The sequence below is a fragment of the Gasterosteus aculeatus genome, chromosome 9, assembly GCF_964276395.1.
Source record: "Gasterosteus aculeatus chromosome 9, fGasAcu3.hap1.1, whole genome shotgun sequence".
Classification (NCBI taxonomy): Eukaryota; Metazoa; Chordata; class Actinopteri; order Perciformes; family Gasterosteidae; genus Gasterosteus; species Gasterosteus aculeatus.
Genome location: NC_135696.1, coordinates 7,076,076 through 7,220,254, shown reverse-complemented (window position 1 = coordinate 7,220,254; position 144,179 = coordinate 7,076,076). Strand labels below are relative to the sequence as shown.

Here is a 144,179-nt window from a genome sequence, read left to right as displayed (position 1 = left end):
CACTGGGAATTTCAAACTACAAACATGCACCTCTAGGAAAGACAAAAGATAACCTGACACAGACAAGTGGGGAACTGAGGCTTAACTACAGGTGGAGGTGATTGCAAACTAAACTCAGCTGTGGGGAGAAACAAAGGGTGAGAAACTAGATACAGGAAGTGCCGTGGTTACGAAAATAAAAACAGGAAGTTAATCTTCACTGTCTCTTCGAGTCGTCACACTGGGTTGGGCGGGTTCGGGTTGAGCTTACTAGAAGAAGCTGGGATCTAAACTACTACATAATGTGTTATTTATTTATAATATATATAATATATAATAATATAATATAATTTATGTTTGTTATAGATAAATAGATACATTAAAGAAAAAATCACTGAGGTCAAAAGTTCATTTCAGACATTGGCTTTTTATGTCCATAGTAACCGTGTTATTGGTTGAATGTCAACACACAACGGAGCATCCAACTTTGTGGGTAACTGGTTGACACACTCGTGTCAGACTGGCGGGGGCAGGAGTGTTAACTGGATTAGCATGCATACACAGTTTCATCTCTCACTCTGTGTGTGCATGTGTAGTTTTGTGTCCGTACATAAACAGTATTTCTTGCCGCCACCATCCGGCCGTGAGGCTGCCAAGTAGAGTTCCCTCATGTCTGATAAATGATGTGAAATATTCCCCTCCTCAGAAACTCAGATCATGCTCACCGTGTTGTGCTGTTATTGGCCGGTTATCCCAAACGGCATATTCGCTTTATCTCGTTTAATTTTCACTTTGTACAGCTATAGTGCGTATGCGCTGTATGCATGTACTCGCTGACGCACGTTCCACGAGGGCCGGACTCCTGGCTGAGGCTGACCTCGAGCTGGCCGCCCCTCTCTCTTGCCTTCCTGTGCCGGCCCCCCGGAGTGACATAAAACCTGACTGGACACGGCGCCGTCATCTGACTGGGACCAAATGGGCCATGAGTAACGACAGGGAACACCCGGCCCATTGGCTAATCGTCCTGAATAATGAGCATGGCTCTCCTCTCTGATTGGTGTTTGAGGTTGGCAGGTCCACAGTTTAAAGAGCGGTGTCGCTAAAACGGATTTGTCGGACGAGTGCCGAGGTGGCAGGAGTCAAACCTCCATTTGCCGTACACACACACACACACACACACACACACACACACACACACACACACACACATACACACACACACCATGACAGGAGTAAGCCCTTGCATGCTCAGCTCTTCTGCAAAGCAAGGCTTTTGTTTCTGTATTCAGGCTGCAGTGGACGTTCTTAGCTATTTTACAGAGACTAGACTATTTGATTCAAATCTCTGGGCTGTTGTGAAAGCAGGTGAAGAAATTGCATCTGCTCAAAAAAGAACCACCTGTTCATTTTCAGACCTAATTTAAAAAAAGAAAAATAGCGGCCATTTCTAGCTTATACATTTTGTTTTTTTAAGATGTTTTGCGGCCCAGACCTGTACCAAAGAACAAAAACAAGCAAAGGGAAAATGATGGTTTCACTGGGCTTCAGAAATAACCCAGGCCCCATAGTGGCTTTTTGTTGCACGGGCCTTGACTTTAGGTCGGCTGCTAACTGAGCTGTAGTACGATTTTGAGTGTGGCTACCTGCTACTGGTTTCCCACTGGTTGTCTTGATTGGGTTGTCAAATTGAAGCCAGCTGCTGTGCAATGTGCAGAACACGGGCCTGATTGCAGTGGAAAGCGGTGCCGACAGAAGACGGTGGCAGTGAAAGAAACGTGATAAATGATGAGGCTTCATGAGCTCAAAGATCTCACTCTGGGCTGAATTTCACTTGTTTTAATATCAAATGATGATCTGAGAGTCTTAGTCCGTAGTGGGATATAACAGGGAACAAAGCAATATGGAGGAATGTTGAAATTAAAGGTTGTGCAGAAGCAAAGAAAGAATGACAGCGTTGCACTGCACGGAAACAGCTTCCCGCCTGAGGGGAGTGAAAACAAATAAGCTTAATGTAATCTATTTTCAGACACGAAGAACACACATTCGTGAGAAAATTCTCAACTATTCTGCTGGTCCCCTGAGCTTGACCAAGCTTTTCAGCATAATTGTGCTCATTTTTTTTGTTAGCATGCAACCTTAAAGGTTCTCCATTCAATATCAAGAGCAACTGTCTCATGACAGAAGGAAATGGAAACCTATGGCTCCATTCCAATTCATGATTTAGACACAAAGAATCGCCAAACGGGAATCATTGGTATTGGATATAACTGCCAAGCTATTGACTTTTGTTTCACCACAACATTGTTTCAAAGTGGAATGCCAAATATCTGAAATACGGCAGAATTACAGTGAATTCAGAATGATCATTCCAGCACATTACTCCTGATTAAGTTGTGACTACCCTGGTTCTAGTTATTTGCAGATCAGTTGCTGGTCATAAGCGCTGGTCGTCCACATTCAAGTCCGCCCGCTCATCCATCACGCTTTTACATTCCACATGGCTCAATAAAGGGCGCACAACTCCCTGCACTCGCACTGAACGTTGCTGAGGGATGTAAATCGTGAGATTAGAAATAGTGTAGTGATTGGATCTGCTGTTTTTCCATTACAATTACATTTTTCATTTAGGTGACGCTGTTATCCAAAGCAACAATACGTGCATTCAACCAAGAGGGTACAATATCTAAGTACCTTTTCCTTCACCTTGTGCCAAGATCTTTATGTTAAAGATTTTGGAGCAAATCTCTCCATCCTGTCAGTGGATCAGACCTGCAGACCCTCTGTGACTCTTAATTAGCAACAAGTGGACAATTGATTAATTCCTTTTCAGTGGTGAACTGAGAGTGGAGAGACCCCCCCCCCCCCCCCCCCTCGAGTGGGGGAGGGTCTCTCCACTCTATCGTATCGCTCTCTGCATCTCCGGGTCCGGGTCACCTACAAGCCCTTCCCTACTTGACTGAATAATCAGCGGCCCGACCGTCGCTGCCACACTGCGTGCCCGATGGATTTATGATGGTGGATTTATGATGGCCTGGTCCTGAGGGGGATGGCGTGAGTTTGTGTGGGTATGCGCCAATAAGGCCACGGGAGACATGGCTGTCCTGCTAATGAGGGGACACGGGGTTATTTACGGGGGGGCTGGACCAGTGTCGTGGACATGGAGATACGGTAATACATGGGTAATAAATCACTAAGAACGTCTTTGGGGAGTTTGGGGCGAGAGGGGGGGGGGTTAAAATCACGCTGAAATGGTTACAGACGGTTGTGCTTTTTCAGAATCAGCCCTCTTTTACAACCGTATTGCAAGGACAAGGGAGCCACAATCTTTATAAGATCGCTGTCTCTCTTCTCTTCTTACTCAGACGCCGACATTCTGGGAAAAAAATCTGTCACAGGCGTCTCTTTACATTATGTATCCCACTTTTTATTTGCGCTGGCTGCGAACAAAACTGGCTCCCTCTACCTCCGCTGTAGTGACTCATAGGTGCTTTATTTTCAGTGCATTATGGTGCCATTCGGAGACAGTGGCTGCAGGTGGATGAGAGTCCATGGGTTTAAATGTTGCTGGTCCTTATTCGCAAATAGGAAACAGAGGCATTTCATGGGATTTAGGGTCATCAGCATGCAGAGGAAGCGTGAGTGGCAGCGAGTATAAACCAGAATACCACTTTGCTGTGAAGTGTGGTTAATGAAATGCTCTTTAAGGACCTTACAGCAGACTGTGTTAAAAAGAGTTCAATCAACCGTTCCAAAAAAACGCCTGATGCCTTCAAAAATTCGGTTGAAAATGACGGTTGAAATGAAAAGTTAAAGAGCTGTTTTCATGTGTTTTTCCCCTGTCTGAAGCTTTTGAAGTTTTTTTTAAAACACCCATCTCATCCAGCACTGAGAAGATTAATGAACGGCCTCTTTGCACAATATGCGCCTGTTGCCGTGTTGATATTATTCTCACACAATGAAGCTCAGACAATTTTCACGGCCAGTGATTTGACCTTTGGATGGGCGTCTTTTATCAAAGTGGAGTACATGTCTGGCTGTGGATTGACTGCACTGTTAGCTCTGACCTTGTTAACCACAGATCTGACCTTCGTTCTCACCTCACTGTTTTTCCTGCTTCAAGCCAACTTTGTCCGGCTGCAGACATGCCGACCTTTGACCGTGTGCACTTTTGTAATTTATGTCCTGGTGTTTTTTGTTTTTCTCCCAGTACTTCACACCCACAGAAAAAAAATACCATTGTGAGAGGGAACATAAAACAGTAGGTATTTACACTCCACTTGTACCCAACTTGTCGGCCACCTACACGTCCTGTTTCTTCTGTACTTGACAGTCTATACAGACCTCATGGAATTCATTAAACAACACTTTTTCGTATTAGATCACTTCGTTTCATTTATTAGCTCCAGCACCCAACGGTAGTTATGGAAACATGACAACACTTCTGGACTTTTTCTGCTGCGATGCTATCTTATATGTGTTGAACAGAAAATGGGATGTGTAAAATCAAAATCAATCAAACTAATATGTTCTCCCATAAAGCCACCGAACTTAGACTCAACAGAAACCAAATAAGATGCCCTGAAAAAATGCTATCAGTCTAGTAAGATTTCACACTCGCAATGAGAAAGCAGGTGTGAAGGCAAAAACGTTCGTAACAGCACATTTTGTTTATAATATGGGTCCAAGTGTGAGCAGCTACACACCTCTCCGAGGGTTCGTAGTAAAATACCTTTACCACAGAACAGCGTTAATCAAACCAAGAAAAGTATGTACTACGCTACCATTGCATCCCCAAGCTGCTCCAGGCCCTCGATCATGTCAAAAAGAAAAGAGAGCTGCACGCTTTCTGGGAAAAACCAAGACAGTTTAGCGCACAACGCCTCCGGGTAATTCCCTGAACAACCTTTCTCAGATCTCATCAAAGATCAATCTGCAGGTGAGTACAGAAACATACGTGCGGTGTTGGCAGAAATGAAGAAAACCGCTGGAGGTTTCAGCTTGAAACATGCATGTTGTTGTTGTTGTTTTTGCTCTTCTTCATGCAAGAGAGACCTGTGTTCAGAGTGCGGGGGACAAAGTTGAGGCCGATACTCGCTGCTGAACATCAATATGGACGAGAGACTTCATTTCCAGCCTGCTTAATATTCTCATCTGGCATCTGTTAGATCCATTTTCTCTAGAAAGCATTTTGAATGGCTCAACAAACTTCAAATGTCAATGAATTACGCCACATTATCTTAGCCACAGAGCTTTGTCGTCCCGTGGACGGGGCTGTGGCCCGTACATGCCTGGACAACTCTGGCTGTCTGCCACATTGTCCTGTTGCTGCAGCCAACTTCATCCTCTATGCCAGTGAGCTGTGACTAATACGAAAACACATCTGACATCTGGCTTACTCGATCTGCTGCTTTTAAATAGATGTTGTCTCGGTAATGCATTCACCCCCTCTTTTCTATGAGGAGGGGCGACATTAGGCTGAGCAGTGTCTGTGGAAGGTGCTAGAAAAGCTTCTCAGGTTTGCACTGAAAGCCGGCACAAGTAGATGCTTTTTTGAATATGTTTTAAGGTTTAAATATAAGTAACATGTCAGTCTTTCAGAATCACCGCTTCTATTTTTGATCCATTCATGTTACTTTTAGTGTTTAAGTCTTATTGTTGCAGCAAAGGAAACTTCTGGCTGTCACAATGCCAGATTGAACTAACAAAAATACTTTTTTTTTTAACCAGAAATCAAAGATGCCTCGGGGCAAAACACAGACTAGTACCAGAAACTCACAAAGACATTCAACGTGACGACATTCAATGATGCGACCAGGGACACGGACACACACGGGACGGTGCAGGTGATTGGACACAGGAGGAAACAATTAGGGACACGGCAGACAATCACCCACAGGAGAAAACACCTGGACAGGAAGTAAAGTTAATCGAGAGACACGAGAGGTAGGAAACTACAAAATAAAACAGGAAACAAACCCACACCGTTTGTCTGGGTTCTTGAGCCTTTTTGCTGTAAATGAAATATCTGATGACTCCATGTGTGTCGGAGCAAATGCACTTTTCCCCAGTTGTCTCTTTTGGGCTGCAGCTACTTTATAAAAGGGTTAGGCGGCATGTGACCCCGGTCACGGGTCATGGAATACAAGCAGTTCAACCAAAGACAGATTTTTTAGGCCTTCAAATAGTATAATTTGTATATTATAGTATAATCAAGTTTTAGTTCAAGTATTTTAGAAGAAAAAAATAAAATGTTTCAATATAAACTGTATACCGTGGTAATTACTGTATAAGCATCAGGAACAACACATGGGAAACATTTCTATATTGGGGATGAAAGCAGATGAGTGAAAGTAAAGACATCAGTTGAATTAAAATCCCCACACACAGTGATAAATATTCTGAAAATAGTTTGAATGGCTGTCAATCAACGTCATAATCTTGAATTCCTTCTGCAACCTTTTACTGCAATAAAAAATCTTCTTATACGAATAATGATTCAAGTGACTATGTGGACTTGTTGTATTGACAAATCCTCTCAGCTCCACACGTCTTTCAGCCCGTTGTTTAGGTTTTCAGACCCCCAACTTTAGTACTTTTTAGTATTTTACAAGCTATCACTGTCAACTCTTTTAGTGTAGTTTGTTTGACTGCAACAGTCGACTATTTTTTGTGTAAAAGCTCTCAAACGCACCAAACAGCAGACAGATGCAAATAGAGAATCACATATTTCTGTTAGATAGTAGTGGAGACCACAAGGAGTTTAAGGAACTCCAAATGGATGTTCATGTTGGTCTGTATTTGCTGGATTGGCAACTAGGCAACACATTTGCAACAAAAACACAAAGTGATAGTATATTTAAAGTAAATAATAAATAAAAAAAATCATTTGGCTGCTTTCCGGTGACCTGTTGAAACTGTACTTCCTGGCGGTCAGCCTTCTTACCTTCTACATTATTTGTAGTTCAATCTGTGGAGCTCAGTCAACGAACAGGAAAACTGTTGAATAAAAGAGGATGTCTCGGAGGCAATGCGAGGGCTTGATGCATGTTCGCTGTGCTGTAAAAGATTCCGTGCTCTTAGTGTCCAATTACTCCTTCCTTTGTACATCCGCCTCTTTCCTCCTCTGTCTTCTTTCTCTGACCTCAGGAAAAACAATGAAAGAAACCCAACTGCTCACTTTCCCTTTCTTCCACTTGCCCGTATCATTTCTTTTTCATTCTTTTTTTTTTAGCCTAAAGAGCTAATTCATCAAATGCTTTACATCTACCCCCCCTTGCCCTCCCTCACCCCCCCCCCCCCCCCCCCTTCCCTCTTCCTGCGGGCTCCCTGACATTAGAAGGACCTTTTGTTTTTGTTCTCCCACTTATTCACACCAAATCTACACTGTTTGGAAGTGCCATTACTCAATACAATATTTAATTATTCATGTTTTTTGTCTCTCCTTGATACTGTAAATGAATGCAAGCAGACGTGCATGATATCAAATGTTGTCACAACTATTAGCCTGATACAAAATCCCAACACTGCTTTTAGATACAAGAACTCTCAAACAATTCCTTCCACGATGTTGTCTTGTACCAGGAACCCATCCCAGATTAATATTTAATTTCAGAAGCAGTTAATAATTGGTGCACAGTCGCCGTAGATCCTGTGGCCTCAGGTTGCTCCTCTGAAGACAAGTAAAAAAAAGATAAAAAAAAGATAAATTTGCAAGCCTAACAGTGTTCTTTAAATAACCCATTTTAGGGGCTGAACTGACACTTTTAATCGAGTAGGATAATTTATGTTAATCAATAGTACTTTGACTTGAGAAAAATACTATTATCACCTGTGGGCACTTGTAATTATGAGGTGGAAGACTAAAGATTGGTATTTTATTGCAAAAAGTGCCCGCTTAGTGGACTGAGAATGCTTGTTAAAGGAATCAGTGAAATGAACCTTTATCATGTCCCAACATTGCCCATAAGGCCCAATTCAATTCTTGCAATTCATAAGCCAGCTTGTTCTGTTTTCTCCTCATATCGTCGGCTGAGTACTTGAGCTACAGCCAAGTTATCCTGACAAACCCCCAAACTACAATTAGTAGTAAAAAGTACAGGAACACCTCCAACTTTTGCTCCGTGTATTTTCAACTACAACAGATGCAGATTATTTGTGTTTTTGAAGAAATAGTTTAGCGTGTTAGAAAATAAAATGTAAAATGTGTAACGATCACTATCACTGTTGAGCAAGCAAGCAACATTTTTATAATTACCTATTTACGAAACGTTATGTTACACAACTGTATGTATCTTACCATGTGAGTGAAAGTATGCAATTTAAGATGCAGAATCATCTGAGAGACATTCTGAATGAACATATGAATTCAGATTCATAACAAAAACAAATACACGGCCGATGGTGTCACGGTGAGAGTTTGTTTCCTGTTTTATTTTGTAGTTTCCTGCCTCTCGTGTCCCTACGTTGACTTGACTTCCTGCCCTGGTGCGGTTTCCTCTGTGAGTGTGATTGTCTGCCGCGTCCCTGATTGTTTCCTGCTGTGTCCGATCACCTGCACCTCCCCAGTGAATTAAACCAGGTGTGTCCCTTGTTTCCTTGTCGGTTCCTCATTCGTTGTTGGTGAGTCTCGTTGCCCGCACAGACTTGCGTTTCGCACTTTAGCAAATAAAGTATTTTTGTTTGTGGAAAAGTAACGAGTCTGCGTTTGAGTCCTGATTCCCAGCTGCTGACAGATGGCAAACTCACCATTTTCACTATTGCGGTTCACTGTGTTTCCTCCTTTAAATTCTCCTACTGCAAACATAATCTCTGTAATTTTTCTGAAGGAAACACTGAACACATTAAATGTAATATATTTGATTTTTTTAAAGGATTAAAAGCGCAGTGAATAAAGCAAAAGTATTATAATTTAAGATTACGTGGTTTGAACACCAACAATAGGGACAAAACAAGTATTGGGCAGAATTTAATATATATATACACGCACAAACACACACTCAACAGGCAATGGCTGCCATCTGCAAGTAATAAAAGAAAGGAGAGGATGCACAAAAAGAAAGCAGGGGAGGTTGAGAGAAGGAAGAATGGATGGAGAGTAAGAATCCAGCAGAGTGATCTTTCATCATAATCCTGTTACTGTTGAATAATTTAAGTATCTCCTTGCAGACATTAATTTCCTATCATCTACTTTGCCTCTAATTCACTGGGAGAATTAATGAGGATTGACATGGCTGCTCTTTCTTGTGCCGTGAAAGCCAACATGGAGCTGTTGATAAGTCGGATGTGGTGCTGGAACAATGGGCAGCTGCTTATACCCTAATCGTTTATTCCACATTTCATCCCAGCTTTCATTAGCTTCCAGGAAAATAGGGCATGGAAATAAATGAAATAATGTTAATCATCTGCAGTAAATTGTGATTATCAATTGTATCAAACTACTTTAGATGTGCACCGGTTCCCATTTATTAAAAGAAAAAGTAAATTTGCTTTTGGAAGGAATCAAGCACATACCATCATCTTTATTGGGGCCTATCTGGGAAAGGTCACCTCTGTGCAGCGTAGACATGTCAAGGACAAAGCCGTGCAACTGATAGGCCATCTGTTTCAGAGATTGATAGCTGTGCCGCTGCTATCAATGATACGCCCATGTGCCTCTTAGCATTCTTCATTGTTTTTTATTTTCCAAGGACATCGGGGGTACAGTATATAACACCATAAAAAATGACATTCGGCATGCAGGAGATAGAGTGTTAAAGAATAAAGAGAGAATAGTCAAAAAAAACATGCACCGCTGTCAACAATAGGTTTGAAATACAGCGTTGTAACGTCGCACGGCTCCAAGGGCTCTTCCTTTCAGGCCGGAAAGCGGAGGAGCATCACCTGGTATGAGAGGGGGGGCTTCAAAGATCTGTCATGTTCCACGCCAACTTTTATGGCATCGCGGCTGAAAGGAGGTGCAGTGGAATTCACGTCATAGAAACACCGGAGGAATTTAACAGAGGGGGAAAAAAACTAAATAGGACAGTGAGGCAGAAGGATCTTACTTTTTAATGTTTTTAAAATGAAAACAATCTGCTGGTGCACAAGGTGCTGCTTTCCTTTCTTCAGACAGTCTAGTAGATTATACTACTTCAATATATATATATATATATATATATATATATATATATACGTGCAAGATATGAGGTCAACAATGCTCTTGATAGAAATTTAATTGAAATGTCAGTCGAGAGACAGGGAGCCCAAATCAGAGGAATCCGTGTTTTTGTCTCTCCAGTATCTTCATCTCTTTCTTCGCTCTGAGTTACAACTTCATCTTTCAATCCCAGACGAGGACATACATCAGGTGACGCACTCAATGTCGCACTCATTTAACCCATCACCCCGCCAATGGAGGTTGACCCTGAGCTGCTCCTCCGATTAATCACCTAACCTTCCCTTGAAGCCCCCACCCGCCTCGCCTCCATCCCTCCTCACCCTCCTGTCCGAGGTGACCTGCGGCGCCGCGGGAAAAAGAGAGGCCCCCAGGGGTCAAAAGACACTCGTCCACCTTTCCGCATGGCCGCCAGTAAATCTGACGAAAGTAAATACCCATCACCGTCTGGGGGCCGTAAGCGGGCCCCCCGCCGCCTCTTCAACTTCGACGCAGTTCAACCTTATTATACTCAGCTGGGAAGAGAATTGCGGTGCATGAGCGGAGAGAGCCGTATTTAGAGTTAATTGCCTCTGGCAGGTGAGGACATCAGTTCCACCGTGTGCCCAGGCAGAGGGCTCACTGAAGGCAGGTTCAATAAACTAATTGTGAAGTTCTGATGGGACTTTTCGAGGAGGTCGTTGACCCAGAGATGAGGTTGAGGGACACGAGACAGTCTGAGCGGCTGAGCTGCAGAAGGGCGGACTTTATTTTGCATGCTTTCGAATTTTCTGCATATGCTAAATGACCCTTATTGACATTTTTTCCTCCTCCAAACATCACGTAAAGTGTGTGAGTAGGCTTTTAGGAATTCACAGCACGCACATACCACACGCAGGCACGCATAAACACGCACGTATGAAGCAAGGCCCCCAGCTCAAGCACATGTCCTTGCAGTTGCCTTGAGTTGTGGCCTTTATTGCAGAGGGAATTGAGGGAGATGTAAATAAAGTTGGGGGCTGAGGTGAAATTACTTTTGTTGGCAAAAACAAAAGGTAAGGCAGCCAAGAAAAGGACAGGCCAAAGAGAGAAATTATAGTGCACTGGGGACAAATCAACACCCACAGCAGCCTTGCGAAATGCCACAAGTACGAAACGGCTACATTACCGTTTTATTTTAAAACCAACGCGAGGAATTCTTTAATTATGTCCAGTTAAGCCACTTTTTCTAGTTTCAAAGAAAGAAAAGCTATCATATAAAACAGGCTGTAGAGCTAGACACCTGGACACGGTATGAAACAAGATAAAGTGGGGGGACAGACGGAGACGGGTGGGATGGATGGAGCGTACTTCACAGGTCAGGTATGCCCATGTGGCTAATCTTCATATTACCATTGACTCATTTAAATAATATGGATCACTCGGCAGGGAAAATGTTGCTACAGGATTATTAAACGCTCGGCTGGCTTTAAACAAAGTTCTTTGCAAATGAAACCACACCTTCAGTTTTTTTTGCCTAAAAACTGTTTGTTATGCTGAACCTGAAAAAATGTAATGAAATGAAATTTGACAATTTGAATATATGTATTTTTCATGCCGAGTTACAGGGAAATGCAGACAAGCACTGTGAGGGATGATTTAGTGATTCGGGGGTAAAAGCACAGTCCAGACGACCGTTGTTTTAATCACCATCCCTGTGACTTTGCACTTCGCATTGATTTAAAATATAGTCATAAGAACATAAAACCAGTTTGAAGAAGCCAGTTGTCTAGACTTCTGCTGACCTGCAGAGCGTGCAGACTGGGACACTGTGGCCAAATGTTCCCAGTTGATTTACTTTATCGGTGAAATCATACAAACACTTTTATGAAACAATCGATGATACAAATGTTTTGGGAAAAGGGTGAAGGTGTCTGACACTCACCATGTAAGGATGCATCCGTATAAATAAAAGCAGACATTTTGACATAAAAGTGTTTTCGATAACATTAATGGTAGTTTTATTCCACTAAGTGGAGGCGCTGCCATTCTGCAAACTGGCTCACTGGAATAGCTAAATGGGATCCTTAATGTAATGTAAATGAATCAATTTAACTTCTGCTTTTCCTACTCTGAAAATATGTGCTTATAATGCAAGACTATTAATGATGAATTCATCATCCTACATATACTAGCTAGCCACCTAGGTATAGAAAAATATGAAAGAAGCCAACACAGCTGATGATTGTATTTAGATGCATAAATCACTTAAATATATATATGTTTTAATAAGAATGGCTCAGAAATCCTGTTGTTTACACTGTAAATGACTTTGTTGGGATAGAAATGTCACTCACTTGGGAAAGTTGTCTGTACCTGAAATCAATTAGTCATTTAGTCATTAAACATTACATTAAGTAGTTTCAGCTAGAGGCTAAAAAACACTGTGTGATGTTACTGCGCAACACTGAGCGACAAGAACAACAAGAAATCCGCTCACATAGAGGCAATAAAGGCAATAAAATAAAATTCATACAAAAAGTACGTTCACATTACTTACTGTATTATGAGACATTAAAATGCCTAAATCAGTTTATCACTCCTCACAGCATTACTCAGGTTAGCCGCCCTCCTGGACTTTTACAAATCACTGTTGTGACGCTTCAAATGAGAAAACCTCCACGGTCCTTTTGAGCATGAAGTAGACTAGTGCAGATGAATGCAGGAGGTCACGGATGAGTTCATGTTCACATGGTGGCGGCATTAAAGCAACAATAAACTGTAATGGTGTTTTGGATGCACAGTTTGATGTGGTGTTTTTGAGATTGCTGCAACAGCGAAGGCACACCTTCGCTCTGCCCATGTTGGGATGCAGCTTTTTCCAAACGCACAGTAGTCGTCTCGGTTTCAAGTTTTCTTGCTGGGTCCTTTTATCATTAAATGTAAAAGTGTGACACGGGCATTGTGAGCAACTTAGCTTGGGCAAAGTTTATTTTGTTTACTGCAATGTCCTCCTCCAAGGAGCCAGCAGTTCTGCTTTCTCTCAGACAGGATATTTGTCATAAAACGTGATCGTCTCTCATTCCTCACAGAGACTCTCAAAGTCAGCTCAACCCCTCCGCAGATCACACATTCGATCCACTTTGTATCTCTATATCCGTCATGTGTGAATTGTTGTCGCTGTGTGCCGTGTTGTGGTGATGCAGTTGATAAACGCCCAAGGGGGGGGGGGGGGGGGGGGGGATTGCTAAAAACATCACCCGGGTGAAAACATAAGCGCTGAAAAACAGCGAGATGACTGAAACCTTACCTTGACTTTGATGGGTCACAACGGGAGCGAAACAGCAACGAGCCGCTGTGGCTCAGACAGAGAAAACGCAAGCGAGAGTTTGAGGGATGAGCTGAGGTGGCATTATACTCATCAGGCACAACGAAAGCACTGGTGGATTGGATTTGTCTGTCTTTTTATTCCGCCCATAACTCATTCTACCCGCGCTGCCACTGAGCTGCCGCAGTGAAGGGAGAAAAGCGGGTTGTTGGAATTGTTTGTGTGCTCCTTATTTTAGGGCAAATGAATTCAATTCATATTTGATTGCAGTGCTTTTAGCTCAAGGTGTCACATGAGTGTTTCACAAGCTCCCGAGGAGAATAGTGCGGCTTTCAGGGAGCAATCCTACGTCTGGGTGCTTGTGTGTGTGTGTGTGATATAGAGTTAATGGTCTCTATGTGCTTTCACATGTACGCACCATAGTGTGCAGACACTGATGTGCATTAGTGGGCACGCAATAGGGATCCAGCCTGCTTTCACAGAGGTATGAGTATTGAAAGTTGGGTTGACATAGCAACCGTGATGAGAACTATAAATCACATTAATGCGCTGCCTCTCATTGTGCCTCTGTCTTGATCAAATTCAGAGGCTGACAAAATGACACGGCCCTGCTCAAAGTGCCCCCGAGGCAGTCAGAGAAATAATGACCGCCAGACGCAGTGACGAGTTGATAGTTCCACGTGCGTTTTCTTTCAATACCGCAATATCTTTCTATTTTTGGATGGTGCCAATCACACCAGATTTGAATTAAATTAAGGATTTTTCCATTGATTTAAATAAGACAGTAAATAAGTCATGTGATAACATGTCATCAAATGTCACATGCCGGCCAGAATGTAAGTTATCCCTCTATAAACTGTAAATGGTCAACTTAACAGAAAACACATCCAGAAGACCAGAAAGTACAGCTTTGACTGAACCAAAACAGCAAAAGTTGCAGGACACGATGCTAAAACGCTGTGTACAGTGGAAATGTAATGCGAGGTGATATATCTCTTTTTGACTAAAAGCGACAGCTTTCGCATAACACAAGGTCTTTTCTTTCATCGTTACCTGGACGATATCGATGGGTTTAGCTATTAGAACCAGTGATACAGAGATGTATTAAATGCATATCTTTCAGTTTAAATAGAGCGTGCTAAAACGAAATTGTCAATTTGAAGTGAGACAAAAAGCCAGAGAAGCGTTTGTTCACCTCCACCTCGTCTTTCTCAGCGCTACACAACCTTCAGCCTTCACTTAGACAGGAACAAAGATGCACATCTCCACAAAGCACATCCAGCGTGCTGCTGCAGCTCACTGACAAAGATCTGCAGCAAATCTGTAAATTGTTACTTTAGCTGGAAATCCTTTAGAGGCAACCTATTGCTAATCTTTAATATGATCAGTAAATACCGTGTTTGCACTATATTTTATCTTTACAATATTTGGGCTGCAGAACTAGTAAATTTACCCTCAGAGATCAATATTGTCTTTCTACTTTACCTCCTCTAACAAGGAAGCCATAGAATTGTCTTCCACAAGCCATTATACACATATACAGTTATTCATAGTATATTCTTTTCATTATATGTCAGTACTCCAGTTGCTTAATGGACTTTCTAAGATATAATCAGTCAATTGGGTTTCATTCCTTTGAAAACATCACCATCACCACGCAGGGAGGACAGGGACATGTTTCAGAAAAATTATCCATCAGTTCTGCTTCACAAAGCATCCAGAAAGAAAGCCAAAGCCACATTTTCAGTAGTAGCAGTAAAAGTCTGTTTTCATTGACAGTTAAGAGAAAAAAGCCTCTAAGAATAATCTCCCCGACTGGGATATGGATCAGTTACTGTAAAGGGCCCTTTTCTCTAGTAGCCTTCAATTTCACAGGGACCCACTGTCCCTCATACTCGTCCATGTTAAAACAACGAAAAGCAATGTACCGGGATCTCCGCTGACATGAAGGTGGCAGCCGCGTTGAGGCGTGACCAGGGTTGGAGGGCATGAATCAAGATCACTATAAACAGAATTAAAAAGAATAAATACTTAGCTATCATAGAGGGCCAAGTGATTTATTCTACACATTCACAGTGCTGGCTGAGCAGCGGCCCCCGAGAAATCAATATGTAATTATAGACATCCTACCCTGGGCCGTTCCTCTCCCAGCCTCCACCTCCCACCACCTGCCCCTCGCCACCACCAACACCCCCACAACAAATGTCGGGACAGCACCGCGCCGCGAACAAGAAAACAAGAAATAAAGGACTTCTCTGGTGTGTTTTGGTGAGTTCAGTGTCTGTACATGCACAGTGTTGTGTGTCCTTCAGCCATTTAGCAGTTTGCTTCTTTTTGATTTGGGTTCAACTTTGTGCACTTTTTAATTGTTTTGTACGATGCCTCATTGAATAAAAAAAGCTTAAGGCTACACAAGCTAAAGAAAACAGATGAATTAAGGGATTTAATGAAAATAGTTATTAAGCGACACAACAAGATGAGCACCCATCTATTTTAAATAATAAGTTAATCAAAATAATCAGAAAAATGGTCATACATCCAAAGCCCCAAGGCAGAGAGGGTGATTGGGTGCAATATCCCGTCCCTCCAGTTCGCTTCAAGGACCCTGAAGCGAGCTAGAAAGATTGCAGCCGACCCCGCTCACCGGACAAAAACTGATTCTGCACTGTATTTTTATTTTATATTCTTCTATTTTTTTTCTATTTTATTGTATCTTTAATTGTAAATTGAATGTTCATATTTTCTACAGTGTTTACTTGTCTTGTTGTCCAATGTCACCACCCGCCATGCCAATGTATGTCCAACGTACTTTGGCAATAAATGTTTTTTGATTCTAACCAGCGTCTCCAAAGCTGACGAATTAACATGTTACATCTTGTTTGTTTAGTTGTGCCTCTGGTCGGTATGTTAAGCTAAGCGCCAGTGGGCTTCCAAAGTGAACGGTGAATACAGTCATACAGCCATGTAATATATCAGTCTAATACAAGACGGAGTGGCTTATTTGAAAGTGAAAGAATGTTTTATTTTAGTGGCCTTTTGAGTGATTGATGCATCGTCACGTCACCGTTTGAAGTTTCTATGAGTAATTCATCTCTCCTCCCTCAATGGCCCACTCATTTTAATGGAAACCACTGAAATGTGTGCGTACTGACGTGTTTACTGTAACGTGAAAGTAATACACAAATCGGAGAATGTGTCCCATTTTGGGCGTCTAATCAAGAAAATCAACGGGTGACACATTATATTGGATTGGATTGTGTACACCCAGGTCCGAAAAGGTGCAGGTCGCGCTCCATATTTCAGTCCATTGCGTCTCCTCGGCGTTCGATGAAGTGAGCAGCGGGTGATTGTGTGGTAGAGTTGGGGCCTTGTCGGGGCGCTGCAGTCCCTGAGACATTGACGAAGGGCTGCACAGGTCTGACCTCTGCTCATCGCTCCCGCCGAGATAAATCAATGAAGTAACCAGTCAACGCTTGCCCGGACCGGCGCTATTGCCAGGCTCTTATCTGGGCCCGGCAGTTTAACACTGACCCCCGCGCAGGTAGCAGGAGACACACTAATCCATCTCACCTAGCCTAGACAGACTCATCTCATCTCATCCCGGCTATCACCCCCTGCCTCTATCGCTCCACATCCGCCTACTCAAACACCATTCTCCGTTTCAGTTTCTCCCTTGATGTCTGGAATAGTTTTCTCTTGTATCTATATACCCATCCGTTTCGCCGGTGCTTCTATTGTCCCTGTATCCTGATCCATCTTGATCCACGCATTGCCCAAAGCTCCACCCCCCCCTCTCCCCCGGCTCTCACTGTGGGGGGACTCCAGGGTGGCCACGGGAGACGGAGCTCTCAAATTGACACACACACATCATTGCCCATCAATATATGTACTCAATAAGGGCTGAAATGATTGGAAATCAGAGCTATTTTGATTTGCCTCCCCCTCCTTCCAGCCTCGGGCCCTGGCGTTTGATTACAAAGAGCCTCAAGAATGTCTGAAAATATCTCAGAGTCCATAATAGCCACGTGGAAGTGAAGTCGGTTGATGCAACGCACCTCTCAGATAATTGCACAGGAACAAGTGCTGGTAGCAGATGGCAACTGCACACATCATGTTATCATAGCAACAGACAGAGTATGTGAAGACTTGCTGAATTGTCTGATGCTGTAAAGGTAAAGGACTTAGACAACGTCTTAAAGGGCCAGTGTGAGCATTCTGAGTGACCTATTAACAGAAGTGGAATGAAATAGTGGTAACAATGTTTTCATTAGAAAGTACACTTCATATCTAGATGCGAGCAGGTCTCAGGAAAATGGACAAAACAAACACTGGCCCCAGAGAGAGACCTGATTCCCACTCGGGAATCCTGCTGATAAGTCTTCTCCAGCATGGTGGGGATCGCAGCATCAACACTCCAGATAGTGATCGTGGTGCACAAGGTGAAGAACAGTATTATAGATCCAGCTGTAAAGCACGAAGCTGTAGGCTGAGCTATTGATAGGTCTGATAACCTTTATCACTGTTTTTAGTTCCTCATTGCAGCATATTGATCGATTGGAGGCTGATAGAAAGATTACTGATACACTAGCCTGTATAATTTTTTTAAACAGTCTGTGAGGAAAACCTTAAGTAAAAGAGAAAGTGTATGTTAGTTTTATTGTGTAGAAGCAACATGTGCAATGCTGGTGAATCTGAACAATAAATAAGCCAGTAGCGTCGTAAAGCATTGAAGGTTAAAGTTGAACCGAATCCCTCCTGGAAGGAGAACACGATTATTTATGGCAGGAAAGAAAGGAGGCGTTCCCAACATATCCGAAAAATGATTTGCACAAATCGATTCACAAATTGAATAATAAAAAAAAAAAAAGCAGGGTAATCTGTCCATTGATCTGCTCCAGGGTACTGCCACCAAGTGAAGAAGCATTTCTTCTCCAAAGAAAAGGAGAGGCAGGAGTGATGCCAGTAGGCATTGGCGTTAAAGATTAATTATGGGCAACCGCGCTTGATACAACAGGGAGAGGCTCAGCTGTCACCTTGACGTATATATGATAGTGTTTCCCCTTAATTCTGATGGCCCGCTGTAATTTAGTATTGAGTAAGTGATGTTTATCGTCCGTCTCTTTAGTAATAGCTGCACATTGACATTCTGGTTTAAGGAGCTCCTGTAAATAAGAAAAATAATTTCTCGCTAGAGATTTTTTTTATTAGTGAGCGGTTGCTTGATGGACTCTCTCTGTTATTTTATCTGAATTGACATCCAGGGATCCTAAATAGGATCCGTGACAGCTGGTCTCGCTGCTTCTTTGCATGATTTAAACAATCAATGAAGTCGGAGCTTCACCAGTTTGGAGAAGATCTGTCAGTGAACGTCTCAGCGAGGATATTAACTCTATTTCAGACCCACTGAAGTGAGGTCATGGCAGTCCACGTATGCAGTAGCATTTAACTCTAAACCTTGCTGTACTAAAGTACAACCTCCAGCATCTTTTTATGAACCAGAGCAAAACAAGTCAACCAGATATTCTGTCATTTTTTATTAAAACAAATCATGATCTTGAAAACGCAAAGCTGAGACACTTTTCCAGTTTTTCCATATGCTTGTTTGATTCAAAACACTTCCTTCTTTTTGCGATGCTGCCAAAAATAAACCACTCTGTAACTTGACATGTTGTCTAAACAAGTGCTAATCTATATTTTGATAGCATGTTAGTGTAGAAGCACTTTTCTGTGCGCGAACCCCTCGCAATGTTTCCCTTTCCCCCCAGGGTGGAAACCACTGAGTTGAGGAATTACTGCAGTGACATCGAAGCTAGATTGGATTCGTTCTGCTGAGGTATTGCTGTTTACTAGGTGGAACTGAAAAAGGATTCTGCCATTTTAATCATATCAAAATTCCTCCGTCCTGAGGTATTCACCGTGGTAACCTTTTCCGATAATTTGAATGCCTGGCATGCTAGCAGGGGCCCTTTTATAGCATAGCTGGCTCACGACAACCTGGGCCTGTTCTCAGCTGCCAGTGTTTGTTTTGTGATAATGTGAACATGAATAAATATTACAATCGCGTACATGTGCATGCAGACTTTCACTTGGCATGCATGAGCCTGACACTAAGAGTCTCCATTCGCATCTGCTATCTCCGCCATGTGCCTTGAGCATCCATTGGATTCATCCAGGGAGGTATTTTCCCAAAAGACCTTTTGTACCAGTGAAGCAAAAAGGTCTCAAATCAGACCAGCTGCATCCTTTTGCTCTCGGCCATGTGGCATAGATACAAAGTCCACTCCAGTCTTCTCCACGCGGGTTTTTTTCATTCACCCCCCCGAGCAGAACTGGCTATAGACCAGCATGGAATATCTCTGCTGGTTGCCTGCTGCTTCTTCATAATCATTCCTCACCTGGAAGCTGTATCCAGCCATGGATGCATGTGTGACAAGAGGCTAAGCGAGAGACAGAGAGAAAGAGAGACAGAGAGAGAGAGAGAGAGATGGAGAGAGGAGAAAAGAAAAGAAAGAGGTGGGGGAGATGAAACTTTCATGAGGCACAGGGATTGGTGAGGGCAACCTGAATGAAAATGCAAAGATTGAACTTTTCTGCAGGACAGAGGGTGGTGGGATGAGAGAGAAGACAGCCTGGAGGCGTGTGGGTTGGGGGAGGGAATAAAGGTGATGAGGCTGGGGGGGAGTCGGGGATGAAGATAGCCCCTGGATGTGAGCATGGAGGAAGAAGAAAGGATCCATCGCTGTGATTCTAATCCCGTTCTTCCTCTCCTTTTCACACCCCCTTGTATTGTTTACCCCTTTAATCTCCTGTCTTCAGTCCCCGCGGATACATTTTTCATTTATTTCATCCACTGTCTCATTTGATCCTCCCACTGTATTATTTGTCCCGCTCCACCAATGCGCAACCGCCCTCACACATATGGTGGGAGCAGGCTGGAGTCTACCTGCTGGAGGAAGCACCAGGGCGGGGGGCTGGGAGGTGGCAGGTGTCTGGGTACCTCACACGATGGCTCCACAATGTCCTGCAGTCGTCTGTTGTATCTGCACACACACACACACACACACACACACACAAAGGCACCGGCTCCACTGTTCGCTTCCTTGGAAATGTTTGCGGTGCCGTGTTGTGATCGATGGGTTGCATTCGGAGAAGGAGCCGGCCCTCTCTGTTTGTTTCTCTTTGGGACGCATGTCTGCAGAGCGACAGCTGGGACCCGTGCATGGTTTGCAAGGGTTGGCCAGAAAAGTTTGGATAATTTGGTTTAAACAGGGGAAGAGAAAGAGGGTTTCACTCGGTATGAATGCTCTTTGGTACCCTTTTTTTTTTGAGGACGCTGCTGGTAGAATTCATGTTGTGTTCAGTTGCTTAATCAGGCACCAGAACACATGAATGCAAAGATGTGTGTACTGTATTTATGATGTTGTGTATTTATTCAGCACGTGTTTGCTATCAGATGGAGCATGTTTGAGGAAGAAAAGAAAGAAGAGAAGAGCTGTATGTTAATCAATTTGAATTATTGTGCATGTATGTGTGTTTTGCCATCTTCTGTGTAGACATACAGTACATATTAATTCATGCAGTTTGTGTGTGTGTGCATCATTCTATTTGCGTGTACTCCGCTATCAGCAAAACATGAGATGGGTTTTTGATCTGTGGGGTTCGTCTGATAATAAATTCTGCTTTATGGCCCAAAACTGAAATGCTTTCTTGATGACATTCACTGATCAGTAATGACATTATCTCGGCACGGTGCTTGGAAACCAAACCTAAAGTGATCAACCTCACACTACACACACTGTCCTTCAACAAATGATATAGTTACATATACCGTGCGACCTAGTTTCACAGGCTGTGTTGTTTGCCCATCACTGCTGACACTGCTGGTTTACTTTGATAGTTGACATTTTGTTGTGAAAGCTGACAACCAAGGGGATAATATGTAGGTTGTGAAGTGGTTTGTTGTTTGCTTAACACAAAGCAAACGTTTTTTATGTTTTGTGGCACTGCAATATCCCTGAAATATTATGACAAACAACCATTGGACCAATTTTGATAACAGCTTTGATTTTGAATGCTTTGACCAGTCCCAGCTGAAATCCATCACCGACCCACCTCTGCAGCCCACTGCAGTTTGCAACAGCCGCCGTGGAATCCTCCAGGTCCCCGAGCTCCATCGTGACCCGGGAGTGGGAGCTGAACATCAGCTCCATCGCCAAGAAGGCTCAGCAGAAGATGGACTTCCTGAAGAAATTCCAGCCACCAAAATGCAATGATGGTGCACTTCTACGCGGCCACCATTGAGTCCATCTGCTGCAGCATGTTATTCGCGCCGCTGAGAGGGTGATTGGCGGCAATCTGTCAGCCCTCCAGGAATTGTTCACTTCTAGGACCCTGAAGTGAGCAAGGACGATTGTAGCCGACCCCTCTCACCCTGGACATGAACTGTTTGAGCTCCTTCCCTCTGGCAGGAGGCTGCGGTTCATCAGGACCAAGACCTCGCACCACAGAAGCAGCTTCTCCCCATCAGCAGTTGGGCTCATAAATTAGGCCCGGGACCTTGAGTGACTCTGTCTCCCACATCCTGCATTCCAAAGACAATTTTTGCACGTCCACTCTGCTCTTTATTTCATTTCTGATGTTTAAGAAACTGGACACTTTATTTTATTATGTATATATAGAAATAAATGATTTGCACTTTTTGTCTGTATATGTTTGACTATTTATTTCTATTTATGTTCATTATTTGCACCATCTCAACAACAAAAGTTATTCCTGCTCGGTGGCGTTTTTTGAATTTAAGAAAAAAAAATCGCTGCTTGGAAATGCAATTGAAGAGAAAAACGGGGAGTAACGCAAATTAGCTGCCAATTCGTCGGAGTAGCCCAACTATAATTCTATTTACTTATGGATTTTTTGTATTCGCATTTCTAAAAACGCTTTTTACCGTATCACCAACGATGAAAGACACACAGACACACAGACATACACACATACACACACACGCGCGCACACACGCACACGCAGGTGTTTCCACTTTAGGCTAATTAGCACTCTTCTCAGATCTGTTTGTGGGAGTTGAGCTAATCAGGATCACTGTCATTGTCCTGTCCTTTTTGTTACACCTGCCAAAAGATATCTTTGAAGCTGAAGCTATTCAAGTGAATGAAGGTAAATAAAATAAAGAATTGTTGTTGAAAACAAAATCCCTTTAGCTACCACCTCTTATCGCCTTGGCGATTGCAGAGTTTTGTTGCATCGTTAAAAACATTCTGAGTTGCCAATTATCCGATTTGTGTGATCGTTTGTATTTTTACAATACTGCAGAGTAAATACTGCAGCCGAGGATCTAAGATGTGTTAAATGATTATGAAAAAAACACATGAGTTAATAAAGGACGATCCCAACTCATTCATTTTAATAATTAAGCTCTCTTCTTTGGACTGGTTGGGCGTTGTGCTTGGTTGACTCTGCCTTCGCTGTCCTGTTAGTTTTGGTAAACCTGAAGTAGATTCGATAGTATGTTAATAACAAGTAGTCTTAACCTTGATATGGATTTATTTACAACGACTCTTACACACCGTTGGTGCGACCTGGTACTTTTATAAGGCAGATTGAAACATTTTATATTTAAAAATATACCTCTAAAATATTTGTAAAGAATTATTAAGAATAACAAACGGTTATTCGAGAAGTCAGAAAAAATCTGTTTTCAATATAATACTCTTGGAGGCAGAAATAAATAATACAAAACCACCACACAATGAGGACAACGCGGCAAAGCAGTTTTTAAGCAGCCACGTATATATGATAATGTTTCCCCTTAATTCTGATGGCCCGCTGTAATTTAGTATTGAGTAAGTGATGTTTATCGTCCGTCTCTTTAGTAATAGCTGCACATTGACATTCTGGTTTAAGGAGCTCCTGTAAATAAAAAATAAAAATTCTCGCTGGAGATTTTTTTTATTAGTGAGCGGTTGCTTGATGGACTCTCTCTGTTATTTTATCTGAATTGACATCCAGGGATCCTAAATAGGATCCGTGACAGCTGGTCTCGCTGCTTCTTTGCATGATTTAAACAATCAATGAAGTCGGAGCTTCACCAGTTTGGAGAAGATCTGTCAGTGAACGTCTCAGCGAGGATATTAACTCTATTTCAGACCCACTGAAGTGAGGTCATGGCAGTCTGCACCATCTTAGCACCACCTTTACCTGTTGAGACAGCAGAGGATTTTGTCATCACATGAGGGAGAGTTTTGAAGCCGGTTGAAATTGTGCAGCTGAATGCAGTTGTTGTATCATCGTATCGTCATCCTCATGAAACATGCACAGAGAAACGCAGGCTGGGTTCATCACTCTCTGCGCTTTGTAAATCTACATGACAGTTACAATTGCTAGTTATACACCATTATGCAAACTATATATATGTGCACACCCAGGACACATTTCTTTAATTATTACTCTTATAAGAATATCTTCATGGATATCCTGTATTCCTATACATAATACATGAAATCGAATGCACTCACATACCATGTGTGTATGCATTGGCTAAATTATAGTTAGCGAACACACCAAATGCAATCTTTACAATATGCTGCACAAATACATGCACAGCTAGGGCTGTGAATGCATGTTTATTTTGTATCATTGTGGCCCCTGGCATTTAAGTTTGATGATAAATATCGTATTTTCACATTCATTTAACAGAGAAGCTCTTGACACTCATGCACACATAGATGAACAAATAACCTTTTTCTCGGCCGCACATAAATAATCTTTCCTTGCGACTCTAACACATAAACACTACAGGTAACAGAGGTGCCTGCGGTTTTCTCTGCACCTTTTGTCTTAACCTTGACGTTTTCACCAATTCCCTCACATCTGCTCTACACGTGTAGCCCCGAGCGTTCACTTCCGTCTGACACACACAAAAAAACAGTAGAGATGAGAGGAAAGGAAAGGAGAGAAGATTTTAGGGATCAGATGTCTCCAGAGACTCTGATTGGCATTCAGAAGCACAGCTTCCAGTCCTCGTGCCCGGCATCCCTCAGCGCTCCACCGGGCTTTTGTAAGATGTCAAGAAACGGACAAGAAGTCCTGAGGTGATCCTCTCAGATATGCGCCGTTTCTCTCTGACTGTAGTAGAACAATTTTTAGTGAGTCGCGGAGGGAATTCTGGTTGGTTTGTTGATGATTGGTTTGGTTTCGTGTTGCAGCAACTTCACTCACGTAAATTTCAGTCTGGCAACTAATCGCTTTGATTAGTTTGATTAGTAAAGTTAATTTGCTTAACTCTCAATCCACACGGTTACTTAAACTTTAAGTTATTAGTTCTCTAGTGCCTGGGGGCAATTTCTCACTTTGTAAAATTAGGTCACATTGAAGTCTGTGAGAAAATTACCTTGCTTATTTATTACCTCCGTAAACATTGTGGACATGAGCGTACGGTCTCAATTGCTCGTGGCAAATCATTTTCATTACAGCTTGATGTTCATTTAGTAGATCATGGTCCCATTAAGGGTAAAATGGACCATAAAGGAGGGTAGGCTTCAGGGTGTGGCTACCATGTAATTGTCCTTGACTCTTATGTCCCTTTTGGGACACAAAGTTGCAGAAAGCAATAAGTCACCTTTTTGAGGCAAAGGAAACTTTATGCTGAAAAAAACAGAAATGCGACAGCAGAAAAGATTAGAAGAATCTTTCAGAGCAGCAAGTTTTTTCAAAGAAATCTAGTTAATATTCTGTGATGTGTGCATGTTACAAACTGAACCCTTAGCGCCTTCTTGAATATTAGGTTCTTGGAGAGATGTTTATTTTCTCTGCTGTAAGAGAGCTTTAGAAGCAAATAAGGAAGACAAATGTCGTCATGTTTTCTGGTGACTGTGTGAGAGAAGAGCCAAGAGGAAACATCTTTGGTTAGGAACAAAGCCCGAATTCTTCTGTACATGCGAGTAGCTGGACAGGGGGGGAGTGGGTATTGCTGAGGGCAGGAAATCAAAGGGAAGAGAAAACAATACAGGCTATTCTCTCCATTCTTTCCCTTGGTGGTTCTCCCAGACCGGCTTCTCTGCAGAGACACGCTACATTCTATTATTATCTTCTCACTTATTACTTTGTTGTACTATGTCTCTTTTTTTCCCCCCATTTTTTCCCTGTGTAGTATGTACCATGTTATTACAATTCCCCCCCCCCCCCCCCTCACCATCTCTGTATCTCTCTCATCCCTCTGGAGAGGGCCGATGGAGCTGTTGCCGCACACTCAGCGCTTTGCAGCGTGCAGGAGGATGCTGCTCGTGCCTGTAACTTAAAATGGTGCCTAAAGTGAGAGAAATGAAAAGCGACATACGGCCAACGCAGATAGGCTAAAGACACACACACACACACACACACACACACACACACACACACACACACACACACACACACACACACACACACACACACTGAGCATACACGTTCGAGTCATTCCTCCCTTATACCAACACATTCTAGGGTTTCTGCTCTCGCAGTGCTTCAACACATCTCCCGGTTCAGATGAATTGTGCTTTTCATCTTGTAGAACATCCACAATTACTCTCACTTGAGTTTGACTCAGTCCTCCCGCCATCTTCCTCTCACTCCATCAACATGATGTGACTTTTAATGGTACGGGGAGGAAAAGGAGGAGGGGGGAGTCACTCATAGACTGGTTCCTGTGGCTTCCACCAAGAGGACTAACTGGTTTCACACTAGATTTCCCTTCACCCGGTTTAACACTCCATTGGGTCTCGTGAAAAAAGGCGTTGGGTGTAATTGCATTTTGAGTGATGTGTGTGTCATTACCTTGTTTCAAAGTCAGCGACAACAACAACAACAGTAAAGCACTCAGCCTGCCTTAAAAGTCACAGCTGGCAAACTGGAGCAGAGATGGTCTCAACCGAAACATAAAAGACTGTGAGAGTCACTTTCAACCCGAAAGCTCGCTAAGTACCGATCACCCACCCTCTCCTCACCGGAATGAGGATTCTACCCACTTTGTCTGTAAAACCAAAATATAAACTCTCAAAGGCGTATTTACGGCCACAGTATCAGCGATTGAAACTTCTACACTTTGTTGTTATTTCAACACCTGCTGCTTTATGGACAGCTCATCTTCACATTCACTGTGTTATAGAAAAGAGAGGGGACGGGGGGGGGGGGCACAGCTGTTGTTTAATTGTTTGCTTGCAAGTGCAAACTTTTCTTCATTTTCAAATTTAAAAGCTAGCAAAATGATGTGCTGCGAAAAAAAAGCAATGGCGCTCCGACCAGAAATAGACTGCTGTCTGTCAGATTAATGTGAGGCTCACTGGCCAAGGCGAGAGAATCTCAGCTGCACTGAATCATCAAACAAACATATTCCGATCCAAACCACAGCTTTGGTTCAAAAAGTCAGGAATCATCACACCCTTTTTGTGTCGTCCTTTAGCCAAATAGCAGGCCGTTGCAACCCTTGTCCCTGCGGTGCGTGTATCAGCAACGTGCACATGAGCGTTGGTGCTACTGTTTGAGCATGGTTTTGCGTGACTGTGCTGTGCTAATCTGCTCAGACAACAGAACCAGCCATGACCAGAGGCTGTGGGCTAAGGACAGGAGGACCTTGACAGCGCTAAATCTGTGTGCGAGGAGACCTCCACCCACACTTATTTGTTGGCCTCTCTCCCCACGTGACTGCCAAGATAATTATGATTGTGCCCGTAACGTAGAATTAGATAACGAAGGTAGGGGGGGGGAGACAACTGGCCTGCAAAGTAGACTACAAGTAGCGGCGACAGGAGGTGAGTCAAATTCTTATTTGTAAATTTAAAAAAAAATAGAATAGAAAAATAGAAGACAAGCCAAGCTTGATTGAATGACAGGACGGAGAGAAAGATAGCAGCATGACAGTAGCGGAGAGATAGTCGAGGGGCACGTAAAAGGGAGAGCGAAGGAGGGCGTGAGGGCGATATGGGCAGCAGGCCAGCGGTGGCTCTGGAGGAAGTCTGGCATTGCTGCCGGTTGAACAGCACGTCAAGCAGCTGGTCAGTCCGCGCCATTTGCTATATTGGCCTTAAAGCACTGCTGAGATGAAAGCTGCCCACAACCCTTACACACACACACACACACACACACACACAGATACCTCCATATGCCGTATACTGAGCACATGCACCTGCCCTCCTGTGGCTAAAAGGCAGCTACATTTATCGCATAATAGGTCTTTGACCTGTTGATGGAACAGAGCCACCTGGATATCAGATGAACTGAACGTCTGCTGTTGCCCAGAATAAGCGAGAGAGGGAAATACGGCTCAATAAACCCATTATATGTACATTTAGGGGGTCAGTCTAATATTAGCGGTCCACGTGGGGCAGAAATCACATGCATCAACTCTAACGGCTCTCATTCATCACAATGCTCAGAGAGGAAGACTAACCTCGTGCACGCAGGGCTCCCCGCCAAGGAGGTATTGCTCATTGTCATTGCGAGGGGTATTCACAGATTACATTCATCACTGAACTCATCAAAGTGCACAAAGAAAACAAATTGGCTGAAACTGTACAATGTTTGTCATTATCTGACATGTGCTCTATTCTCAACCCCTAACTTGTCACTCCCTAATTTGAATTATAGACGCTGCAGGCGGCCACACAATGCACAGAAACGTGGCGCCGTTGCTGAGCCGAGAGCGCGCGCTGACTTGTATCTAGACAAACAAATCGATAAGCAGTCCGCTCTGTTCCATTATCAGGAGGAAAAGTTAACCAGCAGCATCAACAGCGGGAGAACAACGACTTGTGAGGGGGAGGAACGAAACAATATGAATTCCCAATTCATTTTAGTTCACACACTTGCACCGGCATCTTATTGATAGCGAACAAGTTGGGGGGAAGCTATATTGGTTTTTAACGCCGCATTTACCAGGACTTTCCCTGCAGTGCCACAAATGGTAAATGGTCTGTACTTGTATAGCGCTTTTCTAGTCTTCCCACCACTCAAAGCGCTTTAACACTACATGACATCATTCACCCATTCACACCCATTCATACACTGATGACAGGAGAACCACACATAGTGACACCTGCCCATCAGTAACTAACATTCATACGCTGTAGTCGCAGCTACAAGAGCAACGTTGGGTTAAGTGTCCTGCCCAAGGACACATCGACATGCGGGTTAGCAGAGCCTGGGATCAAACCCACAACTCTCTGATTGGAGGACGACCGTGCTCCCCACTCACCCACAGTAACTGCCTCTGCCAATGACATCCTCCATAGTGTTAAGTTTAACCTTCTGAAGTTTCCAAATGTATGTGATTACTTTGCTGTGCAAGAATGTCATGTACAAGGTTGTCCTTCTAAATACCAAGAGGAAATACTTGCCGTTCAAGACCATCTGTTGTTGTTTTTCCTTTTTTTTTTTTTAGATTGATTTTATACATCAGCCTTAAATGCGACAATTATTGACTCCATAACCACAGATCTTTTACACATAATTTCCCCGACAGAAGGGACACAAGTAGCATGAAGTAAAAGTCTGCCGTTGATATTCAAACAAGAAAGCTTCACATTTCGAATTTCCGATCTAAGGGAGGTAAACGCTGCCATTTGCGATGTCGCAGCCTCTGTAGCAGAGGTCATTGCTAATCAGGCAGACCAGCGGGGGCATATAATCTCTCTCACCTACGCAGCTGAAGGACGGGCTGCTCTGAGGGCTTCTGTAGCCGGCACATACATTTCCCTTACTCCCTCATTACCTGCCTCCTTTTCCTCCCTCCCTCGGCCCTTTCTATAAACAGCGTCTTGCTTCCCTCACATCATCGCCGGTGTTTCTATTTTTGCTAATCCAACAGGGTTGCCCGGTCACAGAGGACTGTGAGGAGCAGCAAAGGAAAGAGATGTTCCCTGAAGATCGAAGATGCCGACACGCCACTTCTGTTACGTCGGCGCCTCCAAGAGAAAAGGGCCCAGCATGGGGCTGAAAAAGGAGCCTCCCCCACCTCCTCCCCCTCGAGATGGAGAGAGATGGGGCCACAGAGATGTAGGGTGAAAGAGCTCCTGCTGCAGACCAGGCGATGCTAGACAAGCTATTCACTTGGAAGACAGATAAAAAGAATCCGCCAGGAACTGAGTGAACACAAAGGAATTCAGGGTCGTGTTAAAAGTTAAACCTTTAAAAATCAAAAAGAAAAAGGACTGAATAAAGTGGAACGACCAAGTAACTATTTGATTTGCGTGTACCCTTTCTTCATGTTAACTATAACCAAATGCATCAGTTATTTAATGATTGCTTTGGAATTCACTCTTTTTGCTAAAAGCTAACCACCGCCTGGTTTAATATTTTACATTATTTGTGTTCCTATATTATATTTGATGGTTTTGTCGTTATTGTTGTTGTTATTGTGTCGTCCACATATTAACATTTACAGACATAGTTTCCTAAAAGACAGTTTGACCACGATTAAAGAAAACTCTGCCTTGCTGAAAGTCAGATAATTCGATTGACTTTTGACTGCACTTAATATTAGACAACCTAGCAAAAGAAATCCTAAAACCCACCAACCAGCACTCTACCACTCACTGTTATATCTCATTTAATTCATACAAAAGACAGAAGGTTAAAAATAACGGCCCTTTGACGCTGTGGTAACGTAGTGTATGTATTCGAATGCCTTAGCGATAGATTAGCATTAGATTGTGCTACAAAATACCAAAACCTTATTTTGGTTCATGGTATATGGTGATAATTTCATACCATGCTCAACTGGACTATGAAATACAGCATCTTCCTACTTCCATGGCGCTCACACAGTCCATTTGATATAATCCACATATCCACTAGCTTCTATGTGAAATGAACAACTCATGATTGGAAGAGACGATGGCAATGCACAAGAAGTCATTGTCTCTCTGCCAGACTCATTCTAACCTATTAAACTGTGCTTTACATTGTATCTGGTCAGCAGAAAAACTGGAGCGTAGGATAAATTATTCAGTTCTTTAATGAAGGTGCACAAGGGTAAATTTGCTCTGTAAAATGGTGCGTCCTCGGGAGAGGAGGTTTACGGAAGGACTACAGAAGAGCTATAAGGTCACTGTGCTATTCCCTAAAGGTTAATACCGCCGACATGACTTGACACGACATCCGTACCGTCGGGTTCTGGGAGGGAACGCTTGGATTTTAGGATTTTTGCTTTGTTTCATTACATTTCTCTGTTGACGTTCACATGGGTTTCACACAACGACATTTTTATGGGATTTCCACTGTTAGGTTCACGCTGGATGGAACCAGCCGCATGTGGTACAACATCAGACCTGCTAAATATCAGCATCCAAGCAGAGTCAGAGTGTGTACGTTAGCATTCAACTTCAGTGAAACATGTTTGCTGTTTACTAAGGCAGGAAATAGAATATTATGGAGGACAGGTTCATATCAAATAATTCTTGAAACTTCTGTTAATGTTAATGTTTCCATACTCAACATGTGCTGCTTTTCTTGTTAAGCAACAGAATATATATTGGGTAAGTAACAAATCAAGGACTGACCTTCAACTGAGTTGACAGTTGTCTTTAAAGAGAACGTTGGGACCAAAATGGTTGCTTTTGAAATGAAATTACTTGAAGAAACATAAAACCCCATTATAGCCTATCATAAATAGTAATAGCACTTCCATTACAAACAATACATCATCACACTGTTATGCAAATACATTTCTGCATGGTTTAATGTTCTTCCACTTTTTAAAACCTACGGTGCTTTTGCATGGAAATATTCTGTCTGCCGGTTTCAGACTTCTTTATCCGTTTGCCCTTTTGAAGCTGCGGCTTCACATTGGTCTGTTTTCCCTGGTGGTGATTTCAGCTGTACACCTGATAAGAGGTGCCGTGTTCCTCCAGGAGGAGGCTGTCTGAAGTGAGAAAAGCTCACTATCTCGGAATACATCCATATCCCCAGGAAACACATTCGCGCGCACGCGTGCCACTGGAAAGCGACGTGCAGCCCTCTCACCATATGGGATGACTGACTTCAGATCGCCGGACTCGGCTACCAAATGAGCCAATCACTGCAGCAAGCTGCCGCCGCTGCGCCACTGTCACATCGAGGATGCCTCATGTGCTTGGGGAATATTTGAATTTACTGTCCTGACATTTTAGCAACCTTGCTGTGACCTTTGTGACCCCTGACAGTGGTGGTAAATGCTCCGGGACAATGAACAGCGATAAGTGCGTGACCTTGTTTTTCTTGCCCGCAAGTCAACGTGAGCTCAGCCGTTCCCCCCTTAGTTACTGTTGCTGCGCCTGTCAGGCTCTATGTTCTAGAGACACATAAAGATTACAATGACAAAACTCTGTTGTTTTCTGAAACAGTCTTTGAATCCTCAAAGAGGAATAGCGGACGGCTTCTCATTTCTCATCCGGTGGCACATCACTTCGACATGTGGAGTAACCATAGACTATGAGGAACAGACGTAGTTTATGTGACGTCACCCGGAGGTTTATAGACTACCGTTAAGCAACCGGTGAAGGTAATAATGAGGTAATGATTTCAGTTAAGAGTTGGGTCATTTTCTCATAGACTTCAATACAATATGAATGAATATATACTTTTTGCAACTGGAGAAGTCACCTCCTGCCGGCTCTTTGACAGACAGCAACTTTGCCAATGGGGGAATTCCATATGTTTAGGTGCAAACGGATAATTGCTGTTTGTGGGTGGGGGGCTTTGCATTAAGCCATTCAAATCGATATAGCGGGATGGCCACCATGTGTTGGCGAGCTGTGACCAGCTGTGTGATGTTCTTGATCTAGTGAAAGGACAACGGTAAACAGTTAAATGTCCATTCCACTTCTTTTTCTATGGGTTTATTAGAGAACATCATCAAAACAGCTTCACACTATAGCGCCAACGAGCCTTCCGCTCTCCAGGACTGTAGAAGGATCAACCTCTGTCACTGGCCGTACAGATGTGGCCGCCTTATGTGTTAGCGCCCCTTTCAGCAGCAAGTTACGTAAAACCGAAATAGCTAAAGTTTCCCCGCTGTGCATAAGACATGTGCAAAAAAAAAGCACGATGGCTTCTATTGTCTCTTGTCGTACCGCGGTGAGAGGAAAAAAAGTCTCTCTCTGCTCCCCTGGGGCATCGCCGTCAAGGACACCTGTCCGCTGCTGTGATTCGCCGTGTTCTACCCCACTACAGTCAGCACGCTGCCTGATTACATAAAACACTGAGCGCTCTGTGGTGTCCTTCCAGCGGGACGCCTCAGGCTGCAGACATGTTGTGCACAGCCCACCCTGGGTTCCTCCCTCTCTCTCTCTTTCTCCTGTCCCAGACTCACTCCACCAGCTGGCCGCTCATCTGTCTCGCCATCTACCTCACCGTCTCGCGCTCCTGAGGACGAGGCCGCACGCTGCATTGAATCATGCAGGGAGCTACTCTGGTCAGCCTGCGCGCGCGTCCGTCTGTCTGAGTGACAAAGGGGTCGGGTCTAATTAAAATCAGCATTTGTTGCCGCAGGGGATGGTAACCATTGTCGTAGCGACAGTCGGCCCACTCGGTCCCCTAAGCAACAGAGCCGGAGCTAATGAGAGGCGAAGACACGGCGCTGCTGCCAGAGGAGCTGGCTCTTCCGTCTTGCTTTCTTTTTTTTTTTTTTCTCAGTTTTGTAATCTCCTCACATTGAGTTCATAAATGCTTTTGGTTTTCCGGCCCTCTGTCTTTCTCCGACTGTGCCCTCATCCATCACCTGTGGGCTCTTTACTAATTTCAGCGAGCTTGCCACGCGTTGATTACGTTTCGTATTTTCTCGTACTTTCTCGTTTCTGTCTTTCTGCCCCTTTTTTCCAATTACATCTAGTTTTGTCTTGTATCTGTTCCTTATCTCGCTCCTCTTTCATTTTGCTCTCATTTATGGCAGCACATGCATCTCCTGCCTCATACTGTCTATCTGTACCTTAATTGGCAACTACATTTCATTTGTTGGCAGGTTCTCTGTCTCTGTCTCTCCATGTCTGTCTGCCTGTCTGTCTGTCTGTCTGTCTGTCTGTCCCTCTCCTCCTATCTCAGACTCTCTTCCCAACCTTTTGGAAGAAGTGCTACAATCCAACAATATTATTATATATATATATATATTATTATATATTCCCATGCGATGGCCAGAAAAACTGTTGACACAAAGAAATTTCTCCCCCCTCATTTTGTCTGAAGTTAGAACAGCCATTCTCATTTGCCTATTGTTTAAAATTGTTTGATATGGGGGGGGGGTGAGAGTACAGGGATACGCTTAACACACAGTTAAGCTTTAAATGAACAGCTATTGTTAGAAGCCCAAAAGTAATTCTGCCAATGAGAGGAGTGTCTAATTGCCTTGTCGATTTGAGAACCACAAGGTCAGCGCACTCTGACAGAAATATCTGCCTTTGTCTCCTGCAGAGCAGTTTGTTTTGAGCTTTGCTTTTAGTGCTTTGTCTGCGTGTCAGCTGAGAAATGGCTGGAGATGAAAAACCACAGAACGGCTCTTTTAATAACAACTTAGTTTTCTGTGTTTCAGCAGCCACTACAGTATATAATTCACTTCCCAGCTCAAGGCTTCACATATGCTAAACTTTGTCTGGTGTCACATCTAGCAATTTTCTTGTTTTTGTCCCCCAATTACGTTATTTTCCCTGTCATTCAACATGTAACCAGCTATCAAAGTGTCAGAAAGCTGCATCTGCTGTCCGTGTCAGGACTACAATCTTATTTTTTCACCTCGGTTGCTTGTTGCTCAGAAACAAACAGAGCAACAACGGCTTTGACCGGGAACAGCTTTTATGAGGGTGTCAGTGTGTGTTTTTTCAGCACTATTCAATTAAGTGTTGACCGTATTGTCTTTCTTTAGTGTAAATAATGCTACACATGTTGTCTGTGTGGAAGCTTTCTGAACGTTGAATTGCAATTCACGGGGAACAGAGTCAGCAAAGGACACAACAGCGAGCACATCAATTCAAAGTGTTTCTCCTGAGGTTCATTCAAATCTATTTCAATTTGGCTTTTTTGTTTGCTAATAGTCATTTATACCATCTGCAGACTTTAGCCCAAAGCTCATTTACTTGTTCAACACAACAGAATAAACATGATAAATGCCTCAATGTGGGTTTCATTCACTTATCAACAAAGAGTCTGATGTAACCGTCCCTGGAGTGTCAGATCTCAGCAACATTACAGCAATTTTATTAAGAGCTTTCAGTTCTTGCTTGAATGTAAATGAAACCGTGACCTTAACATCACACACAAGTCTTATTTGACTGGGAAGGCCAACCAATGCCGGCGTTTGAAACAGTAGTTGGAGCTTTCACATTAGCATGCTCAAAGCCTTTAAATAAATATCACAGCCAGGGTGGAGGGAAGAACAATGGTGTCCTCGCGGGGGGGGGTTGGTTTAGTGTGCTCAGGCTTCACCCACTTGGTGATAACCCTTTGAACACAGTGGAACATTTAGCTGCCTGAGAGCCAGAAAAGAAGTTGGAGGTTGGAGACCCGAGTAGAGCTAAACAGTGTGAATGTTTGACTTAATTCACCAGGATGAATCCAAATGAATGCTGATGAACGCTAACGTTGCTCTGTGTCCCTCGCCGCAGGGGGTGGGGAACCTTTGGCAATGGTGGCATGTAACTTAAAAGTCAACCTGCAATAATTGTTAAACAGAGTTTAAACTGTTTGACAAGAAACTTAATGAATAGCCCAAGTGTTGAAGGGCTAACTCATCTGCACGACAAATGAACTCTCTCACAGCCGTTGGCGTGGCTTGATGTGGTAGTTTGAGCGTTTTTTCCCACCAAACTGATTTGCTGGCACTTGTTGCCTTCTTTGTAGAATCTGCGTCTAGAATCAGTGTATTGCTGATGAACAACAATGGTAGAACGTTGTTAAAGGTTAATGATTTCCGATGAGATATGGATGTTTTCATAAGGATGGCAGCCTTCATGTTTACTGCTTACATTTGTTATTATTATGTCCTGCATTTAGTGGAATCATTTTTTTTAACACTGATGTGGTGTTATAATTAAACCTCATTTTTATTATGATATTGGTGCGGCAAACGGTTAAGCTCCTTATCACACGCATTTCCATAAGACTCCATCATATAAACACAATAGGACGTTCTAATATTAATTCACAGATTGATACCCCAGACGCGCACACACTCATGTATATACAGTTGTTGATTTTGAAAAGCAAGTTTCATCAAGTTTTGAAAGTGTTCTAAACAGCAGGTCTGAAAACAATCCTTTTCATTGGAAAATGTGTCATCATGCAGTCTGTCCATTGTATTAGCAATATATTGAAGTATATGTAACGCTGGATGAAGTGCGGGATGAGTGTGCTTTCAGAGGTGTGCACTAAAACACGATGTGTGTTGCAGGCCTCACTCATGACCTTTGGAGGCAATTTGCTGATTCAGTGCTCGAGAGGAGGCAGTTTTGGGTGACATCACTTCAGTTCTTATTCTAACTCAGGTTAGATTCAGTACTTGAGTCACAGGTTTAGATTTGCATTTCTTTTTGCACTTCCCAGTAGGTGCACTGGGACCACCACAGAAATGATGGTGAAGGAGCCATGTTTTCTATGTTTAAATATTACAGCCTATTTCGCTCTGATCAAATATTTGATATAGGGATGTTGTGGATGTATACTGGATACAACAATTGAATTTGCTGAAGTACCGACATTACCAGATGTAAATCTATGGGAAAGTATTTTCAGGCCCACAGGCATCATGTGACAGACTTGAACGTGGCGAAGATGTGGTTTGGCCACTATGTACAGATAATGTTTGAAAGCTCTGCACTCTTGGCTTGGGGGATGTTGGAGTGGTAAAAAAACAACAACAAGAAAAACCAAACACAGCACAGTTTTACTCCTGGGATTGCAGAGGAATTTCAATTTTAGCTCTGAGCATTGGGAGGGAACCGCTCCGCCTCACAGTTAGCTGCGAGAACAAATGCAGGCAAACCCGGGCAGTGTCTCTGAATTCATACCAGCTCCACCGCACGGCGGGGAACAAAAAGTACATTCTTCTCTTGGATTTCAGTTACTAAAGAGCCAGTTGAAATGCCACCAGTCGGGTGTTAAACGGAAACAATCTGCGTGTGAATTAGTCAGAAGGTGCTTGGGGCAACATAACATCAAGAGACCCAGCATTCTGCCCCTGTGGACCCCTGGAGGCCTCATAATTCTGCTGCTCTCTGCCTTGTAATCATCTGTTTTAAGCATTGCAAATGAGGACATTTGCGAGTCGTAGTGAGGGTCCTCTTGGATGGAGGGAAATGCACGGTCTCCCCCCCCCCTCGGCTATAGAAGAGCAGACAGAAGAGCAGCCTGGCGCATCACAAAGACTCTCACAATGAGTACCGCCACACGGTGGCCCTGTGCCGCTCCTTCTCCGCCACCGTCAGCTCAGCCTCACTCCCCCCTCCTCCTCCTCCTCCTCTTCCCCGTCCTCCCTCCCCTACTTCCACTCCTTCCTCCCGTCGCGCTGCGCACAGCCACAGACGGTCCTCCAGCGTCCGTGCGCCACGGTGCGAAGATGGTCGGCGGCGTGTGCGCTCGCAGGTTGGCCCGCCGGTCGCGGTCCGCCCTGATAGTCGCCCTCACGGTGCTGCTGGTCCAGACTCTGATAGTGTGGAACTTCAGCAGCCTCGACTCCGGCGAAGAGAGGGAGAACGGAGGCTCCACCGCGCGGCAGAAGAGGGACCGGGTGGCGGGCAACAAAGCCGCTGGCAGCGACTATTTCCAGCACGGACTCCAGCAGCAGCAGCAGCAGCAGCCGCCGCGGCAGCAGCAGCATCTTCCTCCGCCAGGGAAGGGGACGTCTCGCCACATACAGCAGCCGGTGAGACAGATGCGCCGCCGATGTTAGTCATGTCATATCCACGGAGAAAGAAAAAAAAAAGAAGCCCGACAAGAGGTTGGCAGACGGGTCAAAACATCCCCCCTTGGTTTGCGCTCTTGTGGCAGAAGAGCGCACGGCCGGGCCTCGGGAAAATGAATTCACGTGTGACTGGTGTCACTTGAATGGAGGCTCCCTCGCGTGGGAAGCGAGAGGACGTCTTAAGCCTCACGGATGCGCGCTGGCCGAGGACGCGAGCCACATTGCGCCGGTCGAATTGAACGCGGACTTCGGGTGTTTTGTGCCGGAGCCGAGCAGGGAAATCCGAACTCAGCGGTGTTCATTTCACCGCGGTGCAAAACGAAAGCGCAGCAATGCAAATCCTTCCCCAAGATAGAGGCTGCGAGGGTGCATGGGTGGCAGGGTTTGGAGCTAATGCCTGTCACGGTCCATTTGGTATTTTAAGCCAAGTACAGTAGCTGCATGGCTCAGCATCAGATTGTCATCTGTTTTTTCTGAAAAACACAAACGGCTTTATTGATAGTGGCAGCACAAGACACACACACACACACGCACACACACACAGGTCAAGATGGATGTGATTGTGGTGTCAAAGCCAAACATACAGCCCCGGCACAGTGAATAAATTGGGTTAAAGACAGCCCGGGGAACTGTGTCCATTCGGAAGCACATGCCATGTTTTAACACTTAAGAGTTGGCTCCGTAAGATCCCAAAGGGGTATTTGGAGACTCCCCTGACCGCTCCCAGTGGCCTGAAGCCTACACGCGAAACTATTCAGTAGGCTTCTGTGCAGCGTGTGATTAATTTCCCAACCTCATTCCTGCAATCAAAATTCTCTAAATTTGAGCTTTTTGCCTGCGTGGTCTCCCGAGTCGTTAGGCTACCCAAAAGAAATTGGACACATTTATTCCTGGCAAGCTTCCACTTCACAAAAGCTGCCAGCCCTTCAAGTAAAGCCTACTCCTCAGCCGCCATGCAACCAGTAGATAACCGGCTTTGATGTAGCATGATACACTGTGGCCTCCGCGCTCAGTCGCTCACTCAAAACCGTGCACTGTATCATCTGTCTCCTCCGCGCGTTTGACAGTGACTCACTCGCTTCATCCGGTAGGACTATTTGTCCCACCTGCCGGCATCTCGACAGCACAAAGTCCCGCTAATTACCGGTTATGTTTGAGTCTGTTTCTGGTCAGGAGGAGAACCCTCTGTGATATCACTGTAATAGTCCAGCAGGGACTCATTAGTGAGTTTACATTATAACACTTATGGGCATCGTTTATGAAATGAATGCAATGTTCCTGCAAGGACTGGAGTATGAATTAGTAACGCGGTGACGTAACGCGGGCCGGGGATCAGTTGTGTCGGTACCTAGTCACGCTGCGTCAACGCCGGTTTGTCCAAATGCGTCTCACTGTTAAAACACACAGCGCATCTGCGCTCATGACCTTTTAAAGAAGGGCTGTCGTCCCCTATCGCCTCGCGGGCCTTCACACAGTCCTGTACGCCAGTCAGTCCCACCAGCCAGTCACGCTGTCAACCAGCTTCCCGCGGCCCCCGGGACCCCTTACATCCCGCCGCCCGCCGCATAAACTCCCTTTAAAGGGTTAAACACTATTTTTTGGTGTGTATTGTGTGTGTTTGTGTGTTTGTGCGTGTGGCTTTGCAAGGCCGAGTTGTCCAACCTTAGGGTGACGGAGAAGCGCCAACTGATGCTACATGAGCCGCCACCACCACTGAGAGAGGGAATAGAATAGAATAGAAAGAGCCAGAAGCTACAGCCTGACAATTGTATCATTTCTATGTCTATTAACTTGTTTTGGATGGAAACATTATGCTTTGGATGCGTCATCCCAGCAGACAGGGGCTACAGTTGTCATTAGTGTTCCCCCGTTGTGTCTCTTGAGGGAAAAGCTACCACAGAGGGAAGATGTTTTCTTCTGTAGTCCAACAGAGAGCACAGCTTGGTGTTCACATCTCCACATGCCTTCTGTATCTGGAGATATAACGTGCATGAGTTACTGGGTTAGCTGTGAGTTAAAGGGACTGTTCACCCCCAAATACATTGTGCGGGTTGCCTAGTCTTGGAGACGTCTGCCATCTCTCCAGATGCACACCGTGGACGCTATGGCACTCGGCTTAAAGCGCCCCAAAAATACATTTTGAAAAGCTCAACAGTGATGTCTCTTTTCAGAAATTAAGCCCTGTTTACTCAAGATTATCCAGAAGCCTCGTTGTGAGAAACTTCTTATGGATTAAAGTCTGTGAATATTTTTATCTACAGGTGAGCGGAAAAATACTGTCTCCGTCTCTCATTTTGTAGAGAACTCTTTCTCTCTCTCGCCCGTACCTGTTGCAGATTCCCCGTTAGACATTTACAAACTGGTTTATTAGCCTCTTTAGAATAGTTTTTCCTGATTTAACTTAATTACAGGAGACATAGCTTTGCAGTTATTAATAATAGGTGCTTATTTAGGCGGTCGCGAAAACGGTTAATGTGCCTGAATGACGCCAACCCACTTCAGCAGGAGGCTGAGTCAGTCTTTTTGAATCACGTCTGGCTCCCAGCTTCACATCTGGCCAGCAGCGGCCTCTTTCCATCTGCTGCTCGTAGTCATATACTGTCATAATCCCCACGGCCCCAGCGGGTGTCCAGCTCACACACGTTGTAAAGAGTTTTCCTGTTAGTCATGGTATTGGTACATGACTCTGATGTACACTTTTCCCATTGAACTTGAGTTTTTCTAATGGTTTCCCATGTCAAAGATTACTATCTGTCTAAGAATGCACATTTACCACCGTCTTTTCTACACCTTTCCACAGCCTACAGTTATACTGTACTGAGCTGGGCCACAAAATATTGTACACAATATTGTATTATAGAGATACAAGATGCAATAAAATAAGATACAAGTGGAAGAAATCCAGTTTGTGGGGTTTCCTATAAGTAGTATGATGTCAATGTTCTCACATAATTTCCAATAGCATGTGTTCTTTGTAGTGGTGGAAACTTATGCTAACCACAATCAAAGTATTTTAAGCTGTTATTCAGGATGTAAATAGAATGTATGAGCTTGAGGCCTTTTTACATCAATGGAATGAAAACAACACAAATAAAACGCTTCGCTGATGCAGAGATTATTGTTTAACATTTTTAATCATGCACAGTACAAGTAGCAATGCACATATGTTTTTCATTTGTGAGCTCTGCTGAAATCTGTTGTTGCTACCAGTCTTTTCTCCAAGCCCAACAAAGACGACCACAGTGTAATTCATCCCACTATGTCCATGATAGCAGTGCTGACTCACAAAAACGCCCAGGAGGATGTGCTCGCACACACACGCCCACGTACACATTTATAGTTAAACACCTACATTACTCGCGGTCCAATTTCCTTTTCCTCAGCTTGAATGTGGGCATAAATCACGTTTTTTGGATTGGTAATGATCCGTTCCATTCAAGGTTTCTCAAAAATGTATCCTCATGAACACGCCGTGGATGGACCGTGTATATACGTGTAAGCGCAGCAGGTTTGTCTTCTACTCCAAAGAGGGCCTTTCATAAAGTGCACTGTCGCTCCCATCTATTGTGTTATTGATGCCTGCTGCCTTCAAAAAAATTCGGCAATTGTTGTTCGCACTACCGACGTAAAACAGAGTAAACAAGCTGCGCTCAACAGATTATAAATCGACAACGATCTTTCTGAGAAGTAATGTAATGTTATTTTGGGGCCGGCCTCCTCATTTTTCATCCCCTCACCGTTTTTTCATTCGCCGTGGAACAAAACCCCCTTTTCTCACCTTCCCCACCTTTTATTACTGAATGCGTCAGAATCTCACATTGGTGATGGACCTGATTTTTCGTTCCAACAAAGCCAGTGGCGTTCCGCGTGCCACTCGCCGTCTCTGCTGCTTTTTGTATCATAGCAAAGCCACTTTAGCGGTGGTAATTGGCAGGTAAATTGTGCCTCCTCTGAAGTAAATTGTCTTGGACTGTGAGCCCTCCTGCTTTAAAAAGACCTTTGAACATGCGTAATTACAGTCCACAGACAACCAGGCGATGAGCTGCATGATTTAAAATTCCAAATGTCCCAATCATTAAATCAATAATGAAATAGAGCCTGCTCCTCCGAACGTCCATCTGCCGTTGGGATTTCGCAAACAGGGAGCTTCTTTTTCAAGTGCCGTTGGTCTTGGAGAGAGGTGGGTAAAAATTCAGATCTGAGGGAGGAAGTGTGCCCCTCAGACTTGAAAGCGACGCATCAAGAACCTCAAGAATCTTTGATGCTGAATTGTAATTTGTATAGATGACACCATCCTTCTTCAAAAACCTGCAACAGAAAGCTATTTTATCATAACCACAATGCGACATATCCTCGTGTAGTTTCCCATAGAGCCAACGCAAAATGTCAGTGTTGGATCGTAAAACTTGAGAGCATTTGTATAGTTTGTAGACTGAAAGTTTGGGTATCCATGGCAGCTCCAACAGCACAGCACAGACTCCCTGTAGCAGCGGTGCTGAAAGTGCTGCAGGCCTCTTCAGTGTGGGATCCATGTAATCCATTTACAGCCCAGGGGGCAACCTCTCTCTCTCTGTCCTCCTCCGTCTTTCCGCTGCTTGAGTTTAAAAGGGAAAGAGCCATTTAACTATTCAACAAGTGTGAGGACGTTAGAAAATACTACAGAGACACTTGGGAGCCAAAATAACACCGGCATGACTCACGCATCCCGGCACCGTACGCTGATGCTCATGAGATGAGAGTGGAGGAAGTTCCATTATTGGGATATATTTAATAGGGCAAAGGGATAACTGCATCATCAACTTAATGGCAGATAATGTGTCGAGGGTTCAGGACAACATGTACAGTATTCCACATAATTGCTCGTAAAGCGATTCAGCCGCGACGAACGGGGCGGATGTTGTCAAAACAGCAAGAAGTTTACACGTGGGAGTAAAGGATGAGAAGACGTCGGCGCCAACGTTCAGTTGTGGTCGATACTTGTGGCTACAGAGTCAAGGGATTTTCAAATGTCATTTGGGAACATTTGAATGGGGATATGAGTCATTCAAAATCATCATCATGAAATCAGATCTTCTCTGATGCTTCTCTCATGTCAACTCAGGCTCCCACTTTATTTGATCAACAGAAAATGAATCAGCAACAATTGGTTACAGCCGAGGACTTTTCCCGCTTAAAAATATTGGGTCTTACGCTGTTGGTTGGACTTAACAAGCAATGTGAATATATCACATTGGGTCAATTCTGACAAGGAAGTTTTCACTATTTTCATTTTGATTTAAAGATGAATTAATAGCAAACTTTCAGAGTCAACATGGAAATGTTCTGTAATACAAAACTACAGACAAGTTAGTTATTTGCGTTAGTTATTTCCTAAGTTGGTGTTTTGATGACGTGTCACGTGACACCATCTTTCAAAGTCTCTCACACACGTTCCCTTTTCAGCACGTTTGAAACCCCCAAAGCCATTACTGATATACGAACCTACATGTTACAGCAGGAGCTTAACAGACACACCGTTCACTATCCTTTCTCCTCAGTTAGACTGTTTACATGGTTGCATAACTCCGTGTCCTTTGTGCTCAGCTTGATGCCTTTGTGCGCCTCGTCTGGAAAACTGCAAAATCAAAAAATCACAAGTGCCGTTCATCTCTCTCTCCTGTCAAGTCTATTCAAACAAACCTCGCCATTACCGCCAATTAGAGTTTCATTGGGCCGTGTCACCCCCCTCCTCCCAGACACGCACAACATCCGCAACACAACTCCAGCCCGGCTGTCTCTCCTGCCTCTGCCGCCTCACCCCACCGCAATCTCCCCCTCCTCCTCCCAACATCCCGCCGTTACAGATGGTTTCATTTCCCAACACATTAATAACGCATCATCCTGATGAGTGAAGCTATATAATACCTAGCGTTGCCAATAATCCTATAGGTAAGAGGCTTAGCAGACAGCCCTGAGAGAGAGAGACAGATAGGAAGACGTTGCTGGTGGAGAGCTGAATTAGTTTTATCTGAAGTCGTGTGTTCACGTTGATATTAGGTCGGCTCTAAAAGGCTGCACACACACATCATTTAGACAATCACCACATGGAGGGGTTAATAGGCCCATGGCCTAAACTCATTTGCTTTTTTTTATTAGTTATCAGATATGCTTTTAAATAGATCTGGTGTATTTTATAGAATTATTGAATTGTACAGAAAACGTTTTCTCAAAGGACACTTTTGTAAATTCCTCATAGTGGTTTATATTTTAATCTGATTATTGTGTTTCAGTGTCGACCTGAAGTTTAATCTATCTCTTGCTCTTTAATACCATTTCAAAGGTTTAGTCTCTGGTTCAGAAGGGATTCTACTTTCGGTTTGTAGGGACCTAAAATATATATACATATATATATGTATATATATCGTGGGAAAACTAAGACTCTAAATATGATCAGTTTATTATTTTTTTGCTCATGCACACAGGATGTGTCCAAGAGCCTAATCCAAACAAAAACAAGGAAAGAATTTAAAGCCCCTGAAAACTTATTTTCTCAATCAGCTGGTTATTAGGATCAACTGTTTCCCCCGTAGACACAAAGTAATCCCACAACGTCAGAACCGCTTTTTTCCCGTACAAGAGTGTTTTTGTACCTTTTCGCAGGTTCTAAGTGGGTGGGGCGTAGGTGAAAAAGGTGGTGTCATGTATTTCTCTGCACCAATTGGAGCAAAGTATACTGACATTTTGGGGATAGTTTTCAATTTACTGATTCCTCATGAGCACATGACACATGGAAACGACTGCAAACCTCAGCTTACACTGATAATTATTTGTAACTACCAGTTGTTAAACATGTAGCATTGTACAGATTTTGTCTTGGTAGAAAAATTCTTTCTTACTATAGGCAAGTTTTTTTTTTTTTTTTTCTATAACGGAAAAAAACAATCATTTTCCCCTTTAGGTTTAATCTGCCAAGCTGGCGCATGATGAGAAGCTGCACTCGTACATTCCCATCAGGTTGGATTGCCTGGAGTTGCAGCCGTACATCGTCTTTGTTGCTGATTTTTCAGCCTTCATCCCAGTGTGTAACTGTATCTGTTGCATCTCTATTGTAGCCCTGCAGCTTCAACGGGAATAGACTTCTTTAGGGGATCATTAGACAATAGGGAGTGTGTTTGTCTCTCAACCGTAATGGTCACATCTCAGTGAAAAACACTTGACAGCCCTCCTCGCTGTGGGAAGCACACGCGGCAGATTGCCCACTCTGAAATCGCTGCAATGCCTCAACATTGACGTGCAACACGGCGATCCACATGTAACACCCAAATGCACATGAACATGCAATCACACCCCCACAGACTAATGACACTGAGCATGAGCCGCTGCCTTGCTATCTCCTCCTCAACACGCCACACACTAATCCCCATGTATTGTGTTCCTCTAATAAGACAGGGGAGTTTGTGACAGAAACAGAAAAGAGTACGTGGCAGGAGGGCGAGGACACTGGGTGATGACACGCCGGCCGGCCAGAGATAGGGACGATCCGCTCTGTCAGGCAAAGCGCTCTGTCCTTTTGGTCCCGTGGAGCAGGAGGAGAGGAACTGACAGCGGCGCTGTTCTTCTTCTTCCTCCTCCTCCTCCTCCTCCTTTTTTTTGTACTTCTCACTACTGGAGCTGAATGCCAACAGCCCAAAAGACTTGTCTCTATCAGTGATTAAGAGAGAAAGTAAGATGGAGACAGACAGAGAAAGAGACACAGAAGAAAGCCAGAGCAAGAAATGTCGGACGAGAAAAAAAGAAAAGATAAACGTCTCATCCCTTCTACAAATCCGACGTCGACTCAAATCCCAGCGTAATCCTCGGGGGAACCCAGTTTGGTTTGCAGGCTTGTTAGTGTAGCAATACGGCCGCGTGTTTGGAGACCATTTCTTGGAAACAAACCTGAGTCCAAATGTCCGCCAAGCATGCGGGGATTAGGGCTGTCATCATTTTCTGTAATGTTGATGAAGTTTAGGATTTAGAGCAAAGATCGCTGAAGAACTCAAGCATCTCTAAATAGGAGATCTGGTTTAGGAATCTTCTCAGTAATCCCAGTTTTCCACTGCTACTCACAGTGAAGCAGGTCGTGTTCCCACTGGTTTATTGATCACGCTCCAATACACTCAATTCTGTTATACAATTCTTTGCATTATCCACATCTGAATCCACTTTAAGCAGGGCAACATACTGTAAAGGCAAAGCTGAGGTAAATTATAACATACAATAAAATAGTGAAGTCTGAAAACATAAAACAAGAGCTGAATAACACTACAACGGCATGTAGGACTAGTGGGGTCACTACAGAATCCACCCATAGTGATCAGATCCATTGTTGATGTAAAAATACACAGGATGGAAAAGGGAAACCCAGGTAACGTTAGAAATTAACAATCATCGTAGTAGCAGTGTGGTGTTTGACCTGCAAGGTCATAGCTGCAGAATAACATCATGTCTGACTCACATACTGATGACACAGATAGCGGTACCTTGTGTGGGAGACATCCTAGGTTTGAGAGGTCAGGGGACTGGCTGCCCCTGTGCACAGACAGCCAGGATGCATAAATTAAAGGTGCTGCAAACATTCACACACATGCATACAAGTGGATACACACACCCTCGCACTCTTCAACATCCCCTGGATGCTAAAGGCGCACTACAGAATGCATAAAATCAGGAAAATAAACCCTCCTGCATCCCAAAAATCACAAACACACACACACACACATCGGATGTACAGCTCTGCACAGTCCCTGCACAGCACACGCGCACACACACACACACACACACACACTTTGAGAGTAAATAAACTGAGCCATGTGAATAGGTGCTCTTCAGTATTCGTGTTAAAGCACCAGAATAGCCGGAGAGCTCGTCCTCATTACTGAACAGGTGTTTTCTCCCCCAGCGGTGCATCTGCATGCTGTCCGTCCTTCCCGCTGCTCCCCACTCTGCTGAACAAGCCCAGAGTCTCAAACGCAGACGCTCGCGTCGACGCCGACGCAACCGCGTCCTTCTCCTTGACTACTTCCTCCCACCCTTCATCGCTGCGTGCTCCCCCTCCTCGTCTCCCCGGTCGCCCTCTCGTTTCCTCTTCTTCTCCCGTCTCGAGTGGGGATGTCTCACCGCACCGCTGAGTCGCTCACTGGTCCTCCAGACGCCGCGGGCCTCCCAAATCATCTTCAACGAGGAGCCCTGCCGAGGCTGTCGCTGCCGGGGAGAAATTGCGCTGTAATTGAGCTGCATGATAATAATACGTTCTTCTCCGTGATTCCTACCAGCGGTGAATCATCAACACCATCATCATCGTGCCATCAAATCAGCAACGCTCGGCAGCCGCTTCCTAACCGCCGCCACCGGAGTTGACCCGCTCTTTCACTCGATTCTCTGTCTCCCTCTCTCTCGTCAATTTCCCTCGTTCCACTTATTTTATTCTCCTTTCCTCTCTCTTCCACTTTACTCTCGCTCCGTCCTCTCATCTGTCGCCAACCGTCCCTCCTGTTTCTGTTCCATTTGATTGGACGGCTTGCCTTGGAGGTATACAGAAATGTACAAAGAGAGTGTCTGTGTGTGAGTGTGTAGATTGGGGGGGGGGGGGGTAATTAGGACGGGTGATTATGTAAGCACAATGTCAAATGGCTTTTTGCTACGTACTTAAGGCATTCGTGTTCATATGGCAGGAAACAGAAAACCTGGTTAATTGTCGTGCTACAGTTTGAATTTCGCTTTTAGGAAGCGATCCGAGCACTTTGAACATCGAACCCATGAGCGTTCTCTTTTTCTTACTGTCTGGACTCTGTTGCAACAGATCCTGTTGTGCATACATTGCCAAACACCCATCAAACATCCAATTTGTGTAAAAGCCTCTGTGTTTCCCTCAGGTTTGTTAAAAGTAAAAGCAATATGTGTGTGCATGTTTATATAAATGTGAGAATGGATGGGGAAGGGAAAATGAAACTGAGTAATGTTTGAAAGTTGATGAAAGAGTGTGTGTGTGTGTGTGTGTGTGTGTGTGTGTGTGTGTGTGTGTGTGTGTGTGTGTGTGTGTGTGTGTGTGTGTGTGTGTGTGTGAGGGGCTACTTGTGGGAGGGAAGTTTACACATGGCCTTTCAGTGCTTTAAACTTCCTCATGAGAATTTCATTTCCATACAAGAGGACCATTACGAAAATCACTGCTTATTAGTATCAGCACTCTATTTGTGTTTGCGTGTGTGTGTGTGTTTGCGTGTGTGTGTGTGTGCGTGTGTGTGTGTGTGTGTGTGTGTGTGTGTGTGTGTGTGTGTGTGTGTGTGTGCGTGTGAGCTCAAACAAAGAACAATACTGCTCTTTTTTCTCCCTCTACCACCCAAAAAGGCCAACTTTAAGAAGCGGATAAGGAGTTTTTCTTCTCTCCTTTAGTTTATTCGCTGCTGTGAGTGAAATCCGTTTCACAAATAACAATCTTTTTATGTAACTCTCAGTTTATCCACAGGACAAAATTATTACATACTGTTTTGTGGAGGGCACAATGGCTTTGTGCGGTGGACCCGGGACGAGGCTTGTCTTCTTCTGTGGGGCCAATATATGACTACACCGACCACATAACATATATGTGCATGCAAAACATGACTTCGTTATTGTCTTTAATAGTAATGGGCTCCTGCTCTTGTTCCACGGCTATAAAGAGTTTGCAGACATCATTTTCTTAACTGCTGAAAAAGAGATTTGCTCAATGCAATTATAATCCAGCCAGGGCTCATCTGCTTGCTTAACATTCCGTCTATTTGCCTAAAAGACACAAATGACTGCAATTTAACAGCAATGGAGGAACACTGTAATGAGTTGGTAAGTATTTGCCTGATGTGAGCGTGTTGCGGTGGGACGAATAATCAAAGGAATACGACTGTATTTTGGCACTACGACTGGCATTATGTCCAGTGGCAGCAATGGAGATTAATGAGTGGGAGGTGTATTAGCCTGTATTGTGCTACCTTTTTGTTTCTTTCTCTTTTTGGGGGGAATATACAGAATATACAGTAGCGTGTATATGACTCCAGCTAAAATGATTCCACTGCGACCTGGTGAGGAGATTGATGGTTATAATGGAGCCCGGCAACAATAAGAAGAAAATGTACAGTTGCATTCACATAGTTATTTTATTACAGGAACAGCTCATTAGCGGGTCGTAGACGTGCTGGGAAGAGGATATTTCTGCCCACAGGCTGCTCACTGCTAACAATAACTAGCTCTCCTGTTGATTTCCACACAGATTTGTTATTCACAATGTAGCTCCATCAGGGGAAAATAGGTTACACGTTGCATATTAAACCACAGGTGTGCAGTACAAGTTTGCACATGTTTGGCCTGGCTAGTGTGTCGCACGTGTTATTATTAATCCTGTGTAGCGTAAATGCATCGGATGCTTTCCTAAAACTGAATAATTCTACAAAACAAACCTGCTTTTTACAATGTACAGAATTCCAGATCAGTCGTCCCTCATGTTGTATTAATGTACGGTTTGCATTTTCTGACAGCCAGTGGCTCCATACTTTATCTGTGTGTAGAGGGGGTGTGTGGGTGAGGAGAAATGTGCACGCTGCATTGCACATCAAAGGTCAGGGAAGGTGAGAGTTCCCCCTTGTTTGTGTGAGTCTGTGTGTATGTATGTGTGCGTGCGCGTGTGTTGTGCTCCACATGGTGTCCCAGCCTGCGGCGACCCGATGATTCAGAGGACACGGGCAGCATGACGTGCACTGTCTTTGACCCTTCTCTATAGCAGCTGTTAATTTAACGCTGCAGCTGTGTGTTTGTTTAGGCGGTTGTGTTGCGCTGATGAGGAGAGAGGGCCGCGCAAGCGGGATTAAATATGTACATTTGTCATGCTCTTGTCACTATTAGATTGTACCCACCGTCGATGATACGTGCATCCTTGTGTGCTTTTCATATCACTGTAGAGCTTCGCGTATTTAGCCCCTGCTGGGTCTCCGTAGACCGTCTGCACTCACGCGTCCTTTGGCTCCCAGGGGCCCCACAGGGTTTTTGTTGGGATATGTTGACAAAGTGATGCTGCTTGACTGGCTAACTGCTCCTTCTGTGGCTGGCACGGACCCGCAAACGTAGTCTGAATATCAAGTGATGGCCATGAGCCCTTTTCTGTCTCTTTGTTTCCCACAAACACACGCAGATCCAAATGATATGACATCATCAGCAAACCCTGCATTTGTAGATGGGCCCAGCTTGAGGAAAGAGCCCCAAATCCACCCTAAAATCTGGATTGAAAACATAATCCTTAACTCTGGGGGATCTGATGTTAGTCGCTGCAGGGTCTGGCTATCGGCCATTACTCCGTTCCTCATTGCCTCCTCTCTTACTCTCCATCGTACCCCCTTTTCCCTCTCACTAGCCAGCTCTGGCAATATTAGACAGCTGTTTCACACTGTGAAAAGAGGGTAAAGTAGCCTTAATTTTGCTGGTAATGCCTCAGTCTGTGCATCTGCTCTGTCGGAGTGATTAGCGCAGCAGAAGCTGTCTTCGCTGTGGTGACAAGCCCATATGGTTTCCGGATGTACAAGTGAGTAGTGGGCTTGATCCGTCACTTTGTATTAGAATTCATTCTACTTGGTTACATAATCGTTCAATCTTTCCAACAATGCAGCGGGAACAGGAAGAGTTTGTGTTGTTTGATTATTTGGTAGAAATAATTGTCCGGTGGATCAGTTGACATTAAAACCAAGAGTGTGTGAGGTTTCGGAGGACAAGATGGCTAGAAAAAGAAGTCAGCCCGAGTTAATCCAAAGTTTATGTGTGTGTGTGAGATGGGAGGACATTGGCCCAGTGATTTGATAATTCTTTGACGGATAATATGTTACAGTACGGCACTCCTCCCGTGCACGGACACACACATACACATGGAGCAGTGTTTACATTCACCGCGTAGGCCGAACTCAGTGAACCTCAGCTGTCCTCACACTCCTCGGCAAAACTACTCCTGCAATTCACACACACACACACACACACACACACACACACACACACACAGAAGGGGCTCTATATGGCTCGTTTCCTCTTAGACAGAGGGACTTTAGCTCCAGTCCGGTATCGGTTCGCCACAGAGTGCCCCGCTGTAGCCAGCTAGCCGTGCCTTCAGCTTCCGGGCATTTAGCTGTACCAATAATCAGCAATCCTCCACCACTTCTGCCAAGGTTAACCACATAATCACTGCACTCATCTGGCCAAATGTCTCCTCAGTGCAGCGCATGATCCTGCAGTTGCAGAGAGACGCTTAACCCTCGGGCCCACAGTACTACAAGGCTAGAGCTCAGCCCTTATAGCCCTCACTGCACTGTGGTGAAGATAGAGCGGACTTTCTCAGCTTATCTTTCTCAGGAGGTCATGGATTAGCAATCCCTGGGCCCTGTAGTTCTGGCATCGGACGCAGCCAATAAACCGGTATCCGAGTATGAACTACTCAGAGTTGAGGCAGCAAAGTGGTGGCGAGACTGTGGTGGAACTGGATCCTGCTGGCGTTTCTCTGCGGGGACCGGAGAGTCACTCTGCTGGACCAGTGCAGGGAAGTTAGCCAGACCAAGTAAGGAAGCAAATGATGAGTTTTTTTGGGGTGTGGGTGTAGCAGAGATTATATGAGTTTGTTTGCGTTCCTGAGATCCTGTGCAGCCTTCCTTGTTTGTTGATACAGTATGTGTGTATATGAGTGTACCTTTCCAACCTCAACATGTGTGTCCTTAAAACAAGAAAACAAGTCTACACAAATTCAACCAGGAAATAATGTCAAATTGAAACGTCTTTCCAATCGTCATGTTTTAACTGCCGTTGTACGTCAGAGTAACAGAGACACCGCCCAGGACTCTGAGATCTAAAAGAAGCATTCATGTTTTCTTCTTTTTCATCTCCATCTCTGCTTGTTGTCAGCGTCTCAACCATCAGTTTACTCCACACCTGTCACAATGTTTAAGTATGCTGGAGGGAAATCCTGTGATTGCAATAAACGAAAAGGGTCATCATTTGTTGTGAGGCCACAAATGTTCCCCCAAACTGCTATGATTCTATTGCTTTTTATTTTATTAAGTGTAATCCCAACTGTTTTCAAAGGTAGAGCAAATAAAGATGTACATCCCTGAAAGGTTACACCATCCAATAACTGCGGCAACTGGCTTCATTATTAATCAATTATTGAATTGCCTGGTAGATAAAATCTCAGTAAATAATGAAATAATCCCAATCAATGTTTCCCAGTGCAGAAGCACTGCTTGTTATGCCCATCAGGACTCCAGTCAAAAACCCATTAGAGAGACAAGTACTACTTCATTAATCCCAATGGGGAAATTCCATTTGGCAATTCACCAGGTTCCAGTTCACAGTCTGTACCGACCAGTGCGTGTTGGCCTTCACACTCCAGTCACGACGCCAAGTCTCCATGGCCCGAGCGACTGCTGCCCTGGAAAAAGGGTCAATATTTCCTGCCAAAACCAAGCACCTCAGGCAGATTTTAGAGCAGTTTCAGCATGTCTACATGCAGGCCAATAGTCACATTTGTGAAGCTAAAAACAAGAAGAAGATACAATTTTTTCTTTCTGAAAAAAGTATTTCAAAAACACTGAGGCCGGTTTGTTGAGTCATTGAGTCCGTCCTCTGCTCCTCCATCACCGGCTGGTACGCTGAAGCCACGGTCAAGGGCGAGGGCAGACTGCAGCACATCATTTGCTCTGCTGAGAGGCCGATCGGCTGCAATCTGCCCCGGACACAGACTTTTTAAAGCCCCTTCCATCTGGCAGGAGGCTGCGGTCCATCAGGACCAAGACCTCCCGCCACAGAAACAGGTTCTTCCCCTCATCAGTTGGTTTGAGTCCCCCACTGATCCAGACATTACATCCCCTGGACATTTGCACAGTGGTTTCTCACCATGGAAATATATGTACATACATTTTAACGTCCCTGTTCTCTTATCTTGATTACATTGTCCAGTTTTGTATTGTCCTTATTTCACGTTCTCTTATTATATTCAATTTTATTCTCATATCGCACCAAGACAAATTGCTCTATGTGGGCCAGATTTCCTCTGTGAGCCAGAACGCCGTGCACACCCCAAAACAACTCAGGTGCTACTTTCTAACACGTTCTGTCATAGTAGAGGTCAAAACAAACTACACACACATGTGTGTATACGCCGTGGAAACCTCGTATTACGTCTCAAAATCAAGAAAATCAATGTGAACTTACACTTACATACTGCACACACTGTGAACATACACGAGTAAAGACGTTAGCTGGCAGAACATCTACACGTTGACAGGATGCTTCACAGCTCGTTGCTACAAATCTCGTAATTTAACCTCCACCACAAAGACACTGTGACGCTGTGCCTTCAAGGGGCCCATTTATTTAATTCCACGATTCAATAATTTACAACCACAGTATTTACTGCGGCAGCAGCAGGCTTTGGTTGGGAAAACACTGTGCATCATTAGTAAGATAACCCGAGCAAAACTGATAATTCCCCCCCCACAAAAAAAGGAAGGGAGAGAATGAGAGGAAGGAGGCAAATGACAAACATGATGAAATAAAAGTTTTTCGGAATAACGCTGCGTGGGAGGAGATTTGGAGTGACCTAATTAAAATGTTGGAATCCTGAGAGGAATAAATTAAGAAAATGTCAGTTAGGCTGAGCCAGAGGAGGGGGAGATTAAGAGGCGCAGAAACACTGTCTTATTTCTGCTCCCTTCTATCACTGTGGCGTAGAACATTGGTCTTTATCAACAGCGTAGCGGGTTAGGGTTGCCGAGGTATTAATCATTTGAGTATATGTAGAGAATTTGCATATATATATATAAAAAACAATGGTGTTTAAAGTTGAGAAAGTTTTGAGCTCTAGGTGTCATGTAAAATAGGAAGTTGGATAAGCTGACACGGCTGATGTTCCATTCTTTAGAATTCCAGGGGAAACTTTGAAATGGAAAACTGTAAATGAAAAAAGAAAGTGAGAGACAGGAAGCAACAGAGCTTCAACAAAATAGTCCTACCTTGCAATTTAAGCAGCTTAATGCTTCTACATTATTACCTTACGGTAGTAGTATGAAAGTCATGGGTCTGATAGCTTCACGTAGGCGGGAAGAAGAGAAACGAGGCGCGGCTGGACTGCTGTTAGTTAGGGATTTCTAAGTGACGCGTTGACAGGGGACAGATAGGAGGTATGCATGGAACAAAGATGAAAAAGTATCAGGGAGCCTCTGATTCCAGGGTGCTTCAGTAAAGAACAAGATCTTTGATTCCACTTGGATCCATTGAAGTAACACCATGTAGCATGCATGACGTTTTGCAGTGACTTTGACACATTGACTTGCGCAGCCACAGCAAGTTTTTCGCTGCACTGTTTGTTCAATAACCATTCATTTTACTTTCAATTTCAATCCAATTAGAAAGTTTCTTCAAAGTTGGACCGACCAAAAGCTTCCGCACTGAAAAGGATGTTACATCTAATCTATTGGACAATAAACGCTTGCAAATGAACAGCGATTTGAGTTTATATTTTCAAGCGAGCTGAAATGAAAGTGAATTATCGCTTGCGTGCCCAACTCCAGCACCCAGACCCGCAGTGTGCAACTCAGGCCTGTAGTGCTCGTGCAGAAGGCCTTCAGCGCTGCACAGCTCCACAACAACAACAGGTTGTTTGTTTCAATATATGAAGAGATGGTCGCAACATAGAAAGAGGAATTTCTTTTCTTCTCTCAATTCTCCGCAAAACGATGCGTCGGCCAGGGGAGGCTTTGCACAATTTGTGTCATCACTCCTTATCCCGACCTTGCAGTATCTCCAGTGGACTGCTCTGCCATGCAGCAACATGTCTGTGTTGGTGGCGATTGGTGATTGCAACAACGGCTGTGGGGCTCCATCCACTTAAACTGTCATGCCTGCAATGAACAGCATTGAGAGGCCAAACCCATAGCATAACACGGCAGATATTTTAGGTTACAGGAAAAGGTGTGACTTACGGCTTAACATCGTCCTTTAACGTCTCCCCTTTGATATGAGAAGTTGGACCATTTGAGCGAAGACGCTGATGTCTTTGGTAGGGATGAACTGTTCTTTTGCAATTCCGCAATTGCGCATATCCCGTTTTTTGGCCTCAACAGTGTAGTCTTGTGTTTTATGCTATTTAGCAAATGTTAGCATGGTAAGACAATCAACAAATTCAGAAAAAAGGAACTTTAAAAGAATACTCTTCCAAGCCAGAACGTGTTAATAATCCGTTCTCGTGTTATACTGGCTGTGAAGTCCACAAATCCACATTCCGGAGCGGAGCAAAGCTAAAATGAGGCTTCGGCGGAGTTTGGCAAATAGACTGGGTTTCTTTGTCCTGGGAGTTGGGTTTAGGTTAATGGCCCGTGTTGTATCCAGGCAACAAACCTACATACAGAAATATCCCTTCACCACAGCTCAGCAAGGACACTCTATCTGCAGAAAGGCAACAATGGTAGTTCTTACCAACAATAATTTAAACTTTGGCTGATAACCACTTCATTTGAACTGAAGCGATTCATACTACTAGTAATAATAATAGAGTCTTTGATTGAAGGGATTGATTTAGCCATTTCAGATCAAAGCAGTAACTGTTCTTACGACTGTTAGGGATGTGGGTATTGTAATAAGATAAGTCATAATTAAAGGAAGAAAAAGGAAGGAAAAAGCAAATCATGCAACATATTAAAAAAAGCCTGATGCTGTTTTTAGTAAAACACCTGGACGTTGCATTACATACAGGAGGATTATGGGGTGTTGATATCAGGGTGTACGTACGGAAACTCCAACTGCCCAGGTCCAGACTGGTAAGGTCAATTTATTATCACCATGGAAACAGAGTAAAACATATTCTATAAAAAAAAGAAACACACGTGCCCCAATGGCTGTGAAACAGAAATGAAATGTGATCTTGTAGTGTCCTTTTCAACATACTTTATATGTACTTTATTTAGCAGAAATTCATTGTAATTAAAAAAGCTAGTCAGGCTCAACAGGATGCTGTGGAGAGAGAGCTCAGACAGCCTTTTTGTTTCTCACTCCAGTTTTCCTGTCCTCTCTCACTACGATTTGAAATCATTTTTCCTTGTTTGTACAAACACACCATGTATCTTTTTTCTCTTTTGCTGTATGTCTCTGTCTCATTTGTCTCTTTTTCCTCTTTCCGATTCCCTCTTCTTTCTGCTTTCACTTACTTTCTTGCAGCATCTCTGTCGTCTCAGCACTTCTCCTGCTGTGTGTCTCCCCTGCGTTCAGTGTGTGTGTGTGTGTGTGTGTGTGTGTGTGTGTGTATCTTTTGCTAGTGACATTTCCGTGCCAGGTGTGACAAATGGCAAGCAGAGAGGAAACATTTATTCCCTGTGGTGAACTTAATTAGCCTATCAGCTAAGCCTTGGCACCGGCTTGTTTTGAAAACCTTACATACACACCCACACACTTGCAAGCACACACATTCATCCCCAACTCAGAATCCACCAACAAGCGCATTCACAAACAAGAGACAAATCACTTCAGTACATGAACCGCATAGATAATCAGACAGTACAATTACATTATGCCTAAATTACAGTTCCAATCCTAATTTTTCTTCTCTGGCTTCAGACCCAGAGGGACTCAACTGCAGCCAACCTCATCTTTTCTCTATTAAAAGGTTAAATAATTTACAAATTACAGCTCTCTTCCAACAGTTAGCATATGGTGGGTGTGTAGAAGCCATGAAAGGCCAGCATGCAATATTGGAGGAGAGGCTTTAAAAGGATTGCATGTGTGTCTCCTCCGCGTTGGACTCAGCGAGCAGGATATCACATTTGATGAACCTTTACGTCACACATCTGTGTGCGTGCGTGTTGACACCTGTCCACTTCTGTGTCGTTCTGCACATCCAACATCTGCAGCTGAGCGACAGATATTGGGGAGTAAAGAAACAGGAGGAGGAGAAGGAAAAGGACTCATGGTGTCCACTAACCTTGCAGGCCAGCAAAGGGGGCTGTAACGCAGCGCCGCTAATTACAAACACACAAGAATACAAAGTCACAAATACAAGCGCATAAACGTGCCAAATGACTGGTGACTAGGGGGCCTTTTGTTTGGGTTCTCTCCCCTGAATCCGTGGACAAATTGCAGATATTATGGACTGCAAAAGAGACTCCTCCGTCTTTTTCACTCCGAGTCGGGGCCGGCACGCACCCCCCTACTGCGGAGAAGGAAATGGAAGCCAAAAAAATGCTGCTGTTTTCTGTTTTGTATCCCTGCTTAGCATTGGGCTTCTGGGTTTCTGGGTTTCGGTGCCAGCCAGGTGGTGGAGGGGTGGGGGGTGAGGTAGCGAGGCGGGTATTAAGGTGGCCTTTAGGGAAAGAAATGGAGCAGGTGAACATTATAATTTTACCAGATTGTGTTGCTACTTGTTTCGGGTGTGGCCCGGTCCGGACGCGCCGCTCGCAGCGAATGTCTTTTGATGTCAGGGTTAAAAGGTTTGGTGGGATTTTAGGGAGACGTCATGCTGCTCTGAGGTGGGATTTGTGTTGGAAAATCAACAATGAGAAAAGAAACGCATGGTTCTTGTTTTTGTCTCTCGCACACAAGCAGTTTGGCTGATTAGCTCTAATTGCTGGAGATTTGGAAGCAATGTTGATTAGTAAATGATTGAAGCACATTCATGTGTTGTATTCACAGCGTTGGGGTGAAGTAGGTTTTTGATAATCATAAGCAAGACCACATGCTGTGGTGAAAAGGGGACATGTCTACGTCTTCTCCTGTCCTACTGTCAATATCCCCGTCTTTTATTATCTGCAATTAACGATCCGTCAAGGTGGGGATTTCGTAAGAGGCCACTTAGGAATCGTGATATAGAAAGTGAACAATAATAATCTCCCCTGGGCCAATGTGACGTAGCGGCTGGTTTGATTGCTAGATGGTCTCTTGGTTTTTTAGCCCTAAAATCAGCCCCTACTGACTGAATGTCTCCTGCTCTCAGGTGAAACCGCTATTGGATGAAATTAATGAATGAATAAAGAATTGTTATCCATCTTGCCGTACATGTACAATGTGCATTGCAATTCAATTCAATTAGAATAGGATTTAGTTGAACACAATGTCGTAAAAAGAGCAATTCATATTGCTTAACTTCAAAACAAACCATTGACAAAAAAGTCAGAAAAAACTATAATATGCAAACAAACAGAGACCGTACACAAACATACACATTATTCAATTCTTCAGGTGCATGAATACTGAAAGCATTCTCATTGGACTTGGAAAGGGCTCACAGTGCACACAGGGGAGGATATCACCTACAACCCGCTCGACAAAGATGCTGAGCGGGTTAACCGCATTCCTGCTAAACCCCAGCGTGTTAGCATTCAGACTTTAATCTAATCGCTACTCTACCTAAAGCCTCACAGCAGTGGATCCAAAATCAATATTCATCTCATATTGACTTCTATTCGGCACAGCTAGCTATGGTTTCAGATAGATCTGTGTTTGAATAAGAGCTTTACAGAGGTTTTGAACCGTTGGACCTCACCACCTTTCTCTTTCGCTGTCACTAATATCCACTAGGTTTACACTTGAATTATAGATCAAACCAAATATTGTCATTAAATTTGCTGAAAAGCATTACATTTAATAACCTGTCATATGAACAAAATCAGTATTCAGACAAAAGATGAAGCGTTGCAGCGGTCGGGAGCCTGGCAGCACATTGGCAACCAGAGACTCTCCTGCTCATCTTTGTCTTTTGTTTTGATTGGATAACAACGATCCGAGCGGTTCCTTAAACAGAACTGCGGGTGGTGCCAAAATTAATACCTGGGTCAATCAGGGAAATCTCCGGCTGTGTTGTTGCAAACAGGATTAGAAGGAATCAATAGCCCCTTTGATGAACTCGGTTGGTGGAGTTAATGCAGTAGAGGAACGCATTCTGTCACGTACACACGAAAGATGTGTGGTGTGGCACTTTAACCATTCCCTATGTCCACCCTATGAATGCTATCTTTTGACTGTTGTTTTGTCCTTTGGACCCATTTGTTCACATAATTGTAAAAACTAAAATCTAAGATCTCCTTTCTGCCTCGGGGGGGGGATGCTGTACTGGACGGGGGCCTTCAGTCTTTTCGATGTTTAATGGCCCGGGTGTCGGACTAAAAAGATTGTATCAGCCGTACCTCCACTCGTTACTGCTCAGCTCTTTACCCTCCTCCCCCTACTTTTCCCATTTTCTTTAGATCTTTATCTGCCTGTCATTTCTTTTCAAAGATAACTGCAGAGTTTAGGCACAGGAGAAGGTTGTCACATACATTCCTCTGAAACCATAGCTTGTTATATCTGTTTACCTTTTTCATTTGGAGGTGGCCAAGCATGACGGGCATCGTTTGGCACTGTATAACCTCACTTGAGTCTCACAGATGTTTGGAGGAAAGCCATTAGTTGCTTGCGTTTGTTGTTTAAATGCAAATCGGACCACATTATGGGACTTTCAAATGAGTTGATTATAATCATTTGGAAAATTACATTCAAGACGAATGTTTAACTGCTCAGCATGCAAAATACATTAAGCCAATACAAATGAAATAACCGGACCCTTAACACTTTTGAAATAATAATTTCTCTGCGCGTTCCTGCTACAGTAAACATTTTGAATGCACTTTATCAGATTCTCACCCCCAGTTCTCTGGGCGGGTGGATACCCAACCAACGCCTGTGATTCCTGCAGCAAAGCTGGGAGTGTTTTTGTGTAAAAAACAAGGAAGGATCAAAAGACTGTGACCAAACGAAAAAAAAAACCCTCCGGGGATTCCTCTGTAACACATCCTGCAGCACACATGACACCTCTGTTTCTGTAGTTCTGGCTCTGTACCTGTAAGTTTGCATAAGAATGAGGATGCATTTTAACGGGCCAGTGCGTAGGATTTAGTGGCATCTTGAAGTGACCTGGCAGATGGCACCCGACTAAAAACACCTCCTCTCAACCCTCCCATTCTCTTTGTTTAGAGTTTAAGGGGGTGTGAGCCGCGCAGCTAATGTCTCTTGAGAATGTTCTACATGTATTAAATACAAAAGACATGCAACTGCTCCTGGCTAATGTAGTTACTAAGTAATATGTACTTCGTACTTTGTTGCAGTAATTTCCCAACATTATTGGTGACATATGTGACAAGAAAAGGTGAAAAAACACAAACAGACATCTACATCACTGTTTGTTGCATTGAGAACAGCTTTCCTCAGAATATTTGTCTGAAAGATGGTTTCTAGTCTGTAAAACCTCCTGCAACAACACATTTACAATTTAAAAATTCCAATTTGTGTGGCTATTCAAACAGGATTCACTGCGGTTTTGGCAATTGGGATGGGAATGTGTTTTCCTCCTGTTTAGCACAGGCTATCAGTATCTCATCTAATCTCATCTCAGTTTTACTGTGTACCCCGACTCTAAAAAGTTGGTTTAAACTCGTTTTAAACTGCAGCTCACCAGGTAACCTGTTGCTGCTTTTGCTGTTGCGCCCATTGGAGAAGCTCAAGTCTGCACACATAAAGCCTCAGGTGTTGAACATTGTGCTTCTTCACCATCTTCTTGTTTTTTTGACACACCATCAGTCAGTGCACATAAATGAATGTTCCCCCCTGCAGGTGTAAACTGAGCAGATAGATTCTTAACCTGAAAGGTGGATCTTGTTGTGGCCTGGACACGATGCATTCAGGTGCTCCTCTTTGCAGAGCTGAATTCTTCTCAACTCCTCTGAGTTCTATCGCGACATGGAATGAACATTTTTTCAATGCATTTTGAGTTGTTTGTTGTGCATCTGAGTCACCACACCTACAAGGAAACCAGAACCCAATTTACAAATGTAATTAAGATGTGTTTGGGTGCGTCACTCCTACTGAAAGGTAATTAGTAATGTCCTAGTTGCCACATAAACTACTATATATGTATGTGTACAGATACCACAGTGGTTATTGCACATTGTCATCTTTATTGCACATATGTTTTAGTGTTCTTTGGTGACGTTTTTGATGGATGAAACTTTTGTTTTGTTTTCAGTCCAGCTGGTTATCAGGGGATCGTTTTCCGCACATCCCCTTATTATTTGAGTTAACTCGTGCTGGCAGAATTTGCGGTTGCATTGTGGAAGTGAAACCGAAGCTCTCGCCCCTGTGATATATTTGCACATCATTAGCATTCTGTCCGCAAACACACACACACATCCACTTCATCCTACACAAGAATGACACAGCCAACAAATAGACTTGCATAAATCCAACAGCTTGTCACTTTCTGTCTCGCCATGACATAAAGGAGTTGCTGACTCACTCTGCACTCTGCATCGGGGTCCTGTTGGGGTCGAGCCATGTCGCCGCTATATGTCACACAGAGGCCTGGAATCTCAGCTATCTCTCCCTACACACTCGTCTCAGACCTTACATCACACATGCACATGTCGTTCCCACCAGTCCATTCAGGCAGAAGAAAGAAAGGGGACGGGGGCTTTTCCAGTCAGGGGTCTCTTACCCCATCTCTCTCTCTCTCTCTCTCCATTGTTCTTCTCTTCTTATCCACTTTTCTACTTTTTTTCTCTCAGGCCCTTTCTCCACCCTGTTCCAATTGTAATCTCTCTCTCAAAACCCACTTTTTCTCCTTATTTTCTTTTATTCTTGGCCCGTGGTTTTTTGGGGGCTCTATAAAGTCTTTATGTAAAGGGATTTTTGTCTGTGGCTCACACACACACACACACACACACACACACACACACACACACACAAACACACACAAACACCCCCTTGCACCCCTATAGATCAGCTGTAGGATCCCACTATGCCGCCTGACTATGTGGCCTCAATGCACAGAAGGGACGCTCTGTTTCGGTGCCACTGAACAGGGGCCCATGATGTCTCATGGAAATCACCTTCATCTCTCAAACGCACACACACACACACACACACACACACACACACACACACACACACACAATGCACAGAGCGCAGCCCCTCCCCTGCTCTCTTTTCTTCTCATCGCCGTGGTGAATGGAATCGCATGGCTGTGCAGTTCAATCACTGTCAAGTGCAAAGCAAAGGGGTCTCTTGTGCAAAATTTCATGATTCACAATTGATTAAATAGGGGTGTCATTTCATGGCTGAGCAGGGAGGTACGGGCAGAGGAGAGATGGAGATGAGAGGGTGAGGCTTTTTTCACGCCCTTGTGAGATATGGCTGAGAAATCACCTGATGGGCCTCATTCAAAGCTGGAGATGTAAATTTCTGGGGTTTATCCACAGAGCAAAATAAGAGGCCGGTATACAAGAGAGGATGGGGGTGGGGGGTGCGGGGGGGGGGGGGGGGGGTAGTGACACAGTAGGAGTATTGCCAGTATCTTCTCATGGTTTGTTAAAGGGCTTTCACGCCTTTTGAGATATACAGACCAGTGTACTGTATGCAAGCCTCGTGATTTAGATTCCCGTTGTCATGTGGAAACTCCCACGGTTCACCCGGCGGGGAGCCCGAGGAGGGCAGGGAACGGGAAATAGTTCAGAGAGTGAAAGTTAGTTAGATAGTTTTTAAGGGGTATGATTTTACTGTACTAAAACTACAAAAAAATACATTGACTACAGCAGTACTAGCCTTAGAGAGACATATTTCAGCATTGTATTGTGTCAGCTGTATTTAGCTGCCATGCTCAGAATGCAAGGTGTCTGGATTCGGCCTGCACTCAATAGCACAGCGAGACACAAAGGTCAAGCCTCTTATTCCTTAAGGACTATTTCACAATTTACTTACATTTGTCTCAAACGGTTGTGACAAACATCGGGCATGCCAAATACTAAATATGTATATCCTTCAGATCAAACACAAATTAGAACAGCAAAAATACTCTTCAGACTCTGACGCTACAATGTTTGAGGGGAATGCACACATTTACTATGTTATTGCCTTTAATCTACAAAACAAATCCACGCTGCTTTCTTTTGAAAGTTTAGATGAGTAGACAAAGATTTTACTTTCATGATTACTACATGAAGTCGACTAGAAAAGGAGTTGGCGTATAAAGGGCAAATTATAGCATAAATAGCTGCTCGTCCGTTCAGTGAGACGTTGAGCTGAGCGACACTGACAGCCGACAGGCCAGAAACCTTCCACTGCTGAAGCTTAGGAAAACTTGTTTTACCTCGAATGAAGATTTAAGTAAAATAAATATAATACCTCCTGGTATTAGTTTTTTTTCTTTATTAGTGTCTCCGTAGTGAGAGGATTTTAAATTAATTCATATTCATAGGGAGAGTATGACCATACTCACTTCCTCATTCACTTCCCCCTAACGGACAGACAGACAGACAGACGAGTGTCCAACACTGTGAGCAGTAAGTTGTGACTTTTGGACACTTATTACTCATCATCGTGTCGCTGCATCCGTGACAACTGTACTGTTGCACAAGGGTCATTTATTGCATCTTATTGAGACAATGCAGCGCTGTGGGATTGTGCTGCAGGTGAGGCGGACAGGAGGACCAGGTGAAGGGAAGGAGAGATGATCTGGTGTGGAAGGCAGGATCGGGAATGACAGAGAGAGAGTTAATTACAAGCAGACAGGGTGAAAACTAAGGTGGAGAATTTGTGGCAGCATGTTTTTTTTTTTTTGGAGTGCGTGTTTGAAGGAGCTGAGCTCGGGTCGATTGTCAGGCCACAACCACCTACTTCCATTTTATTTGAAATGTTTATTTTCTTTTCTGAACTCTGCTGTAGTCAAACGCTGGACTTGTTTTCTTTGCCAGAAGAACCAAGTCTGTAAGATCGGGCTGCAGCTTTTTGTTTTTATTTTATTATTAAATCTGAACTTTTCCCCCTTAAAATTAAAATCATGTAAATTATTTTTGATATCCTTATAAAACTGCCAAAAGAGTATTAAGATTATTAGCGTACCGTATGATGTAACAACTCGATTAAGTGAAACATCCTGAATAATTAAGGGAAAGAAATTACAGATGTCGTCAGTGACAAAAATATAACTCTCTGTTCAAAGATCTGCATGTGACTCTACGATCGTCTTCAGCACAGCACAATGCCCACACACCACATGTAATAAAGCATGGGGAAACCCGCTCCTCCAGTGGCTTTGTTTAAAACTAAAGAGACACGATACAATATATTAAAAGGAATATTTAACCAAACATTTGATAGAACAATAAAAAAGTAATGATTTATCTCCAGGCCACCGTCCCCTCCAAATCCGTGATTTTTCTTAATGTCCTAATAAGAATACAACAGGTTTCGAAAACTCGACTTAAACTCCTACTTTTAACCCTATTTAAGGAAAGAACATGAACTTACCTGCAGTGGCTCTCCTGTTTGACGATGAGCGACCGGTGGCCAAAAATGTCTGGGGCCCTTCTTCACAACTAACTACAGAACGAAAGACGTATGTGCATTCCTTCAGAACATGGTGGCCATGCCAAACATTCAACTGCAATTTAATGAAAATGTGTATGTGATAGATTACACGGATGTGAATACATATCAGACACATGTATTAATTAGGGAAAATTTGGTGGGAAAATAGTTGATTTTTCAGACTACAGCACCGTCTCTACTGTACATAAACACTGAGGCACCAGGCCTCAATGCCCTCCTTGTGTTCTGGCCTCTGCTGCTTCCACATCAGACAAATCTTACATATTTCACACACAAACACACACACACACACACACACACACACACACACACACAGAGTTGCATGTGACTTGCATTAAACCGGTTTCGCAAAGAACCAATGTGCATGAATGAGAGACTTGTGTGCGTAGCAGAAGACAAGTGAGTTGACATGCAGGTGTGTGTGTGTGTGTGTGTGCATGTGTGTCTACTAATCCATCTGTGTAAGCTTCTGGGATGCAGAGTAAAGGTTTTTTAGTGGAGAAAGCGAACCAAACCTTGTGACACAGGCAGCTTGGCTTCAATTTCGCCACATGCTTTGGGGACTTTAGCTCCAACATTGTTCACAGTGCGAGTTTGTTTTTTGTTAATACACACACAGAATAAATCTTTGAGGTTATTTGAGGTCGCCTCTCAACTCGGTTTCCTCTTAATCCCATTTAGGGGGGAAGTTCCGGAAGATATCGAAGCATTTACGGTATTTTATTATTATTCCCCAGTAGTTCCCTTCATTTCATTACCACAACAGGAAGCAGATTTTACAGTAGATCAAATGACGTCCCATTAAGTGACTGGTGTACCTTTCAATATGTATCTGATGCTGTCATGCACACTGACTTTTAGTGAGTTGCGATTGTAAAAGATGATTGCTGTTGCATTCCTGGATTTCTGTTGCTCAAAACAAGAGCAAGAAAGTCGAGCGGGTCATTTCTTGGACACGGTTTGACCTTTGATCCCTGGCAAGTCACTGAAGCGAGTTAAACAGTTAAAATACGTCTTCATTTAATGCAGAGTTTTGCTGTGTTTAACGAGGCCACTGTGTTGGAGGAAAAGGAGCTCCTTCTATCTTCGTGGTGTCGTGTGGTTAGAATGGCCATGGTCTGGCTTTCTTGTCTCTTAGCCCAGTTGAAATTCATGCACGGAAATATGTTCAGCAAAGCCATATAATTATGGCATACGAAAGAAGCGGAAATTCAACAGCAGCTAAGTCAAATCTGCCCTCTGTTATATACATGAGTCCCCGTGATCATTGTCTCTGCAAGACTTTGATCTTTGTTCGGTGGTTTCCAACATTAGAAGCCAATTGCAAGAATGTGTATCTTTCAGAAGGTTCCCAGAGGAGAGACTTTTTAAAAATATCTTTGATGGTAGTTAAGCATTATTTTGTCATGTAGTTTTCAGAGGTTTGTGCTTTCAGACGGTTTTTGATCATATTTGTTGCACATTTTACAGACACACGCACAAAGACACACTCCCCTTTCACCACTTTTGCTCCAGGGCTTGTCGAAGGGCACACAACAGAGACCTTCTGTGCATACCAAACCCAGACGGCTCATTCAGAGCTGCCTCTAATTGTGCATTCGCGCGCGCACACATACACACTTGCATTACATGTCAACGTAATCCTGCAGTTTCAGCAGTTGGAAATATTTCAGGAAATATTTATAACTCAAAACTTTAGAAAGTGAATCCAAGCCTCTTAAAGAGTCAAAAATATCTCCTCATGTATTTCTACAACCAAGAAATACAGTTGTTGCCAACTGGATCAATCTTATTGTCGGTTGCATAATGCTACCATGTCACAGCTCACACACTGCCGTACGAGGAAACCCACACGCAAAGAGATTGAAGCAAATGAACACATGCTAAACATTTAGAAAAAGCCAAGAGGCTCCGTAATGGAAACAATGACACATGGCCCACTTTAATAACTGAGGGAAGTTCCTAACTTAGTGAAATGATCCAGAAACATCGAATTTGAGAGCTGTTTGAAACCTCTAAATACTAAGAAAACTTCTTCAATGCTTCTCTTCTTCTTTAGGTTGAAGAATTATTGTCATCAAAAACAAATTCATATTGATTAATATGAATAGAAAGCGACAACCTTTTATTTTCATTTTATATGTATTTATTTACGTAGCATCACATGTACATGTGAGAACTAAGAAGAAAAAAAACACAAAATCAATGTTCTCTATTCCAAAAACAAAACTAGACCTATATGATCCATTATTAACTGGCTGGTTTCTCCGCGAGGCGTCCCGAGGTGGTGCAGCATCTGTGAACTAAGTCTGTCAGTGTATCAGTCTCCCGTGTCATGCCAGACGCCACGTCTTGCTCAGAGTGTCGCAGTGTTTAGTCCAGGTAATTAATCTAAACTCGTTAGCCACATGGCAGGCAGCGTGGAGCGGAAGCCGGCCCGCACGCTGCAGCGGTGACTCCGCGCCCACTTACTGTACTCGCATAGGAAGCACCGCATCCCTCACCAGACTCACGTATGTCTATGTGCATGGTGTTTGTCTGCCTGGCTGTCCGTACGACAGCTTGTGTTGACAGAGTACGCTGGCACATGCGCTGGCTTATCTCAGCTCGGCCCCAAAGGAACGGTGTCTTTTAAAGGAAGCGTGTGGGTTGGAACTGATATGTGCTGCTACTTTGCCGTCCCTCGCATCTACCATGGGACCGCAACGGTAAATGTTGGCAATAGGGAGGCGGGTAGAGGGGGGGGAGCAGCTGCTTTCCTTCCTAGAGCGAGGGATGATTCGTGGGCCAGGGAAGGTGGAGGAGAGGGATGAGGCTGGACAGGTGCTGAGAGAGAGATATGTGCTCTCTTTTCTCTCTGCCGCATCGGAGAACGGGGGGCTGGGAAAGAGCGGGATGAGAAAAAAAAGACGGGTGAAATATTTCCCCCCTGTGGCAGAGGAAATGGGGGGAAAGTGAAAAGGGCCATCTCTGTTTTGAGAAATGGACTAAACTATTCCCCGGAGGGGGTGCTAAAAGTCCCGGCCCTAAAGGCCTCCCTCTAAATGTACCTACCTGTGATGGATGGTATTAACGTTTACCCACACTGCTGTTCCCCCACTACTCAGCACAGCACAGGGAGGGCTGTGTGTGTGTGTGTGTGTGTGTGTGTGTGTGTGTGTGTGTGTGTAGGTCTACACAACCAGCACACCTCATGCCAGGCAATCCTGCCATGGCCTCCTCGACACTCTCGGGGAGTAGAAAACACAACCCCCCCGTGACAATCGATATCTACCACCGGATCCCAGCCCCATCTGCAGTCTAACAAAGCTCCCATCTTCAATCCACGCTATTACTGGTAATTCCGTGGCCCAGCGGTTCCTGTTTAGAGCCCGGCCCCTGAGATTAAAGAGCAACGCGGCTACTGGAGTCCTTTTTCTCTCACAGGGGGAGGGCGGGTTGTTTATCCGGAGGAATCTCCTCCGTGCAAGTTTGTAAATACTACTCATTTCCATTTCCAGGGCCCCATTGGGATAACCCCAACTCTTGTCCGTGTCAATGCATTTGCCACAAATTAACATCTTTGTGATGCTTTTTTTCACACCAAGAGAAAACAATTAGGGGCAGCCGAGATGAATGCCAACAGGGCAATGTCATACAAGAATATTCTGTTGATGAGTCACTCAGTTGATCAAATTCTGGAAAATATGTAGTAGTTGATTACACATCATCATCGTGACGGATGGGCCTCGTCTTTATTGCCAAAATGTTTGTCAATGTAATGCTGCTTTGACTATAACTGCACGTGTGATGGAATCAATCAGTTGATGTCAGTCGCTGAGTTGAATGAGATGTATCAAAATCAATTTTCAGTTTAGTTACAAGATTTAAAAAAAATAGTCTTACTCAGTAAGTGGCCTTTGATGTTTCATCGCTGCTTGCTTTTTTTTTGTTTGTTTGAAGTTTGAAGAATTAATTTGACTTCTTTTCAAATTATCGTGCGTGTGTTTCCTTGCCGAGAGTTTGATGTGAAGATATAAAACTCTCTCATGTCTGTATGATAAATATAAAGCTTAAGCCAGGATCTAGTTAGCATCGCTCTGTGTTGCATAACTTGATGGTAAAAGTAACTTCTCAAAGTCTCTCGGCTGGTGACCAGAAATAACCACTTAGTACGTTTTGAAGATACATTTCTTTGCTATAGACTTTACACTGTGTGTGTGTGTGTGTGTTTGTGTGTGTGTTTAAGTAAGTAAGCAAGTAGAGTCAGAATGTGTTTGCCCGGAAGAAACAGTTCTCACCTTAATTCCTACCCTGAAAGACATGTAATAAGAAGCACCATACACATGAAATCACAAGTTCACACAGACAAGTTTTACCTCTGCTAACATCCAGTGACTTACACTGCATGGATTAGCCCTCTCTTTGAAACTCCACGGGAAGGGATTTCCTTTTAGGTGATCACTGGCCTAAGCAGTTGTTACACGCAGGATTAACCGGTTCTGCCATTCAGACAACATGGTCTGTTTAAACTGGCAGGGTGAAGAAAGCGGAGGGAGACAAGGAGGTGAGCGAAAGGGAGAAGGTTATGACAGGCGGCAGCAGGGATGGAGTTGAGAATAAAGAGGAGAGAGAGAGAGAGAGAGAGAAAGGGAGGCGTGAGAGGCGTGAAATGGGGAACAGATGAAGAAGGAAGGCGAGTGAGATGCGGGGGGAGGGGAGGGAGCAGAATTAGGACGTGACGTCAGGGATGCATGTACAGAGATGAGTGTAGAAAGAGGAGAGCTCCGGTCAGGCAACAGGATGAGATCAGATGAGCGGAGAAGAACACGTAAAAGGTATCTGGTGTCGTGAGAACGGTACGTCTGCCAAAGAAGCAACTTAAAAGGAGCTGACAGTGGCAATATTGTTTTGGGTCCCCCTTCTGTTTTTTGTTCCTTCCTTTCCTTCAATAATATCCCTCTCCCTGTTTCTGTGAGTGTGACAGTGTGTCATCCGGGCCCCCCTTTTGTAATTGTGCCGGCACAAGGTGTTTGCAGAGAGGGAAGGTTGATGGGCTGATAACAGGCCTGGCTTTAGGGGTGGAAAGATATTTCTATGCTGCCGCGTCCAGCTCACAATAGCATCTCGCTCGCTCCCCGCGTGTCTCCCTCTGCCGTCTCCAGTCACTCTCACATAACTCACATTGCACTTAGCTCTCTCTCACACTTTTCTTCTTCCACTTCTCTGTGTCTTGTCAAGGGAGAAAGACATCAGCGATCCCTGTTAGGAGCTCTGCCTACCTCATTCCGTACCCCCCCCCCCCCCCCCCCACACACACACACACACACTTCGCCAAGGTGTGCAACAGTGGTCCGGCAGCCAGGCAGCTTTCTTGGTTCCTCATTTGATGCGCTGTGGTACGTTTCACTGGAACAAGCCAGCGCTTCCTGGGAGCAGAAATCATGCCTTGTGTCATGTGCGCTTCGTCGCCTTACACCCCCCCGCCTTACACCCCCCCTTCCACACTCCCTCACTTTCACTCACTACCCCTTTCGCTCTTTCGGCTCTCCCCTGTGCCCATCCTTGGCTTTCAGCCTATTCTAGTGGAAAGACAGGGGAATTGTGCGTCTGCACACATACAGACTATCTCACATTTGCAGACGCAGGGCAGTGACAAGTGCAGCCTTGCCCGTCACACGCCACACCACGACAAAGCCCCCACGTTCTCATGTGGCTCCTCTTCAAAATAGAAATGTACACATATGCACACACGTGCGTGAACACAGGCGCCCACACTGCCTCACAGTCATATTCCGTCCCTTTATCCCATTTTGGTAATCTGTTTACGGAGTGCTGGGCCCACTTGAGGGGGGAATTTAATTGAAACCGGGGATAATCTGATGACGGCGCGGAACGGCCCGGCTTCACCTCCGGGTTCGGCTGCACTTTGCCGCTCTCACACTCAATACCTTGCTTCTTCATTTCACGCCTCGCGGTTCGATGCAACGCTGCCCGCTCGCACGCGCCACATTGATTGTTGATCCGACATTTGAGATGCTCCGCGCTCGGTCAGTTCGACAACACTGTGTTTTTTTTTTTTTCTTTCTTGTTTGTGTTCTCACCGCTGACCACTGACCGAGCGACACTTACCCTCTCCTCCTGTTCCCTCTCTCCTCATCCAGGACGGGTACTACTCCCACCGGCCGAAGGAGAAAAACAGAGTGGACAGCAACAACGAGAACTCTGTGCCCAAAGACTTTGAGAACATTGACAACAGTAACTTCGGTGCACGCTCGCAGCCGCAACGACAGTCTGTGGGCGCCGCTGGCAGCAAGCAGCAGCGGGAGCATCTGCAGGAGAAGGCCCACGCCCAGCAGCAGACCTGGCGGGACAGCTCCCTTCGACCCAGCGTGGGTCGAAGCTCAAACGAAGTTTTGCCCGTAGGCCACCAGCCTCTGGCGGTCGGCAACAATGCCTCCTACGCGGGCGGGCGAGGCGGAGCGGGAGGGTCGCAGCAACGCCACCGCGCCTCGCAGGCCCAGCAGGCCCAGCACAGACATCAGCACCCGCACAAGAGGCCAGAAGCCGCAGCGCCGCTGGGGGTGACCTACGACGAGCCGCCAAAGTGCGAGATCAGTGGGAAGGAAGCCATTTCCGCTCTGTCCAGGGTCAAGAGCAAGGAGTGCCGGCAACAGATCGCCGAGGTGTACTGCCGACACAAGGAGGGGCAATTAATGCCAGAGACGGTCACGCGCTACTGCCCCCTCGAGGGTGAGTCCATCTTTGTAATTAATTAGATTGATCATTTGACTTCAGTCAATACAAATGCTTGTCTATGAGGCCGGCGCCTTCACTTTGCATTCTGCACGAGTGATGTCTCACTGAATCGGTTCGATTTCTATCCAGCTTCCGATTGTAAGGACACCTGATTGTTGCGATACAAATGTTTTTGTACAAAATGTGCCTCGTTATGTATTTCTCTAAAACATTTTCATTGCTAAATAACCAAAAATCATTGTTAAACTGGGGTGAAAAGATCCTATGATATTATGTATAAATAATAAACACACAACACAGTAACAGGTCGAGATTTGGTGGAAGGTACCGTTGACATTAACAAATAACCCCACAACTTTCATCACATTTTTCTTCAAACGTTGCAATGCTCCAATTGGTGCATAAAACTATTTTCATATCAACTTTACTGAATTAAACTTTACTTGTATTAGCCGATTTAAACCAGTGACAAATACAGAAATAACCAAACCCATCGATTAAAATATTGGAAAAAAGTGTCTAGGTAGGACTGCTCATAGTCGATTTTTAGAGCATCTCGCAGCCTGAGTAGTTATTTTTATCTGCTCTCCGTCTCATTAAAAAACAGTGTTCTGATTTAGCTCATTGGACGGAGAAAACACAAACTCTGATTTACAGGGTTTGTCAATGTATGCATGATGTGTGTATGTATTGTTTGTGTATATGTATGTAGGCACTCATATTACCCGTAAGATATATATAAATATATGCAAGTGCAGCATTTATGTAAAAACAATTACCTTCCTTGCTGCAGGGCTCCGAAACAATTGTTTATCTCCAACTACTTACAAGCAACTTCACAAATAGTTAAACGATCAGGAGCTACATAAGCTAATAGGAGTTTACGCTTGGGTTGATTATTCTAACGGACTTACTAAAATAGATACAAAGATAAACCTACTGCAAATAAGGCTGATCGTCAATGTTCTTTACTCGCATCGTTTTACATTTCATTGTGGTTTTCACATTATTTCCTCCTACTCTCTGCAGTGCAAGCTTTCTTTTTCATGGCAGAAAATAATAAATGAATTATACAAGTACAAGATTGTGGTGTGACCATTCAGGCCATTAGAACATTCAATAATATTTCCTGTCCTCATAATTGCAATTGTCGTCAATGTCAAAGAATCTTTTTGCTGATATACAATATAAAGTAAATTGTCGGAGAGAATGATGATGCCGCCTCTATGCTCCCTAAATCGGTTTCCAATTTTTATCCGTCTTGTCAAGCTGAAAACAGAACACGTTTTTCTTCATTTTTGTCAAGCCGACGCACACAAACTATTTGAATTTATGGACATCTGCAGTCCGGGGGTGGATTCTGTAAACATAATCTGTTGTGGCCGCCGCCATCGGTGAGCAGCACGTACCAGTAAAAATTGAAATTAACAATACATGCACTCATATGCACTTACAATTATAGGAGTGGACTGAATGCAGTGTGGACAGCAGAAGACGCAAAGAAAAACATTATACATCCTGCCTGTTCGAGTCCGATACCTTCACAAATATGCTTGTGTTTTTAGGGACTCAGGAAGGCACTGGGATTTAGCAACTTTTGTACATTCCCCTTTCGAAGAAAAGAGTATCGTTTGTTCGTGCCGAAGCGCCTGTCATCTTACACAGCGACTCACCATCCCACTCACACTGACAGTTTGATCAGAGAAGACAAAGAAATTCCCCCGGTGGCTGGGCTGTAACAACACGACAGCTAAATTAAATCACTTTTCTCTCTGACTCTCCGTCTGCCTCGCCGCCGCCGTCCATGTGTTATATTTCTCTCTCTCTCTCTCTCTCTCTCTCTCTCTCTCTCTCTCTCTTCTCCCTTCTCTGTTCTCCATCCCAATTCTAGTCCTAACCTTGTTAGCAGAAAATTGCCCAATTTGATTTGATGGGTATTCTGTCCTCGAGGCCCTGGCTACTTAAGCTATTGTGATAGCTCTGGAATTAGCATCATTGAATACAGGAGGAACATGTTCAATCTCTTTTCCTCCATTGCCTCCTGTAGTGTTTGTGTTATATGGGTTTCAACCACCAGACCAACCACAGCTTGATAATATCCACGGGCGTTTATTCTCCGGCTCGCGCTTACGCGGTTACTCTTAACGTACTTCCTGCTCACGTGTCTTGCGCGTCTATAACCGCAGGTGATGTGGTTTCACCACCATTGACTATAATATAACCATAATCGGGCTGCATTGCTTAGCTTAATGGCCTCACACAGAATGGATTTGTGTATAAATCGTGCTCAGCGCTTCTATCATCAATATTGTTATGTACAATATTATACAGTCAAGCAGAATTCTTGATGTAGGCAAACACAAAAACTAAAATATTGTATGTATGGTGAAAGAAATACAAGACAAAAACTACTCCCAATTTATTGTGACCACCATTTGGGATCTAAATTGACCTCTACCATCATTAAGCAGAGAGAAGCCTTTCCTGAGCTGTGCAAGCTATCGGATTCTGGGGTAATTGAGCTGAAAGGTTTGAGAAGCTGCAAGGTTGCCAGTTTGTTGAACTCAAACTCAGTGGTAATGTTCAGCGTGATGCGAAAACAAAACCGCAATCATCAAATAATATTCCCTCAAAATAATGTGCTTGTTTTTTAATGATGTAATTGTGTATCACAGTATCTCAATATGTAATTTAATTCTGATATATTTCCATTGAAAGACTATTGATTAAAATGTCACCTGGCCCGATCGTCAGCTCATATTCTTCTTGCCCGGTAAACCTAGAGGAACATTTTAAACTATTAAACTACTAGAGTATTTTAAACTCTGTGTTTTTTGGGGGCAGATTGTTGCTTTGCTGCTAAGCTACATGTTCATGGTTGCTTGTTGGTTTGAGCAGCATGATTAAAACATGCCAGACCCAAATGCCATTGTTGCCTTCGTGTCTGCTGGATGTGTTAATAGGAAACATACATCAACTGGTTATAGTTGGTCAGTTGTGGGTTCCAGGGTTGTGTTTGCCTCTGAGTGTCATTACTGGTTTAAAGAAAATAAAGTGGCATGGTTTTTTTTTGCATTCGTAGAAATCAAACCCTTCAACATGATTTACATGACAGCAAGCTTAGTTTTGTGGACAGTTTGTAGGAGCAAACCAAAATCCCCGGGACATTTTCAAAAATGCAATTCAGAATCCTTTTTGGATGTTCTGGAGCTCAGCTCTTGTTATAACCTCTCATGTGAGCCTTCAAGGTGGGGGCTGGGTAAGAGCCCAACGTTAGGCGAGATGATGGAGGACGAGAGTAGGGTGATAACAAATGAGGGAAAGCTAGTTTAAAAGATTGATGGTGACGGCAAGGATGACGAAGAGTAATGAGTGCAAGATGAGGGCTTCTGTATTTTCTTTAAAAGGGTGGCCTTCTCCAAACATACTACACATGAAGCTATTTTATATACAAACACACATGTGCGACAAAACTGACAGTTGTCACACACACACACACATACAGCGTAGCTCATTAGTTCAGCTGGCTAGCATCACTCACACTCTCAAAGTGGCTTTTGAAGTGACTGGCCAATTATCCGTGTGCAAAGCAAACCAGTGAACCTTCTTAGCTGGCCACCAATTACCGTTCAATCGGATACGGCCCACAGCAGATTTCCCCCTTGAGCTGGGAGAGAGAGAGAGAGAGAGAGAGGGGGGCGAGAAATAAGTGAATGACAGACGCCACAGCCAATTGGGGCCAAATGGAGCCATGGAAGCGTGTCATTAACCACCAACCTTGTGGTCAACCTTAAATGTTGGACACCTGGCCTTAAATTTGAATGGAAGAGTTTGTTAAACAGAAGAGATCGTGCCTTTTGAGGTCAAAAATTAGACAACACGTCGCACACTCAACCTAAAATTTTGAGTAATTACAGGAGCCGTAGGGCCCGACTAGAAGAGTCAGAAGGGACAACTTGAAAACAAACAATGCCCGTCATAAGGTTCTGGGACTTGATGGTGCAGAACTGCTTTGAGCGAGTGTTTTTTCAGGTTGGAAGTGTCTGTTTTTGAGGTTAAGGGTGGAGCAAAACCACCCAATGGAGCAATGTGACGTCACCAATGGCTCTTCAGAGATCGTTGGAATTGTGCAGGCCGGTGTTTGCCGCAACACAGTCTTCTGGGAATTCAGCCGAAGTGAAACGATCACACAGAGTCAAACCACCCAGATATTTATTACAAGATTCCCATCGAAATGAGGATAGTAGTTACAGTGAGTGCGCTGTCTGGTTCAACTTATCATAGTTCCGTGTGGTTATGATTTTTATGTTCCCAGGCTGCCTTTTTACTTTTTATTTCTTATTCATTCATTGAATAAATCATCTTAGTTGTAGCATGGTTTAGTTTCCTTCTGCGCAATCTTGACCAATTTTGGCCACTTAAGAACACCCAAGTAAGGGAGAGCAGAGGCACGTAACCCGTGGTACAGTGTTTCTGAAGGCGTTGTGCTGTATTTTAGTATTTGTACATAATCAGGAGTGCTCATTGATTTGTCATCATGAAACAGATTCAGTTCAGAGAGTGGTACACTCAGACAATGGGAAATACTGATTATTCACTTTCGTAACATTTCATTATTATGAATAAGCTAATCAAACCACTCCAACTTAAACTTGGCTGGCAGCTATGTTTTTTCCAGATGTGCGTTATTGTTTAATCAAATAATCATATTTAATTATCTTTAGTAACTCTATTCATTATGCTCTGCTTTCGTTGTCCCTCTAATTACTTGATGGTTGCTTTACCTGCTTACAGGGCTTTGTGCAGCTTATCATAGATTATGAAGTAAAGAGGCAAATCAATTGTGCAACCAACCCCTGGTTATGATATTTAGAAGAATCGATTTAGTATTCAATGCAAGATGTAGTTTAATTTACACAAAATATCATCACAAAAATGATGTTTTTCCCTTTTAACAGGTAAAGCCAATGCTAATGTCCAGTGGGATGAGGACTCCGCTGAGAGCTTCCCATCAAAACCAGTCAGAATAGCGTTCGTCTTGGTGGTCCACGGACGAGCCTCTCGCCAGTTTCACCGCCTCTTCAAAGCCATCTACCACACCTCGCACTACTACTACATACATGTGGATCAGGTGAGCCATCGAGAGCCTACAAACGCGAAGTACCGTCACTGTGCAACCGGTCAAGTCCTTTGTTTTATCAATTAAAGCACTACAATCTTGTTTATTTTTAAATAATGTTAAATTGTAATACCATTAACTTATTACATCTACTTTGCTTGATATCAGAAATAATAATAATAATAATCAGTTATTTATAATTTCCTCTTTTTCAGCGCTCTAATTACCTGCACAGACAGGTGCTCTCCTTGGCTGCGCAGTATTCGAATGTAAGGGCGACACCGTGGCGTATGGCCACCATCTGGGGTGGAGCCAGTCTGCTAACCATGTATCTCCGCAGCATGGCTGACCTGCTGGCCATGAGGGACTGGAGCTGGGATTTCTTTATCAACCTCAGTGCTGCCGACTACCCCATCAGGTGAGAAAGATGCATCACGCAGGAAGGCGCGTTCAGTAAAGGGCAGCAGGGGAAACCTAAGGGGAAGGAGGCCAGGGTCCTTTCTTTAAGATTCATCTGGAAATAAAGTGAGGTGAAGGTGCAACCATCTGATGAAATACGGGTGACGTCGGCACAATAGTAGACGACTCCCAGCAAAAATGGAAGCAATTCAACACACACTGGTCCAGGCTGCCGTGGTTGACAGTGAGCTTTAAAGAAAGAGTCAGTCCAAATAGAATAGATCAACTAACTGGAACCTCTCTTTTCCTCAAACGCTATTTGTTGGAGCCTCCACTCCACTTGAATGGGTTACATGTTGAACTGATCACGATGTAATTACGCTGGGTCAATACCTATTGACTTGTGTACTGTACAGTCTGAAAGTCTTCCCTCCACTCACAATCCCCTCTAAGAGGCTGTAAAAGGACATTAAAGCCACAAAGCCCACGTGAACTGGACATGGAGTCATGGAAATAGCCTACAGCAGGAGAATTTTGTGTAACTTGTATTTTTTTTTTACATGAGTTTAAAGTCCTCCTGGGAGTTCAGGGTCTGCTGGGTTTTTGATCTGCTCTGCAGCAGCCAATTAAAATCCTCCTATTAAGGAGAGAGTTATCTCTTCGGCGCAGCCAGATGTCCACTAGTTGAGTTTAGACAAGCTGTAATGGCCACCGGCTAAAAAGAAGCTGGATCCGATGACTCCACAGCTGGAGCTAAGATGCAGGGGCTTAGTTAGATTTTGTTCATAGACCGGTTCCGTCTTGTTGGGTTTGATTCTTTTTCACCATATCGATGAACGCTGCTGACATGCCGTCTGTGCCTGTTTGTCTGTATTTCTGTGTTCCTGCACCAAGGTGTGCACACTCGAGTTCATTACTGAATACTTCAGTGTATCTCAGCACCTGCCTGTGTACATACGTGAATATTCATCACGTCTGTGTGCCTGTCTGTTTGTCTGTCACTGCATGATTAAAGATATTTACCGGTGCATGCACCAAAACACTGATTTCTTCCCGTCTTTTGCCTACTCATTTGCATGAGGTTGATGTTGTTGAGAAAAGGGCTGACAGTGGAGTTTTTAAGCCCCATCTGTTCAGAAACGGAACGATTGATGGAGCGAAAGAGGGAGCCGAGGGGGAGAAATGACAAGGAGTGCCAAAGGAGCGGGAATAAGCAGCTAGGAAAGAGGAACAAGAGGGAACCGCATGTTTTGAATCTATGCAAAATAATGGAAATATGGAAATGGAAATCTGGTATCTCTGCCTAGCAAGTGCATTTGTAACCACAGCTTGCATTTGACAATGTCTGCTCACTGCATATTTACTAGGTTGAACTTGCAAAAGTGGCCCTTTTTAAGTGGCAGGGCCGGGCTCAAACCCCTGTGAGGGGGAGCTCCGCGCTACTCGAGTGTCCTCAAGCAAAAAACTGAAACCCATTCGGCTGTTTTGTTGCTGATAATCCTCTCTGATTTCTTCGGGAAAAGAATCGTCCAGAAAGAGACACCCTTCCTCGGAAATAAACACCTCAGCATTCCATTTTTACTATGGGCTGCACTACGCTACGCAAAACGTGTTGGCATAAGCAGATGCCTGTAAATGCAACGTGTTAAGCTGCTCCCGCGCTTCATCAGAGCGGCGTGACGGATGGTCGTGTAACTTTGCGAAACCACTGCTCCCACACCACACCTTACAGTGCAAAAGCCGCCATTAAACACCACTTTCCTCTGGCTTTAAGCCCAATAAACTGTGTCGTGAATCTGCACTAGTTTCTTCTTGATGTAGGACAGTATTTCAGTATTTGACTTTTTCACTTTCCTGACTACTGCCGTTGTCCTCAGTGGGTTTGGAGACACGCATTATTTCCCCACTAATTCCCTGATAATGTCTGTCCTGCTGCATGGATGCCTCTGAAAGGCAAAACCAGAGCCCCTCACTCCAGCAGAGGGGCTGTGAGTCCAGGGTGAGATATGCTTTGTGTGTGTGTGTGTGTGTGTGTGTGTGTGTGTGTGTGTGTGTGTGTGTGTGTGTGTGTGTGTGTGTGTGTGTGTGTGTGTGTGTGTCCAGAGGCCAGAGGATGAGTTACATGCCTGCTTTGTCAAAGTGCAACCCTCTTTCCCAGCTTTTATCCACACAGCCTCGATGCTTTTACCTCTTTTTTTTTCGATAAAGACCCCCTATACAGACTGTACATCTGCTTTGAGGAGGTCTGAGCTTTGTTAGACGATGGCTGGCTTTAGGCATCTTATTTCTTTTGCTTTGTCATGTCTCTCTGATAAAAATTGTATCTCATATTTTAGCATTGTTGCATAGTGAAAGGAATAGGTGGCATCACCCATCAAAACCAAGCCAACGTGCTTGAAAACGCGAGTTTAAATGGCCTCGATGTTGAAAATGTGAACCTTCGGTTCCTCCCAGCGGTTGATTGTGTGTGCTGTGAGTGTGTGCGTCTGTGTGTGTCACAGTAATGTGTGTGCGTGAACACCGCTGTGAGACGGAGCGGCCACGCCGCTGACACTTAGCAAACTGGGCCCGGTGGACGGGATGACCACTCAGGTGGCAAATCTGGAGCTTGACATGAATTCCCCTCGCTCTGTGTGTGCGTGCGTGCCTGCGCGCCTACAAGCATTGGTGTGTCTCTGTGCTTCACATCGCATTGTCTGCATGCATAGTTGTGTGTGAGTGTGGGAAGTAGAGACAGAGAGGACTGCATGTGTCCGCGCAGCACATCATCAGTTAGGCTTTATGGCTCAGAACCTCCTAAGATAAGCCCCCCAGGCTGTGAAATTGCTCCTTGAAGAGAAAATGACATTAATATGTGCTCGTCCCTCCCCCCTATGATCCTCGGGCTGTTCACCAGGGTCCGCCGCTCTCTTTTCGAAAGGCAAGCCAAGCCATCAAGAAAAGCTCTGCCGCAGATGTTAGAGCCGGTGACTGTGGCGCAGCCTGCGGAGCGAAGCTTTTAGCGTGTCTGCTCCCGCGTACGGGCCAGTTGACTGCTCTACAATGTCAGAGCTTCCTGTGGTCATTCATCGAAAGTCATGGACAGCACAAGCTTTTGTATGTTCCTTAATAGTCTCAACGGAGTGAAAGGACTGACAGGCCGAAACCGAGAGCCAGCCGAGGTCTTTAAAAGCGAATTAAAGAACATAATGTGAAGTATTTCTCAATACCATTTAAAGTCCCTCTCCACTCGATGGACGGGCGATGGAGAAATGAGAGTAGAAGACGGCGCGAAGAGATGAGCCGTGATTGCGTAGCATCAATACGTCATTGAACAAGTGGAAAAATCTGCGAGCTCCTGTTTTTTATTTGCTTCAGCAGATTCATTGTGATTTGGTCCGGCAATGCCAGGCCAGAAGATACCCGCTTCCACAGAAAGGTCCACATCAGCTGTAGCTATCTCAGTGGTTTTCGCTTAACAGAGTTTAAGAAGGGGACCGGACGCATCTGCCAGATCAAATAAAACACGAGCAGATTTACCGAGCCCTCGTTCAGGGAGTGACTTTAGGTCTCTAGAGATCGTATTACGCCTTCTGTGATATGACCGACAAGGGAGGAAGAGAAAGAAATGAACGCAATAGAAAAAGGGTCAAATGCACAGCTCTGATCCATGACATCGCGCTCTACACGCCACAGACTAGATCCAATATTAGGCCAATATTAGCTCGTCAACCTGAATTTCACTTTTGTAATCATTCTAAAGTTCTTTAGGGATTTCCCTATCATTTTACATATATTAAGAGCTAACTGAGCAATTAACACCAGGACACGGGATTGGAACTTGACAAATGTGTTTTTTTTGTTTTTTTAAATCACTGTCTTCTTTATAGCAACCAGTAACAGATGGATTAATTTGCATAATTTCCCTCCGAAGCCGGCACTGTTCTTTTAACATGTACTGCACTGCAGAAGCAATGTTCCAACTAAGTCTACCCATATGGTTCACTCTCCAAAGTAAGCCACTTCTTCCCTTTCAGGACCAACAACCAGCTGGTGGCCTTTCTGTCCAAATACAGAGACATGAACTTCATCAAGTCCCACGGCAGGGACAACGCCAGGTGATGTGCATGTTTTACTAACCTCAATTTAATCCACTACACAACACCCCAACCTTTCTCTCACGCTCTGGCTGACTCTGTGTGCTTGTCTCTATTACTTATACACACCGGCATCTAAGCGCACACTCCTGCCAGCGCGGCCGGGTCACTGAATCATAATACAATTAGCTCCCATCTGCGGCTCCATTAATTAACCTCCCTGGTGGGGTGAGCCGGCGAGGTCACTGCCAGAACCCCCTTTTTCCCGCCACCTCCACCGCGACGCCCTCCGCTCTCTGCTCTCTGCCGCCGCGGAAAAACATCCATCGCCGGACGTTGCGGGCAAGAATACCTCCGAAAACACACCAAAAACAAATATGCCAGCATAGACGCGTGAGTCAGCGTGACTCAGCAGTGGCTTTTTATATTCGCAGCACAGTATTTCTTTTTTCTTTTTTTGTTGCTGTTTGATAAGAGTGGAGCAGTTTTGTGATTTTCTTCAATTCTGTGGCTGTCAACAATATGGATCTTAATCCACCACTACATGCATTGGTCTGGAGGGCTGAAAATAATTAAAAGAAAATGCATCTAATTGTAAAGATGCAAGAGTGCATTTCTAAAATGTTGACAGCGCCTATTTGCACATCACAGCTAAAAGGTCAACACATCAACATTTTAGACGCTGTTCAGGTAACAGAGGGAACAGTCTGCCCGGGTTGACCTGAATTTGACTCCCTTCATCTGACACTTGATACATTCACACTCGTAACACCGGCCATTTTCCAAGACGTCCCTCCTCTTGGCGCTGATAAAAGTGCACAGGGACCAGTGTGAACAAAAGTAATTTAGGGACAAGGATAGCAGCCATGTTCTGCTTAGAACAATTGCAATGCCAAACTCAATTCCTAAAGTTTTTTGAGATTTTAACGATTTTGAATTGAGAATCGTTAATCTCTTCTCTCAGACATTGGTCAAGAATTGCGCCCCGTGTCTGTTCCATAACCTCGATAGAAAACACAAGATAATATTTCTGCACTTACATTTGGCTGCAGCCTCTGTTTTATAAAGCTTTTATTCCAATAAAAAATAAAAAAGCATTCTATTTAGAAGGAGCAGAGCCCGATCCCCAACAAGATATTATTACACACACTCAAATGTTTGTCTCCTCCAGAAAGACGTTCATTGAAGTCAACAAGGACAAGCAATCTGCTGTTGGTTGAAAGTAAAGATGAACATTGGGAGAAAATAAAAACGAGCAGCTGATTGTACGCAATTGCTCCTCCAAAGATACAACAAGATCCACAGAGTGCTTGTTCTTATGCAAATTGTGTGTTTAAAGTGTGTGTTTTTTTCCCCAAGTACCCCTTATATTGAATTGCATTCGGTAATCAGTAGCATAACCGCATGTTTCTGTGTGCTCACCAGGTTTATCCGTAAGCAGGGCCTAGACCGTCTGTTCCTTGAGTGTGACACACACATGTGGAGGCTGGGTGACCGCAAAATCCCAGAAGGCATCTCGGTGGACGGTGGGTCCGACTGGTTCCTTCTCAACCGCATGTTCGTCGAATACGTCATCAACTCCAATGACGACCTGGTCATCAGCATGAAGCGCTTCTACGCGTACACTCTGCTGCCAGCCGAGGTAACACACACACACACACACGTAAACAACTAGCGCGTTCAATCTCTGTTGTCCTTTGACTGAGTATAGAATAGAAACATTGCTTGTTGTTGGCTTTTCATCGCTGTGGTAGATTTGACTGGACATTAGTACTCAGGAGGCCGATGTGAAGTCATAAAGTAAAGGCAAGATGTAAAGGCTATCATTCCAACCATGTGCACGGACATTTGTGAGAACTGAATGGTCCCTGTTGGGATATTGGATGCTTATCGTGAGTTACTGTGACTCTCCGGTCTCTTGCTGCTGCTGCTGCATTTATTCTCCGAGAATTGATTGGTGTAAAAAAACTAAAAGGCATTTTCTAATTAGGTCTCAGCGTCTCTCTCACTCTGTCCATCCTGTTTCATCCTTTCATCCTGTTTCTCAATTCCCAGTCGTTCTTCCACACGGTGCTGGAGAACAGCGCCCACTGTGAGAGCATGGTGGACAACAACCTGCGCATCACCAACTGGAACCGCAAACTGGGCTGTAAGTGCCAGTACAAGCACATCGTCGACTGGTGCGGATGCTCCCCGAATGACTTCAAGCCTGCAGACTTCCACCGCTTCCAGGTAAAGTTACCAACACCTGAGAAGAGAAATCAAGCAGAGATAGCAATCCTGGTCGGTCAGGGGCCAATATCACACTTTATTTTACTCAGAAAAGATCGGAATTGAAATTCATTCAGAGGTTTGAGGAGACACAGGAATGCTCAGCGTAGCTCTGTTCATTTTTCACAGGTTTTGTGTGTCCTTTAACCTTCTCATGATTAGAATTTTTTAGTTAATTGCTCTTTTGTTGCAAAATACCAGGGGCAAAGTCCCTGATAATCTTGTGGTGCAGGTTGAATATCTCTTTGGAATATTAGCAAGAAAGTCATCACACAGAAACAGCTGCAGGGAAACCATCAAACCAAAGACAACGTATGTGAAGGACGGAGAGCGACGCACGTCTTCATATCTACGTACTGTATATGTATCAGGGCCGAGCCGTGCATTTATGGAACTCAGCATTCTTTGCAGTCTTACCACAGTCGAATGAGCGAATAACCTCATTGTGACGCCACAGTTAATGTTAAAGGTTATCATTTGTTTTGTGTAAACACCTCACACTGTAACATTAAAGTGAAACACAACGAAATAACTGTGCTCGGCTGTGACAATCTACAATATCGTCCCCGTATACTGGGCGGTGTGGTGGTGAGCACCGTCCCCTTACAATGAGAAGGTCCTGGGGGCCTTTCCACTCTGATCAAATGGCACATAAAAAGCCCCTTCCAGCGAATGTCGATCAGAGATATCAGATGAACCTACAAAAATGAAATATAAAAGCATTTTAGTGGGAAATCTGCAGTCAATCTTTACATTTTCTGGCCTGTGGGTTTGTCCTCCCAGCCTCAGCATCCAACCCGTTCCCACAGCTTTTACAATCAATGTGTGCAAAATGAGGCCTTGTTTATTATGACCCTGAGAACTTTTTTTTATAGTAATTAGATCTGCTTTGTTTGAGTGCGAGGGAGGGGACAGTTAGAAAGAAAACGAATGAGGGCATTGAGTCCAGGACCCCAGAGAAAGTCAATATCACAGTTTGACTTTATTGTGCTGATTAAAAGCTGCTGTACAAAGTGAAAACACTCTGCAACTGTTCAATTTCAATGTGAGCATCGTCCTTTAATTGATTTCGCTAGCTTTGTCTCTCCCATGCAGCTTACCAGTGAAAGCGGACCTCCCTTTGCCCTTTGCCAGAGCCGTCTGCCGCGCCTCAGTCTCTAGCAGTCAAGTGCAAACACATCACCCCAGGTCCCTGGCACTGCCGCTGGGTCTGGTTGGCACCCGGGTATCAGTGAAGTCCGACCTTGGGAACAAAGCCGCCCATCCAAACGCCAGCCAGGCCGCGGTATTAATAGGGCTCAATGTCCCATTGAGCACACGATCCGAGTTTCCCTTTGAGCCTTAACACTGGGGCACATGCAGACCAGTTCAGTCCACTTCCCTTTGGTTAGTAGATGGGAAGAATTATTCATGGTAAAACTGTTGCCCGGCGTAGTGATTTAGATTTCAGTAGTGGAGGGGTTGTTCCGGGTGGTGATGTGCCTTTTGTCTCAGAGCATCATCGTTTGGCGATGTGTTTTAGACAGGTTGGTACTTTCAGCTCACCGCAGGAGTGTCAGAATACACAAAATATGGAAATGCGTAAAAAGCTGAAGCACGTTTCATTTGATACCCCTGAGGGATCACAGAAGGGTAATGCATCATCTGGTCCAGTGTATTAAACACCACTCAGTCATGGATTTAGCAATGAGAAATAGTGGTCTTGATGAAGGGGGCTTTTTCTCTAGCAAGTAGCACCGAGGTGTTCGGTGCTGGCTAACAGTATCGGCAAATAGTTTGGTGTCTGGGACTGAAAAGATGTCTTTGAAAGAACGCCAAGTTGCGTAGGCAGCCGATCTCCTGATGCACCATCAACCACACAGGCAACAGTGTGACAGGGAGAGAGAGGGTGAGAAAGGCATGGGTGGAGTGTGGGAGGGCAGACAGAACCACACATAAAAGGAACTGTTGAGAAAAGAGATGATGAATGGATAAATACAGAAAAAGGGAAAGGGGGGAGTACTGATGCTTGTGTCAGTTCCTCATTTTGTACCTCTAAGGACATATAAGACAGGCTCTCCTCTTTTCTTCAAGGTGAACTGAACAATTTTACAGTTAATGGGTCTTGGAGGGTGAAAATTTCCTTATCATGTGGAAAAAATGAACGTATAAAACCTTTTGTGGCTCCAGAGGGAGCTGTGGGAAGTTTGATCAATTGCCGCTTCAGCTTGCTCTTCGTCCGTGCTCGTGGCGAACGCTCCCACCAAAGCTCTCCACAATGTCTGTTGGCGACTGAGTTTTGTTGCGGGTTATGCAGGCACCAGGTTTTGCCTGAAAGCGTGAAATAAATGAGAAAATATCAGCTTGTGCTGCTTGAATTTTTTTTTTTTTTTTGAAGGTCTGACAATATTATATAATTCAGATTCTTTCTATTGAGTACTTGTTTAATCTCCTAAGGACCCCCCAAATTGATCATGTAACCCTTTGTGGGAACCAGTGACGGAGGGAACACAAGATGTTATACGTATATTATTGTATATATACTTATATCGTATATATATACCACCTTCTGCCATCTTTTATTCTTTCTTCCCACACATACCTACCACCACATCTGACACGTATTCGTTTCCTGCCATACTGGCACATCACCGTTTCCTAATCTTCTCCTTTTCTCCCCTTCTTTATCTCTTCCCTCCCTGCATACCTGTGATGTCCCCCTTCCTCCCTCCTTTCTTCCTTCTCTCCCTCTGCAGCAAACGGTGCGTCCTACCTTCTTTGCCAGGAAGTTTGAAGCCAGCGTGAACCAGGAGATAGTGAACCAGCTGGACGCCTACCTGTTTGGACCGTTTCCCCAGGGAACGCAGAGCTTAAACTCGTACTGGGAGAACATGTACGACGAGCCAGATGGCGTAGCCAGCCTGTCGGACACGCATCTCACGTACTTCCACTCCTTCTCTCGGCTGGGCCTGGCCAGAGCTGCCGCCTCGCTGCAGGGGAACCCGAGTGATCACAGCTGCAAGTTAGTCTCATAAACGTATTCACCTGTGCTTTTTCGTTCATCGCGGCATCTTGACGCACCTGCACCCACATCAAAAAAGGTGCACACGCTTTGTTTTCACCCTGGAAAGCCTCACCACATGATGACAAAACCACAACTTGCTGGACGTGCAGATCTTTTGTGCCGATGCATCGTCCCTGCCTGGGATCGCGTGTCCTAGTAATAGTATAACAATGGATAGCAGCTGGGAGCCGGAGTAACGCGATTCAATTTGTAATACGATATGACTCTGTCAATTTGTCCCAGAGATAATGAAGCTACATGGGTCAAAGCCTTGGCAGCTGTCCCTTTGGAACAGTTTATTATGTGGAAATGTATGATTCCCAGTGTTGTTAACATACAGTGTGTAGTTAAAAGGAAAGGGGAAACCACACTATGGTTCATATTTAATGGCCAAAGGGAACATTTAGGCCTCATGTCCCTCGGTTAGGGTTTCCACCAGCATATGTTTTCAGTAGCATCTGTTGTTGGAGCAATTAAGGTTAGATTCCCTTTATTTATTTCACACAGCAATGAACCCCTGATGCAAGGTTAATGAAACTGACGGATTTGATGTCCTGATTTGCACATCTCTGTCATTGCCAGGAAACGGGCCCGTGAGACATATACTGTACAAACAAATTAAAGGGCCTTATGTGTGTGTGTGTGTGTGTGTGTGTGTGTGTGTGTGTGTGTGTGTGTGTGTGTGTGTGTGCGTGTGTGTGTGTGCAAGCTTCTCTGTTTCAAGTTAGTGCAGCTGCACATACATATATCAAGCAAATGCACAAAGATTGAATGTTCACATTAAGACTGTTGGGTTGTCTCAATTCTTCACAGGCAAACTGCTTAAGTCAGAATGAAGGTTTTTAAGGTGTCAGGAAACGATGCTTGACAAGCAGTTTTAATGGTGTTTTTAAATCGCTGAGTCCACATTCTTGCGTTTTATTTGGGACGGAGCTAATTGAACACAGACGAGGAGGTGGGTTGATAATAAAAATAAACATTTAGGTTGTATGCACCCACTGTTCTGAGAAGACAAATAGCACAGCAGGACTAAAAAAATGTTGTTTATTAATTGCAGCCGTCTGGATTGATACAAAATAATCCGTCTGTGAAACAACAATAACTGATTTAAACTGTTTCTCACGTGGCAATCCCTTCCCAGTTTGTGCATGTGAAATTATGGAAAGAATCTTACATACCCTTTGTCCTCATCGCTTGATCTGACCTGTTAGTTATTCATCTAATGTATTTATTCCCGTGTCCAGTTGTCTTTGGGCAACAAGTCAGAAAACAGAATAACAAACAGAAGCTGAGAGGTGTAGAAAAAGGTTTTATGTTTTTCTTTTAGTAACTTAGACTTAGCTAAAACATTGGAGAAAAGGGTCCAGGTGGAATAATACCAAATGTCTCTTCCAAATTATTTGTTTTAACACAAAATGTTTCTCTTTTGCCTGTTTTGCAAAAAGACATGTCCATGTTAGGTGTGCATGTGCTGCCGTATGTTATTCCAGTGCACATTTTTAAAGATAAATCACTGCAGCCATTACTTGGTGGAGCCCATGAACAATACACTATTGCCATACTGCTCGGTGTTACACACCGCCAGAAGGCATTGCTAATATTAATTGAATGATACTAGATTGTGAAGTATATGAGCAGAAATCAGAGCAGAAACATCAAGCATTGTCAAGATCAAATTGAACAAAAAGGCGAGATAAGAGCTTAAATGATTCTTGGGATTGTAATGTTTTGATTTAACCACACTCTGGATTATAAAGCTAATAATTGAATACGCTGTGTGTGCGTGCCCCGCAAGGCCTGTCGGACGTGGCCTTATTTGTGTTTCATTGATCTTGAATTTTGCCGATCAAGTTAAGTCATTCAAATGAAAGGCTGCTTTGAAGTCTAAACTAAGTGACAGCAGATGGAACCCCCACTTTTGGTCTCAGGCCTCAAGTGCAGCCACATATACCATGTGTGTGGCCACATATTCTGCATGCACATAGAATTCAGATCCGCGACCAACAGATGGATGGGTCAGCCTCCTTGTGAGACTGGAGCAAGCGAGAGGAGGAGGCCGCAAAGAGAGATTTGTCTCTTTTGGCAGCCCGCTGTGACTGGATTGGGCAGACTGTGTTTCTAAAAGCCTGAATGGAGCTTCTGTGCTGTTCTACGCCCCGACCCCTTCTGACTGCCTCTCACACTGGCAGTCACATCTCTCTTGTGAAAAGAGAAGGGTGGGGGGTGAGAGCCAAGGGACAGAGAGAAGGAAGGATGAAAGAAGGATAAGAGGGGAGACGAGCAAAGAGGGAAAAGTTAGATGAGAAATTAGTGGGGAAAGGGAGCCAGCGAGGGGGAGACGGAGTAGGAGGGGAGGGAGTGTTGCTGTGGGTGTAAATATTTGCTGTTCTGCTTGTCAGGGTAGCATTTACCAGGGTGGGTTGACTCCTGGTTCTTTAGTGGAATACTGATGAGGCCATGGCCACTGAGGGGCACGGAGGGACAGTGTGAGTGTTCATCTCTTTGCGTGAGTGCGCGTGCAAACGAGGGAGACTAAAGACGAATCTAAGTAAGCAGAAGAAGCAACGGATGGGAAATCTGGGCGTGAAGGAGTCAGGGTCTGTGCAGAGAGCAGCTGCGGAGTGTCCTCCTGCAGTGCGCGCCCTGGCCCCTTTTTTGTTTTTGCAGAAGTCACTCGGCCTGGCTGCCCCCGAGGGCCGGCCCTCTGCCACGTATGAAGCGACACGCAAACAAACAACAGACTAATCAGGGGGGGCAAGACCTTCGTTCGGCTCCAGTTGACTGGATTGACCCAGTTTGTTTCCGCAGACTTGTAGCTTGTTCAGTTGGATTGTCCACGTTTTCAGAACTCTGACTAATCTGAGTCTGCTGCCAGGACAACCCATGACTTCTCTGTAATTTTCTGTAGCTAGCAGAACACTGTGGTTTCAACCTTCACATGTCTTCTTTAACCATCATGTCTACTTCAGAACCAGAGCACATGTTGAACCACGCAGCACACGACACGGCAAAAATGACCACGGGAGAAGTTGCTTATTTACTTACAAGTCATCTCCATTAGTCATAGACCGAGAATGGAAGTAGTTACTGTAACCTCATCCATTGGTCTGTGGGCTAGGGTTTTGAAGCTTTGTGTTCAGCATTTTGTCCGTCTCCATCATGGTGTTAAGACCTTTTAAATGACCAAAAGGTTACGATAAACAATCAGAAACTGAAAGCTCAGACTAGACTAGACAACACCGTGGCAGCGACCTTTTATCGCAAGGTCCCTAAAGCACACTGTGCTTCACTGTCTATTTTACTCTAGATATCACCATGATGAGAATTTTCAGCATGTTCGGCAAAACTCTTTGACCAATTGGTTTCGTTTTAAAGGTCATTGTATTTATTTCCACCATGCCACAATCAGAGCATAGTGACTCACCACTAATCTCCACTGCGGGACTACCTTAGCATCCAGCCACATTAACACGTCCATGGCTGGTTCCATCCAGACGTGCAGAAGAAACTGGATGTTCTCCCTTTCTCTTGCACCATTGGTCCTGAAAGCATCCCAAGTGGAAAAGTATCAGCTTCACTAATGGCTCCTTTCCCTCTCTGTGCTGTGCCAGGTACTTCCCCATGGGCCACCCGGTGTCGGTCCATCTCTACTTCCAGTCAGACCAGTTCCAGGGCTACCTGGTCAAGCACCATGCCACCAATCTGGCCACCAGCAAGCTGGAAACCATGGAGACCTGGGTGGCACCCAAGAATAACTTCAAGCTAACTGCCCCTCTTAGCAGCACATTCAGCCGCTTGCAATTCGCTGAGGTGAGTCGTTGTATCGGCCTGCATGACGGAGCACACATCTTTTAGCTTACAGGGAAGTCAGCGGATTGGCTTGAGTCACAAAAGACTCCGCTGGCACGTGCCATGTCAGGATATTAGTTCCATTTTAACCTTGATGAACAACACACACCACGCTTTAGCATATGATTAGAAACGAGACGTACAGCTCATTGCCATTGTGGCGTTACAGTCATCGCTACGGCGACCTCGCCAAGACTCACCGCGGCGCATCCCCGACACAATTAAACTGCTGCCTGTAATGGCCTTGTAAAATGTAAATTGATTGAATTCATCCATGTTTATAGGGATCAGTGCTTCATGTGCTGTTTATTTGTTGTTTGCTAATAGAACGTCTTCTCACCTTCACACTGGAATGCTTCCCGTGATTGTCTTGTTATGTTAATCTGTGTTTCGGTTTGTCACAAAGCCTGTTTGGGATACAGCAGCTCGGCTGTGTTGTGACAGCAGCAGAGTGCCTTTTTAAAAATGGACAAAATTAACTGAGTGAATTTGAATGGACCTTTTTCTCTTTCTCTTATCTATATCTAGTTTTGTCTGAGGCAGAAATGCCAACAAACTTTCAAATTAATTTGGGACACACCGGGACACACCGTGACCCTGTTTTACCTCAGCCAGCGGTCTCAACATAAACCCATAGGGATCTAGACAGCCCGTCACCATACAGGTCCCTCTGTATATGTGTCTGGCCTGTGAAACCGTGAGTGACAGACAAGTGATGTGGGCTGTGGCTTTTATCTGGTTGCTCAGCCTCGATAGCATTCACTGTCTGCCGCTGTCCAGTGGCTGTCAGTCAGACAGTTTGTCCATCTCTAATTCAAAACAAGAGCAGAAAGAGCTTGAAAAAGAAGCAGTAACTCAGCGCTTTTTGTCAACTTAGCAGATATGACCAATCATAGTACAGCTTTACGCTGCAGTTTGCTACGTAAACCACACTGGCTTAACAATGGGTTCACTGTCCTCCTTTAGATATAAAAGAAGACAGATATGTCTTTCTTTTCACTCCTCTACTGCCGCCTGCCAACTGCCTTTATAGGCCTTTTACAGCATGATTTAGGGGAGGGCCACTTACGGCCCACAAAATAAAGATTAATATTTCACCTCAAGTCAGTCTGGCATATAAAGGTATATTACTCTTTGTTGGAAACATCTTTTACAGTAGAATGCCCGACCTTGACTGATAAAAACTAATCCAAAAGCCTTTTGTGTAAGGCCATGCTAGCCGTCACCCCATGTTTCCCGTTGTTATGCTAAGCTAAGCTAACCAGCTGCTGGCTGTGTTTATTGCAGTAAGCAGCATAGTGGAATGGATATTTTCAAAGAAAGTAACCACACTTACCAGAATGTTAAACTTTTCATGTTTGTCAACTAATTTGATGCATAAGACAAAAGGTACTGTTTTCTTTTTCTTCCTTCCTCGTCCCTCATTGCTTCACAGTGTGTCTTTATTAGCGAGCGCACAGCCATCTTTCCCGTCGTCCCTCAGTAGTTTAAACGTGTCCCGGGGGAGTCTGAGCTGCTGGTGACCACCTGTGTTTGATTACCCTCACAAAGAGTGCTACTAATAACCTTCTGAATTGGGCCTTGAGGGGATTTGGCGCCCTATGCTTTTCAGCCGGGCCAGAAGTAGACTGGGACTGTCCGTAGCACTGCCTGATTAAATTGACCTGTCTATTTAATTGAGGTGTGGGCGTCCGTAAGCCGGCAACGAAGGAAAAAGCATTTCAGGGTTGCAGAAAGAGTAAATACAATAGAGGTGGATTATGAGATGGGAGCCTTTCATGTTTTCCATGAAATCAGGGAGGGGATTTAGTAGACCATGAAAGAAGTAATTCGGGTAATCGAGGAATGATGAGGCAAAGGTGGAGAAAAGTAATATATGTGTGTTGTGTGTGCCGTTATCAGACATGAGTTTCTCTTTCCATTTGTCAGGTCTAATTTGTGACGAGAAAACGAGGGTCAAACCTGCCCAAATGAATAGAGGTTGTCAGTAATTGCTTTTTATGATTCATGTGAGCAAACAGTGTGAGTGAACACAAAAGTTGAGACGTGGGGGTAACTGAAAAAAAGGGGGTAGAGGTTCGCATTGAGGTGGCCAGATCAGCACTACAAAATCATGTTCTCCAGGGTGTAGCTGAGAACTTGGAGGACGGTCATGACGGAAGTCAACCCCTGTCTGTGGAAAAAGTGTAATATTTTTTTTAATCTATTGATAGCCCTTATTTGAAGCAATTCACTCTTTTGCAAAACGTTTAGCTTATTTTTGTGGGCATAAAATACAGTACAGTCAATGCAGTACGGAGTGATTTTTGGGTAATGTTTGACCTTCATGTTAACCTGCGTGTACATGCGTCTGCAGGGACAGAGAGGGAAAAACTCACTCATCTGCCTTGGAAATTGCTGGGGAAAGTGTTTTTTGTGTATTGTTACGCTGCCCTGATGTTTGATACTGAATAAATTGTGGATGAAACAGAAGGAAAGTTTCCCCCAGCATGTGAACATAAATATCAAAATCGTCCTTTTCCGACCTGCAGGCTTTGCTACCAGTGAATTATTATCCCCCGTTAACACTGCCTTTGGTCCTTTCTGAGTTCAGACTGCTGCCAATCAATGGAGGAGCGTGTGTTTGCCAGAGAGTCAACCTTGTATAAAGTAATGAGCTACAGAGGTACCAGACTAGACACTTGATTAGTAAGAGAGTAGTGTCTTTTACACACATACACACTGTCTAATTTCCATGTTATGTTTTATATACGTACACTGAACATCTCAACTCTCAAAGGAGGATGTTGAGATGAGTCAGTTCCAGTCAGCCATTGATCGTCCATCAGGGTGAGGCTGTGTTAATCAGCTACTATTGTAAGGATGAGCCGCCATCCCTCTCACATTTCTGCCAACACCCCAGACATCCTTCCCAGTGTGTGCGTGTGTGTGTGTGTGTGTGTGTTGCCTCCCTCTCCATCACCTCGTCTCCACCATCAATCTTTGATCGCTCGATGTATCTCATTATGCATATTGCATGGTTTTGCAATCTTTGCAATCCAACACACAGGTCACGCCTCTTGACCGCTGTGAAGACATTAAACGCAATTACCTGTAGTCATGTATTAATCCTGTTTTATTTATTTTTTTGTTCCATATCAATCACGTAGAATTGTATGCTAAATGTTAAGCTTACTAGAAATAATAATCTTATAATTGGCTCCATGTTTCACTGGCATTCCTCCATTGTGCCACAGTCTGGCAGCTATTTCCGTGTTCTGCAGGCGGAGGCGCAGCGTGTCTCATAATTCAGCAGAGATATATTTGACTTTGGTATTATCTCTCACATTTTTACAGTGAGTTTATTCATCTCACAATTGTCACTGTTGTTGCTGTAGCACTAAAACCTTACTTTTACAGAAGTATTCTCCCCAGACTCCCCTTTTCTGTCAGAAGAGTGTGACTGCCTATAATGTTATTATGTACAGTGTCTCTCTCTGTTCGTTTGTTTTTCACCCATGGTTCGCACGGCAGTTTGTGTTAAGGACGAATGCTGCTCACACCACATCCAGATGTTTATTTCCTCTCCCCTTATATCTTTCTAAAATGTTTTCAGAGTGCAAACAGGCATGCGTTGGATCTTCACTCTCAAGGGATAGGGTTGGGTTGGGTTGGGTTGGGTTGGTCTACTCATAAGTCGTCCTCAGCCCCCCATGTTCCAAGATACACTCAAGCATAGAAAGAGATACTCTGACATTCAGCATTCAGAGACTGTGGACAAATGGACTCACACGTGCAGGATGAAACACGTCAGCTTCTGCGCATTATAAATGTATGTAACGGCTGTGTAAAGGGCTGGTGGAGTGTGTTGCTGTGTGATGAGAAAATGCAGGCTGAAGATTGTTTTCCATGATAACTCAGATATTGGTTATCTTAATATTTAATTAAAATGGTGACGCATGCACAATGATGTTACTTATTTTTCTGAGCCTGCAGCAGAAGGAGTGAATTTATCTAACTCCATGTATTGTGCTTTTTGCCGTTGCCGTTCTCCTTGTCTTTATTCGCACCTCGTTCTGTCAATCACTCTCGTCTTCCCGACGTTTGTCTCCCTCTCATTTCCTTCCCCGCATTTTACGCCGACAGATCGGTACCGAGTGGGACCCCAAAGAACGTCTGTTCCGAAACTTCGGCGGCCTGATGGGCCCAATGGACGAGACAGTGGGCATGCAGAAGTGGAGCAAGGGCCCTAACGTCACCGTCACAGTGGTGTGGATCGACCCCACCAACGTCATCGCGGCCACCTACGACATTCTGATCGACGCCAGCGCCGAGTTCACCCACTACCGCCCGCCTCTCAATCAGCCCCTGCGGCCCGGTGTGTGGAGCGTCCGCATCCTGCACCACTGGAGCCCCGTGGCTGAGATGCACTTCCTTATTGCCCCGTTAGCCTACAACAAGCACCAGCCTATACGACAAGGTGAGAGAACGATCCAAACAGCCTCCTTTTGCCATTTGTTTGAGCTTTCATCACACAAAATGCTGTGCTGTTTCTCAACAGATTAGCATTTATCCAAAGAAGTACTTGCACATTTTGCTAAATATATGTATATAAAACACGGTGCAATCCAAATGCATCAGTCCTGCTAGAAAGCCTCTTTCTGTAAAGTTCATGTTTCTTTGTTGACATGGAGACACTGAGGAAAAACTTAATGTAACCTTTTGTAGTATTTATATTTCAGGTTACTTAGTACTCCTGCTAAAATGCACGTTAGAGATTATATAATCATGTTCTTTATACTCCAATACATTCACCCAACAGTTCTAACTAGTTACTTTGTTTATTAAGATCCACACAATGCAGAATCTCTTTCTTCTCCGAGTAATATTGTCATGTCATGTTATGTATTTTCATACCACGTGAACAAAAAGTGTCCTTGTAGGGCAGGTGCCACCTTTCTCGTATGAATGATTGTGAATGGGTGAAAGACGACATGTGTTAAGAGTCCATTTATTTACTTAACAAATAGTTTGAGTTCAAGCCTCAACATTTTGGCAACAGGAGGTTATTGCAGAGTGGAGTTAAACACATGGAAACTAGTCCATAAATACCTGATGGACCGACTCATTTTAGTTTTGGACCTTTACAGATCAGCATTGTATATAAATCATGTATTAATACGCAAATGGGTTATACGTCCCACTGAAATCTTAGAGTTTTCTTTTTAGTCGACACAATTTCACAGTGTGATTTACTGTGAAGTAGCAAATGTCCACTGCCACACACACACACACACACACACACACACACACACACACTTGCAGAGAGAGCCGTGCGTTTGCAGTGATGCCCTTTCAAATCAAGCCTCTGGGTCTATGCAGGCCCTGGTTATTTGTCATCAAGTCACCCTTAATAACCTAGCGAGCTGCTCATACAAAGTAAACAGAATGTTAAACAACAGCGCACTTAGCCTTCCAAAAGCAATGACACAATTAAATCGCTGTTGTTTGTCCGTAAAGCAGACAGTTTCATCTTGAGAGAGTTGAGACGCAAGCATCGGCGCAATCATGTCTTTCTCCGTTTAACAATCACAAGAAAAGCATGAAATAAAGAAACATTTCGCCTGAGTCTCAGCGGGGAATGAGTTGTTGTGAGAACTATTCCGCTCTGTTTTTGCTGCTTAGGTCTATCATGCTCTCGCTTGCAATCGATGTATTCGTTGAGAAATGTAATACACTCTTTTCTATAGTGTTGTAGCTCCGTTATAGAGTAACGGTACTTAAGAATTATTAGCTGACCTTACTTGAAGTATCAAAAGGAAAAGTGCTCATTATGGTCATTACTGTGGAATGAACCCCGTCAGGATGAGCACAATCAGCCTGAAGGGGGTTCATTTGGCAATAACAACCCACTTGCTGTAAATTATCCAGCTTATCGCAGGGCTACTTCCTAAAAGGCTCAATCATTTGACACAAAACTGTGATTAAGGATTATTTTAATGATTAACAAATGATTCCACTTCTTCTGCTCACATAAATAGTGGTCTCGCTGTGTACAGATATCAGTGCTATGACCACAGCAACACTCTTTTATTCATAGCAACTATCTGCTCTAAAGAAATACAAATGAAATGCCATGATTGACCAATCGGAAATTGAGTATTGAACATCCATCCATCCATCCATCTTCAACCGCTTATCCGGGGTCGGGTCGCGGGGGCAACAGCTCCAGCAGGGGACCCCAAACTTCCCTTTCCCGGGCCACATCTACCAGCTCTGACTGGGGGATCCCAAGGCGTTCCCAGGCCAGTGCAGAGATATAATCTCTCCACCTAGTCCTGGGTCTTCCCCGGGGCCTCTTCCCAGCTGGCCGTGCCTGAAACACCTCCCTAGGGAGGCGCCCAGGGGGCATCCTCACCAGATGCCCAAACCACCTCAACTGGCTCCTTTCGACGCAAAGGAGCAGCGGCTCTACTCCGAGCTCCTCGCGAATGGCTGAGCTTCTCACCCTATCCCTAAGGGAGACGCCAGCCACTCTCCTGAGGAAATCCATTTCGGCCGCTTGTACCCGTGACCTAGTTCTTTCGGTCATGACCCATCCTTCATGGCCATAGGTGAGGGTAGGAACGAAGATTGACCGGTAGATCGAGAGCTTTGCCTTCCGGCTCAGCTCTCTTTTCGTCACAACGGTGCGGTAAAGCGAGTGCAATACCGCCCCCGCTGCTCCGATTCTCCGGCCAAACTCACACTCCATCTTCCCCTCACTCGTGAACAAGACCCCGAGGTACTTGAACTCCTTCACTTGGGGTAAGGACACATTCCCTACCTGGAGTAGGCAATCCATCGGTTTCCTGCTGAGAACCATGGCCTCAGATTTAGAGGTGCTAATCCTCATCCCGACCGCTTCACACTCGACTGCGAAACGCTCCAGTGAGAGTTGGAGGTCACAGACGGAAGATGCCATCAGGACCACATCATCTGCAAAAAGCAGCGATGAGATCCGCAGCCCCCCGAACTGTAGACCCTCCTCCCCCCGACTACGCCTCGATATCCTGTCCATGAAGACCACAAACAAGATTGGTGACAAGGCGCAGCCCTGGCGAAGGCCAACCCCCACCGGAAACGCCTTCGACTTACTGCCGAGCACCCGAACACAGCTCTCGCTTTGGGCGTACAAGGATTGGATGGCCCCAAGCAAGGACCCCCTCACCCCGTACTCCCGCAGCACCTCCCACAGTATCTCTCGGGGGACCCGGTCATACGCCTTCTCCAAGTCCATAAAACACATGTAGACTGGTTGAGCATACTCCCAAGCCCCCTCTATGATCCTGGAAAGAGTGAAGAGCTGGTCCGTTGTTCCACGACCAGGACGAAAACCGCATTGTTCCTCTTCAATCCTTGGTTCGACTATCGGCCGAACCCTCCTTTCCAGCACCTTAGAGTAGACTTTACCCGGGAGGCTGAGTAGTGTGATACCCCTGTAATTGGCACACACTCTCTGGTCCCCCTTTTTGAAGAGGGGTACCACCACCCCGATCTGCCACTCTTTTGGCACTGTCCCAGACTTCCACGCAATGTTGAAGAGGCGTGTCATCCAAGACAACCCCCCAACACCCATTGCTTTTAGCATCTCTGGACGGATCTCATCAATCCCCGGGGCTTTGCCACTGCGGAGTTGTTTGACTACCTCAGTGACTTCCACCAGGCTAATTGACGATGATCCCTCCTCCGCCTCCAGCTCCGCCTCCACCAAAGAGGGCGTAGTAGTTGGGTTCAGGAGTTCCTCAAAGTGTTCCTTCCACCGCCCGATAACCTCCTCAGTCGCGGTCAACAGGGTCCCATCCTTACTGTACACAGCTTGGATGGTTCCCCGTTTCCCCCTCCTGAGGTGCCGGATGGTCTTCCAAAAACACTTTGGTGCCGACCGAAAGTCCTTCTCCATAGTTACCCCGAACTCCTCCCATACTCGCTGCTTTGCCTCCATCACGGCAGAGGCTGCTGCCCTTCGAGCCTGTCAGTACACTGCAACTGCCTCTGGAGTCCCACCGGATATCATAACCCGGAAGGCCTCCTTCTTCAGTCGGACGGCTTCCCTGACCACCGGTGTCCACCACGGAGTTCGAGGGTTACCGCCCCTTGATGCACCTAAGACCTTGAGGCCACAACTCACCGCCGCGGCTTCAGCAATGGAGGTTTTGAACATAGACCACTCTGGTTCAATGTCCCCTACCTCCACAGGAATGTGAGAGAAGCTCCGCCGGAGGTGTGAGTTGAAAATCTTTTGGACCGGGGCCTCCTCCAGACGTTCCCAGTTCACCCTCACTACACGCTTGGGTTTACCGGGTCTGTCCCGAGTCTTCCCCCATCCTCTGACCCAGCTCACAACCAGATGGTGATCAGTTGACAGCTCTGCCCCTCTCTTTACCCGAGTGTCCAGAACATGCGGCCTCAGATCAGACGATACGATTACAAAATCGATCATTGATCTTTGGCCTAGGGTGCTCTGGTACCACGTACACTTATGAACATCCTTATGTTCGAACATGGTGTTTGTTATGGACAATCCGTGACTAGCACAGAAGTCCAGTAACAAACACCCGCTCGGGTTCAGATCAGGGAGGCCATTCCTCCCAATCACGCCTCTCCAGTTATCTCCATCGTCGCCCACGTGCGCATTGAAGTCTCCCAGTAGGACTATGGAGTCCCCTACAGGAGCCCCATGCAGGACTCCATTCAGGGTCTCCAAAAAGGCCGAATACTCTGAGCTGCTGTTTGGTGCATATGCACAGACAACAGTCAGAGTTTTCCCCCCCACCACCCGAAGGCGTAGGGAGGCGACCCTTTTGTCCACTGGGGTAAACTCCAATGTAGCAGCACTCAGCCGGGGACTTATGAGTATCCCCACACCCGCCTGGCGCCTCACACCATGGGCCACTCCGGAGTAGAATAGAGTCCACCCCCTATCCAGGAGTTTGGTTCCAGAGCCGAGGCTGTGCGTAGAGGTAAGCCCCACCAGATCCAACTGATAACGCTCCACCTCCCGCACAAGCTCCGGCTCCTTCCCCCCCAGAGAGGTTACGTTCCACGTCCCCAGAGCCAGCATCTGCTGCCCAGGTCTGTTCCGTCTAGACCCCCCACTGTCACTGCCACCCTTGTAGCAGCGCACCCGACCCCATCGGTTTCCTCCACAGGTGGTGAGCCCATGGGGAGTAGAGTGTTGCGCTGCCGCGTCACTCCTTCGGGCTGTGCCCGGCCGGGCTCCGCGGTAAACCCGGCCACCAGACGCTCGCTGTCGGGCCCTCCATCTGGGCCTGGCTCCAAATGGGGGCCCCGGGCTTCCTCCGGGCCGGGTAACTCCTTCCCTCTTCCGTTTTTTCATGGGGGTCTTGAACCATTCTTAGTCTGGCCCCTCGCCTGAGACCACTTTGCCAAGGGTAACCCTACCAGGAGCACAAGGCTCCCGACAACACAGCCCTCAGGTTCATAGGGACACACAAACCTCTCCACCACGATAAGGTGACGGTTCCCAGAGAGGGAGTATTGAACAAAGCTGTGTAATCTGTTAGAGGAGGCTTTTCATAGTGTCTCCTCAAGACCGATATGCCATATTCAAAGATATTTCATTTGTAAAATCCTAATGGGAAAAGTAAAAACAGCTCCAATTATCATAAATTGAGTGGAGTAAAAAGTACAATCCCACCGTGAAAAGATTTAGAGCAACGGTTTTTAAATAACATAAAATTGAAAGTTTACATAAATTGTGCGTAGATGATTTGAGTATTCCTCTGAGTGGTCCCTCACTGTGGGAAATGGCAGACATTAAGGAGGGTTAACTGATTAACAGTAGGAGAATACACGATAACTATCATTTATTATTATTAGTTTTATACTTTTTGAGTGGAAATTACAGTCATCATGTAAAAATGTTGCGTATGCTTAGCTCACTGTGTGTTGTACTGTGTGCTTACGTCTTAGCTGTTCCATCCACCGCCTTTAATTTGCTGCCATGTCTGGCACCAGGTTTCCATGCCAGTAAAACTTAACAATGTGGCCATATACCCGCGTTTGGCAGCAGCAAATGCCGGCACACACACACACACACACACATGCCCGACAGCACTTTCATACACAAAGCTAGCTGGCATGGTATGGACATTGCCTTGTGGTGGAGCACCTCATGTCTGACGGCATCTTTTCTGTCACCAGTGCATGAAAAGCACTGATGTCTGCTCAGTCGTGCTTTGAAAGGATTGCTCGTGCCGCAGTTAGAGCACCAGTGAGGAATTTACAGCTTCGGTGCAGCTCAGGGTGGAGAGGCTGCATCGAGGGGAAGTTGTGTCTACGGTTTCTGTCTTCCTGCCGGGCTTTACCGTCACAGGAAGAAAGAATTAGGGCGCGTCTGGCCGTTTCCATATAGTCAGCATTGCGGATGCTTGACACACCACATCAAACAGGGGGATTTAGGTACTCCAGTCATAAAAATCAATCCAAGTAAATTAGCAGTTTAAGCTTTTCAGATGATAATAAAATAAATCACGTTCTCTGCTTTAATATTTAATAATTCAAGTCTCTTTTTTTCCTTTTCTCTTCCCTACAATCCCCTCTCTGTCTGACCACTAACAATCAACACACGATCCATCTCCTTCTCTGTTCTCTCTTGCTTCTCTTCGTCTCTCCAGAGGACACTCTGAAGCACCACAACGGGCCGGCGAAGAACAGCTACATGGAGCAGAGTTTCCACGGCCTCAACCCAGTGCTCAACGTCCCCGTCAGTGCGGGCTCTGTGGAGCAGGCCCGGAGGAACGCGGCCCTGACCGGCCCGGACCTCGAGCGTTGGTTGGACAGCCTGGTGGGCGAGTTGTGGGAGGCGGCCGACGTCTGCGCCGTGGGCCCGACGGCCTGCCCCGTCATGCAGGCCTGCCCCAAGAACCCCTGGAGCTCCCTGAGCCCGGACCCGAAAGCCCACCTGGGAACGCCGCGCGCAGACGGGCGCATCAGGTAGCGCCGAGGCCTCCAGCTGGACGGGAGGCCTCAGCGCAGGAGATTCACTGTCGATCTTTTATTTATTTAAGGGGGTTTTTTTTCCCGCAGGTGGATTAAGGAAAAGTGTTCTTCTTCCGTTTCGGTAGAAGATGAAAACAATCTTTGCTATTTCAGTTTCTCGTGTATTTATTTCTCTTCTCATGGCTGAGTTTTACTGTGATCAAACGTTGCAATTTTCGAGCATTTATTTTGTCGCTGAATGAAATATGAAGTCAGCTTTCAAAGCCCTGCACGGGGCCCGGAGGTCATGTGATGCTGGTAGCAGACAGAGTTCTGCTGCTATTTAAGCCTTAACTGTAAGACCCACACGAGGAGGCAGCCTGGTACTGAATTAAATGTATGTATCCACATAAACTAAACAAGAGGATATCTGACTGTTCCAATAAACCAAACTTCCAAAATTTTGATTAGGCTCAAATGCAGCTCATAAAAGGCAAATTTTTAAAATGTAAGGAGTAACTTTGAATAGCAGTACTAAAGCCAATTACTTAGATCGGTGAATCGGTTGAATAAATCTGTAACAGCAGCACAACTTCAGTTCGGTGCCTAAACTGTTGCTATCTGACCATTTGCGGCAGTCACATTTCGTAAATAGAGGATAAAGAGAGATGCAAATACTGAGGCCTTTTTAAGAATAATTACATCCATTGGGATTACAATAGCAATTGATAAATGCTTAATTTGTGGTTATGGGGGAAAGTATTATAAGACTCAACATTCGCATAGATTAGGTCTATTTAATGTAACCTGGATGTTGCGACCGGCAGAGGACATCTTGGGTTTCCTTACCAACCTGCCTCAGACTCACACTTAAAATTCCCATTCATGTTCTCAGTGTTTTACTTCATTCCAGTCTTTTGAGTGACACTTTATGATTATACAAGAAGAAAAAAATTGTGTGAATGAGAGGGGGTGAGTCCATGAGTCGCTATTTATTTATACGTTTATATTAATACTGATATTTTTAGTCAGTGACTAAATAACTGCGACGCTGCCTTGGCAGCATGATAAATATTTTTTTTGTAATGAAAGCTGCCTTTATTTACAAAGGCCTACTCCCCTAACGTATACTGTTCCTTTGTATGGCCCGCACCTGTGTGTTAGTCAGTGGTGTCCCGTCTGAATAGATCGACTTGTCTTGGTTTCTTAAATGGCTGCTTGCCAAGTGCATCACATGAGACCGTCACCCTCACCCGTGAGGTCAGAGGTCACCTAACAACCTCGCTGAACAGCAAACGGGCGCAAAAACACTCTTCATGACCGACCACATTGGGCAACCTGTGGATGGAAGGAGAAACTATGCTCGTTGGTGTTATATTATTCGGAATGACAGTGAGTGGCAGTGATCTTCATGCTGTGACGATAATGTACAATTTCACGTGAGTATTACATTGTGTGTTGATGTAAAATGAATCATTTCCTAGATCAACGTCATCGACATTTTAAGTACCTTTTCTGCCACCAAGACAATCTCTGGACATTTGAGACGAGTCAGTTACACTCAAAGTAGCTCTGTTCCACGACGCATCCTGGGCGAGAGGTACCATCAGATATTTATCTTACTCCGAAATAAGTTTCATCTGAAGCCAACGAGGAGTTCAATCCGTGATTGTTTGGCCACCACACGAGCTAAGTGAGCTAAGTGTAAGAGACATTATTGTTCACTAATGTCAAGTGGCCTCGCTGTCCGAGGAGTCCTTCCCTCTTAAACCCAGTCCTTGGTTGGGTTGTAAAAGGACAATTCAGTTTTTTCACATGCCGGCTTCTGCTGCCACTGTTTAACTTATAGTGCCGCCACGCTCCGAACAATACTTCACACGATACATATTATTACGTAAGCTCAACGCAGTTTTGGAAAAAGGTGAATTAAAGAAATGTAACTCAATGTGGTCAAAGTCCTATTTTGTAACAAAATGATTAACAAATGAATAAGATGTACATAGGTATTTTGTATTGAAATATTGTTTAAAAGGTATTGTACCGGTACATGTAAATACAGATGTAGTAAAAATACTTGGAATTATTAAGAATTTTTGAGGTGTCAATAACTGGGCACAAAGCGTGAGATGATGGTGTTTATTGATCAAAGTACATAACTTGTTTGAGTGTTTTTGGAAGGCTGTGACAACAACCGTGTCCTATTTGCCTCTCAGAGAAAATAACATCCCAGATTGATGTTGTTCTTGCTGGAATGTATTGTTGAGCAACTGTTGCACAAATTTCTCTGAACTGAGATTTCCCCCATTATTTTGTTCTGGGGAGGCTCTGTGTGCCTTAGCTGACTTTAAGAACCTTCTCTGTCTATTAAGATATTACAAAGTCATCTTGTTTGTTTTAATTTCATGTGACGAATACCACGAGTTTGTCGAGTGATTCACTGGTACTGCAACACCAAAAAGATGTCTGCTGTTGTATATATCATCAGGCCTTCTGTCTTTATCAGCTTTTATTTTGCATTTTCTTCCCAATGGGGGATTTGTTTTGTTGTACTTGACTGGCTTGTCTTACTTTTCTCTGACTTTTTTTGGAAATAAAATGATATGGAAAAACAGCTCTTGAAGGCATCTTTTCAGGTATCTGTCCATACTATTGATTATTAAAAACTGTGCTTTCTATATATATAGTCCATCTAACTGGTCGTATAATATTCTAGCATTTACATTTCAAGGATATTCATATATATTGTTGATGGAAGGAAATTAAGTTAGTTTTAACTCAAAATTGGTTTAAAAGGACGTACTCCAATAATGCTGCACAAGCTAAAAATGGTAATTTTAACAATTGTTCTCAGTTTTTCTGTCCAGCAGCAGGATATTTGCCTTAAGACAAGAACATCTCTCAAAACTCACCACAGAACCTATGGACACAGGGGAGCATTTATTAGCCAGAGCAGTTTTTCTCTAAAGAGGAAACTCAATGCTATAAAGAGAGTGATTAATATTGGCCGGTCACAAACAACAGTAAAATGTTTTGTGTCTGATAGATGTGTAAACGTTAACATAACTTTAACATAACATAACTATTCATAACAGATACTGCCCATATCTTCAGCAACTACAACGCATGCAATGCTACAATGCACAAACCATATGAATTAGTAATAGATTTTTAAAAGAAATACTGTGCAGACTTTCCCTGCAGCCACATCTCTATATGCTTTACAGTTGGAAATAATGGTCCTTCAAGTATTTCCCTCAGTCAAGCTGACGTAGTTAAATTGGTAACTGTGTCTACAGCTAGTTTCTACCATATGTTGAAATTAGCTTCAACAATTGTTCTCTCATGACTCTCCCTTCCTAACGCAGCTCTTTATTATGTGGCCACAGGACATTTCATACCAATGACGACCTTCTATAAACAGGACAACCGAAGTCTATTCACCAAAAATAGAGCAAACGACCGTTGTTTTTATTACTTTATTGTTAACTCTGTGTGTGTGTGTGTGTGTGTGTGTGTGTGTGTGTGTGTGTGTGTGTGTGTGTGTGTGTGTGTGTGTGTGTGTGTGTTGCCACACAGCCCTTGATCAGAGGAGCACTGCAGTGGCAGTAGATCCCATTTACTGTCCCACGACTTTGGACAGTCGGCCTAATTAGTCCTGGCTTGCTCTGCTGTACGCTTGTCCGCTTCGTGCATTTCCTGAGCAAGCAAGTTAGTGACTCACTCAGCAAGAGAGCAAAAAACAAAGCGTGCAGGTTCACGTGCACGCATGTGCGTGGGCGTTCCGGTAAAAGCAGATGCAAAGAGAAATGTGCGGCCTCGTTCACCCGCAGCAGGATGAGAATCATTATTTATCATTATTTGTTTGACTGCAATGGGAAACAGTAAATACTATCGTGCTGATAACGGGAGGGAATCGCTCAAATCTATTGTAGATAAACATTGTGATGATCGTCTTCAGCTTTTAACTCAACGACAGAAACAAACAATGCAACATTATGTGATTGAAACAGGTGATAAAAGAGGTTTTGAGAGGGTGTGATATGCAAATGTGATATGCAACTCTATATTCTAAAAATAGTAATAAGGGTTTTTTGAATGCACGTTTTATTTATCAGCCATTTACAATGAGTACTTCGACATTCACTCCCCTCTCCACCTTCTAATGGAAAAGGCGCCCTTGCGCTTTGAAACTAATCATTTTTCAGATTCATTATTGTGCAGCGGCACTACGGCTTTTTGTTATGTCCAACAAAACGTGGGAGTAATGCAATCTGGATGATTGAAAATGGATTGCGACTTGTGGAATCGCAAACAACCTGTTAACCCGGTTATGTTACCGTACCACAGGAAATGTGTTATATTTATTTTAAATTCATACTCGAGTAAGGCAAAAACACATCTTACTAAAAGTAATTCTACGGTATGTGTTTATGAAAGGGCATAGTATAAGAATAATAAATAATAACAGAATTTTATGTTCTTATTGTAGGTTGAAAAAAGTGTCAAAAATCAAAAGTAATAGTATAGTATCTATAAAAGCTATGGTATCGTATGTCAAAAAAAGTCATAGTATTTTAAAGATAAGGATAAAATCATTGTACGTCAACAGAAGCCATAAAAAAAGATATTGTACAGTATGTTGAAAAAAGTAAATATGTGTGTGAAAAACATGGGAGTTAAGTATTACAAATGTGAGTCAAATAAAGTCATAAAAAGTCATAGTATTGTATATAAAAAAAAGTCATTCTATATGTAATAGTGTTGTGTTTGTAAAAACGTTCTTCTGTGAAAAAGGTATGGTACAGTTTAAGGAAAAATGTCTAAAAAATCATTTTAACATTAAAATAAACCACATACACATAAAACACGTAAAGAGTTTTATATTTTTTAAACCCGTTTTATTTGATTCATGAAAATGATCAAAAGAAAGGCTTTAATATTACAATTAGAAGTGAGGATGCATTCGTGATTGCTTTTCCTTGGACCCTTGCCCCATCGATGAACCTGGGCGGAGGACGTTTATTCAGTTTGAAGTATTTGTGACGGCTCAAGGGTTTGCATGTATTCTTCCAAGAGCTACACTGAATATGCGATGAGCTTCACTGACTTTCTCCCTGAGTGTTTGTTATGGTCCAAGCCCACTGTTATGCCTTTTTGAACAATTCTTCCCTGCAACACCCAGCAGTGCCATCCGGCATGACATTTCCTCGTGACTTTTAAAAATCTCCACTACTGCCAGTGAAACGCTCAAGCTGAGACCAGAATCGATGTGCAACTGTGGGTTAGGAACTACCATTTGAAGCCACTATCACCAGCCATTAAAAGATTTAAACAAGATGGAAATGGTTAGACTCTGATCACCCGCTGGCTGGTAATGACAGTTATCTCTCCTATCTTTTCTCCAGTAGACAGAATAATGACGTCATTTTTCAGGGCCAACATGCTCTTGCTGCTCCTCGGAGAGCAGCAGACTCTCAGCAGCATCACCGGCGAACGGTAGAAAAAGATCCTTAACAGCCAAATCTGGTTGGACGCGCCTGCACCGCCGCACAGTTCCAAGTCATGCTGCCATATATTTCCAGCCAGGCAGAAGAAAGGCGGTACGCGCCTGCGAGCCGGAGTGAGTGCTAAATATTTCAATAACAGCTCACTGACAGCAAGAAAGGAAATGCAAGAGACGCAACGGGGGGGAGTTTGGTGCCAGACCCTCTGGGAGCAGCAGCGAGGGGTGACAGGTAAGGGCCCGTGTTACATGAGGAAGTGTCTGAAAACATCAGCGCAACACCAGGAACGCTAAGAGTGAGGAGCCGGCCACGTGGCACGTAGACGGAGGGAAGGCCTCCGTTGAGTCGCCTCATGCACAACTGCTGACGACAGCGGCGGAGACAAGCTTTTACTCTTACTGTGGGAAAATGACACGACCCGAGGTGAGGAAACCCGACTGGGATTAATGTGAGTGTGTACACAGTTTTTATAAATGTATGCATGAAGAAGAAGAATGGGAAAGCATCCGCAGAGATCTACAATACATTAAGCGGAGATGAAAAATGAAATAGAGGACACTGGAGAAAATGTACAAATGTTGGACAAAGAACCACATTTTCTTTGAAGGAATACATTCTAAATAATTCATTGTTATTCATTATCATGCTGCCTGGTTCAGGGCTAGTCATGCATTTTAAGGTCCGGATCCAAGCCATGAAAAACAGTGGGGGATACCGGAATAGAAACACCTGACGGGCAGTTTGGTTTCGCAGGCACTTTATCCAACAATGAGCATTGCAACATTTTGTTTGCTTGATCAGAAGTGTTTTCTTTAATTGTGAAATCTACCTTCCTAGAAATCTACCCTGGGATGGTTCATTTAGTTCTTCAAAACATATAAATTTAAAATACTTTTTAATTAAGCTGTGACTTTTTAATCAAGATGTGCCTTCATCTACATCTCGGACCAAAACAGAGATGACCTAGATCATATTACTGTAAATAAATCAAAGCAGTGTGTTTTCCTTTTGTACAAATAAATAACCATTCCACCATAGCTTGATTAAAGAAATTCTCCCTGATGGAAGAAAAGAAGTGTTGACTCTGACAACTGTGAGTCAGTAACATCAAGCCGCTAAACTTACATGTTATTTACAGGACGGGAAAAAACTCCTTCAAAGGGACCATGTCTGTCCTATGACAGCAAACAACACAAATATACCTCAACAAATAAAAAATGATTATACACATTTTCTCAGGGGGAAAGACCTTTTTTAACCTAAAACAAAGCAGACATTTTCCACCTGTGTGAAATGAACACATTAGAATTATTCAGACCGAGTCTAACTCAGCCATCGATTCACTTATCGATTCATTCGCTCACAGCAAAGAGCCTCGGGTCGATTCTAAAATGCTGATCGGCTGTGTTAAGATGTACAGTGGAAAATAAGAGGGGGGGGGGGCAGAGGGAGAAGGAAGCAGAGAGACCATGACAGACTTAAACAGGGAAGGAGTGTGCGAGTGTGTGTGTGTGTGTGTGTGTGTGTGTGTGTGTGTGTGTGTGTGTGTGTGTGCGTGCGTGCGTGTGTGCGTGTGTGCGTGTGTGCGTGTGTGTGTGTGTGTGTGTGTGTGTGTGCGAGTGGGAGAAGGGGGCAAAGCAACAGAGAAAGAGACAGAGACAAGGAGACAGCTCCCTGCAGAACCCTAAAACAACAGAGTGTCTTGCTGACGGATGATACGTGGAGGCCAGCAGGCCGACCAGGCGAGAAACCCATTCCCGCCACGACACCCCGTCACAGAGCAGCATCCAGATCAGCAGTGCAAGTGGGAGAGGAGAGATGAAGGGAAAAGGAGGTGAGGGGAAGTCACAGGAGGACATTTTTTTTAAAAAGGGGTGAGAGAGGAATAGGTGAGGAGGGAAGAGATGGACGTAGATCACGGCGGGAGAAAGAGGAGAGGGAGGGAGGTAGAGTGAGGCCACAGAGATCTGAAAAGGGCAGTTAAGCCGACGTTATCAATTATTCATTTGGAAATCAATAAAAAAAAAACTATGCCGCATCTAGGGAGGGTAATAAAAAAAAAGACCAGAGGAGGTGATAGAAATTTCATCTTATTTCGTTTTTAATTTGTGATCAATTATTTAGCTTCTTATTTCCAAGCCGCCTTAAATGTACTTTCCGATAAGGAAGATTTGACCCAGAGTGACGTAAAGAGGAATGATGAGATGCAGGAGGTGAACGTTGAAGCCTCAGAGGCCGACCGATGAAAGATCAAGAGTGTTGTGTGACGCTTGTGTTTTTAAATGACCCGTCTGGGTAAAGGAAGGTTTGGTAAAAAAAGAAAATGGTTGAAAAGGAATATTAAAATATGACATCATGGAATTACCTTCCAGAGTGCAGCCTCTCATTTCCAAAACCAGATCAACCTATTAACCCCCCCCCCCCCCCGACTCATCTTCCTCTCCCCACCTTTTCTCTATGCGCGGATCGACGAATAGATCTCTTAAATGTCACGAAGAGCGATGGCGGGTGTGTTAAAGTGTGGTGACATTACTGCCTCTGCTCCCCCTCTTCCCAAGTCAGGCTTGTCTGCCTCCTGCACTGACATTTCGCCGGCCGTGTTTACGCGGGACTCGCCGGGCGAAATGCCACCTCAAGATTTATGGCGTTTGAACGCTGGCTGGTGGAGCGTAGAGAAGGTGTGAGCAGCCAGGTAGAGACGGCCAGGGAACAAATGAATTTGAGCTTTCATTGGTTGTCCATCAGCCCTTTTTAACTGTTATCTCCTTCCTTCCCTTGATACCCACTGTCTCCTACACTGCTCTGTGAGACCCTCCACCGCTGCCATCTTCTTTTCATGTTTCGTTTAAATGACGGGGAATTCTCATTTTATGTTGTACTCTTCAATCATTTAAATGATTTAAACAATAAGGATGACATCTGTATGTCAGTAAAATACCTTTGAATACTTCCACTGATGATGTAAATCTTTTAAAACAGGTCACAAATATCTAGTAGGAAACGTTGACACACTCAGTTATTTCCTGAAACACTGTTGTTTTTATCAAATCTTACAGGAGTGAACAGTAGATTCGCAGCGGACCGTTGTTAGGCCCAAATGAATTCACATTTTGTGTTCTCGTGAATATTTCAACGGGAACGTGTGAGTGGGATTGACTCAAAAGAAACTGCAGAGCCCATATTCATCACAATGAAGGAGCACGTCAATGCAGCAGCGTCGCTCATTGTTGTGCGTTCGCTAGTCTTTGGACAATAAGTACGGCAGAGAGGAATCAGGCTTTGTCACAAACACAAACAATACTTCCTGGTAGGATTATTCATTATTACTGTGTAATATCAGTAAGTAAATAGACCAACATTTTCCTTGCCATCATATTTCATTAGACTTCACAATGTAAGTGATGGAAGTTTTCGATTTTTCAAATATCACACCATCATTCCCTGGAGAGAAACACAAAGTACATGACAGGCTGCACCCGCAATGTGACCTCGCTTCTGCTTCACGCACCATTTTCCCTCTCGTTAGATTACTTTTGTTTCATCGCTGTTTGGCAAAAAGAGGTTCAGCGCGAACCGAATAGTCAGAGGGGAACGGGGCAACCGAAAATGCAGGTCCGAAAAAGAAAGAACACATATTGGAGGGCAACTTTTTTTCATGGTTCAATGTCGTCGATTTGTACCACATAACTCGAGCGCGGTGATTTCCTGTGAGACGAGCGGTCACATCTCAAGGGCACTGTCTTTCCTTTCTTTATGGCTTGCATGAAAGACGTCCTTTCTTCCCCCGCTGCGCCCCAGTGCGCCGGGTGTGACCCACATAAAACAGTGGAAAGCCCCCCCCCCCCGCCTGTGTGCTTACTGTTTGTACACACATCATACGTCACAACGCGCCCACTGTCATCATTGCAAAGTGAGGACATCAACTTCCTGTGTGGGAACAGCTCTGCTGTATAATGTGAGGGGATGCATCATCCTTCAGCTGCAGCACCAACCTGCAGCCACCACCATCTCCCCGTGTGGGGAAGCGATCCGTCATGCCGGCATGCTGAGTTTGACTAACACGTGCCCCGATGAAGCGTTTCCTCATGTAAAGATCCGCAAGCTACTAACACCATGGGTTTTAATTATTCATCATGCTTCAGCACGGTCTCGGCAATGTCTCCACATGCCTTTTGCCAAGAACCATCTAATAGGAAGCGAGAATCAGCCTTGGTGTTACTCGGATGAATATGCAATCTTACATTATTAGATGAGTTTTGGAAAGATTTGATGAACACGGTGGGTCACATGGAGCTCTTACTCAGGTCTGTACAACGTCTGAAAACCTGGAAACAATTACAGAAACTGAAACACAAGGTTGTCAACATAAAGGAACGTCATCGTAGAATAGCGTCGACACATTAGACGACCATTATCCTCCCGCGCATCTGCAACCCTGCTGTGCTCCACTGGTACCTGGATGCACAAAGTGATCACACGCTGAACGAGAGCGGCGGGTATCGGCTACAAAGCATTTCTAGGTCGTATAGACATATTTGAAAAGAGCACTGCATAGAAATGCGTTCATAGAAAGTTCTCCTTGCCAGAGGTAGAATGTGATACAGAATCATCCATCCATCCATCCATCCATCTTCAACCGCTTATCCGGGGTCGGGTCGCAGAATCATATGTACATCTAATTCATTTTTACATTTCACTTTTTAATGTAAATGTAACTACACTATATTTACTTTAAAGCTCCACGTTTACTTTTAGATTAGATAAGAAAACATATGATAGTCAGTTCTAATCTAAGTATTATTGTTGAACATTAAACTATGCTAAATGTGATAATGCAGTTTGTACTGTATTTTGCAGTGAAGTGCACAAACTTTATACAACATCTTCCTTCTAAATATAATGTAATGAATAAGACTCACTTTTGCTTTAGCTACATTATGTACATTATAACTCTACTCTAAAAAGACTTTTACTCAAGACTATAGACCCATTATAGATTTTTTTTTTTTACTTTTACTTTGAAATTGCAGTTCTCCTGATCAATATTATTCTATTTGAGTGAAAATCTTCAGATTCTACAGTCAGAATGCAGCACAGAATCCTGATATATTTCCGAGGGTTGTGATAAAATTGTAATCCTTTAATGCTGGAATCTCCAAATTATCCACTTCAGTTTTCTTCTTTCTTCTTCTGATTTTTCTCACGGGCTCCACTACCAGGTCGTCTTTTCGTCCTTGCTGCAGCAAAGCAGTAAGACGGAGCAGCATCACCGCCTCCTCCGTCCCCGTGAGCTTTCCTCTCCCTGCTTGCCAGCCTCTACCATTCTTTCAGCCGTCCCTGGTCGCCGGGCGCGCGGGTCCAGCCGGCCATGATGAATGTGGGACAGGACCCAGCCGGAGCTCCTGTCATTACCCCCCCTGACAATTTATTACCCTTTATCTGTGGGCACAATTAACCCAGGCCCAGGAAATAGGGACTTATCAGTCCTTCATTAACAGGACCTGCCCATGTCCTCATCCCTCTCTGTCACCTGACATACACACACACACACACACACACACACACACACACACACGTTGTGTGGGCTTTCAGTTTCTCTTTTTGTTTCATGGCTTAATGTTCTCACAATCTGCATAGACTCTTTCCACGTCTCCCACACATTTTCTCTTTATCGTTGTCCTTTCTGCGTCCTCTTTTATTCTCTCACACACACGCACACACACACACACACACACACACACACACACACGCTCTGACACACTGACTTTCTTAGAGATGGTATTTTTAAACTAAGACGATGAACACCCACAGTGGCATTACGGTGCTTGTGTTGTGATCTGTGTTTTTTATAATCCATTCCATTTACACACAATGGAGAGAAAACAGCAAGGCTTCACGGTGGACAGTTCAATTTGGAAGTGCTTTCTATCGAAGAAGTGGATCGTCTGAAATCTGTTGATTGTGTGTTGAGGGGATCAGAGTTACACAGTATGTGACGCGGTTAATGAACACAACGCATTTCGTTTAGACATTCGGAAATGTGTATTTTTCAAAGAAGAAGAAGAAGAACATCGACATAAGGGATATGCCGGTGTTATTCAGGTGTTATACCAGCATTAGGAATATGAGGCCCTGTGTTTTATGTTGTTTTTCATTAGACCGGCCGGAATAGAGATGAATGCCCAAAAGAAAGCACACATCACTGGAAGAAGAACACACCTGCTGTTCAAAATGATGAGATGTGCAAATATTGTAATAAAATTAAAATCCAAAATTTCAAGATGATAAATAAAGAACTGAAATGCAAAAGCTGTGTCCTCAAGTAGAACACAAATGTAAGAATATTATAATAACAGTTTTATTTAGTATATTGACTTAAATTACCCTGGTTTACAGAGTTTGCTGTTTGCGACTGGATTACTCTCAATAGAATTGGATGGAGGCAGAAACATGGTCAAATTAAACCAAATCATTTTAATTGAATTCAAATATATTTTTTGGAATGAATTGTTTTCGTTCAGACGGCACAAAACCTTTTTTTGACTGTAGAGCTGATGTTACAAAAATAAAAGAGTTGATTGAATCTTTTAAAGTAGATATGAATTTAGCATTTGTAAAAGCTAATTTGAACATTATTAGATTCTTAATTTTAGCCGGGGCAATCCAATAATTACTCCAATGTAAAAACAACCTGACAATGTGTCAGGGGTTACTTGTGTTGATGAACCTACGGAAAGGTGTTGTTGTTGTTGTTTTGGTTGTCTCTAAGAAGCCAAACTGAAATCAATAATGGCAGGTTTAAGTCTTTCTCTTTTTAATTAGATATTTACCACAAAATAAATAATCACAGTTAGCATTTAGGTTGAACCGCATTCTTAGGCGTAAATAGTCAAATAATATCCTTCATTGGGACTGTGTGGTTGACATTTGATTGCCTGACAACACATATGGGAACATGTTCCCTGTTGATCCACCATTGCAAAAGAGACGTCTAGAAAGCTCGGGTCTGTACACCTGGAATCACATAGTCGAGTTAAATCATGGAGGTTTTATATTTTTAAAGCTGTTGTCAGAGCCTAGAAAAGGGGTGTTATCTCTACGTGTGAGAAATGCTGTCTGCACATTTTGATTCAAATACGACGGAGAACTGATGGAGAAAAGTATGCAACACCCCTTTTTTCCAACTGGGATTCATTCGCTGCAAACCGGTGAAAAGAGCACAACGATGTACAAATGCAGACAATTGCTGAAGACTGAAACCATTCCCATGGTGACAGAAACATTTGTGTTTAGGTTTCACTGGACCACAGAATATTAGATGAAATACAGTCTCACACCACATGATGGATAATCTATTGGAATATTATCTTTAGCTTCCGAGGTACATTCTGCGGCATAATCTAGTCCCTTTGTATAAAAGCATTGTACACACATGTCAGGGGGATATCCTCCTGGTGAGCATCCAGGCACCAGACAATAGCCCACTATGTACACCGCCGACCACAGTGCCATTCAGCCTTTTTCAAAGCGAATCAGTTCCAGCCAATGAGAAAGTGCCGTCGGCAGCTGGTGGCCGCTGACATTTTAGGCCGCGCTGCTCTACTGTAAAATGTACGAACGGCGTAGAAAGCCAGAATCAATCAGGGCCGAGGACAGCCAGCCTTCCTGTGCCAGGACCGGTCTTGACTGGAAGCACCGGGTCTCCGCAGTCCAATATAACCCACTGCTGCTTGTAAATATTATATAAGACTGGGAGGTTGACTAATGAATGCAGGCGCTGTCCAGTTAGGCAGGAACAGGAGGATGATGAAGGCCCAGCTTAACAATAAGGACCTTTAGGAAAGCTGTTGTGTAACCGTGTGTGGGTTTGAGTTTGGAAGGTATATCCTTCATCTGCAGCCTCACAGGCTTATAGAGAAAACAATAGTAAATCACCGTGTTACATAAACCAGATAGAATGGATGATTTGTACGGTTAAATTGCCCTTTGCTCTCTGACTCTTTCTGTTGTGAAATAAATCTGTCTTGATATCCGGCTAACGGCCTTTCTTCCTAGAGAGTGTTGCCCGTGTGTGTGTGTGCACTTGTATTTTTTGACATACTTCAGAGTCCCATACAGTATTTTAATATGTTGTGACGTTTCATTTGGTTTGGAGTACATGAAAAAGCCGCTGGGGGTTCACATGGGAGCTGACTCCGGAGACTCAAGACTCGCTGGAAGCTGACAAAAGTCAAGTATCCTGCTGCTAACTGATGACAACATAGACAAATAGTCATGCCTCCCTCCCTTTGTCATAGATTCTACTCTGGCAGGTTTACAAAATAAAAGCATTAGAGCATTTGTATTTCAAACACCTTCACAGAAACCTGTAGCCTCAAATTGACCCGATTTGCTTCCTCAAAGGAATCTATTCAATAAAAATGCTATTATAGCGTTTACCTCCTCCCCTTGTCATCTTCTCTCCGTAGATGGCAGACCGAGACTGATAGCAAGACAGAAAGACAGTCATTTTGGGTAAATGAACGAATTCAGGAAGGAGCACATTCAACCCCGAGCCGCTGCCTGTTATTCTAACAGAACAAAAAAAACGTCATGAGTCATGAAATGAGAAGGATCAACACATGGAATTGCTCTGTGAAAACAGCCTCCACAATCGAACGCTTCCCGTCTACAGAAGTATAGAAATGTGGTGTCTTGACAAACACAAAAGGTGGATCTTAAAGCTCATAACTGCCATAATGTCCCAGAGGCAGCGCGCTAAAAACGCACCAGCTTGCGTGTGCGACTTGCCAGGAGGAGAGACGGGGAAGGTAGCAGAATTCAAGAGGTGCCGGAGGCAACGCGCCCGAACAAACGTCCACTGGCAGCCGGCGCGTTCTTTACAACTTACAAACTGCATCTTTAAGCAAAGATTAGTTTAAGGATTACAGGGCTGGATGCTTTTAACTCCTTGAGAGTGCTCAATCGCTTTCCTCAGAGAGTTATCCTCTCTCACTTTTCACTCACCCTTTATAGTCGTTAAACAGAATGGAGATGTGTGATAGAGTAGGACGGGAAAGGGAGAGAAAAAAAAACAGAAGAGGCTGATAGAGAGAGAATTAGATCCTCTGACACCCCGCTAATTGAGAGATCTCCTTTGTGCCCGGCCCAGGCTGCCAAGTTTTAATTAGCAGCTAATCAAATCAATATGGAAGCTGTCAAACGGCGAGCAGGGCACCTAGATCCTGAGATGGCGGCCTGGATCGCAGCTGCCTCTGACCTTTGTGTCCGGAGGGTTTTTTTTTTTTCAGGGCTGTAAAATGATGAGGGCCGGCAGCACTGAGGGCCAGCAGGTCTGTTCGTGACAGAAGGACGGAGCCTCTGCAAGGTCCTTTGTCATTACTCAGCTGGTTCCATAATTCGACTGGAGAATCAAAACAGAAAGCTCATGCTAAAACAAAAACAAAAAAGCATTTGATATGGTTTGATGAATCGCACCCTACACCGACACACACACACACACACACACACACACACACACACACACACACACACACACTCCCGTTAAACACACCTGGACCTTCAGCAAACCCTTGAAACGTGTTAATTACAGATGAAATGTTGTGCCATCTTTAGAGGCAGAGCCACTTCTGCCCTCTCGCCTGCTGCAGAAAACTGTCAACACACCATGACCTCCCCCAGAGGCGTCCAGCTGAGTCTGACGTCTTATAAAGCCCCCCACAGCTGCTACCTCTCCCCCTCTGTCAAACACACTTAAATAACACAAACACTTCAAATAAGACAACGTAAAAAGCACGAACATTCGCACGTGGCCCCGGAGCACTGATATTGTTCCCCTGCTTGCGGCCGTGTGTGTGTGTGTGTGTGTGTGTGTGTGTGTGTGTGTGTGTGTGTGTGCGCGCGCGGGCCCTCGGACGATAGTGGTGTTCCTCCTCTCATCAAACACAAAAGTCAAAGCATCCATCCGCTTTAATGGCCCGCGACATTTACGTGTTTCTTTGGCCCACAAAGATAGAATGATGTGAGTGATGTCATCGTTGAGGAGGCTTCAGCAGCAGTGGTTTAGGTAACAAGGGTCGGTCCTCAAACACAACAGCAAACCCGAGCTCACTGTGAGCTACATTTGAATAAACGATCGACAAATTTAAAAATGACTTTGACTAAATACGGCATACGCCAACGGCTACAAACCCACAGCAGAACGTTCTAAAGCAAAGATAAGACAATATGGTGAAGTGAAGGAGGGATGGCAGGCTGAAAAGAATGGTAGCCCTCCAATCAATGCATTTCTAGATAAGATTCTACTCTCTAATGCCTCCAAATCCGGAGATTGCTTGGAGATGTTGAAACTAGTAATACTTTTATAAAAAATCCTGGGCTTTCAGAAGACGGGGTTTTATTTTGAGGTATCTTCATAATCTTTGTAAACAAAATGCTCATGTTTGAGCAGCATTGCAATTAGAAAAAAAGGAAGTTTTATTTCTAGCATACAGAGAATACAGAAAAAAAAAGGAGGATGATTCACCACCGGTGAATCAAGCGACTGGCCATCAAGTTTGAGATGCAGGAGGAAGCTGAGAAGATGCAGCTTTCTGACACTTTGTTCAGCTATGACAGTAAATCTCCAGTTTGATCACTCAAATATTTGACTATATGTTACAAAAATGCAGAGATGAGATGTGACGCAACGCTATAATATGGTTTTGTGAGGGTGATTTGATTCAAATGCATGAAACGACCTGCAAGCTTTAGTCTGCAAAACACCTCTGATGGCTTAGTGAACTAAAACCTGAGAGCAGCTAAGGTGAGATGTGGTTCTAACATTGGAGAAGTTTTTAGGGAGGAGGTCGAGGTGGGGCTGGTTGGATGGAAGCACATTGACACAGGAGACCATTTTACTTTAGTAGACCAGATACGTAGATGTGACCAGATACGTAAAGGCCTCAAGTCTCCGCTGCCTCGTCCTAAGTGAAATCATTCAATATTAATAGAGACGAGAGCGAGACGTCTCCCAGAACTGGAAGGGCAGCCCTCCCGAATAAACAACAACAGAGTTCAGAGAGGTTCCGTCCAGAAGGTTTATTAGCCTCTAGCCTCTATAACTCTATGCAAACTGCAGCAGACCAGAAGACACTAAGATCAGGGAACTTTGAAAGGCTTTATGGTCGTTCCAGAATAAATTCCCTCGGGTCATTTTAAAATGCAATTGAAAGCACTTATTTTGATCAGTTGTGAGTATTGGGGTCTGTTGATATGAAATGTGTTGGATATAACGCCAAGTAACATTACATACTTACTGCTTTATTATTCAAGCCGTAACAGTAATCACTTCTTAGGCTGTGGATTTGCCGCGGCCTCACTGTGCATCATCCACATAGGAGGTCGAAACCGGAGCATAATGCTCAAGGTGATCTACAGCGGACAAATGAGAGGAATAATTAATAACGGCACCTCTTGGCCTCCATGTCATTATATGTACATTAGCAGCTTGTTTTCATTGCCTGCTAATTAACCGTTGCTTGACATGCGCGGAGAGGGACGCCGAGCAGAGTCGCTGCTGCTAAACGATGTCTTCTCCGCAGCAGGATCCCCAGTGATCCACCGGAGATGGGACCTGGAGGAGCACGATGCCCTTGAGGACAGGCAGGGACTCGCAGGGCAGAATGGATGGCTGCATCCACAGCCATAAATTCTCTGCTTCCCGACTCTCTCATTCATCATATGCACACCAGACTCCTCTGCACCATGAATACGCCAACACATGCACGCTTCCCACCCGGCACCCCTGCCTCCCTGGTTTCCCCCTTAGTAAAGAAGGCATACAGACAGAGAGATAGGGCAGAGAGAGAAAAACATGAGATAAGTGTAGCAGGGAAATGACCATATGGCAACGCGCAGCCCTGTAGTTCACCTTGGAAATATGTTCGTATTTGAAGATACAACGGTTCTCCTCTCTCTCTAAACAAAAGATGCATTTTCATTCTCAGCTGGTCACCATTTATACCAGAATTTCCTCTGGTGTTTGTAGATACGCTGCGTGTCGGAGCTGCGTTGGCTGGTGGAATAAATCACATGGCTGGGAGTAGAAGTGCAAAGCAAAGAATGATATCGGCAGCATCATATGGCAACGTGAGCTGTGTGGCGCAGCAATGCATGAGACTGTGTTACCTGCTGAGCCGAGATCGCTTTAATGTTGTTTTTGGTAGGTTTTGTTTGCTTGAGACGGAAGACAGCCCTGTTTGAATTTCATCACATTGTTGTTTGACAGAAACGCTGTGTTTTTTTGCTCAACAAATCAAAATCCGTCAAGCAGTCAGATTTCATTTCCGTTGGATTTCCCCTGCCTTTATTTGATTATTCAAAAAAAAATAGATATATAAAGATATTCACCCGAATTCACTTTGCACATTCACTTTAACTTTTCAGACTGCCTTTGTCTTTCTCCCTCATTTGACTGGGACTCACTGAGTCATTAACGGCGGCGGGCGACAATGCAGAGCGCAATAAAAGAAACGTCGGCCTTTTGACTGAATCCACATTTTGAACTTTTACTGCAATTTCCAATATTAATTCTGTTATCTGCGAATCAATCATAATTAGTCTTGCCAGCCCGGCCTGAAGGCCGTATGAGGAGGAGTGCAGATGATGAACCGTATGTATACTGCCCTCAAGTGGTCGTGGGGGGGGAACTACGGGTATTAGGCCTCTATTAGGCGTCTGTTATACACAGTGCAGCCGGACAAAGGAGCTCTGTGAGGACTGATGACATTATAGCGAGCAGCTAATACGTTTCCAGACTCCAGCGGCCCGTCTCTCGGCTTTCCGTGGTAATGGAGGTGATGTTTGCACAAGGACCTCGGTGTCAACTGTAAAATGCTTTCTTCCTGCAAGGAATTCACAGCTCTGAATCGCTTCGCTCGAGGTCCATCCACGTCACGCCGGGAAAGAAGACAAGAGGCCGAAGCATCCCACGGCCCTCTCGTTGGCTTTGTACCATCCTACGGTAATGGGAGGGTTTGGCAAGAGGAACAATCATCTGAAAACTGTTTCAACACCTGGAGAGACGCAGCTTCAAACGTCTCCCATTCCCACTCTGACATGAATTTCAGAGCATTGGTTCAATTCAGCAACATATGATGTGCTTGACTACGTTTTCTTTGTGACCTTTTCATTCTTTTTGTTAAATTCCTTCAGAATTGAATTGTTCAACCATCTTTCTTTCAGTTAGTTGCTCAGATCCCAACCTATCAGAAACTATTTAACATATCAGCATGGTATCAAACACGTTATTTTCCAGTCTGCCTCTGGCTCTTTCTATCAAAGCAAGCCAAACGACACGCTTTTCTTTTTTTCTTCTTTCCTTCCGTATTAATGTATTCTATTTGTTTTGGAGAGCGGCGCGTCGTCTCCTCCCCTCCTCAGCGGTGCTCTGACCCCTTCAGGCCGACCTCAGGGATCCAGCTGACATGTGGTGCGTACTGCAGAAACGCGCTGCGGGCCGCCTGGCTGTGGGTCCCGGTGCCCAGATGTGCGCACGGCTGCACGTTGTCTTCAGAAGTACGGCGTGACACTGTGGCAGAATCAACGAGAGGTTTGCAGGAACCGGTGCGGCCTTTTTCTCCCGATGGGCTCCTCCTGACCTCAGGTCGTCCTCCTCAAGCCGTTTGGTCCCTGTACTCTGTGAGGCTGAGGTGCTGCTGGTGCTTCTTAAGGCCACAACCCATCAGCTAAAATGGGTCTGAAGTGTCCTCGCCCTGCAATGTCTAAGCTTAATTTGGGCAGCCAATCAGTAAAAATAGACCAGTGACTCCTTCACAGAAAGCTTTTGTGCTGCTTTTCACTGCTGCTTCATGAGTGTTTGAGCCGTTAAACGACCAGGTGGCCGTTGCAGTTTATGGAGAAAATGGCAACAAAGAGAAAGGAAACAGTCAGTTGGGTGTTTTGTAAAATAATTAGTCATTTCTGGCGTTCTCATTTCTTTTGAAACGCTGGCAGAAGCCACGGCTGGCTTGGGAGATGGTGTTCATTGAACTCAGCTAAAGAAAAACACAAATATTGCAAATTAATTATTTAAAAACTTTCATAGATTTCAGTATCTACGATAGCGCAGGAAATGCTGTTTAAAAAATAAGATTCAGGTAAATGTGGCTATTCAGTCCATACAACAACGAGAAAAGCAGCAACATACAAGTGTGCAGGAATACTTATGGAATCGTCACTGTAATTTTACATTTTTTGAGTTATGTTTGATATTTCAGTTCTTTCATTTCCTGGCTGGTAAGATAAGGGGACGTAGTGATCTGGATAAGCAGCAATACACTAAATCATACATCCCTCCTTTGAAAGGGTATATAAATGCCACTATCCAAAGTTCAACACAAATGTGTTCTTAAAAGCATCTTTTCACAAATCTCTCCCCAGGAGAGCATCTTTCCCCTGGAGTCTGGCAGAAGTGCTCTTTTTTCAAATGTATTTCTTTGCAAGAAAGTTGAAAGTGAAGAAAGAGACGGCGCAAATGGGAGTGATGGGGCATTAGAGGCTTTCAAGGTCGCAGACCGGCTTCAAGCTTTCACGGTCAGAGCCGTTGACCAAAGCAGTCAATAAGTTGCTCCGTGGGAGAGTTTGGCTCTGCTTCATTTGCTCTGAGCTCTTTGATACTTTACAGAATCTCCCCCACTTAAGAAACCTATCACAGTGCTGTCCAAGTGTTTACAGGCTGCCCGATCAAGGGCTTCATTTGTTGCTGCCAAGACAGCTGACCCCAGATGTATTATTGTCAAAATGATGTCTGGAACGGAGCACGAGTGCCCCTCTGATGTCTCGCAGCGTCGGGTCCTGGCTCATGTTCCCGATTTCCAAAAAACAGCAGCCGTATAACAGTTTTCCATTTTTTACAAGGCAGCGCTTGAGTGCTGCAGACCCATGAGGCCGGCAGGCAGCATGTGTAAGGCTCTTAGCTGGACAGAGATGTTGCATTAGCAGGCTGTTACCTCTTCACAGGCGAATGGGAGATCAGCGGCGAGACTCCAGACGACGAGACAAAATACACAGAGGACGCCGGCAGAAGGTCACAGTGATGAGAGGATGGCCGGGGGACGAGCCAGGCCTCCGCACGGGCCTGGCTCAGTTGTAAGGCTGATGTGGCTTAATGCTTGCGGGGGAAGGGGGGGCAGTGGATGTTGGTCTGGAGTCAGAGCACCTCCTCTTGGTCTGTGGAGGCACCGCTGAGGAACGCGCCGCAGTCATATAAAAAAAAAAAAATACCGACCACTTGAAGTTTGTGGTCTCTGGACATTTGCGTGGTGGTCTGCTGCGTTCAGCGGGACACTTAAAAACTGGATGAAAGTTTTTACTGCTTTTTGAATTTCTCATTACGAGGGGAGCTGTGAGCACGCACACACATTTGATACGCTACCACACAAACATCCGGTCAACATGTTGCCTTATTGAAGTAACCATTTATCTTGTGTGCCCATATGTGACTCTCCAGGACAATTGTGGTGCAAGGCATGCTACTCAATCAAACCATCGTTCTGACCAATGGCCGCCAGTATTTTTGAGTTAAGAGCAAACCAAGATGTGATTGACAGCACTGTTGGCCAATCAGAATCTGCAAGGTGCTGCCCTGTTATAATAGCCAGCGGTTTTATGCTGTCTTTATAACCAATCGCCCCCAGTCATGTCACCCAGGATTTGAGTAGAGAACAGGAAAGGCGATCCTACGGCATCGTGGAAATACCAGGAGAAAATACATCCAGAAACTTTCTAAACTGCACAGGTTGAAGAATTGTTTTGACTTGTGTGATGAAGCGATTTCTGTTGGCGTTCTTTGGCTCCCATGTCAGCGCTTATGAAATAAGTCACAGCAGACGTCAAGTGTTAACGTGTCATTTTTTATTTGCAGTTCTTTACATTTTAGAAAAAGAATCCAAGGATTTTGCCTCCTGTGTGTTTCCGTCTGGCCTCTTCGTGGTCCATGATGCCAGCTGAGGTGGTCAGCACAATGTATCTGTGGAAACAAGTCAGAAGGTTACCAATCAGGAAACTTCATCTTTCGTAAAGACCACAATTATCGGACAAAATGAAAACAAGCCATTTGACTAAATGTCTTTATTTTAAAAGGAGCAAGATAAATGGGCCTTCCAAGTCATCTTACACCGGACATACTTAAAAGCCACAAAATACCTTCACATTCAGCAATTTAATGAATTGTGTTTACTAATTGATTTTTAAGTTTACCCGAGGAGCAACTGCTATGAAAACCTACTTTAGGGCCTTTTATTTCAACTGTAGGAAACGACACGGAGTGGTGGGACCAGTATTAAAAGATCAGGTAGATGTAAAATCTAACAGCCTTGAGTGATTCTCAAAACTGCAAAATAAATAAATGAATAAAACTATTAACAATCTACACTTTAAACAAGTACCAGCTGGTGGTGATGGTTTAGTTCTACACCAACATAAAAGCTTCGGCAGCGTAATGGTAACTGGTCAGACAAATTAGTAATCAGCTTCAACATATTTCCCCCCCATTGTTTCATTTTTAGTAGCCCCTGCATCAACACAGCGAGCCGCCTGCAGATACTGTACAATATGCAATGCGTCAGAAATTATTCCCATCAGTTATGCCTCGATTTTCGGTCATCTAACTGCAGCATTGGTTGTTCTAAAACAGCCAGAGAAGAAATATTGAGTGGCCAGGACAATGTTCTCATTGCGGCAACACAGCCAGTTGATGTTTTAACACATTCGGCGCTTGTCAAAGCTGCTCCAAATGTCCCTGAAGTTCACATCAGGACAATTTTATGAAATAAGCATTTCTTGAACTTCACCATTTGTCAAATACTTAAGTTCAGAATGACTGCACAGATTATTCTGTAACTTCACAATTTAGAAAATTAGTATTCACATTTTGGTCTAAATACAAATATCAAAATGTTTCCCACGCGCCCGCCTACAACCATTTTCCTACACGTGACAATTTCTGCATGACAACGATGCAATGCTTTTTTCACACATTCATTATGAATACAAGTGTCTTTAATATCAGTGTATTAATGTTACTCATAGTAACTTCGCTACAATCCACTTACTCCAAGTTAGGAGAACCTGCACGATTTTAAAAGGAGTAAACGCGGTAAACTAGCAGATCAATAGAGCGGCCTCCCTGTTCTTGGATAAGATCACTGCTTTTGTGAACGGTTGAGGCTTTGACGACCAGTGAAGATAAAACTACATTAGTTATCTCAGTATACAAAACATTGTTTAGATCTCAATTTTAAAAAATGACGTGTTGATACATGAAAAATACATCATGCAGCAAATTGAGTTTGAGAGCACAACATCATGAACACCAGCTTTTATATCATCGGGGAACACTGAAATAACAATAGGACCATCAGGCGAAAGCAGCAGTTACTAACCGATAAAGAGCGAGATTGGACTTGACGGTCCAGTGGGTTCAGCATTTCCCCACTGACACGATTCAGACTGGGTTTGTTTGGTTTATGTGATTTGCCTGCGTCATATAGTATGTATTGATATATATTACACACACACACACACGTTTGTGAACAAGATTCTTACCCAAACTGTCTTGATGGCAACAGGTTGTTCTGCCACTTCTCCAGATCCTTGAGCTGGAGATCAAAACGTGGGCTGATCACTCCGCACTGAAAGACACAAAAACACTCGTTAGTAAATTCAAACATTGCCATTAAACGGTAGCATTGGAAGAAAGGAAAAGACCTTTACCTTGTTCAGCCTGCCTGTGAGATTGACGACAATTTTTCCAGCCCTGTGGTCATCAATTATCTCAAACTCACCAATGTAACCTGGGAGGTATAAAGGAAAAATGATAAGCATCAAGACCAGAGCCATTAGTATATTTTAGATTTCATTGAGATATTAAACTATTATTCTTATCATTCTTAACAAAACCGTGCTGCTTAACAACCAGCCACTCAAATGGCACATTTACGGTTTTACAGTACCAATACACCCCTCACTCACCGTGCTTCATCATGACGGTTAGGAAGCGCACAATAACCTTGGAGCAGGGCCTGAGGAGGACCTGGCGTTTCCCACGCTTCTCAGCATTGTTGATGCATTTAAGAGCATCCGCGAGCACGTTCATGCGCACCATGATGCCTGCAGACACATGAAGAGAACCACGGTGAGATTAGACAGGTGCGTGTGTGAGACTGAACTAAATGAAACAGCTATGCAAAGCATCACGACCCACAGTGGGCACTCCTTCACAATGTATTCAGTTTGACAGTAACACAGAATATGGAAAGGACCCCTAACCCTCGATTGTACTCACAACTGGAAGTGTGTGAAGCATGAGGCACGTTTATCGATAGAGGCTTCGGCGTAAGGGAAAAGGGAGCATCGCACCCGGGACAACACGACCGGAACGCTATCGATAGTCTCGGCACCTCATCCCCCACCATAGATGAGTGGAGAAGAAGGGCACCGGAAGTCAAATTGGCTGTACACCGTTAACTATTTTAACACAAACACACAATGCTGGTAGCAGCTAACGTTGCGTTAGGCTTGTACTGGTGTTCTACGTTTTTCCGTACCAGACAAATTTTGCGCACAGCGGCACAAACTCCATGTTTGCTTGAATAACGCTGAATCAGAACTACCACAAAGCATGGTTCTTCATGTGCACGGAGATGCTAACATCACGATTAGCCTGTCCGACTAACGCTACTTCACATTGACTTTATGGGGAAGCCCCCCCCCCACCTCCTCAGACACTAACTACTGTGTCGACAACGAACATAACGTATTACACCATCATATCATGGGAAAGTCGTATTCTTTTAAAGTGAAAAGACACTCCTGTGATTTCGTAGCTAACCGTTTCGGGCGCCTACAACGCACCTTTACCCAGGGCCGAACAGAGCACTGCTCGGTGAAATTTACAGTCCAGTCGTGTTTAACTCGTCTAACCAATCGATGCGATAATCCTCTCGAATCATTAATATGCACTTTTGCTTCAAGATGAACAACTAAATGGAACATATAACATTCAGATGCTTAAGATACTTAGAAGATTGATAGTGGCAGCGAAAAAGGGGCTTCTTACCGGTTCTGCAATATGGCGGAAAGAGGAAGTGGAATCTCACAGCAATGCATTATGGGAGGAAATCAAAGACCTCGTCACGTCAAGATAAACCACACCACCGTGAAAGTATCGTCTTCATGTTTTTGGTTGAAACGCACAGCACAAACGCTGTTGCAACATAAAACGATACGATACAGAGATTATTTGCACATTTACGTTGTCCGTTAATATTGGATAAAAAAGTCCTAACAACAGAAAACAAAAATGTGCAACCCTGTTTGGCTATCCAATGCGATCGGGATCTGTAGTTAATATGTGTTAAATGAAAAGCAGCGCCTCCCAGTCGTAAGGATGTGAAATTGCGTAAAAACGTTTGTACCCATTCCTACGCAAGATAAAACGGTTTCTTTCAAATGGTCCATTGACACAAGCAAAACAAGTTTTTTTTCTGTTAAAGATATACCAACCATTGTTTTTATCATTAGATTGTTGGTTTATCTGTACCATGCAGCTGGTGTTGCAAAACAAAATGTTATCCAGGTTATTAATTTAATCCCGTTTACCCCAAACAAGTTCATTTTGAGATGTATATGTTCATTAGATATTTCCCTGTGGTTCCACTGATACATGGTTCTGCTCCATAAAAAACTTCCCGGCTATTTCAGTCTACATGAAAAATAGCCAGATGGCAGAGACAAAGGACATACCATATGCATCTTCTCATTTCACCTTTTTACATATAGATTATGATTGTGTAACAACAGAGTTCGATGAACCAGAAACCAGAAAATTCCATGTTGTCAGAGTCAATTCAAATCTTTATATTCTTTTTCAACCTGAGCAACAAATCAGTCTTATGCTTGTTAACAGCATGTACAACTATTGTCACGCTGTCATGTTTTTTTACAATACCTAGATTAAAAAAAACATACATTTACAGTAACATGTGAAACTTCCTTTCAAAACATGCACAACATTGGAAAGGAAGCCGAATTACAAATATATATTAACGATTGCAATACATAGCCTGTATTTTGTCCATGCATGTCACCACTGCTTTTTTGTTTTTAATAAAATGTATAAATTGAATGCAACACATCACATGGTAAATAGTTGAACTCCTGCCTGCATAAACAGAAGAACATCATGCACATTCCTCATTAGGAGCTAAAGACTAAAACTCAGATATGACAATCTGTGTCTTTGAAACTGTGTGTGTGAAATGAAAAGAAAAGGTCACTGTCAAATCAGAATACTCAAAAGTTGGCACATCATGAATAACTGCTATTGTTTGGTATAAAATCCTTAAAGGTATATACATTTTTCTTTGAAGCTTATCAAAATGTTAGCCTACAACATGTACAGTCCCGGTCAAAGGTCTGGATACACTTTCTCATTGAAATGAATAATAAAATGTGTCCAAACCTTGACTGTACTGTATATTACGTGCAAATGTTTTCCGAGTCCTCTCAAAGCAATCAAATGTGGCAACATTTGAAAGAAGCTTCTGCTCATCTAAAATGTTTAACACTGTTGCTATGCAGCAGTTCGATTTCCTATATAGTGATCAGGACTAAATTGTGCCGAAGGAGGGAGCCTACAGTATGTCTGGCCATCTGCTGAAACTCAAAGCTGTTCAACCAGTACAACGGTCAAAGCTCTTTCCTGCAGTGTCCAGTAGAGGGACCGCCAAACCACTGAAACTCACTGACATCCCCACCGGTCAAGTCACCAATTTAACAGACACATGAAGCATAATGGAATGCTGAGCAGCACAAGACCAAGTAACCAGATTTCTGCAATATTTCTATGGTTACATTAACATTTCAACACTTTATTTATTCTATGAGCCTTCGCATGGCTCAAGCTTCTATCCACTAACATTTAGCCACCATTGGTGATAATTCTTGGCAGGGAAACTGCATCTTCCTGGGGATCCAGGACCAGCTTCTGGAGGTCAAGGCCCATGGCGACTAGCATCTGGATTAAAGTGAGCTCCTGCTGGGTGGCCTGGTCCACCAAGGCTGGGCAGCTGGGGTTGCACTGGGGCCACTGGCAGGTGTCCACCAGGTGGAAAGGACAGCCTTTGGCAGGGGTTTTGTTGTTGCGTGTCGCCTCCAGACTCCTGTCCCAGCAGTGCAGGGCCCGTGGCAAAGAGGTACCTTTAACCTGGAAACTCAACCAGTTGCTGGTAGACAACAAGAAAAGGGAAGTTAGGGATTGGAAATAAACCGAGGCAAAGGTAGAGAAAGAAAAAAAAGTAATTGAGAAAGGATCGTAAGGACAAGGAAAGTGTCTTCGGTGATGTCATGGACCAATTGTAAGATTTGAAGGCATGAAATTGCATTACTACCAATGGAGTCATATGTCCAATCTTACCTTCTGGTAATCACTGTGTGGGAGAGGCAGGACGGAGCAAACACTCCTCTGAAAAACACAAACAAGAATCCCTTTGAACACGCCGGTGTTCCTCTTGGATTTATTAATATCAGAAAAGGTCCTTGGGATCTTACGTGACGTCTCTCAGTGAGATCTTGAGCTCTCTGCCCAGGTTCTGAATGTACTGCCACTGCTCCTCAGACAGACTCTGTCCTCCCATGTAGATGTTCTCCACTCTCAGCTGCTCCTCATCAAACAGCCACTGCACAACAAACAGGGGGGCTACGGGGAAACCAAAATGTTGAGTTTAAATCTAATCTATATATACATTTATATCAACAATGGCTCAGACGACGTGTGTGCAATGAGCAATGGGATTCTCCTAGTGATAAACCTAGAGGCAGAGCAGTCGTCTCATTGTTTCAGTTTTAATACCAGCAAATGTGTGTTTTGGTTGAATCTCAAGGCAACTGATCTAAAACAAACAGATGCAAACAACACATCATCAATGTTTCCAGATTAAATAAGCAGCTGAAAAGAAAAAGGATGCCCTGACAAATAATTGTAATAGTGTTTGGTGTTTATTCCAGTTTACAGCTGTGACTGGGATGTGTGAAGCAAATATGTGACGGCATGCGTATTGGTCTGCAAGCAGCAACACCGCAGGCCAAGATTTCAACCTGCTCTGAACAGGCATGTTTTCGAGGGGGCACTGCACTACAGATGATCAACTTAAGAGGCTCCAGACAGCACTCACAGGTCAAGGTAGAGTACAGTTTGTGGCCAAAGAAGCACTGCCACTCCTCTCCTCTCTTATAGAGCTTCCTGCATCTTTCAGGCACAACCCCGTTCCACAACCTGAGGAAACAACATACACCTTCAATACACACAAATCCATCGCTCAGTCACTTCGACAATACAATCAAATACAACCGCACTGTTATTTTTATTACGCCAGAGGACAGATCATTTCTGTATCCAGCCCATGCATGTGTTTCTTTACATACTGTACATACTGTAAATATAAGCTGACTGAAGAATGCATGGCTTTACCTGAGTCCTATCTTGATAGCATCTTCAGGTGAGCAGGAAATAGTCTCGGGGCAGTTGGGTGATCTCTGCTGTTTACTCTCCAGAAACCAGCCGGAATCCACGAGTCCTCGGACCTGAGCCTCTGCACCGAGCTGCTCCAGCTGACTGGCCACCCTCTCAATGTTCAGCAAAACACCTGTTCCCCCGGCACTGCAAGAGAGACGAAATAAATAGTTTGGCTTGGAGAGTGAATTTTTGTTCGGGGTATCATGACGACAGCGCATGCCAGCTATTCCCATTCGCACTGTGGATCTGGTTTTCGGTCTTGGTGGAGTCAAAACAACCACGCTGCTAACCGTGGAGAAATGTGCACCATTACAGGGCAAGGCCCGTTAATAGACATTATGTCTTTATTGTTGACAAGAGGATACACCCAAAATAGAGCTTCCCTTGTTTAATGTTGGACATGGAGAAGGTGGTGAGCATCAGAGTGCAAGCGTGTACCAAACTCACCTCGTGCCAGACAGCATCACAACCTTGGCCTGCTTGATTCCTTTGGGAATGAGGTCTTTGATGACCTCACGGATAATCAGGGATCCCATAAAGGTGTACTCAGCTGACAACAAATATACACATCAAATGACTGGGAGCAGGATACAACACAGGGGGAAAAAACGGTAAAGATTTGAAGAAACCTACTTGCATTTGTATTTTGATCCCTCTCCTTTTCCCTGCCCTGCCGGGGCCTTGGAGGAGGGGTCAGGGATACACCTGTACCACTCCACACATCACTGGAGCAATACGGGATGAATCTGCAGATAAGGACACAGTCGTATTTGTTAGAAGAAAGCTTTGAAACAACTCTCCTACATGACGGTCATCTCTTCTGCCATTTATCAGAAATTAGCAAACCAGATAACCTAAATTAGTTATTGGTCCTACTAATTGGTCATTGTGTTTTAAATGTCTTTAAAAGGTGGTATTTTATATTAATAAAATGGATCAAGTAACCAACTAGGCTAACTAGGACACCCGCAATATCAAACCCACTGAGATTTCCCTCAGTTCCCCTAAATTCTGTCGAGCGTTTAAACATGTTAATCTCGCTGTTTTGGCTTCTGCTCACCATAATCACCAACCTCTTCCAGAAACAGCGGGAAGTTTCCCATTATTTAAAAAAGTCTTACTAAAAACTAATAGCCTGCACCTTCCCAATGCCAAGAGGCCAAAAAACCATTAATATAGTTTCAAATAAAAAACAGCAACAATAAGCACAAACAAAAGTGCCATTAGATCATGTCTTAAAAATGGTATTTCTCTTTATAACAGTCATTGACAAAAGATAAATGTCTGCACGTGACTTCTAGTAGCCAGAATACCACACGCAGTGAGTATTTGCAAGTACTTACACAATGTTTGCATTGTGCCAGTGTGGGTTTTCCTGTGCTTGAGAAGACAAAATGCCAGTTCCTGTAAATACAGCAATCAGAGATCACACAGATATCCATATGTCTCACAAAAGGTTACGTAAAACAGGCAACTGGATGACATGCATTTTCAAGAGTGTGACGTGCATTTTAAAACAATGCCAACTGCCAACTGACCTACCTATTTTAGTTTGTGGCCACCCCGATGAGCTCATTAGTCTGGGTATATTTTGGTACCTGGAATCACAGGTATCTTTGCTGTGGCAGCACCAGCCCCCTAAAAATAATAGAGACTAACATTAGACATTCACGTCAGGCACAGAAGGAAGACCCTAGTTAGCCCATCACAGAGGCTTCTGCGGAATGAAGACGGATACGAATGCACCTGTAGTCTTGCCTGCTAACAAGACTTTATTGTTGCTCGTGGTTGGGCAAAAAATTCCTTTAATTTGAAAACTGCCACCACCTTGTTTGTAGATTAACGTTCAACTTGTGCAAAGGGGTTTGACATACAAAGAGAGAGATAATATGACCTGCAACACATTAACATAAACAAATGAATTACACTGCACAATTAATAACAGAAAACCGCTAAAAAATATAACGCATTATAGTAAAATTGTGATGCACACCTCTCATGTCCTCTCAGAGTACAAACGTCAAAGTCAAGCTGAAGAAATATCCACATACATTTCCCACTTTCAAAGTCTATCAAAGTGACAGGCAGTAACCAAAAAAGGAGAATAACGTAAGATGAGTTCACAAGATGACATCCCCATCCAAATTCCAATGGGGGCGTCACGCCAAAACAAGCTGACCCTTGGGGACCAATTTAACCAGTTGGCTTTTTAAAAACTCACCTTCCAGAAATAACAGCCATCGACGGCTTCCTCTGAACTCCTTTAGGTAAAACCTGCAGAACAACAAATAAACAGGAATGAGATAAAGCAACCATGTACGGAAACGCTGATGTTCAATGCATCACTGTATTAACTGCAAACACACAGTAAATGGCAAGAACCGCCTAATTTTGTTTTGACAGGAAAAAAAGCAATAATCCAGAACGTCTCACCCAGCCGTTGTTCCATCATTACATGTAACTTGGTTATTTTTGAGGAAGTGCAGTCTCATATCATCTGTCTGTTGTCCAGCTACTCGAGCTCCTGCAGCAGCTTCCTGCCCTGCTTCAGATGTGTCTTCTGTGCTTCTAGAGCTCCCAGAGCTTCCAGTAGCTCTAGTGCTTCCAGAGCTTTCAGAGCTTCCAGTGGCTCTTGCGCGTCCAGAGCTTCCAGTAGCTCTAGAGCTTCCAGAGCTTCCAGAGCTTCCAGTAGCTCCAGTTCTTCCAGAGCTTCCAGTACCTCTAGTGCTCCCAGAGCTCCCAGAGCCTCCAGTAGCTCCAGTTCTTCCAGAGCTTCCAGTACTTCTGGTGTTACCAGAGCCTCCAGTACCTCTAGTGCTTCCAGAGCTCCCAGTGCTTCCAGTACCTCTAGTGCTTCCAGAGCTCCCAGTGATTCCAGTACCTCTAGTGCTTCCAGTACCTCTAGTGCTTCCAGAGCTCCCAGTGCTTCCAGTACGTCTAGTGCTTCCAGTGCTCCCAGAGCTTCCAGTACTTCTAGTGCTTCCACTGCTTCCAGAGCTCCCAGAGCTTCCAGAGCTCCCAGAGCTTCCAGTACCTCTAGTGCTTCCAAAGCTCCCAGAGCTTCCGGTGCTTCCCACTGCTCCAGAAGTCAGATCAACCACGGAGGGAGACTGGTCAACATCACCTCCTTGGTTCCCACCAGATTTCCTGCTGGACTTCCCACTAGTTTTAGCGTTACGATTGTTCTGACACCAGATTCCACAGAGCAAAAGCAAGAAAGCTACCTTGCCTAGTAACTTCATATCTGAAGTAAAAAAAGAAGAACATACGCACACAAGGCATAACTACACATCCACAAACTGGCTTCATACATGCACATTAAAACGTTTTTTTTCCTCTAATCCAATTATCCATAAATTATCTACATTATTTCCAACACTTTTCAAACAGAGAATTTACTTACTTCTCTAAGAAGAATCAGCTTGGAAGAGCCCAGCGGTCAGGCAGACAACCGGTGCTGGTGAGGACAAAGTGAGAAGTTCAGAGCGCAGTGACCACATGTGAGATGAGGATGCCAGTCATGAGGAGAGATGAAGCCTAGACCAGGTTTGATCGAGTCTGAGAATCAGCTGTAAGCTTTATAGTCCCATCATATGGATCAGATTTCCTCCCATTTCACTTGCAACTTAAGCCAGACCCTGGCATGAACTGCTGACGACACACCGCGAGGGGAGGTGCTGAGGAGAAACGATAACACACAAGTCTCCCGACACATTTCAGGTCTTTCGACACGCCCACCACTTATCTCTCTCCCATCTGACCATTGCTCAAGAACGAGCTCCCCTTTCCATCGTCCATCTCTGATTACCAGTGTTTTGATTTAAACATTTACATGGTCAGCATAACTACAAAGCCCTCTTTGGGGGTATGTGACCCAGAGGTCATTGGAGTACACACTTCAAACACTTTCCGACATGGGAATGAAGAGCACAGTAAGGGTTCCCACATAGCCACCAATTGAGCGGACACTCAGGAGACTCAGATGGTGGACACTAGTTGGCTGTGGCAAAATGTCTTCAAGAGGTGATGTAGTTTCTCATTCTTTAATCCAGGGAGTATCACAGTTCATTGTACAAATGGATTATAATTTATAAATTGCATGTATCACACTTAGTTTTTGGCCCTGTAGGCAGTTGCACGCTTGCTGGTAATCCAGCCTCGTGCCACTAGGATGGCTGAAGGGTGACGTACCTCCTGATCGTTGAAGGTTCATGGGGCCAAGGGCTCTAAAATTCTCAACAATGAAATGCACACCATCCTGAAGTGTCAATCACGTTAAATAATGATTGCTTAGGAGGCCAGATGCTGCTACCAGGAGAACGAGTTAAGCACAGAGTTAAAGAAAAAATGAATCTTCAGATCTCATCTAAGTAAAACATTATGAATTGGTCCACAGAGTAAAGTAAAATGCAAAGCATAAATATCTGTCTTTGCTGTTGGTGTCTTAAAGATTTTCCTTTTCTTCTGGCGAGAGAACAACAATTGTGTATGAGTATGTCGTCTGCAATAATGAGCTAACCATTTAAAGACCATTCAAGGGCAATGCAGACAGATTTATCATGGTTCGTCTTATTGCTTTGGCAGAAACATTTTCATTTTTGCCGCATTTTCGAGCATTTCAAGCTATTTTATCTATTTTCAACTATGGCCAGAAAGAAAACAAAGCTGCTTAAAAATATTTATTTCGAGATCGTATGCACCTACGCGCAATAAAACCCTACCCTTACACATACCTATACTGAATTTGATCTATCGAGCTCAACAATTCTTCATTCCTTCAGTCGTCTTGAAGCATGCACACCACCATCTGTCTTCCCAGAAATCAATGCAACAATCTGTTTAACAGATACCTCAAATAGCTGAAAACCGAAAGAAGTTGCTGTAAATCTATCACCATTTCGCTAGAATGTCACGAACCGAGAGATGACATTGCTGCTATTTGGTTTTTCTTTGATATGGGATTGGACAGATTGATCCGCTTTTCCCAGCAGGCACCAGATCAATGGATCTAAGTGAATCTGTGTGCTGCTCCTCCAGAGACTCATCCAACTTTTCTTGTCACTTCTAAACTCTATTGCATTTGTTGCAATGCCTTTAAAAACAAGCATTTTATATAACCTGTAAGGGGGTCAAGAGAAGTGTTGATCTTCAGCCTTATAGGGTCAACAGCTTGACCCCTTGTGCGGCACCAGAGGCCTCCTTTCTACCCTTGTGTTGTTATTTTTCACTGCCAACCTCCAAGGTCAGGACACCTAAAGCCAGGGTGGTCCAGGCACTTTATCTGCTGAGCATGCGTGTCATCACCAACCTGTGGAGCCGAGGGCCCGGCCGCGAGCTGGAATATTTGTCGGGCGATAGCTTCAAAGAACGAGCGAACCAGAGAACGCCGCCATGTCCCGGATTCTCACTGCCGCACAGAAAGGTTGCAACTCACACTTAACGAGTGCAAAATCCAACCGTATGAACAACAGTTGTTCAACCAACAAGTTCTTGTTGCAACATTAAAACAATAAAATCTTCCACACGGTCGTAAACTACACCACAGTCCGCCTCCTCTCTGACATGTTGCGTGTAATTTGACAATCAACAACAGCATCCCTCTGAATCTACGCTGTCACCAGCAGAGGCACATGATTAATAAGAGAAAAGAGTGGCATTTTTACAAGCCACATGGAAACGAGCCTCAGGCAAGAGAAATGGCACCTGGTTGGAGTAACACTCTCCATTCAAAGGAGAGGATGACAGGCAGATCTTAGCGGGATCGGTGTAACGTGCTCGGCCACTGCAGGCGGCTAGCAGGTGGGGCGGGCAGAGCTATGCCTAAAACCATGTGTTAAGAGGCCCTGCGTGGTAACCTTCTGCAGACTGCCAATGCATCAGTGTGATAGATGGCACGAATACAAGGTGTTGGATTTAGGAGGGTTGGGATGCTGAGATAACAGGCATAGCATCGGATGGCCGACGAGCAAGTACGCTTTGTGTGCTACGAGAAGCTGCAGCTCACTCTGCTCAACCGCTCACAACCAAACTATGCGTTCTGTCCAGCTTATCAGCGTGCCAGAAGCACCTTCACCTGCGTCAAATATATTACACCACAATCCCAAAGAGTCAAAGCTGTGTCTAGGACAAATTATGAGATTAGGGAACTGAAAACAAATTAAAAAACAAATAAATATCAAGTTATGCAACCGGATCCCGTTTTTTTTCTCAAACTTCTTCCATTAAAATGTTCAATCCTGCCCAAGTTGGCCCCTGGTTCTGAGGGGCGACGGGCGGGTGCATGCTGTGCTCGAACGATCAGCTTGTCCTTGGAAGTTGTGACACAGTGGAGCAGCAACGTGGCCTTGGATTCATGCCTGCTGAACCACCAGGCCTGTCAGTGCACTGATGGATACCAGCGCAGAGGTCATGCCATGCTAGGCTTCGACAAGAGGTCTGCGCATAGGTCTTTACACCTGATCAACAATTCCACTATTGCACCGCACAGGGTGAGAACAGCTGATGAAAGAAGATTCAGACAAATGTCACCTTGATGTGTCTTCTTGTCCAAGTAGTATTGTGAGTTCATTACATATACCTCAGAATCCCCACCCTAAAAAAAGAGATTTTTAAACGATTGGGGATTCTGATTATGGAAATCAGAAATCAGCTTGCCATTATAGCTTTGACGCTGTGATTTGCCAGGAATATAAATTCGTGCACTACTTAATACAACAGCAGAGTGGCAACAGGACAAGCAGGACTAGCAGCTCTTTGAGGTTGATAAAGCTGTTTACAATTTGAATCTTAGTTTGGTGTGCTAGTAGTGGCGCAATGGATCATAAAAGTTCTGGATCAGATCATATCAAGGATCAGAGTCACAAAAGAAAAAAGACAGCTAATATAACTTTTAGATCATGTTTGTTTTTTAAACCAATACTGGTTATATTGTAGTTTAATTATATCAGCTGGTGTACAAGTCCCCAAAATCCCTTCAAGTCAGTGTGAACTATCAAAAAAACAAAACATTGTCCTTTTATTTTATTATATTGGCCAATATATTTTTTGCATTTTTATGGATTGAAACCAATGTTCTCTTCGGACGTTTTAATGATCTATTATGAACTTCATCTTAACCATAAATGTATATGAAATAAGCTCATTTCAACCAAATCTACATTTTGCAGTATTACATAAGAACATATAAGGATAACGTTATAATTCATCTGCAACCAATAGCCATTTTCCCTTAGAGCCTGAACGCGGAAAAATGTAACCTCTTGAAAATGGATGTTTACGTCACATTATCAGATATTTAGTTTGTTTATCACGTACACCTCATGTCACCCCCTAAGATCCTTTTTACATACTATACACTTTCCCAAAAATATATTTGTTATCTAATTGGCCGTGATATGTAGCAATGATTTATTGCAGAAAACACACCCAGAATACATTTACATTTGAGGCGTAACCTCATATTAAAGGTCTGGTTTTGTGAGAAGGACTTTTTTCTTATTTGTTGTGAAGATGTGGTGAAAATTGTGCAAGAGCACCAGATTAAATCATTTCTTTCTCAAAAACAATTGGTAGATGGCACAGTGTGGCAGGCTGAAAATCAAACATTCCAGATGAGGTGAAGTCCGCCCCTTGCATGATGTGTTGTGGAGACATGTGGACATGTGGTTTACAGCTCCTTCAGGCCACACACCACTTAGTCACCCAAAAGATTTATCACGGCGAGTAGTCAGAGGCATGTGGACATGCACACATGCATATTTGAGCAGAACCAATTCCAAATGTTCACTCCTGTGTCACAAGGAAGAAACAAACTTAAACCAGGAGTTTCAATCCGTATCAAGGTCATCTTAAGCATACAGTGACATCACACTAAAAGTATTTTTATGTATACATACCAAAGAACAGTAAAAATAGTTACTATACTATGTTGTGCTATTTTTCAGCGCATGCTGCTGTACGTGAACAGTTGACCTAAATAACCAAGTTAAGTCATAACTACATGAAAAGCACTTCTGAGTCAGTTTGACCTTTTGGCCCCTCACTTCCTCACTGGAAGGCCCTTGTTAAAGGATCAAGGCAATTCATACTCTAATAAGAATGCACGTGATTTTCACATAAATATTTTACACTGGACTGAGCTCACCGGATAAAACATGTTATAATTGTGTCCATGCTTAGCCACATCATGTCAGGGTACCCAAGCTTAACAGTTTGTTCAGCATAATGAAAAAATAAAGAATGTGGACACTGATTATTAAGGAAAATTATTTCCTTTATTAAGGAGATTAGGGGCCGCAGTATAAGTACTTTAAACCATGAATATAAAGACATCATGGAACAGTTGAGTTAGTTGACGAGATTGAATCACCGTTGATGTTCTCATCTCTGCAACAAAGCAAATAGGTGTAGCAAACTATTCCCTTCAATCCGGCAAGAGTCCAAAAATGTAAATCTTGATTAACCCTGATGGTCCAACATTAAGAGAGCAGTTTATGTTCGGGAGGAAACTTTGTAAATGGAACGATCCCCTCACCTTTTAATGCAGACAGGTACGTCATGTCCTCACATGGGAAGGGAACAGTACTCCTTCCTGTGTCACCGCGGGGACCGCAAAGCCTTCACCGCGTTTTTTTTAAATTAAAATAAAAGTGTGTTTGGGTTGTGCACAAAGAATACCATGATGGGGGAGTAGCAGAGTATTGTTTTATGGTTATATAAGTAAAACATCATCAATTCAGAGCCTACCCAATGCTACAGATGGAGCTTTTGCTCAGTTTCCATGAATTCTAGAAAGGCCTGCTGACTGACAGTCTGCATGCAGCCGAGCCAAGAAGCAATACCATCTGTATCCGAAAGCTTTTATGACTTATAAGGATATGTATTATTTGTGCTCTTCAGAATTTACAACCAAATTTTTGCACGAGTAGCGAGACAGTCCCAGTTTAGTTTTAGTGCCCTTTTTTAAAACACTTTAAAAAACACTTATTATTTTTTATTCCCTAGAATGACCCTAAACAGTTCAAATGAACTCCTGATGGCACAGACATAGAATGTTGACCTTCTGATTGAGTGAAATTACAACTAAAATCTTAAGTTAAACAATGACAGCCAGTTTTGATGTTAAGTTGACGGATCGCGGTTATCAACAGTTTACGGAGTCATCACTGCTGTTTGTATTTACCAGTCCCCCAAAACGGTGCTACAGACGGAGCTGTCCCTTTCTTCTTGTATTCAAGCAGTTACACCTCACTATAGAACTGTCAGCACCTTTCATCCCGGCAAACGGAGCGTATGATCCTGGACCTCTGATTTGCACAGCTGCCCCCGGCCTCATTCTACTCATGCACGGTGACACAGATATCAAAGGGCCTCTTTGTCATCAGAAAATCTTACCAATTGATATATTGCATATGAAACTGATAAATTAATATAAAAGGGGGTTAGGTTGTTACATGTTATGGGAGGGTGGGTGTGTCACTATACCATCAGGTGGTCCTCATTCAGCCGAAATGTCAATGTTCATTTCATATTTACGGACGATGTGTTGTCCTCAACAATCATTTTATAATGTTCACCATCATAATAGACATGGAGGGGCTGGGTTTTTTCAACCGGTACTTGGGCTGTAAAAGAATAACTTGTCAGTGAGGAATGGAAGCAAAACGGCACATGAACCCTTGAGGTCAAGTCTAAAAATACCTCCTCTGACCTCAGGCAAAATAGATCAGAGCCTGTGAACCTGGTGAGTAACAGCTCATCTCCGTGAGGCGCTTTCAGGAAAGACATTGATGAACAGATAGGTGACGCTATATAGGAAAGACACGAATGGCTATGGTAATATAGTATTTACATTAGGATAAATAAATTGACTGTATTGTCAGTTAACAAATTAATGGTATTCAATACGCAACAAAGCTATTAGGCTATCAAACTCGTGTTGCTGAACATACTTTTGAATTCTAACTCTTGTTGAGTGCATATATATATATATATATATAAAATATAATATATATCTACACACGCATTTACATGCTGTATATACTTGTGATGGCTCAATAGCTTGATACATTATGTCGTTATCTGTTTCCATTTGCCACCCATCTATGTACATATTATTATAGTATGAGGTTTTAATTCAATTGAATCGGTCTTACCGCCTACTGGAGCCAGGAGACAAATTATAAGTTATTTGAGTCCTATAAGGCCCCCTTTTCACTCACAATAATTCAATGTATCATCATGCTCCCAGTATATGAAAAGGTCAAACTATGGATGAAAGACCTCAGTACGCGAGTGTGCAACGCGGACCAACAAATACCGACACATGGGGAGGCGAACACTGTGCTCAAGCTGCTGAAAGGTCCAATAGATTAGGGGCTCCTGGGCAAGCCTCTAGTCCAGTGACCTAATGTACCCAGAATAGCTGTGTGAGGACGCTTAGCAGTAAGGCCAGGATGACAAGTCATTGCTCAGCTTGATTTATGCGCCATTACATGTGAAACCGGAGTTAGTGGAAGGGTATGCTAGTAACAATATGTTCACAATACAGGGATCATCTTCTGGTGAACGGCAAGTGTTACAGCAAAGATCACTCAGATACCTTAAGTAAGAAAAAATAAGATTTGATACTATCTAATTGCTAATATAAGACTACTTTCATTAGTTGAATCACAAGTGCAAAAGTGTTTTTTATTTTTATCACCAACATTACTGATCAGGCAAACTGCACCTCAACGGAAGCATTGTGACAAAAAGTGACAGAGGACATACATTAAGCAGCATTAACCCCTCTGACTTAAACTGTGTGTATTATACACTGTACAGGGCAGTACAATCTTTTCTTATGAATGTTTTTATACAATACTTGATAAGTGTTTAATTTACAATGTAGCTGGATTCAAATTGACATTTAGATTATTTTAAACAAACTGAGCCAAACAAATCAGACAAATGTTGGACAAAAAAAACAGATGTTTAAAATATTATGTTAGACACGCTGAGAAACAGATATTGCCACTTTGCAGCCAAGCTGTATGGCATTTTTTAGAAGCCAGTATCCAGGAACCTAAAGCAAAAAGCAAATAAAACACACTTAGACTGAATACTTTGGATAACATTGATTAAATACTGCAAAGACAGCTCCAAACAGTATAAATGACTACTGATATTTATGCTTTTTAGTGTAGGCCAAAAATTCAAAAAGGAGTCTTTTAATGGCTTTTTTTGTGAAAGGTATTTGCATGGTGCATTGAAAGACAAGTAAATGATACCTACTTTTTCAGCATCGTGCTCCAATCCTGTATCATGATGCTCCATCTCATCGTCCCGGAATTCCTTTATAACCTATTTAAATGCATCACAATATACGATTAATTGAGCCAGAAATGTATGTACTTTTACTTCTTATGTATTTTCTTATTTTAAACGCTGTTATTAAAAATAAAAACACAAACTTACCATGCCACGCAACATTTTTTTTGTAATATGATAAAAAGCTGAATTGACTTAGCTGAAGTTTTTTTTATTTGGATCATGAGGTGTTGATCATTTTCCGTGGGCAAATATGTCGATTTATATTTTCCCTAAGCGATCATGTGTTACATCTCCCTTCATTTTGATCATTATTTTCATTATTCCTGTGTTTTTGACCTCACTGTTTTTCTTTGGTTGAGATGTCCGTTTGTTTCCGGTATTAAACTCCGTTCACATCCCTTACGTATCACAAGAATGCTGATGTAAGTGTCAGCGTTACAGAACAAAACAGCAACTGACTCACTTGTAACAGCTCAGTGTATCTCTCAGGGTCCTTCTCCATCAGAGCTCTTATCTGGCTGTTGTAGTGCTCCGAAATACTCTCCTCCACCGCCACAGTGCAGGCCATGGCCCCCTCTTTGCCCAGTAGTGCACTGGACGCACCTGCAGTACAATACACATTTAAGATGAAATAATAAAGCATTAATAACCATAAACAAGACAAAAAGGTATTTAGCATTCTTCTACAGCAGATAGAGAACAACCCAAAACAAAACTAAGAGACCTTTCAAGGACTCCCAATCGGTTACGGGTGTCATAATGGGTTTTCTTTGCATGTGTTTTATAAACTCATTTATCTTATAACTGTATTATAAACTATGCCGTATGTTTATGGCTGGTACCAACCTAATACAAATCCAGCAATATTCCAAAGGGGTAAAAGGGCAGTGGGACGAACTCGGTTTTCAGCCAGAATCTCATTGAATTTCTTTAAGTGTTTCTTTTCTTGATCCCACATTTCCTAAAGAAAGACAAACATGAACATGCAGTATAACAAACGATACGGTGAATGCATAAATGTGTTTTGTTTCTAGTTCTTAATCACAATATAGCAAACTAAAAAGACACTGTTTTTCCATGTCAAATAATGCACATTTTGACTGAAATATTTAAAACAATGAGCAAGACATTTTAAGTGACAAGATGCAGTACAAATGTTCCGATTCACCCGCTTACCCAAATCAAATTCCAGTGTCACATCTAAACATTTAATTCATCATTCAGTAGAAATCTCCCCAAACCAGCCACATTGGTAAGACTGCTGTGAGAGCGAACATGTAACACTTGTGCATATTGAACAATTTTTTTAACACTTTGACATTTGGAGTCATTACTATCAACTGCTGTAGACAACGTATGCATTTCAACAAACAACGTGTCGCACTCTGCACACACACACACTCACACACACACACTCTGCACACGCACACACAACCCCCCTACCTGGATCAGAGGCCCGATACTAGATCGTCCCAACACTGCCATCTGGCCGGCGTAGATGCGATTGGCCCCGTACTCCCCGGCGTGGTCCACGCGCAGAATGCGGTCCAACATGTCCTTCTCCTCGCTGTCGCGCGGGGTCGGGACGACGCTGTAAACACGTGAGCTGCGCTGCAGGGGCACTGGCGTGCACACAGGCTTTGCGTTACAATGGAATAACACACACGTAAACGACGTGACGACGCGATACGCGACGCGTGTTCAAGAATGTCAAAAGGCCTGAAAGTACGTCGGGAACTGGAGGATCAAACATTTGTTTCGCACGGACACTTGAACAACATTTTAACTTGTGTCATAAACGTTCGTGCTTGAATAATAGTTTCCTGCGTGTGTTTGTGAGTGTTACGGACGGGGACGTAACGTTTCACACAGCAGCGTCGCTACTTATTACCGTTTTTCTGTGTTGATAGAATTTCTACAACAGCAGTTATGAAACAAACGGAAAACAACGCCAACATTAGCGGCTAGCATCCCGACCACACTGCTAGCGTTTTAGCATGTGTAGCTACTTTAGCTCTCTAGCCGTCGCCGCTGACGTAAACGTCACCGCTCACCTCTGCTTTTTAAACACTGGCGAATGGTCGTCGAGCCGGCGGCGGTGGACCAGTCCCGCAGAGCCGCGCGCAGGGCTCCGTGCATGGCGGTCACCTCCGAGTCTGACAACCCGGCGTATCGAACGAAAAACTACAAGAAATGTGTGCAAAGTGTCATTGGAAATTCTGGAAAGGCGGACGCGGCGCGGCCGTATGACGTAGCAGCGGGACGACTTGCACAACACCGTCACGTGTCCTCAAATGCAAGCGTCGGTGTATTTTTTTTTGCGCGTTAGTCTTTTTTAATATTACATCCAATTGTGTCATTGTGACGGGAGCTTTTACATTGTGAAGTAATGGAAGTGGCTGTCTTCACATCACGTGCAGATCCAGGGTCAGTCACTAGATGGCAGTAACGTGCCTTGATTTCAGATTTGCTTAAAGGCGCATGCAATGTTATAGGCGCATGTACTACGCTTAAATCAAGCATTCAAGGCTAAAGACAACTGGGACAATAACTCCCTGCTACCTTTTAAAAGTTAAGGGTTCAGTTGGTGAGGTAAAATTGATATACAACTCAGCTGAACGTTATTTATAGCTGTTGCTGTGCAGCGTTATGGTATCAGCATTGTGGACTAGTCCCTAGTCCCTCACATGGCCGCACACATACACACTTAGCAGGCAATTTAGAGTTTGCAAAGTTAACCTGGCCTGTATGTTTGCATTTCAGAGAATGAAGTAAACAGTGAAAATGACCCTTTGCCCAGACACTTACTCTTGCTTTTCTATGTCAAACAAATTTGTTTGTTCATCTTATGTAAGACCAAACCTGAAAATAAGCCTTAAGAAAAGGGGGGGGGGGGGGAGTTTGTTGAGTAATCAGAGCAACTTCACATGGCAGTGTTGCAGAGATAAAAGGCTCTGAGGCAAGTTATGTAAACTCTATTTGGTCCCAGTTTTCATCATAATGTCAGATTCAGTCAAATATGTGTCAATGCATAGTGGCCCTCCAAGCAAGTGTATTAAGCAACACTTAATACAAATGGTTCCCTCTGAGCCTCCACATTATCCGTCACTATCATTCCCATTTTTATGTTAGTCAGCAAAGCACGTACGATGGTGCTGCTGGGACTCAGGAATCCGTACAATGATGGGGTTGAGTGCTGCGGAGCTGTGATGGTCATGAGTAAACGAGGCCAGGACAGTGAATGGCGGGGTGTGTCGGTTTTGTCTGTGTGTGTGTGTGTGGTGAGACACTTGTTAAGTGTTTCCCTATATATGTCTGTCTGATTGTGGGTGGTTACTGATGTGTGGCTGCGCATTGGTACGTGTGGCTTTTTTTTTTTGTCCTCTCTGCTTGAGTGTATGTGCAGCTTAAAGGTGTGAGCCAGGCGGGATGAACACCAGGTACCCAAACCCCTCAGTATATCTTTGCCATTTAGTTCTAAGCAGGTAGTATACAGTGTGTTTTAAGACCATTTTCCCCAGCTGAGACCAGCTGCCTGCTACTCCTAACACGTAATACTGTAAGCGCAGTGAGGGTAAACAAAAACAGGAAAGTTGTGGCCTGGACAGCTATGTCAACAACATGTTGTGAACCTGCATGCAGACGAGACAACACTGACAACAATTAATTCTAGCTGCTTTGATGTGTCTTTTCCAAGTCTTTCAGACTTTCATTATAGATTTAGTTCACATTGTGCACAATTCTAAATAAATGAAATAATAAATAATATTGGTGTTTCTTCAAATGATCCCAAATTTGCACAATAAAAGCCTTGGTTCAGGTAGTATTATTCCATCACTGAGGTAGCGGCTGCTTCCTCTGGCTCATAATGAAGCTTCCATTTATAGTCTGCTGCGTGCAAAGCATTTAGTGGAGGAGTACACAGTGCACAAAGGTGGCCCAACAGCTTATTTTAGCCTGGTGCCCTGTAACAGGTTGCATCCAGGCTTGGGTGTGAGAAGTCAGAGGAATGAGTAACTGAACATCACTTGATTCACTATGATGTCTGGTCTAACAAGCTTCATGTGGACAGACAGGAGTGGGTCTGGATCACTCAAGGAACGTGGTTGGAGGGTTTGTGAAGAGAAAACGGACAATTTCAGCACAATAAAGCTTTCAAGAAAGCCTTTGCAGAAGTGTCTGAAAGGTTTAACTACATCTCAGATCACGGTATACAATACATATGAAGGTCAGGTCTTAACAGTAACGCAATTAAAAGGACGGATGGACCAAAAGAAAGTGCTTGTACTCTTGTTGTTGGCTGTGATGCGACTAAGTAGACTAAAGAGAAACCTGCAGAGGTGGAGCGAGAGTGGCACTGACATGTGTTTGTGTTCATGCACCTGTATGCATGCGTGTCTGTGTAGTTTGCATGCATTTATAAAAGTGCGTGAGTCTGCACACCCTCTGGTCAGCCTCTGCATAGCTGTGATGGGGCACTTCTAGACTACAATGTCTGCTCTCACCGAGGGGAGACATGACAGGTCTTGTTTCATCCCTCACTGATGTGTTGGGACAAGCTTGTGTGTGTGTGAGAGTGGCGTTTATGATTCGAAGTAAAGTGGGT

The 144,179-nt window shown here is 44.0% G+C and overlaps 4 protein-coding genes across 6 annotated transcripts; 1 reads left to right on the top strand and 3 right to left on the bottom strand.

Annotated features, from left to right (window-relative positions):
- The first annotated feature begins 36,834 nt into the window (after positions 1 to 36,834).
- xylt1 (xylosyltransferase I) lies at positions 36,835 to 102,812 on the top strand. The gene is made up of 11 exons (XM_040185777.2): positions 36,835 to 37,287; positions 69,888 to 70,476; positions 75,441 to 75,613; positions 75,817 to 76,019; positions 80,017 to 80,097; positions 81,502 to 81,718; positions 82,132 to 82,308; positions 85,083 to 85,348; positions 89,002 to 89,200; positions 93,365 to 93,698; positions 99,898 to 102,812. Exons 1-11 carry the CDS (start codon positions 36,982 to 36,984, stop codon positions 100,218 to 100,220), a joined length of 2,868 nt encoding a protein of 955 aa, XP_040041711.2. The 5' UTR covers positions 36,835 to 36,981; the 3' UTR covers positions 100,221 to 102,812.
- An 18,772-nt stretch (positions 102,813 to 121,584) lies between these two features.
- Positions 121,585 to 125,014, bottom strand: rps15a (ribosomal protein S15a). 3 transcript variants are annotated; one of them, XM_040185939.2, is made up of 5 exons: positions 124,805 to 125,014; positions 123,718 to 123,855; positions 123,460 to 123,539; positions 123,292 to 123,377; positions 121,585 to 121,714 (listed from the first exon to the last, which is right to left on the bottom strand). In XM_040185939.2, the coding sequence occupies exons 2-5, from the start codon at positions 123,848 to 123,850 to the stop codon at positions 121,621 to 121,623; spliced, it is 393 nt and encodes a 130-aa protein (XP_040041873.1). In that variant the 5' UTR covers positions 123,851 to 123,855; positions 124,805 to 125,014; the 3' UTR covers positions 121,585 to 121,620. The 3 variants fall into 3 exon arrangements, with proteins under 3 accessions (XP_040041873.1, XP_077936465.1, XP_077936464.1); XM_078080339.1 differs by having other exon boundaries at positions 124,600 to 124,933; XM_078080338.1 differs by having other exon boundaries at positions 124,031 to 124,832.
- A 564-nt stretch (positions 125,015 to 125,578) lies between these two features.
- Positions 125,579 to 131,818, bottom strand: notum2 (notum pectinacetylesterase 2). Its single transcript, XM_040185804.2, has 12 exons — positions 131,664 to 131,818; positions 130,694 to 131,504; positions 130,482 to 130,534; positions 129,803 to 129,898; positions 129,604 to 129,664; positions 128,894 to 129,006; positions 128,708 to 128,810; positions 128,216 to 128,404; positions 127,920 to 128,020; positions 127,297 to 127,444; positions 127,163 to 127,210; positions 125,579 to 126,971 (listed from the first exon to the last, which is right to left on the bottom strand). Exons 2-12 carry the CDS (start codon positions 131,500 to 131,502, stop codon positions 126,668 to 126,670), a joined length of 2,025 nt encoding a protein of 674 aa, XP_040041738.2. The 5' UTR covers positions 131,503 to 131,504; positions 131,664 to 131,818; the 3' UTR covers positions 125,579 to 126,667.
- Positions 131,819 to 138,919: 7,101 nt separating this feature from the next.
- On the bottom strand, positions 138,920 to 142,030 carry coq7 (coenzyme Q7 homolog, ubiquinone (yeast)). Its single transcript, XM_040185913.2, has 6 exons — positions 141,628 to 142,030; positions 141,017 to 141,195; positions 140,420 to 140,534; positions 140,037 to 140,176; positions 139,535 to 139,603; positions 138,920 to 139,325 (listed from the first exon to the last, which is right to left on the bottom strand). Exons 1-6 carry the CDS (start codon positions 141,710 to 141,712, stop codon positions 139,248 to 139,250), a joined length of 666 nt encoding a protein of 221 aa, XP_040041847.1. The 5' UTR covers positions 141,713 to 142,030; the 3' UTR covers positions 138,920 to 139,247.
- Between the last annotated feature and the right edge of the window lie 2,149 nt (positions 142,031 to 144,179).

Coding starts and splice junctions, on each gene's coding strand:
- notum2 (XM_040185804.2), bottom strand. CDS start 131,502: ATGAAGTTACTAGGCAAGGTAGCTTTCTTGCTTTTGCTCTGTGGAATC. Junction 127,445..127,919: donor ACTGTACTCTACCTTGACCT/GTGAGTGCTGTC, acceptor GTTTCCCCGTAG/CCCCCCTGTTTGTTGTGCAG. Junction 126,972..127,162: donor CACACAGTGATTACCAGAAG/GTAAGATTGGAC, acceptor GTTGTCTACCAG/CAACTGGTTGAGTTTCCAGG.
- rps15a (XM_078080338.1), bottom strand. CDS start 124,160: ATGGTGGGGGATGAGGTGCCGAGACTATCGATAGCGTTCCGGTCGTGT. Junction 123,856..124,030: donor TGCTTCACACACTTCCAGTT/GTGAGTACAATC, acceptor ATGTGTCTGCAG/GCATCATGGTGCGCATGAAC. Junction 123,378..123,459: donor TCACAGGCAGGCTGAACAAG/GTAAAGGTCTTT, acceptor TGTGTCTTTCAG/TGCGGAGTGATCAGCCCACG.
- coq7 (XM_040185913.2), bottom strand. CDS start 141,712: ATGCACGGAGCCCTGCGCGCGGCTCTGCGGGACTGGTCCACCGCCGCC. Junction 140,535..141,016: donor GTATCGGGCCTCTGATCCAG/GTAGGGGGGTTG, acceptor GTCTTTCTTTAG/GAAATGTGGGATCAAGAAAA. Junction 139,326..139,534: donor TGGAGCACGATGCTGAAAAA/GTAGGTATCATT, acceptor TTTTTGCTTTAG/GTTCCTGGATACTGGCTTCT.
- xylt1 (XM_040185777.2), top strand. CDS start 36,982: ATGGTCGGCGGCGTGTGCGCTCGCAGGTTGGCCCGCCGGTCGCGGTCC. Junction 85,349..89,001: donor CCGAGTGATCACAGCTGCAA/GTTAGTCTCATA, acceptor GTGCTGTGCCAG/GTACTTCCCCATGGGCCACC. Junction 93,699..99,897: donor GCACCAGCCTATACGACAAG/GTGAGAGAACGA, acceptor TCGTCTCTCCAG/AGGACACTCTGAAGCACCAC.